At 32.6% G+C, this 106,653-nt stretch overlaps 2 protein-coding genes across 3 annotated transcripts; both read left to right on the top strand.

Annotated features, from left to right (window-relative positions):
* The first annotated feature begins 2,390 nt into the window (after positions 1-2,390).
* On the top strand, positions 2,391-47,814 carry SLCO1A2 (solute carrier organic anion transporter family member 1A2). 2 transcript variants are annotated; one of them, XM_031938426.1, is made up of 15 exons: positions 2,391-2,628; positions 3,484-3,594; positions 5,981-6,122; positions 9,159-9,291; positions 10,055-10,158; positions 13,242-13,388; positions 19,787-19,885; positions 21,920-22,129; positions 27,248-27,412; positions 30,270-30,465; positions 34,696-34,861; positions 36,196-36,368; positions 41,259-41,323; positions 44,743-44,860; positions 46,908-47,814. In XM_031938426.1, the coding sequence occupies exons 2-15, from the start codon at positions 3,535-3,537 to the stop codon at positions 47,116-47,118; spliced, it is 1,989 nt and encodes a 662-aa protein (XP_031794286.1). In that variant the 5' UTR covers positions 2,391-2,628; positions 3,484-3,534; the 3' UTR covers positions 47,119-47,814. The 2 variants fall into 2 exon arrangements, with proteins under 2 accessions (XP_031794286.1, XP_003771208.1); XM_003771160.4 differs by lacking the exon at positions 2,391-2,628 and adding an exon at positions 3,007-3,133.
* A 31,060-nt stretch (positions 47,815-78,874) lies between these two features.
* On the top strand, positions 78,875-84,662 carry IAPP (islet amyloid polypeptide). The gene is made up of 2 exons (XM_031940903.1): positions 78,875-78,954; positions 84,401-84,662. Exons 1-2 carry the CDS (start codon positions 78,875-78,877, stop codon positions 84,588-84,590), a joined length of 270 nt encoding a protein of 89 aa, XP_031796763.1. The 3' UTR covers positions 84,591-84,662.
* Positions 84,663-106,653: the final 21,991 nt, after the last annotated feature.

Genomic DNA, 106,653 nt, shown 5'->3' on the forward strand with positions numbered 1-106,653 from the left:
ACTCAAATTCATAAGAATTCAAGCCATTCTCCAATTGATAAATGGTCAAAGGATATTAACAGACAATTTTCAGATAAAGAAATTAAAACCATTTCTAGTCATATGAAAAGGTGTTTAAATCACTATAGATCAGAGAACTATAAATTAATACAACTCTGAGGTACCACTACACACCTCTCAGATTGGCTAAAATGAGAGGAAAAGATAATGACAAATGTTGGAGGAAATGTGGAAAAACTGGAACACTAATACATTGTTAGTGGAGTTGTAAATTGATCCAACCATTCTGGAGAACTATTTGGAACTATACCCAAAGGGCTATCAAATAATGTGCATACTCTCATCTAGCACTGTTTCTACGGGCTTATATCCCAAAGAGATCTTAAAGGAAGGAAAAGGACCCACATGTGCAAAAATGTTTGTGACAGCCCTTTTTGTAGTGACAAGAAACTGGAAACTGAGTGGATGCCCATCAGTTGGAAAATGGTTGAATAAGCTTTGGTATATGAATGTTATGGGTTATTATTGTTCCATAAGAAATGATCAGCAGGATGATTTCAGAGAGTCCTGGAGAGACTTAAATGAACCAATACTAAGTGAAGTGAGCAGAATCAAGATATCATTATATATGGCAACAAGAAGATTATACAATAATCAATTCTGATGGACATGGCTCTTTTCAATAATGAGATGATTCAGGCCTTTTCCAATGATCTTGTGATGAAGAGGGCCATCTACACCCAGAGAGAGGACTGTGGGAACTGAGAATGAATCAAAACATAGAATTTTCCATCTTTTTCATGTTGTTTGTTTGCATTTTATTTTCTTTCCAATTTTTTCTTTTTTGATTTGATTTTTTGCAGCAAAATAATTTATAAATATGTATGCACATATTCAATTTAACATATTTTTATCATATTTAACATATATGTGATTGCTTGCCATCTAGGAGAGAGGGTAGAAAGATGAAGGGGGGATTGAAACACAAGTTTGTGCTGTAGTTAATGTTGAAAAATTATCCAAGAAAGAAAAAGAAAGAAAGAAAGAAAGAAAGAAAGAAAGAAAGAAAGAAAGAAAGAAAGAAAGAAAGAAAGAAAGAAAGAAGGAAGAGAGGGAGGGAGGGAGGAAGGAAGGAAGGAAGGAAGGAAGGAAGGAAGGAAGGAAGGAAGGAAGGAAGGAAGGAAGGAAAGAAGGAAGGAAAGAAAGAAGAAAGAAAGAAAGAAAGAAAGAAAAAAAGAAAGAAAGAAAGAAAGAAAGAAAAGGAAAGGAAAAAGAATAGATTAAGGATAATAACTAAGACTGTAAATCTTGCTAACTGGTAGGATGGTGATATCCTCAGCATCTGATATTAAAACCTCCTATAATCTGGCTATGGCTTACCTTTTAAGTCTTTCTTTGTCCAGATATAGAATACTGCCCTAAGAAATGTTTGTATTGTAAGGACAAAAGAGAGACTTTTCAGTTAAAGAAAGGTCAAAAAACAGCGTTACTCTTGTATGCAACCTAATAAATAAATGTATATCTATCTATATGTGAGTGTGTATGTATATCTATACATACATACATACACACACCACACCACACACACACACACACACACACACACACAATATGGCACTAGGGAAAAACTACAATCAAAAATACCAAAAAGATTCTGAAGCAATTTCCTATCTTTAGCCAAAATCTGCCCAGGAAAGTAGCCAGAATTCTAAGGGCACTTGAAAAAGAGTGACAATAAGGGAGGCAGAGGACAAGAAAAACAATTACAGATATCTTGAATTTTATGGGTGCTCTTAACATGGGTGCACTGTATTTAGGACTGAGGGAAGGCAACTGAAATAAACCTGACCTCATAGGGACAAAGGCCCTATATAATAAAAGATATATATATATATATATATACATATATATAGGTTATATCTATATAACCTATATAATAAAGATTATATAATCATATAGCATATAATCATGTTAACATATAATCATCTACATGAAAACTCCCTCTTAGCTGATGGGGTCTGAACATGTTCTGGATATCTTTCATTCCTCTATGATTCTACTTTAAGTTACAATTATTGTCTGTCTTTCCAAGATTTTAAACTCTTTGCAGAAGAGGAACATGTCTTATTTATTTTTATAGCACCCCAGAACCCAAAAAATGCCTTATAAATGTTAATTGAACAGCTGAAAGAAGGAAGGAATCAGTAAGTATTTAGAAAATTAACTAACCTTCATTCATGTAAGGACCGGAATTGGGCAGTTATCAAATTCAAAGAAGGTTGATTATACTAAAGCCCTTCAGAATCACACTTTTAATAGGCTGCACTCAGTGCATTTAAATAAAATAAAACTGTGTTCTGTTGGCTACTTTGAGAGGCCCTACTCAAAGAAATATTGTCAAAGTGAAAAACATTGGCTTTGGTCCATTCCACTGCCCTAGATTCATAGGCAAAGGCGTTGAACTGAACACTGCTACAATTTTCACTGAAGTATACACAAACTTATACATATATTTTAATGAGCTGACTCTTTCAAGGCCAAGCTACTGTTCAGGATAAACAAATATAGATATAGATCCAAAAGATATCTCAGATCAAACATGATGTGGATGATATAAGTCTCTTGAAGGTAGGTATGTCCCTTTGGACTTTTTTTTTTTTCAGAAAGATCTGGTTCCTTCCCTTTTCCTTCCATGTTTCCTCTTTTTTGTTCCATTATTCTCCACCAGTATAATTTGATCTTCCCATAATCCATTTCTCCTGACTTGCAATTTGAGTTTTTTCTTGGATCTAAACATTACTTAACAGTTTTACTCAGCCTAGTCTGATTATTAACATTCCATTTGCATTGTTTCCTTGCTTCAGAAGTTTCCCAGAATTTATTTTCCCTCCTCAGATTCTAAAGAAGCCCTGGAACTCAAAAAACTTGAATTTGGATATTATCCAAATATAAATTGTTAAGGCTTACTAAGATTACTGAAAGAGCTTTCAGCAAAAACAACTAATATTTAACTTCCTAAGAACTGCATGTTAAGTTTTTGGTTGCTTGGTTGTTTTCAAATCTTTGTCCATAAAGTTCACATTCAGTTCTATTTGTTTTTGGCTGAAGATATCAAGAGCTTCCTTTAGATAAGGTTCTATAATTTTCAATTTTGGATTTGGGGTTTATTTTGGGGGTAGGAGGAGGTTTGTTGTGGGGGGGGGAATTGTTCTTTTTTTCACTATTGGGTTCTGGCAAGTTATTTAACATTCTTATTATTCATTAAAAAGTAATCAACACTGCCTTTAACTTGGCCATTTTTCAATAGAAAAGCTTATATTGATGTCTTCTCTAGCAATATCATTATCTAGAATCTCATAAACACTACTGTAAATACTTTTTGCAGTGTATTCAAATAATTTAGATCAAATAAGACAACCTCTAAGAATTCCTAGAGTAAATTATGCCTTTGAACATCACTTTATTGTTTGTTATTTTTAAAAGGTCAATGTAAAGACTGTCAAGAAATAAACATTCAGGTGTACTTGGAAGAACATGAGAGAAACTGATAAACAGATCGCAACACACCAATTAAAATGTATTTCCAAGATAAAGGTATGGAATCTATTAAATTATTATCTGAGCATATATGTAGCAATTTGAACAGTACCTTGAAATTATTTTTATTTGGTTGGTTTATCTAATAGAAATTACAAATTATATAGTCACCAGTTATTTCAAAGAAACACGACATTACTTTGTAAATTTAGGTGCCTCTGTGTGGCACTACTATTGCAAAGATTTTTATCAAAAATACTTGGAGTAGGAAACCATTCAAAAGGTATAGGGATTTTTATTTAGTTTAGAAGCAAATTTCATGGGAGAATCATTATTCTATAGAAAATATTGGATTCTATGATCTCATTTTTAAAATGTTGCACTTTAGATTATCAGGTTCACATTTTGATCCAGTGTAGGGTTTTGGTTTGTTTTTTGTTTTTTCTGTTTGTTTTGTTTTTAAAGGGCGGCAAAATGGAATAGTAGCATATTGTTCATATAATTATAATTCTCCACAATAATTTAGTACAAGTGCTTTATCCAGATTTGCCAGTATGCTAATTTTACCATCAAAATGTCTATTCTCGTTATGTTTTTGTTTCCATGGCAGCCTTCAGTATTTGACTTTGCAGACACTTTTCCTCCCATTCCTATGGGACCCAAATTAAACTGTCTTTTCTTTTTATTGGTATTATCCGGGTATTTTTCTGAATTCTTGACAGCCATTAAGTAGAAATGGTTTCTACCTAGACACTATTATCAATATGCTTTTTCTGAAATGATTGCTTACTATCATTCAGGTATAGGTAAGAAAAATCTATACATAACAAAGAGAAATGGAAAATTAAGATGAATATTTAGATAACAACTACATCAAAACTGGAGTGTTTTTCTTATCACTGTTTTGCATGTGAAGATGTATATATCTATATACCATAGACCTATGATTAGATATATAGATAACATATAGATACATATATATCAATATACTCATAAAATGTCTTTTAACACACTTTGGTTTTTGTTTTGCTAAATCTCCAGGAAAATCTATTTATTTATTGAAAGTGATCTCAAATTCAATCTTACACCATTGATTTCATGCCAAAATATCTGTTTTGGTCACTAATGCAAATAAAAGATTTTAATCTGGAGCAAAGAAGATAATTAAATCATTATCTGTTTTAAAATGTCAGGCTATTGAGAATATAAACTAATCGAGAATATAAAGAGAGATAATTGAGAATATCAGCTAATTGAGAATATAAAATCAAAATACTAAGAACAGTTTTAAAACTTAATTTGTTTCCAGGGACTTTTCATCACATAAAACATGGGAACAGTTCATATGTATATGTGTGTGTGTGTGTGTGTGTGTATATATATGTGTGTGTGTGTGTGTGTGTGTGTGTGTGTATGTATATGTATTTTTTCACTGGGCATATGTCAATAATAACATTTGGAAAAATCTGTATGAGTTGGTGGTACTGTAAGTAGTGTGCAACCAAATTTTCCAAATAATTTAGACAAGAAGAACTTTTGACACATGAACAAGAGCCACAAGTCATGGATGGGGTGTGATTTGAGTCTAGAAAGAGTACCTAAATTTTTAGTTTTACAGATTTATTTAAATGTAAATATAAACTGTGGGCCAATGTATCTAATTTGCTTGCTTGCATGATCCAAATTTCAAAAGCAATGCAGGATCATGTAATTTCTTTGGATGAATTTGCATTTGACTAGAAAATTGACATAAAGCCCCATTTAATCAACCTATGCTTTTTAAAAAATGCTACACTGATACAGAGATCAAAAAATGCTTCTGGAAGTGATTGTTAGATATGAGATAGAATTAAAGTATTGTTTATTAAATATGATCAATAGTCTATTATGGCAACTATATGAAACAATGAGTTTTCTCCTCCTTAAATAGTGGTTGTTACATGGAGAGAAAAAAGTGTAGTAGAGATGTAGCTAGATCATGTGGTGGTTGTACCTAAGGTCAGGAAAACCTGAATTCAAATCCCATGTCAGATACTTGCTAACTGGGTAACCCTATACAAGTTGCTTAAATTCTGTTTTCTTCAGTTTTCTCAGCTGTAAAATGGAGATAAATAATACCTATTGCCCAGAGTTGTTGTGAGGATCATATAAAATAATATTTGTAAATCCCTTAGTACAGTGGCTGGCACATAATAGATGTTGTACAAATGCTAATTATTGTTATTATTACTTGTAGGCAGCTGGATGGACAGTGGATAGAGTGCCAGGCCTGAAGTTAGGGAAGACTGAACTTTCTGAGTTCAAATTTGGCTTAATGAGGAAATAGTATTCATTCATTCTAAGGAAATCAACTTTATAACTAAATTATAAAAATCCAATACATTAAAAAAAACTTGTTAAATTTATAGGAAAATAATATTTATTTCCCCTTATTTTTTCCCAGGTGTTTCTATTGGCATTGATATGTGCTTATATCTCCAAAACATTGTCTGGATCTTTTCTAAATTCCATCCTTACTCAACTGGAAAGGCAATTTAATCTCTCAACAACTCTGGTTGGACTTATTAATGGAAGTTTTGAAATAGGTAATTGTTTGTGTTTACAATGTTAATTATTATTTATTTACAGTGGATATAAAATATCTTTAAATCTTTGTCATATGCCTGTCTTCAAGATCTGCTTGGGAAGGTAAGTTTAAGGTAAATGTTCTCTTTAATTATATTGGGAATTTATTTCAAAACAAAGTATTCTTAAAAGTACTGCATATGCCAGTTGATCTATCTTGGTTCTACCTTAGTCATACTGCCCCAGTAGTATCAAAATTTGCAAAAAAATAAATTGGTTAAGACTCCTACTTTCTATTCTGCTAATTTGAGAATTTTAGATTTTGAGACATATTTATCCACTTATTTTAAATCCCAAGCTTTGTTGGCATATAATTGAGTATGAAGGATAACCTTGGCAAAGTGACTAGAGAGTTGAAAACAGAGGTAAGAAAATTTTCATGCAAATATTGCATTCAGTACATATTAGCTAGTTGATCCTAGGTAAGTCACAATTACTCAATGACCAGGGAACTTTCTGAGACTATAAATTGCAATGTAAGTGCAAATAGAAGGAATGTTCTTATGGGAGGTTCCCTATCCTGGTGAAATCAGAAGTTTAGGTTCCCTTCTCCACAATATATCAACTATCTACACCGAGTAGTGTAGACTACATTTAAATGTAATAATTTCTTTTTTTAAGGGAATAGAACATTCAAATCTATGATTTTATTGGAGTAGGGAATTAACACAGAAAATTAACTAATCATTCATCAGTGTTAAAAAAAAAATTACAGAGAAGGTAAAGACTGGACTTAAAATCGGTCATGAAGAGATAATGTGTGACCTTAGAAAAGATCAATTTCAGTAGAATTTTGGAGACAGAAGTCATATTGGAAGAGCTAAAGAGAGAAAGGATAGTGAAGTAGTAGTACTGAGCATAGACAGCTTTTTTGAGAAGTTTATCAATGATGAGGATAAAGATGGGATAGTAATTGGTTAGTCTAGCACATATTGAGGAGGTTTGGGCAACTTGACTAATTAAATGTAGATGGCAAATAGTGATAAAAAAAGACATTAAAGATATATAAAAGAGTGGCATGATTACCTAGGAATTACCTTGGGTACTAAGAATTTAAGTAAATTGCCCAGGGTTCTTGCAACCAAAATGAATCGAGATAGAACTTGAACCCAAATTTTGCTGGCATTTAAGTTGCTTTTCTAGTCACCATATCATGTTGCTCCTCATCATCTGATATGGGTATCATCTTGCTGTCTTTTATAATTTGATTAGATTATAACTTTAAAAACATTAGAAAATTGTTTTTCTAATTTTCTCTAAAATCCATTTCCCTTTCTAATATGCCACACTGTCTCCCTCTCATTCTTCATGGTATAATCAGGAGTATGAAGTGGGAAAAAAAACTATATTTAGATTTAATATGAAAAAAAGAATCCCAACAATTTAACATATGTAAAAGTAGAATGGACTGCTTCAGGATGTAATAGCTTTTTATCATTTGGGGTTCTTATGCAGAGGATCAATGATCATGTATTGGGTAGATTTTTGTGTTGCTTCTTATTCAAATATAGATGAGACTGGCACTGGGATTTCAGAGATTCCTTGAAGCTCAGATTGTCTGATGCTAGATTCTTAGCAAGCCATAAGTTATTTCCACTAGAATATCTAATCTTTTGAAGAATTTTTTTTGAAGCAGCCCCATCCCACTTTGGATGCCTTTAGTTATTCATTCATATCTTTGTTCATTTATTCAATAAGTAGACATTAGTTAATGTTAGGATAAAGATCCATGCTAGGACCTGTGGAGTATACAAACATGAAAAAGTCATAGTTCCTATTCTCAATAAGCTTATCCCTATGTGCTCATGAAATTTTTAAAATTTCTTTTTCAAATTTTACTATTTCTCAGGCTGCGCTGACATCTTTCGTTGAGAGAAAGGTTAGCTTACCACTGCTTAAGTAGAGAAGAGAATATGCTTTTATTAAGTACCTATTATGTGCCAGGCACTGTGCTAAGTGCTATTCAAATGTTGCCTTATTTGATCCTCTTAAACATTGAGAGGTAGGTGATATTATTACACCCATTTTTCAATTGAGGAAACTGAGGCAGACAGAGATTAAATGATTTGCACAAGAAAACACAAACTAGTAAGTGTCTGAGGTCAGATATGTATTCATATCTTCCTAACTCCAGGCCCATGCTCTATCCACTCTGCTATCCAGCTACCCTTAACAATGAATATAATAAATATATTGTGGGGGAAGGAAGTTGTTATCAAATAAACACTACAGTCTGGAGGACCCAGAATAAAATAGTTTATGGTCTAGGAGTTCTAATGACAGAGAATTCTCTTATTACAGAGTGACTCGGTATTAAAAAATCTTTACACTTTTATTTCCTGTTTTAAAATTTGCAAAAAATTCTACAAAGTATTTAACAATCAAATTGTATTATATCCAGCCCTTACAACAATTCAATGAAGTAGTTGGGAAGGTTTTGTTTTTGTTTTTGTTTTTGCCTTTACTTTCACAAAATCCAAGAGAAAGAGAATTGCTCAGGTGAAATAAAACTATTTGTCTGATGTCATTCATTTAGTAAATTACAGAAGCTAGACTAAAAACCAGGTTCACTAATCCTATTTTCTACAGGATACATTTTCAAGTTGCCCCAGTTACTAGGGCCCTGCTATCAGATTACTTCCCATCTACTCGGTGTATTGTATCTTCTATGAACCTGGACATTTACATCAATCAATAAATAAATATATTATGCACCAGGCACTGTTCTCTGTCATCTCCACAATTCAAATTGAACTTGTTGAGCCCAGGAACTGTTTTTGACTTCCTTTTCTCAGTCCTTAGCACAGTGGCTAGCATACAGTAATAGCCTAATCAATTCTTGCTTATTGATAAATCACTATTATTTCAGAGTATTTAGACTTTCCAAAGGTATTGTTTTTCTTCAGATTCCTGCATTTTCAAAAGATATTCTCTGAGTCTCTGATTTTAAATCACACTTTGTCTTTAGAAATGGAAACACATGTTCTTTTTCCTAGGGAATCTTTTGCTGATAGTATTTGTGAGTTACTTTGGAACAAAAATGCATAGACCTATGTTGATTGCTATGGGGTGCATGACTATGGGCATCGGATGCTTTTTGCAGTCATTACCTCATTTCTTAATGGATCCGTAAGTATTTCAATATCCTGATGACTCGATATATTTTTCACCTTTAATAAATGAAGTTTGTGATTTACTTTTGCAGAAACAGTTTTTTTAATAGTAGAAAAACCACTGGAAAGAGACTTAGAAAGAATGACTTCTTTTTCACCACCTTGCAAAATGACCTTGCCCTTTCACTTCAGCTTTCATGGTTACATAATTTTCTCATTTGTAGACCAATGCTTAAACTCATTTTCTATTATGGGATTAAAAGTTTTTTTTTAATACAATGCTTTTCCAGAATTAAATGAAAATAGGTATTTCTTTTTCCAGGACCTTTAGAATATAGTGTTATGTTGTCTACATAAAGACATCATTCTTTTTTCTTTCTGGTGGATTTAACTTTCTTGTTAGCTCTACTTAAATCATTTTATTATTATTAAAATATTAGATAATAATAAGTAAAATGATATAAAAGTATACTAGATGATACCATAAAATCAGTAAGGTATTGAAAATGCACTATGGATAATACACAAAGCTGTAATCCAGAAACTTGTGTACTAAGAGTTAACTGGAAAGGGTAGATGTAAATTTACATTAAGAAAAAGGTTTCCATCAATTATACCTTATTATGATGATGATAAGCAATGTGGAAAACTTTATTTATTGTACCTTACTGGATTTGGGTAAGATCTACCAAGTATATCTAATAATGATAAAGTTAGTAATCTGGCCAATGTTCATATTTCCTTTATTAGCAACTTTAAAATATTTTCTTTTCAAATAGATATGAATATGAGACTACAGTTTCAAAGACATCTAACTCTTCAAGTAATTTCCTGTGCATAAGAAAGGAAACTCAGATTATCACACCAACAGAAGATCCCTCAGGTGGCCTATTTCTCTTATGCCCCATTTTCTGTGCCTTTGAAATTCGCTGGTACTCTGGGCCTTTTGAATGAGATAATATATCTTGAATTAAAATGTGTAGTTTGGTGAGTGAGGTGAATTTGTAGAAGAAACACAGTATAGTAGAGAGGCAGTCTGCTTTGAAGTCTCATCTCTGATACAATTATTATACAATTATATTATATAATATAATTATTATACAATTATACAAATATTATACAATTATTATACAATCTCTGATACAAAAACAACATTTAAATCAGTGCCCTCAGGCAACAGATTGCTTACAATCTAAGATTTATAATAATTGTAGAGTGGTGGCTTATATGCTTTGGTGGAAACAGTTTCTTCCTAAATAATTGCCTCTGTCAATGAAATTATGGGTTCCTGCTATAGCAAATGAAGAAAAGATCTCTTCTTAGAAAAAGAAACAATCATTAAAGATATCTTAACAGTTAACATCTTAATCATGAATGAAGAAAAGCAATTCTTGTCTAATCTCTAAACTTGTTCTAAATATGAAGATCAAGGTATGTTTAGGATAAGGAATAAAGAATTTTTAGAAGTTTAGACAAATAGTTGTGATCACTTCTGACTCAATTCAAGTTGTTATAGAGAAAGGTGAGTTATTTAAGAGACAAAGATTCAAAGATTCAAGGGAATTGAATTATATTTCTTTTCTTTTTAACAGGGGAGAATCAGGAAGTTATAGGGTAATCCTATTTCACCTTGTGACTTTTCTCCTTTTTTTTCTTCTTGCTGTTCTCTTAATAATCATTGTCTAGTTCAGTCAGTTCCTCCAGTAAACTACCAACTCCAGCTATCATGAATGCTGATCTCTGCTCCTCCATGGTGTGCTATAATGGTAAATTGTCAAAACTGAAGTAACTGAAGCCATTGTGATCCTCATTTCAAGTACTTCCAAATGGCTTCTTCACCAATGGTAGATAATACTATTAAAGGTATTAAAGGAGGCTATCCTTACCAAAGGCAACCTCATATTCCTCACTGAACTATTTCTAGGTTGGCTTTAGAAGTACAGGTAGGTGTGTGCTACAAAGATCAACAAGATTTTCTTCATTTGGTAGTGCTTCATGACACGTTTCTTTAGCCATTCCTCAGTTTTAGCAGCACTTTAAAGTGAAGGGTTTTTTACTTGTGTCCTGAACTAAATATCAATATACATACCTTAGAATAGAATACACATCTTAAAGCAGATCTGATTTCTCAAAGCAACCCTGAAACTGATTTCATTCTGCCCAGATTGATAGGATCAGGCATACATTTATTTTCTTAATTTTATTTTAATTATATATTATCTTTTCCAATTACATATAAAAATGTCTTTCAACATTTATTTTGCTAGATTTTGAGTTCCAATTTTTTTCCTCCCTCCTTTACTCTCCTACTTTTCACTCTAACAAACAATCTGATATAGGTTATACATGTACATTCATTTTTAACATATTCCTATATGGGTCATATTGAGAAAGAAAAATCAAAAGTGAAGAGAAAAACCATGAGAAAGGAAAAAATGAAAATAGTATGCTTCCATCCACATTCAGGTGCCATAATTCTCTTTCTAGATGCAGATGGCATTTTCCATCCAAAGTTTACTGGAATTGCTTTGGATCATTCTTTAAGATTATAATTTTCAAAGAGATTTCTTTTGATTTAAAAAAATAGAAAGGTTGAGGGGAATGATGAATGATGAAAATGATGAAATTTACTTTCAGATCATGTCATTGTATTATTAGTTTTACTTTATTGTATTGATTTGTTATGGAGATCTCTCAAGAAATGGATCTGACTACATTATCCCCATAATAAAATCTACTGACTATTTTTTAAATTATAATTTTCAGAGAAATTAATAATTTTCATTGGCAGAGAAAAACATTCACTGGGAACCCTCCATACTGAAAATCATAGATCTGGTTTTTAAAATATTTTTTAAATTATCCCTATAATTTTAAAATTAATTTAAAACATTACTACTGTGATTTTAATAGTCTTTCTACAAAAATGACAATTTTGTATAAATTGAAAATATGTGAATCGAGTTGTAGTTCAATTGTCCTCTATAATGCTTAAAATATCTTACATACCTAAACTAAAACTTACACAAAAGATTAAGCAATTTGGCTGGGGTCACAGAACCAAAGAGGGAGAGATAGGAAAATTAAAATCAGCTTTCTCTCCAATGGGCCATATAGCCATTGATTTAATTGTTGCAGATGTATAAATAGCATCAAGGAAGGAGACTATCTCCTTCCCCTCATTATTTCCTCACACATATACCTTGTTTCCTAAAAATGTTCAGTCATTCATGAGAATAGACCAGGACAGTTTTTTTTTCCCCTTGGCTTCCTTCTGAAGCATTTTTCTGTTTGAGCAAATATACCAGAATTAGTATTATTATGGAAAGAGTAAAAGGAATAAAAGGATCTGGGCTTGAAACCTAGCTCTTTTATTTACACTACATATACATATGTATTCACATATGTATATATTTGTGTATGTATATGTATAGCATAATGCATATAAATAAAATTTATTTTATATCATCTATCTATTAAAGATACTTTATACTATAGATACTATAAATAGATACTTATCCATTTATCTATTTGGGTCTAAGTAGAGACATCAATTTATCTGTTTAGGTCTAAATATAAACATTGACGTAGACACAGACATAGACAAAGATGTAGATAGAAATACATAGAGATAGTCATAGAGATAAAGAAAAAGAAAAAGAGATGATCTCTCTTTTCTCACTTTTAAAACAATATGATTGGATTAAATAGCCTCTAAGGTCCCTTCCATCTCTAAATCTATGATCTTATGATAAGATGATGTATAAGATTATTTTTCCCCATGTTCTAGATCCTTTTGCCTAATGACCTATTTCTTTTACTGGGATATTTATAATAGAAGTGTTATGGTCATATAGAATAAATCTTGAAATCTTTTACTTTTAAAATTTAGAAGCACTGTAATCACTTTTAAAATCAACATCAAAAATTCTATCACAGATTCTTCCTTTTCTTTTTGACTTGCAGACTGTACAAATGAAGTCAAATCATCAATGTGGCTATATGTATTAGTAGGAAATATAATACGTGGAATTGGTGAAACTCCCATCAAACCTTTGGGCATTTCCTATATAGAAGATTTTGCCCAAACTGAAAATTCTCCTTTATATATTGGTAAGTTTGAAAATTCAATTGTGTGTTGTTTCACTGAGTTAAAAAATAATTCTAATGCTGTTGTTTGGTTATTATTTATTACTTAATGTATAATTTCTCCCTCCAATCTTCCCTAAAGCTAACCAATTTCCTACTTAAAAATAGAAGACTATCCAAATTGACAAAGTCCATTCATGTCCTCAGGCATTTCTCTAAACAAATCATTTTGAAATCATGATTTGTATGTCACGCAATTAAGATTCCAGAGTTTAGAGAGCAATCCACTTAACAATTGTCTTCATCAAATCTAACAGTAATCATGACTTTCACCCTAACTCTGGAGGATCAGTTTCTTAAAACCATTTAAGCCCTTTTTGACCACTCTTTTTAAAGATACTTTTTTTTCATATGATTAAAGGTGAACTCAAACAAATACACCTTTTACTTCTGATCATTATCCTAATCTGGTGAATGTACATCAATGAAGAGTTATTTACCCTTGCCCAAATGACCAATTTAATTCATTCAGGACCCCTCCTGAGCTGATCTAGAGAGAGGGGAGCAGGACATTGTTTTAGACTTGATCAAGTTTAAGAAGATTTACAAGACTGTCCTCTCAGACAAGTCTAAAAGCTTTAGACTAGGATAATTTTAAATATGCTTTCTTAATATTTCTAAGGAGAATATGAGAATAGTATGCCTCCACACAGATGACTCTCAAATCTATATTTTCTGTTGTTTAGAATGTGCCTGTAATTGTTTACAGAACATTTATACTTACAATGCCAATTGGTAACAACTGAGTTCAAAACAATTCTTTCCTGTCTTTCCATTACTGTCAATGCGCCAGTTCATAATTACCAATTTAGCCAAAATTTTCTAGAAGTTATCTCCTATTTCTACCTGTCTTTCATTGTCCCTTCCACAACCAAAAATAAACATATGTCATAGTTCCATAGTGTCCTCCTATACCAGGTTGACTGTCTCTACTCTTGTTCAATTCTTAACACCTTCATAATTACCTCCTTTCTAGATTTCCATAATTTTTTACTTAATGGATTCTCTGCTTGTAGTTGTTTGTCCTCCACACTCTATACTATGTAAACTGCTGGGATATTTCTCAAATACCACTTTTTTATCCTTATTCCTCATTCCAATAACTTAATGTGGTTGTAGAGGTGACCTTAGGCTTTCTATTGCTATATCTGTAGCAACAAAGACCAATAAGTAGGTTGTTACAAAAATCCAGAGAAGGAATGACTTTGAAAGTTTATGAAACTTAGAGAGAAATACTATAGTAAGTGTCTGAAACATAGAAGTCAAAACTTCCAAATTAGAAGAATTATATTATAGGACAGCAGAAATTTTAGAGATCATCTAGTCCAATCTTCTTACAGATTTAAGAAAACTGAAGCTAAGAAAGACCTTATATTTTTATGGTTAAGACGAAGAGCCCACAGGTAGTTTTAATAAATTTTATTGTGACTCACAAGGAGAAGAGGAAAACAGCCATTAGAAAGAACTGTCTTGCCATATGGATTCCATGCCCATAGTGGATAGGCAGCACACAGGGAGTACCAGAAAATGGTTATCAAATGTTGCAGTTGAAGCCGTGGAGCTTCACATGACTGAAATTTATATATTCTTTGTGACAAAGGACTACTATGATACCAATGAGAGTCTGACTTATTAACTCTAGACCCAGAGAAATGAGAATATTTTCTAAATTATCTAATAAGGAAGGAAGACTGAAAAAGAAAGTAGGAATGAGGAATAGAGAAGAAGAGAATTTATCTCTAAAAGTACCAACAAGAGGCTGGAAAAGATTAATGCCTAGTCTCTGCTTTTAATTAGCCTCAGCATATTTATATGTTGGGGCAGGGTTGGGGCTATAGCAGTCAAATTGGCTTTCACTGGCTAAAAATGTAATTAAAGCAACTTTACCTAGACATATTTAAAATAAGCACTTAAACCCTGGAAAATGGGAAATGGACAAAAGACATTGACTTCTTAGAGAAGTTATTCTCTATGTAATCCTAGTCCCAAAGCTCATTGTTATTGGATTCTTCCTCTATTGATAGAGATGAATGCCCTATCCTGCGTGAGAGGTGAGTAGAATAGGAGAGAACCGAAAAGAGATTTTAGTCTGTTTAGCTTTCTTTGAGGTCCCTTGAAGCTCCAAGTAGCTTCAGATCCTATAGTTACTTCCATTGATAATATTTTTATCGTCACTCACGTTGACAATTATCAAAGATCTCAGCCTATCAGAGTTATACTTGCTTAACTATTTTCTTTTCCCTTTCTGAATTTACCTATTGAATTTCATACTCTATATTGTTGATTTCTGGGCATTTCTTGTTGTTTAGTCATATCTAACTCTTTGTACATTAGGTCTTTTTGTCCTCCAATATCTCTCAAAGTCTGTCTAACTTTAAGATCACTGTTTTCATGGCATTACCTATCTATCTCATCCTCTGATATCCCTTTTCTTTTTGCCTTCAAACTTTCCCCAAACCAGAATCTTTTTGAATGAGTTTCATCTTCTCATTATGGAGCCAAAATATTTAAACTTCAGTTTCAGTATTTGACCTTTCAATGAATAGCCTGAATTAAGTTCTGTATGTATAAACTGATTTGATCTCTTTCTTGGATATCCTTCTTGTCCAAGGAACTCAAAAATCTTCTACAGCACCACAATTCAAAAATCTTCTCCAGCACCACAGTTCAAAAGCATTAGTTTTGTGGAGCTCAGCTTCATAGTTCAATTCTCACAGCCATACACTATTATTAGAAAAAATAGTTTTGATTATAAGAACCTTTGCTGGCAAAGTTATGTCTCTGATTTTCATTCTGCTGTCCAGATTTAGCATAGTTTTCCTTACAAAGAGCAAATTTTTTTTTTTTGCCATGAAACAATCACAAAGTGCAGTGATCTTTAAGCCCCCAAAATATAAAATCTGAGACTGTTTCCATTTGTTTCTCCTTCTATTTGCCAGAAAGTGATTAGACTAATTGCTAAGATACAGTTTTTTAAGGTTAAGCTCCAAGGCAACCTTTAAACTCTCCTCTTTCACCTTCATCAAGGACATTCTTAATTCCTTTTCACTTTTTACCAACAGAATGGTATTGTGGGCATATCTGAGATTGTTGATATTTCTCCAAGCAACTTTAATTCCAGATTTTAATTCACCTAGCCTGACATTTAATATAATATACTCTGAATATAAGATAAATAAATACTGTGACAATATATAGCTTTACTCCTTTCCCAATCTTAAACCAGTTTTCCATGTTTGATTCTAACTGTTGCTTCTTGACCCACATACAATCTCCTCAGGAGACAAGTAGTATGAGCTGGCATTCCCATATCTTTGAGGACTTGCCACATTTTGTTGTCACGAACAAAGCCAAAGGCTTTCGTATACTCAATAAAACAAAAATACCTTTTTTCTGAACTTTTCTTACTTTCTCCATAATCCAGGAAACATTGGCAATTTGTTCTATAGTTAGATTGACTCTCCAAAAACCAGCCTGTTCTGCTGGTAATTTTTGTTCCATATATTGTTGAAAGCTAACTAGCAGAATCTTAAGCAAAACTTTTCTGATACTAGCACAATTGTTTGGCAATTTGAATATTCTTTAGCATTGTCTTTCTTTAAGATTGGGACATAATCTGATCTTTTCCAATCTACTGGCCTCTGTTGAGCTTCTCAAATTTGCTGACATAGCACTTTAACATCATCATCTTTTAGGATTTTAAATAGTTCAGCTAGAATTCTATCACCCCTACTAGCCTCATTGTTAATAATGCTTCCTAAAAATCCATTTGACTTCATTCTTTAGCATGTCTGGCTCTAGATCAAAAGCAAGCTTATTGTAGTTATCAGTGATGTTATGATCTTTCTTGGACAGTTCTTTTGCATATTCTTGTCACCTCTTCTTATTCTCTTCTACTTCAATTAAATTCCAATTTTTTTTTCTTTTTTTCAGGCCCATTTTTCAATGAAACATTACCTTGATATCACTAATTGTTCTGAAGTGATCACTTATCTTTCCCATTCTCTTTTTTTCTTTTCTTCTATTTCTTTGCATTTCTCAACTAAGAAAGCTTTCTTATTTCCCTTTGATATTCTCTATAATTCTGCAGTCAGATATATCTTTCTGTTTCTCATTTCATTTTCACTTTTTTCTTTCCTTAGATATGTATAAAGTCTTCTCAATCATTTTTCTTTCTTGTTCTTTTTTCTTAGAATGTGGTTTTATTTTGTTTTTTTGTGGCTGCCTCCTATACAATATTATGAACTTCTGACCATAGTTCTTCAGATAGTTATCTCTCAGATCTAATCCAATAAATCTATTCATCACCTCCACTTAATGTAAATAAGCAATGTTATTTAGGTCATATCTATATAATCTGCTGGTTTTCCCTAATTTTTTTTTCAATTTAAGTCTGCATTTGATGATAAGAAACTCATGATCTGAGCCACAGTCAACTCCAGGTATTCTTTTAATTGACTTAATAGAGTTTCCTCACCTTTGGCTGCAATGTATATAATTAATCTGTTTTCTATGTTGACCACAAGATGTTATCTATATGTAAAGCAACCTTTTGGATTGTTGAAAAGGGGTGCTTGTTATGTCCAGAGATTTGCCTACACAAAATTCTACTTGTCTCTGCCTTGCTTCATTTTGTACTTCAATGCCAAGCATACCTGTCATTCCAATTATCTTTTGATTTCTCACTTTAGCATTCCAATCCCCTATCATGAATGTGAAAATTTTTTGAGTTATTTTTAGATGTAAGTTTTCATAGAACTGATCAATTTTAGCATCAATGGTTGAAGCATAGACTTGTGTCACTGTGATATTTAAACCATTTACCTTGTATTAAAATATGTCATTCTGTCATTTTTTAGATTATATCCAAATATTGCTATTCTCACCATTTTATTAACTATAAAAGCCACACCATTTCTTCTATGGGTTTCTTGTCCACAATAATAAATGTAATGATAACCTGAATTAGTTTCATCTATTCCCATCCATTTAAAGTCACTGACACCTAATATGTCAATGCTTAATCTTTCCATCTCTTGTTGAATATATTCAGCTCACTTTAGTTCATAGATCTTACAGGTTTCTATGCAATTTTGATCTTTATAGCATTGGACTTTTCTCTCAACATCAGACACATTCATAATTGAACTTCCTTTCAGCTTTGGAACAACCACTTCATTAATACTATTAATTCCCCAATAGCATATTGGACACCTTCCTCTCAGAGGATCCATCTTTCAATATCATCTCTTTTATCATTTTATTCCATGGAATTTCTTGACAAAGATACTGAAATGGTTTGCTAGTTCCTTCTCCAGTAGATCATCTTTTGACGGAACTCTCCAACATTTCCTTCTCCAGGTCATTTTACAGCTGAAGAAATAAAGAAAACAGGGTTAATTGACTTGCCTAGCATCACACTATTAGTGTTTTTGTAAATTTATATATAATCTCTAAAAAGGGAGTGGTTGAAAATAGGATAATAAATACTAAGACGCTCTTTAATTTATCCTTCCATCCTCTTATTTCATGTAAATAAGTGTATCAAGATAATTTTTTTTTGGTTCTAAGAAATTTAATGTTGTTTTATGATTTATTACACTAATTAATTTTTTTTGTACCCAATTAATATTACTTTGGTCCTGCTTATTTTACCTTTTTTCTTTCTTATTTCAAATCCCCTTATATAATGTTAAAAGAATTAAAGGAAATAGAATAGATCTATATTTTGTTGCACTTTTCAAGGAAGTTAGTATATTGTGGGATTAGGCAGTATCTCTAGTATTTATCACACTGTATGGAACATGAATAAATAATAATTGGCTTGTTTACTTGGTTGACCCAATTAAAAGAATTTGGTTATAAGAAATAATTTGATTAATTCAACAGCTCATTCAAAACTTGGTTTCACAAACAAGTAATATACTGTAACAAAGTTTCAGTGTATAATGTATAATATAAGATCATGAGACTGGTTTTTGCGAGAATGTTGTAGAGAAAATCTCTTTCTTTTATAAGCATATATTACAGAAACAAGTTTCCTAGCTAGATAAATACTTGAAAAAATTAAATTTTAAAACATTTTTACACATCTTCTTTGTGCAGAGAACTGTGTTAGGCAATGGTGAAAGGTGAAAACTTGAACAAAAATGTTTCTAGCCTCATAGATATTACCATTTAATAGTGGGACATGTCACATACAAAGATAATATAAATAATCAATTCCAAAGAAAATTAAAAAGACATATAATTTAGTTAATTCATTTAAATCTTTGGAATATGACCTACATTTATTATAGTAGCTACATGTTTTTGAACGTGTATAAGATCACAGAAAACTCATATTTTTCTTTTGTTTTTAGGGTGCTTAGAAACAGGATCTATTATTGGTCCTTTGATTGGCTTTTTGTTAGCATCATTCTGTGTGGAAATGTATGTAGACATTGGATCTGTGAATACAGGTAATGTGTGTGTGTGTGCGTGTGTGTGTGTGTGCCTGAGTGTGTGCAGAAATACAAGATGTCCCAAAAGTCTGTATTAATTCTTACTTCCCCTTATTCTTGTAATCATGGCCCTGGAAGATATTGGGCAACTTAAAGACTTCATGATTTAAACATTTAGTTTGATTTTATCATTCAATGTGCAGCCTACTTAGGAGAAAGGATCAATACCCTTCCCGCCCCCACAACCCTTGCTTAAATCCAACTCAACTCTATATTTACTAACAAAACCTTCATATATTTACTAACAAAAACTTCATATATGGCTAGATGTCTCCCATAATACTCTTCATCCCCCATCGCCTTTCCTCTCTCTCCTTCCCTCAGATAAGTCTCAGCAAGAAGCATTTTCCTGAATGCTTCTTGGTGTCAAATTTCATTGAGAAAATTCAGCATGTTGGCTGGCCAGAGCATAATGCTTCATCATAATATACCGTAGGATTCTGTTTCCTAAGATGTTCTTCAGAAAATGCTTCCAGTAAACAGTGAAGACTATATATCAGCATATACTGATAATGCATTGTCTTCATTTATTGACTCCTATTTAAAAATCCTGAGGCCTTCATTCTATACCAGGAGAGGAATGAGATTTTCATATGGCCACATTAGCTATCTTAGGAGGTGATTATCAACAATAAATATAAAATCTAAGGACATGCATATGAAATGTTCTGAGTATGCTCAGATGTACCTTGTCTCAAAAAAAAGAGATAATTTTGCATTTGAATTCAAAATATACTTTTAATTTTAAAGTATGGATTGTTATATTATGTCTTGAATGCTGAATTAATTGTAATATTGATGTTGAAGACATCTATTGCATAACATACCCCTGACCTGCAAGCCTGCAGGAGATTCACTTGAGCCATGACTCTTAGATTGGAGTTATGGAGATTTATGGAGAATAGAAACAAAAATTATCACAAGCAAGAAAACCTGAAAGAGAAGCCTTTGGGAATGGCTGCAGAGAGGTAAACTGTAATAGGAACAGTGAGGATATTTCCAAACTAGGGGTTAATGGAATGATTGGATCAGATATATTGAATAAAATCTGTACTGATACTCAGTCTTGAGATAGGAAGGGATGAATGTGTTATGACTTATCTATTCACTTTAACACCTGCTTCTTTTTAGACACGCTCAGGAAATTTTAGTAGTTGTTCTGAATGCTCACTTTTATTTCTTAATCTATTATATGTAATTAAAACTGTAGGCCAATAAAAACCCAAACTGTCTCTCCTATTTGAATTTATACTTAAACACATAGATAAAATTGAGAGAGGGAAAGAGTTCTTAGTACCAAAATGAAAGATTTTACTATGCTGAAGCTGAATCCAGGAACTGGAGCTACATAAAGGGCAAAGCAGAGGGATAAGTGTTAGGCTTTAATAAGTCCTACAAATGTAGGAATTTTTTTTTGTTTAACTTGATGAATAAAATTAATGTCTTTTGTCATTGAATGTTTAATATATGTTGTCCTTTTAAAAAATAAATAAAATTCTCTCAGTGTTGTATATGTTTAAAACTAAGGTATTTCATACTTAAAATCTGTTTAATTCCATTCTCTATGTTCAATCAGAGGTATTTGGTCCTAATGAAACAGACTTTTTATGTAAATTAAACATATTTATTTGGACAAAAACACTTCAAAATTTTTGCTCAAATACTCTAATGGCTCTCTGATCTCCTCAATGTAGGTGTTCTCTCCAGTGATGTAGAATTCAAACTCTCTATTACTGTTCATCCTGTGTACTTCATGTCTACTCCATATTCCGAAGTGTCTTTAAATGTAGCACTTTATTAGGGATGGGAGATAAAGAAATCATCTTGTTGATAAATTTTATACCTTATATATCTAAAAATTACAAGGTAAAACTGAGTTTCATGAGTACATCCTAAAACTATCCTTTTATACTTAACTAAATCTCAAGATGTACCACGTAATATAAACCTTAGAATTCAGAGTTAATTTAAAATATATTAATTTATTTCCAGATGACCTGATCATAACTCCTTCTGATACTCGGTGGGTTGGCGCATGGTGGCTCGGTTTGTTAGTATGTGCAGGAGCAAATGTGCTTTCTGGAGTTCCATTTCTTTTCTTGCCTAAATCTCTTCCAAAGGTAGTATTAGAAACTAATAAAAATATTATAGAAGAAGAAGAGAGAAGTGAAAGCAAAACAGAAAAGAGGGACATCAGTATAGGTAAGTAAACAAAAAATAATTTAGTTGTTTAAAATTCATTTCTTACTTTACAAACATATTTTATACCTAATGCTAGGTATAAAACTAATATAATTTATTTATCAATATTATTTTGAGATGGTTAATTATGATTAATGTTGATTATTTAATTAATAATCTTTTTTTAGTGAAAAAAATTTTTAAAAGAAAAAAGATCTTTGATTTTAGTGTAGCCACAACTCCAGGGGATAAAACTTATTTTGCCAATGCAAAACAACACTTCTTCAATTTATAATATTGACTAGGGCACTGAAGCATTAAATGACTTGATCAGGGTGACAGCTACCATGTATTAGAAATAAAATTTGAACTTCAGTGTTCGTGATTTCAAGAATGGTTCTCTAATGACTATACTATGCTGCTTCTTGTATAAACCCCTAAGGTTAAATAAATTAGATTTTTTCCAAAGTTTTATTTGGATATCACCCTTGTTAATTATCATGATTGGAAAATGAAATGTGCATTTTAAAGATATATCCTGGTCAATATCCCATATACAAATTACCAATTTTCAAGGAATTATAATTCTCATCATTATTTAATCTTTATTTGGTGCCACAGGAGCAAATTAGGTTCTTACAATGTCTCAGTTCTTCACTCTACAAATATATTGAGTAATAGAGATTCCAAGTTTTATTGAATTATTATTTTTTTAACCAAATTTGTGATTTCATCATAATTACTGGTATGGAAAATCTCACCACAGATGAAGATGCCTGTAGTTTAACTTATAGCATTAAGAAAGTTGTCTAAATCATGTTAGCTGCAAGATTTGAATGAGTCTTCTTGATTTTAAGGTTGATCTTTATCTACCCTACCATGCTGCCTTTCAGACTATTGGCTAAAAATAATAAATTACATTCTAATAATAAACCAGAACATTAAGAAGAATGTTTATGGTTGGAAACAGTTATTCAGTTTTCAAAGGCACTTAACTAACTCATATTTGTTCTGTGCAAAGTACAAACAATAAAGGAAAACATTCTGATCACACAGTAGGTGCACATTAAGTATTCAAAGACTTGACTAAAGAAATCCGACCTTCGTGTTAATTATGCTAATGTCATCTACTTACAACCTTTGCTGAAGGTGCATTTTAACATCAAACAAGAATAAAGTTCTGGCATCATCCATAGTAGTTAAGAGAGAATAGAAGGGAGGGGAGGAGGGAAGAGTCACAACAGGGTATAATAGTTTTCTTGCTCTTTTCATTTTTGTTGTGTGGGGCCATTTATTCAATTAGAAAATATTGATAATAAATCTATTAAGTACCTACTGGTAAAAGGATAGTACTACAGAAACCACCTAGACCTCAGACTTGCCCTCTCATTGGTGTCTCTGAGAGTTAAAATATCCTCCATTTAAGGAAGGACATTGGCAAAATATCAATGGTACAGAATATGGTAGGGTAAGAAGTAGAGATTTTTGTTCCATGAAAACAAGCAGAAAGAACTGAAGATGATTAATATGGAGAAACAGGCCTACATTATACTTGGCTATCTTTAAATATTTGAGGGATTCTCTCATGGAAGAGGGATCATAGTTTTGTACTTAGCCCTCAAAAGAAGAATTTTGAACACTTGACAGAGATTAAAAAACTGCACATTTGTTCTTGACAAAATAAGAAAACCCTAACAATTAAAAGGAATGAGTTGCTTTGGAAGGTAGCACATTAATCCCCTATAAGCAAAGACTATGTGACCATTAATTAGAGAAAGATAAGATGATTTCTGCTCATGTCTGTGCTGGACTGAAAAGGCCTAAGAAATTCTCATGAGTTTGAGGCTATTTATGTGTGTGTCTGTGTGTGTGTGTGTGTGTGTGTGTGTGTGTGTGTGTGAAAATGAGAGAGAGAGAGAGAGAGAGAGAGAGAGAGAGAGAGAGAGAATGTGTGTTTATGACAAGCAGAGACAGAGAGACACAGACAGAGAACCTAGGCAAATTACTTAAACTCTGCCTCAATTTTCTCAACAACAAAATAATAATTACAGCACCTACTTCCACAGGATTATTGTGAAAATCAAATGAGGCAATATATGTTAAGCATTTAGTATAATGTATGACACATAATAGGCATTTAATAAATTCTTCTTACTTCCCTTCTATCCAAAGATTATCTCCAACTATTTCATAATTCCGCTTAAGCTTGCCTTATGTTAGTTGTTAACTAAGGCAATTAAATAAAATCTGATTTATTGCCCTTTGATCTATGCTGGCTTATTGGCCTGCAAAATTCTTGTTAATAGGCATGCAATAAGCCTATACCTCAAAAAAAAAAAAAAAAAAAAAAAGTTGCCCCAGAGTCAGGATATAGAGCTGGAAGGGACTTCCAACATTCATTTAACCCAATTGTCTCATTTTACAGGTGAAAATATGAGATAAAGCAGCTTAGTCATGTAGACACTTATTTTACAGATGACAAAACCAGGGTCCAGAAAGGTTCTGTGATATGTGTAAAATTACTCAATTATAGAATAGTAGAGAGTATACTCAGTAGTCAGTGTGTTCTTCTGTTTCAGTGTGTTCTAGATTGCCTTCTCCTTACAAAATTATACCATTAATACATTATGACCAAACTCACTGTAATACTATAAAGTCCTACTCTGTTATTTTAGCCAGGTGCCCAAATATAAATTAGTTTGTCTGGAACAAATTCTTTGATCCCAAAATTATGAACTTCGCTGTTCATCAATCTAATTACTGTATGTACATCAACTTTGCTCCCCTTGAATTCTTTGCTCCCAGAGTGGGAAGAGAGATAATGATTGCTGCTTCTCTAAAATAATCAACAGAGCGTGGAAGAAAAATGTCTCTAGGAAAAGAGCCACTTTCCTAAAAGGAAGGAAAAAAAGTCTGAGCTTTGAGTAACAAAAACTCAGGCAATATTGAGAGTCCATCTTGAAGTCAGGAAAATCTGGGTTCAAGTCCCTCCTTGGAAATATAATGACTGTACCCCTGGGCAAACCCCTTAACCCCTCAGTGCCCCCAGGAAACTATCTTTTATACATAACTATATTATAATATTATAACTATTTCAGAATAGATGTCATGTCACACCGATAGACTAAATTTCCTATGCCAAAGAAACTTCGGGTCTCATTTTAAAAAATCTAGTAAGTGGAGGAAAGTAAGAAACAGAATTCATAGGAATGAGATAGTAAATAGTCACAAGATGGTGATTTGTTTCCAAATAATTCCCCTGTCAAAGATAGAAGACTTTTATGCTTTTATGATTCAATTATATCAACCATACTTCAATCTCTCTAATAAATCAGAATTTCTATGAGACTGAATATTATCCCTTCTGGAGTTTGCACGTTCTATGTAGCTCCTATGTCTTCTTCAGATTCATAGCTCAATTAGTTTACCAGGTCAGGAGGTAAAATTCCTATCAAATGAGTTTAGATTTTCCTGGATTATTGCCCATATAAAAGTAAATTGGAGTGAATAAAATTTGAAGCTCACTGCAACACTGAAAAGGGTAACAATCAACAATCCATAGATGGATATCTACTTTTATTCAATCTACTTCAGGAAACTTCTATCAAGCTAAAAGTAATGGGAAAATAGCCAAGTTGATCTTTGACACAGAAAGGGTCCTAAAAGTACTGATAGCTAATCTATCATTTAAATGCTTTGACCACCTACAAGTTATAAGTTGCCCAGGAAAAAGGGCCTGATCAGGGCAGAGAACAGCGAAATTATCTCTTCCCTAGTCCTGGTTGCTTAGTAATAGCCTCCTTAAAATAGCATATATAACCTGAATTTGTCTCTGCAATTTTCACCCATTGCTTTCTCTAGAGCCTAAAAGAACTAGTTTCATTCATTTTCCACCCAGTTTCCACCCAGTTCAAATATTAAAGACAGTTTTTTCCAGGATAAACACCCACCCAGTACCTTCAATTGGCTCCTCATAAGACATTTTGAGCATAGTGTAAGACTGGAAAGAATACCAGGTGTGGAAAAGAACGTAGATTCAGTTCTTATAATGCTATTCATTTTCTACCTCTGTGACTTGGGACAAATAATTTCACCTCTCTCAATCACAGTTTCCCAAACTGCAAAATGAGAGAGTAAAATAGTATTATCTTCAAAGATCCCTTCTATCTTTCAATCTACAATCCTTAATTCAAAGCCTATCATTGTCCAGCATGCTTTTATCTGGGTAATAAGTAGCTTTATAATATCCTTCCTCAAATAGGAGTTATTTATGAGACAAGTCATGAGGAAAGAATCCTAAAGAAAAGAGTATGGTGGAAGTGACATTCTAAGATAGAAAACCAAATCTGTGTTAAGTAAAAAATTCACTAACATGTCAAAACCCAATAGACACCATGGCAAGAGTGAAATGAAGTTTGCAGCAATGGCTCTAAAGCTGAATATGTCACCATTAAATACAGCAAGATGAAAGTAATATATGGAAAAGTAATAGATGTTTCTGAAATAATTGTATTTTCCCCTTCCTGTAAACTTCCTGACCAAGATAATATTCCCTTTACATAATAATCATGCTTCTTCCTTCTTTTTTTGGTTGGGGGTGGTAGAGAAGAAGAGGGTTCAAAATTGACAGTGAATCAAACTCATTTTCATAAGAATATAAGTGATCTTTGTAATTTTGTTTTACTTAACATTATGTTAAGAACAAATTAATAGAATTAAAAGGTATGGTCAAATATCAATATTAGTGTATTAATCTCTTTTAAATTCCTCTGAGGATTTGGCTAAAACAGCAATAAAATTGTAATATTTCTAAAACACAGGAATATTTGCAATATTTTGTAATAATACTACCACTTGCAAGCCTACTGAGTTTTTGCCTTTTTACTAATACCTGACAAAATATCTGTCCCATAAATAGTAGATTTCAAGAGAGGAGGAAAGAAATATTGATCAGAATGCATGTGAATAGTCACGTACACACAGAGACACAGACATAGACATAGACACACACACACACACACACACACACACACAAATAATAGTCAGATTTAAATTTCCTTGTGCTTATATATGCTACTTAATCATACAATGAAGGAAGTAAATAGTCCACAAACTGTTGTGATTTTTTTTTCATTTCAGATTTCTTCCCACTAATGAAAAGTCTTTTTTGCAATCGAATTTATGTATTATTCTTGGTCACGAGTATATTGCAGTTCAATGCTTTTGTCATTGTGTTCTCTTTCCTGGCTAAGTATATGGAACAGCAATATGGCATATCTGTCTCAGAGGCAATCTTCCTAATGGGTATGTCAAGTTCTATCTACAATATAAGCTGATTTTTACTATAAATTATTGTGTAATATTAAAAATGTGGCCAAGGAAAGCCCCTAGATAGAAGACTCATGGGCTATTTTCATCTCTGGTACACCATATTTCACCTTCACCGGGTAAGTGAATTAGCAATTAAGAGGAATAAAAGTCTTCAAAAGCTACATCCTAGGAAACATAGGATTTCTATTTCATCTCTCCTAGGGACCTCTTTCTTAGAAAGAGTTATCAACCTATTGGGATGAAAATATATTTTATTCTTACCTTTGTAACCTAATTGACTCTTCTGAAAATGCATGACATAACTGTAGCAATGAATGTAGTAAGAACCAATCAGGACTCTAAAAAATACAGGATGTCCCAAAAGTCTTGGAGTGGTTTTAAGCTTCGACTTAAAGGAAAATTCTCTGATAGAGCTCACTGGCTTTAGCTGAAAATAATACTTAGATGTATGAGACACTTGTATTTGTGTACAAATGTACATAGATCTTCCCTCTATCCTCCTATTCATCCTCTATACTGCTTGTCTGATTTCAACAACCACAAATTTTAAAATATGTAAGAACCTTAGGGGTCATCTGGCATATCCTTTTCATTTTACAGTTGGAGATCAAAGTTCAAAGAGGTTAATTTAATTGTTCAAGGTCATACAGATAGTGCCTGAAGAGAAATTTCTCCAGGTCTAATTGTCGTTCTACTATTCCGCAGTGCCTTTTGGAATATTACTTCTTTGCCTAAACTAAAAATGAATTACTAATTTTTAAAAAGCACTTTCAAATGTTCATTCCCAAATAAAGACTCTTCAAATTGCTCAATCTTTCCTAGTTCATTTGCAGGTTCACCCTTTGTTTTGAGGTTGTAACCTTTATGTCTGAAATCATAAAAACCTCTCCTGATTTAAATTAGCCCCTCTTTACCTCATTTCTCTCTTACTGGTTCACGCTCTTCATTTGTTTACTCAGAAAAACAAATTTTAAAAATTTTAAGTGTTATTACCTACAGAGCACTTGGTGAAAAGGCTACAAAGTATAAACAAGGCTTTTTCCTTGCCTTCATGAAGTTTATGCTCTAGAAGTGGGATAAATCAAAAACTTAGCTTGTAGAAATTAATTGGTAATCACCATATTAGAAAGGTTCAAACAAAATCTTGTTAAGGATCTTGGGGGAAATATCATTACTAAATGATAAATCAAAGAAGGTTTAATGGAGAATATGGCATTTGTTTGAGCTCTAAAGTTTTAAAGGTTAGGAATTCAACAGACGAAGAGAGGGATGAAAATATCATGAATAAAAGCATATAAACAAAAAGATGGGATGCATTATTAATGAAGAAAAGTTTATTAGCTTTAATAGAACAGAATGTGCATTGAAAAGTGTATTTATTATAAAGTAAAAATGTAAGGAAATGAGGTCAGTGAATTGTGAAAAGTTTACAATTCCAAGCAAAGGAGTATGAATGTTATTTAATAATAGAAAATCTCTAGAAATTCTAAAAGCATAAGAGTCAGATATATACAAAGATTACTCAGATAAGGGACAGAGAGAGGGGGGAAAGTAAGCTTAGAGGAGGAGATCTATTATAAAGTTTTTGAAGTACCTCAAATAAGTGACAATGAGGACCTGCATTAAGATTATAGCAGTAAGAATAGAGAGAAGGGAATGGCTGATTATGAAAGATGCTGTAAAAATGGAGTTGATAGGACTTGGTAATTGGTTAAAAATGGAGAGGGAAGATGCAAAATTACAAGGTTTCAAACAATGGAGATTGAACAAATGATGACACTAAGAGACAAAAAGAGAAGTCATAAAGAAGAGCTTTAAGGGGAAAGAAAATGAGTTCAATTTTGAACTTGCTATCTTTGAGATATTTTTAAAGACATGGAAGTTTATACATCTGATATTTACCTTTAGATAGATATTTCTATAGTTCACTAGAATTACTAGACTTTTTTGTCTTTATAACATTCAATAACTTGACCCATTCCTATTTTCTCAGTCAATCTCTTCTACTCTGGCTCCGTTTGCTCCCAAATCCAGCCTTAATCCCATGATTGTCTATTTATTTCACTATTTCCTTCCTTAGAATTCCTTAGTCCCCTGAACTTTAAAGATTCCAGACCTGTTATTTATGACCAGTTCTTACACTTGTCTTACTCTTTCTACAAATTCATGATAGTTGAGACTCAAGGAATGCTCTTCTAACTTTTGCTTCCCAGAGGCAAACTTTAGTGTAACTAAGATCAGTTAGTTACCTATCTCTGAAAATTATATGCAAATCCTTCAAATCCAAATTCACCTAAGTGGGTGAAAAATAGGATGTATAATACAGTCAGTAATTTTGGACTTGTTTCAATGTTCCCTCTTCTGTTTTCCACATTGGAGTTACTTGGAATTAATGACAATACTTTAAAATTTTGAACCACTTTAAGAAAACCAATCAGGAAATATTTATTAGACACCTACTCTACTCAACATTTTCTTAGAAGCTATCAGGGGTGGGAATGAAGGAACACAAGTAATTTGTACTGGACTCCTGCTTCATAAGATTCTTATAACTTAACATTATTATATAATTCTCCCAAATTTACAAAAAAAAAAGATATTTTTAAAAATCATTTTAATTATATTTTTAAAGCCATATCTCTCTGGAATAAGTACATAAGTGATGAAATAAAAAAGATCAACTGTCCTTTATTTTGCTAACCCTAAAATATTAATTACCTGGAACAAGCAGAACAGCAATAAGTTCTGAGGTTTACTAATTACAAGGTTATAAATGTGCTTTTTTTCTGCAATACTGTTTGTAAATTTAAACATTACTTGTTTTTTATAGGCATTTACAACTTGCCTCCAGTATGCTTTGGATATTTAGCTGGTGGTTTCATTATGAAGAAATTCAAGATTAACATGAAACAAGCTGCTTATATAGCATTTGGTTTGTCTTTATTGGACTACTTTTTGAACATGTCATGTTTTTCAATAATATGTGATAATTCTCCAGTTGCTGGCCTAACTGTGTCATATGAAGGGTATGTTCACTTCAATTCGACATTTTTCTTTCTAAAATACCAATTCAGGTTTGGGACATGATTTCCTTCTATAAGTAAAAATTTTATTGGATTACTGACTTTTACCCCAGGTCTTTGTTTACCTCATTTTCAATCACTACTTCCAAACCAAACTATGGTTTGACCAATTAGGTCTGGGTGATCATCACTAAATGAAGTAGGAAAGAAGTTGGAATCCAGGACAAAGAGAAAATATATTTTCTTCTCTTTGGGTATCTGACTGCATCCCAAAATTTGGAGTAACTATGAATCAGAAAATATGGGTTTTTGGTAATAGTCCCACAACTAATTAATGGTGTAACCTAGAGCATTTCACTTCAGTAATCTGTATAAATAAAAGGGTTAAATTAAATATCAATTATTTTACAGTTCCATAATTATATAATTTCAGAATCATCATTTTTAAATCAATTATTCTTTGGCTCCTACTGTTGGTATTGGTGATTAAAAGTTTACAAGATAGGCTATAAAGAACACAAACACACACATGCAACCAGAATTCAGGACAACTTTGGCTGAACAATCAATCCTTTGCTCTATGATTTCCAAGAGAGGTATTAAACTAGATCCATATCTTCTACTGCACATCAGATATTTGTAGGCTAGAAAGACAATCCTCTTTGTGTGGGGGAGGTAAAAAATAAAAATCATATGCCCTAGTCACTATAAAAAGTAGGTAATGACTCACTCTCAGCCAGTTTATTTCTCTCCCACTAAACAATAGTCACACATTAGACAATTTCAAACACTACACAAAATGTTTATCCAAACAAAAAAGTAAATAAAAATTGAAGAAGTTTACAAATTAATGTAGATAGTGAAGATGTAGAGGTTTTCTTGGAGGCAGCCTTAGTCTCAGTTGAGCTTAATAATTATTCCAAAATCACAGCCAGCTGGTAAAAGTGCAAACGTTTATTTCTCCTTCCAAATTAGCCTGGTTAGTTGAGGCCTATCTCTCTGCCTGGCTCCAAGAGATCTTGCAGCTTTGTCCTTGGCTTCTACCTCTGCTTTCTTCAGCCTCCAGCCAGCACCAAGTTGGAAGATGCAATGAATCTCTCTTTACCTCCAGTCAGTTCTGACTCATGGCTTCTCAATCTCCAGTCTGTTCCAAGCTCCAAGAGCTCCCTCTATTTATGTGATCTACCAAAGGTTAACTCCGCCTTCTGGAGGGAGAGGGATTCTGGGTTATCTCCCAGAGTGCTCTCTGGTTCTAAAGGAGGTGTGAATTCAGATCTCATACTAGCCCTGAACTCTCCCAAAGGTGTGAACTCCATTGAATACTTAGATACTTATGAGCTCTCTAAAGGTGTGAACACAAGCATTGTTCAATCAGTTCCACTTAGTACCTAGTTCAAGTTCTGGCCCAAAATCACTCTTTCTAAGATCAAATCAACTCCAATGTCTTAACACTTTGTAAAGATTCCAACATCTCCCCTTTTCTTTTGATTTAGAACATCTCAGGAAGGGAGATGAAAATACCAAAGGAAATAGAAAATCAAATCAGATTAGGAGGTTTCTAAAGGGGCTCACTTGAAATAAGGTGTATATAAATCCATCATTATAGGCATTACACACAGTTACATAAGCACATAGTAATATAACACAGACAAGTAGTAATGTAACAAACAACATGAATTAACGTGAGAATTTACACATTTACACATTGTCCATTAGTTCATGTGCCAGGAATCCAATGATTCCTGGCTTACTTTGAGGTAAACAATTTTTCATATACAACATTATACATGTCTATAAGTCCCAAAAATAGTCCAAAAGGAACCCATTGTCCATCAATATAACACAGTCTAGTAGCAATGTAACAAATAACATGAATCAACATGAGAATTTGTACATGTCCATAAGTCCTAGCAATAGTCCCAAAGAAACCCATTGTCCATTAATGTACCAAGAATACAATAATAGATTTTAAAGTTATTTTATTGTCTCATTATCAGCCATGATCTTTCAGTATCAGATATTTCTTGAATCTTCTCCTTTGTTTTGAGATCTTTCTCTTTATCATCTGGTAATTATATTGGAGCCGTTTGCATTGAACACTGCCCTGTTTGGTAAAAAGGTCTGTATTCTCCCCAACTGTAATCCTGATTGCTTTTCTGTTGGTTGATGACATCAGAGTCCTGAATTTCTAAAGATTCTCTAGGTGTAACCTCAGCTGCTATCATGCCCCACCTGTCCTTTGATTGATACTTAGGAGCTGAGCCCTGCCTCTTACTTCTCTGGGTCAATCTACATTCAGAGGCCCAGTAAAAGCCTTGATTGCATTTTGGACATGGAGTTTTGGGTTTTCTCTCACCCTGTCTTCTCATTCTATCTCCATATCTACATTGAACTCTCAAATGTCCAACTTGTCCACACTGAAAACATCAACAAATTTCTCTAGAAGTTCCTTCCCAAGAGGGACCCTGTCTTTCCATGTTCATCATAGTTTGGGTATAATAAGCATTTGTGCCCACTGTGGCACAGTGTCTTATGATCTCCTGTGATGGGATCAAGATAAAAATCTTGGAAGGATTTCTACCAAGGAAAAAAAAAATTACTTCACTAGGGACATACAATTCAAAGATTTATCAATCACAAGTCCCATCTTCCTCCAAGTATACACAGCATGAAGTACCACAGAGCTGTCCTTCATGGAACTTCATGGAACTGTATTCCAGGGAGGAGCATATAACCACATGGATAACATCTCTAGAATATTTGATGCCAAATAATCAGAATACTATTGTTTTTACTATATGAACATGGCTTAGTCATAAACAATTGGTATCTCTTTAATTATGTTTAGTATTTCTTTAAAGAGTACTATATAATTATATCTATACAAGTATTATATGCCTTGATGGAATGACTACCAGAGAATTTATGTATTTATAGATATTCTGAGGGAAAGGGAAAATTATATAGAAAATTATATGTGAGAGGAATATTATTTAAAAAATCATCAAAAAAATGATCAAAAAAATTAAGAAAATGGATTGACAACATGATAAGATCTAGTAATAACTATAAAATTGTCTACATATTTCATTAGTATCAGCATTATATCAAGAAAATTTGAGGAAGATCCCCAGAATACTGAGTGGACTCCATGTGAATTTATTATCAGCACACTGATACTGGAGGGAACATATACATTGTTTAGATCACAGATTTCTTGATGCATCAGAATGCTTTATTATGACATGTTCATATGAATCCATTTGGGTTTACACAGATATAAATTAAATAAAATTATAATTCTATTCAGTCCCCCTACCCACAACACAACACAGTGGTGAGTGGACTCCAAATCAATGTTGATTTGAAAGAAGCAACATATTATAAATGAAAGATATTGAATTTAGCCAGACGCAGAAAAATCTGGATTCTAGTTTAAGCTCTGCCACTTATTAGCTGTATGAATAGGAAAATAAATTAATATAACCTATATCTCTGTTTTTGTTTCTCTAAAATGAGAAATTTGGGTATAAAATATAAGTAAGGTTTTTTTTTATAGCTCTGAATCCTATTATACTTTGATTCTATGATCACTAAGTTCTTTTCCAGATTAAACACTCTTGTGTTCATTGATCTGTCAATGACATAAACATATACATTAATATTTAAAGAGTCATGTAGCTTTCATATGTCCATTATATATTTTCCCAACTCTGACGTTTCCTGTGATCTCAATTCCATTTTCAAGACTATAGTACTTCCCACTTTCTGACTCTTTCATCTTATATCTGGTTCCTAACCTTGGAGTGAGTGGAAACACTGGAAATAGTCAATGGTACTTTTACTGTTAACACATTAATATTTTTTAGGTGTCACAGTATTATATAGTCAAAACAATGCCAATGAATTAGAAAACAGCTCTAAGTATTATCTTTAAATAATCTATGTTACAATGTTAGTCACTTAGCCATTTTGCATCTACATTTCTCATTTGTAAAACTAATAATAATGATATGCTTATCGGATTGTGTATATAAATACACACACACACACACACACATATATATATATGTATATACTATGAGATGCTATTATCATCTGTGTGATAGATGATCTAACATTAATACTTTCTTTGAGAATTTAAAAGGAAGGGAAAAGGAAGGGAAAGAAGTATGACATTTATTATATTTTTATAATTCTAATATACTTTGTATCATTTTTAATCATTTACAGGACACAACAGAATGAGTATATGGAAAGAAATGTACTGACTGACTGCAATATTGACTGCAATTGCCAAGATAAAATATGGGACCCTGTGTGTGGAGATAATAATTTGTCATATATGTCAGCTTGTCTTGCTGGATGTGAGACATACTTTGGAACAGGAGTGAATATGGTAATACCTAGAAATTCTTTATGGAAGTTGTGAACTTGATTTCATCTTTATAGCTGAAAACAACCTAGATATCATTTTGGTGTCACAAGTTGCAATTTCCTTAAACTTTTCCTTAAAATTTAAATAGATACTTTATATATATATTTCCAGGGGAAATAGTCAATATCGATATACATGATTTCCTTTTCTGCCTCCTAGATTTATTAGCCCAGTAACAAAACAATTCTATATCAGCTCAAACCAAACAAGTCCTAGTAAAACAAAATGTAGCATTTAGATAATTATCTAGATAACTAGCTTCCTCTCTTCCCACCAAAAATGCCACCCCTAAATAATGAAAACTTAAATATTTAAATAATTTAATAAAAGTAAGGGTATAGAAATGTAATTATACAGATAAGTTCTTTTTATCTATTCCCCTTTTGACAAATTAATTGAGACCTATTGTGAAGTCAATGTAATAATTGCTTGACTTTTTTTGTTTTCATAATCAATGTTGTGACTGTGTATTTCTAAATATAGACTCGGAATCTATGTTCAGATAAAAAAAAATTGAATCTATCCTAGTATAAGTGGTAGTCATACTGGGAAACATATTTAAAAATTAATTATACTTTCAAAATGGAAGTATATTGTATGAGGTAAAAGGAAAAAAACAACTATTTTGAGTGAAGACTTCACAAATACTTGCTTTTTCAAATACAAGTAGACAGATGTAGATATAGATATAAATTATATATGTACATATACACATATATTTATTTAAGTACTCTAAGGGAAAGAAATATGATTTTTATTAAATAATTTAATAACATTCTAAAATACTTTGTATCATTTTAAATCATTTCTGCTTCTGTTCAGGATCATATCCTGTTGTGGAATATAAATATAGATATATAATATAGGTATAGATATATATACACACTCATATATATATCATGTAATATATATGTACATACATTTTGCGTGTATATATATGTATATATATATATATATATATATATATATATATATCTCAAATTTTTATTTGAAAATAGTTGAGGCAGGAAAAGTATATTCTGAACATGTCTATAGAATGTCCTGTAAAAATAATAATTTGTTTTACTTTATTCCTAAAGCCTGAGAAAGGCAAGCCTTAGGAAAATGATCCTTTAACTATTGGAAATCAATAGCAGTCAACTTGATCTAGCAGATTTAGTGAAAAATCTCTGATTTTTTCAGTTGAAGACTATATGTTTTTTTTTTCTTGTAATGGACTAATGAGGTTTTTTCTTATATAATAAAATGTAAATAAAATACTAATTAAATTATTTCTTTGATCTTTTTTTAAACAGGGCTTCCAAAACTGCAGTTGCATCAAATCTTCAAAAAATGCTTCAGCCTTTCTTGGACTTTGCAGTAGTAGACCAGCCTGTTCTCTGATGCTTCAGTACTTTCTAATATTGTCAGCAATCAGTAGTTTCATTTATTCTTTAGCTGCAATACCTGGATACATGGTCTTTCTAAGGTATAAAGATTTTCCTCTTTAACACTGAATGAAGATTATCACTTTGGTTGGCTAGGTTCCCTATTCTTTTGTATAATTATATGAGTGTTCACTGAAGGTAAGATTCTTCTATTTCTTTTGTGTATCCTATAGTGATTAATATTCTATTGAGTTCTATTATAACCCATCTTCTAAGTATTTCTGGTTGACTTGTTGACTACAAAACTCAAAAAAAAATTCATGTGTTATTCGGTTTTAGAAATAATTTTAAGAACTATTGGTTATTTTATTTGACTCACATTTTACCATTTCTTTCCCTTGCTTTTAAGAGCAAATAAGTGAAGCATACATTTGCTCAGCAGTAATTAGTTGCATAGACTATATTTATAGATGTGCCAAAGTTTGGGAAAGTGAAAAAAATTTACAACACAAACAAAAAACAAAGCATGATGCCATTATCCAGTGATAATTAAACAAACCTGATCATATCTGCTATATAAAAAGTACCTCTTAACAGCTTTTTTATATTTTTCCCAAATTTAAGTCTTAAATAGATACTGGCTCTCCCCAGGCTTCACAGTACCAATTTCCCAGTGGCTGGATGATGATAAAGTTAATAGAAATAAACAGCTTGGAAATGTATAGTAAACCACTTAAAAGGAGACTGGGAAATCTTTCTTCTCCATGCTATTGTATTAAAGTAGGTAAGAGGGTTGAAAACTTCATTGGTTAAAAATAAAGTCAAATGACCCATCCACCTGACAACAAACCAAATCTGAGGACATCTGAGACTGAAGTAATTTGGGACTTCTGTCATCTACTGCTTGTCTGCTAAATTATATATTCTCTTCGGTCCCTGCCCCGAGGAAGTTGATGAAAGCTGTTATGGAACTAGGCCTCTGAAAAAGTGTCCAAGTTGGGCTTTGTTTGTTGGTTGGTTTATTTGTTTAAATGTCTATCTCATTTACTTGAAACTGAATTTAGTTGCAGAGGAAATTGCAACGTTGCATTTGTTTATTATGTAGTCTATAGTGGCCAAAATATGTGTTATATCTTTTCATTCAACAATGTTGGCAGAGTTTACTTTGATATTTTTCACAATAATTAATCTAGTTTTGGTTACTTAATCAAGTTTTAGGCCATGAAAGGGGAAAAGCAGTATATACCTCTGAGTCTTTGGCAGTCATGCTTGCCAGGTCTGTTTTCTGTTACTTCTTTAATTTATCATAAGGAGATTTATCAGAACAGTATATAAATGTAATTTTAAAAGTTGTATTTTATTTCTGCCTAGGATCATATATCTTAGGGTAATAGAATATGAAAGTCAAAAGGGATCTTAAAGTCCATCTACTAAAGTCCATTTCCCTCATTTTACAGTTAAGAAAACTGAGGTTGTTACAAAATGAATTGTCCAAGTTACATTGTTAATAAATAACAGAGCAAAACTTTGAACCATGATCTTCAGTATCCAAAAGTAATGCTCTTTCACCTTCAATACTGTAAACAAAGAACTAAATTCATCCTTATTCCTCTAATCTCAAGTTCCTACAACCACCCACTGTGTCCATGTAGTTCTTGCCTTTAAGAAATCAGGGCTTAAAGATAGATGAGATACAGATATATGGGCACCAAAAGTTGCATAAGGCCATGTAAGAAGACATCTGGAATCCCTTTGCAAAATGATGATATATTGGTTTAATTTCTCATTATAACAGTACTGACTGCCTTAATTAGTAATTATTTTATGAATTTCATGGCCTATTCATCTTTCTGGGACCAGCCAATTCTTTGTGAAGAGAAGAATTAATATTTGCCAAATGGATCTAAGAAAGTAAAAAAGACATTTTTGTTCATGGAGAGTCATTTTTCTTCTGGAGCTTACCCATACATAGCTAGTTGTTTAATCAAAGAGATAGATTCTTAGAGCATAATTAGTTAATTGGAGAATGTAAAGGCCTTAAATTAAGTAATGCATCAGCAAGTCATAGAGATAATTCTTGTGAAGCAGAGATTCTTCACTTTTTTGTGTCATGGACCCTTTTGGGAGTCACTAACATATATCAGTGTACTGGCTGAGGTATCTTATTAAGCCTAATACTACTAATAATAAATTAATAAATACAAAGCTGTAAAACAGACACATCTCCAATAATAATTGGCTTTTTACTTTCTTCTCATAGCCATAGTTCTAATTTCTCAATATCTGTGTTGAACTGCAGCAGGATTAGTTATAGGCAAAATTGGAATGTAATCAAAGTTAGCATTGAGTGCCTCTGGATTCTCTTTCTTTTCTCTTCCTTTGCTGTCCATTCCCATTCAGTATTTCCCTACAGTTTACACTTATCTCTCTATTTAGCCTCTATCGAAAACCATATAACTTCTCTGACTAAATTATAAGCTCCCACAGTATATTGACTATGCAACTTTCATAAAACTCAGAGATGAAAGAGCCATCTTTAAGTTTTCCAAGGTGCATCTCATCATGATGATCTGTGTATAGCAGGTATTCAATTAATTTGTAATAAACAAAAACCTGCAACAAATTTATACTTTATACATTAGTGTGAAAATAAATGCATTGTTACCTTTTCTAGGGATATCTTTGCATTTTAAGTCAACACCAATTGTGAAATGAAAGACTGTTTCCTGTTCCAAGAATTAAAGACTTCAATGAGCCTGAATTATTGAGAAAAGGATAAAGGAGAAGGTGCTGTGGAAAGATAATTGGGCTCAGAGGATTTGTAACCCTGATTCCTCTACATTCTAGCTGCATGACTCTGGATAAGTTATTTAACTTCTTCAAACCTCAGTTTGCTCATCTATAACAAAGTATGAGAGTCCTTTCCAAACATGAATCCCTGGAAGTTATTCCCAGACTCAGGTGATGCTTTGGGTCAACATTTATTCAACCTCCAATATTGTTAGAGAAATCAGTATTTCTCATTGTCGTGGTTTCTGAGAAAGTGAATTTTAATTGTTCTGTGGAAACTTAACCCTAGTTTATCTCTTACATTAGTGTAATTATATTCAATCCATGACTCTATCAAATAGCCTATGTTCTTACAGATTACCATAGTAACTTTTTATATAAACAACAACACAGAGTAGAGCTGGTTACCTTTCTTTTGTATCACTAAAGCAATATTCAAACCATTTCTCTCGTTACAATAATACAGAAAAATAGTTCTTACAATAACTCTTTCATAAGGTTGTTTCAAGGAAAGCACTTTGTCCAATGTGCTATCTAAATAAGATAAACTGCTTATTATAACCTTTTTAAATCAGAATATATTGGTTAATCCATTCAGGTAGCTTCTTGGGTATCCTTTTATTGGTCTTTCATATGTTCTTCCTTTCGTTAAGTTGAACTTTAGGAAAACTATGTTCTGTAACACTCCTAGATGTTAAGCTGCTAAAATTATGTTATTCTGAACATCCACAATTTTGATCTTTGAAACAAACCCACAGGAAACTTGGTGTTAGGTGACAAGATTAGCATCATTCTTCACTTGCCAAGTTTCAAACCATTTCAATTGAACAAACATTTTTTAATGCCTTCGGTACATAAAGCACAATATTAGACACTGGTTTAATAAAGAGATAAATGAGAGTTCATAGAGTACAGTCCTTCATAGAGTTCAGTCTAGTTAAAGAATAAGAAATTAACACAGACAATTATTACACAATAATACATGATAATTGCTTTTGAGCAGTATAAAATCAAGTGCTATGCATATAAGTACAAAAGAATTGTAAAAATCAATCAAGCATTTATTAAATATTTCTTATACATCAAAAATGATATCATCATTATAACATTTTTTCAATATATTGCTCAGTTTTAATCAATTATTTTTTTCTTCTTCCTCTTTTTATAAAAAGAAAAAATCCTTTGTCGTAAGGAATGACTCTCCAGGAGGATAGAATGAAGAGGCAAGGATATCTGGCAACATACAAATAAAAGATAATAAAATTTTAAAGGTTAAGGAAAGTCATTCAACAAGTAAAGAGGGTGTGGGAGGATGAGGAGGAAGTTAGGATGTTCCAGATCCAGAGATTAGTTTGAGGAAAGACAACGAGCTAGATAAGTGAAGGGTAGGACCCTTCCATTCCCTCTTTTGAGGATGTGACCATCAAATTCCGTGGCTGGTAATTGTTTCTGTTAAACTTTCTTTTTGATGCTGGGGAAGTTGTAAATGGTTAACTATATGGAAACAGCTGTGGTGGAAAGGGAGTGTGAAGGGAAGTTAACCAATAGAACTTTAAGTAAAAAATAAAAAGACAATACAGAACATAAAGAGTCTTGTTTGGTGGATTAAAAAATAATAGTCCCACTTGAGGGGCACAGATTATAAAGAGGAAGGTCATCTGAGAGTAGGTTGAAAAAAGAAAGGAGATCCTATATTATGGAGAAGCTTAAATGACAGAGAAGTTTTAACTTTCTTAAGGGATAATAAAAACTAAAAAATTTTTGACTGGACTAGTAGCATGACAATATCTATGCATAAGTAAGATTGTTGTGATGGTGGAACCAATCTAAGGTTAGAGGAAGAAAAGAGTCAATTCAATACAAGAAGACACATAGAGAGGTCAGTTCAATATTCCAGGAATGGTAATAGAAAACCATACTAGGATGGCAGCAGAAGGGATTGGTGAAAGAAATGTTAGGATAACAAAATGCTAATAAGTTATAAAGAATACAGAGGAGTAAATAGGAGAATGAAAGTAATAAAAATGGCAATCTAGTCTTAAACAGTATAACTACTCCCTGAATAGAGGATGGTTGATGTTAATCATCCTTTCAGGTTTCTCAAGTATATAAAGTTGTATGAATAGAGATGAATGATTTAAGTCTTTTCTATCCCTTTTTCTAATGGCAGGATGACTTTATTTATTTCTTTTTCCCCCTAGGAGCCTCAAGCCCAAAGAGAAAGCTCTTGGTGTGGGTCTACACATGTTATGTACAAGAATACTCGGTAAAAATGAGTTATCTGTCCCTTCTTCAATATAATATAAATATAAATGAAACAAAATATGGTGGTTATATAAATTGTGTAGTTTTATCAGAGTATAACTCTATTAACTACTTCCCTTTTGTATATTGATGTTATTTTATTTTTAATTGATAATTGCATTTTAACTTTTATCAACATATATACATATTCCAAAATGTATAAAAAGAGGAGAAAGGTAAAATGATCAAGGAAGACATTAAACAAAAATTCAAATAATACACTCATAGTATAAGCAAAACCAAATAAAATTTCTAACCTCTTGATTCATGTAAACAATATTTTTTGAAAATGGTTTCAAGTAAGTATATATATACATATATATGTATATATATATAAAGATTTCTGTTGTTTTTTTCTTGGATAACAGAAATTCTGTGTATTAACTTTAACAAGGTAGCATCAGCATCCTTTGTCTTTACCATGTGTTTTGTTTTTGTTTGATATCACTTCTTATATAACATTTTTTTGTTCCTCCTTTAACTTCATATTTTCATAATTTTATTTTTCTACATTGTTTCCCAAAAATTACATTCATATTGAACATTTTACTTACCCTAATTTTTGATTATATAATTTATTTCCAGGCTTCTGCTATAAAAAATGTCACTATGACTTACTTCTTCATTCTACCTCAGCAATACACAGAGACAGTCAAGTGTTCCACTTCTATGAATAAAAATTTTGAAATTCCTTTATACAACTATAACTTTCTACTTTTCTATCTCACCCTACAACATTCTCCCCCAAAACTATTCATTATAATCTAATGAAGGTGAGATAAGGTTTCAGAATTACTTTAATTTGCATTTCTCTAATCCTTTTTTTCATGTGACCATTGACATCTTAGATTTCTTCCCACACAAACTATCTCTTCATGTCTTTTGATCATTTATATATGAGTGAATGGCTTTTGTTGTCATAAATTTGAATCAGTTTTTTATCTGGGAAATATGCTACAAAGATATTTTCCTAGTTTCTTGACTCCCTTTTAACTTTATTGGTTTTATTTGTGCAAAAATATTTTAATTGTTTAAATCAACATGGACCATTTTAATTTCTCTTATGTTTTGTCATAAAAACCTTCCCCTACATGTGAATATGAAAGATATTTTCTTCCTTGCTGTTCTAATTATTTTATCATACCATCTTTTATGTCTGTAATATTCTCATTGGAATTTATTGTGGTGTATGGTGTGAAGTATGCCTAATGTATTCCAGAGTTCTCTCCATTTGTTCTAACATATTTTGTCAAATAGTGAGTCATTGTTCTAGTAGCTGGAGTCTTTGAGTTTGATGAACAGTATGTACTGTGATCATTTGTGCTTATATATTTCTCTTAAAAACAAAATTCCCTTCTCCATCCCAGTCCTTTTCTCATCTATTAAAGTTTTGAAAAGAGGAGCAAAAAAGTTCTATAAAAATATTTATAAAATTGAGCAAACACATCATAAAATAGTAAAAAGGAAAGAAGGAAACAAACATTATTTTCTATGTGCCAGACACTGTGCTAAGTGCTTTACAAATATTATTTCATTTGACCCCCACAACAATCCTGTTAGATAGATGATATTATTATCTCTATTTTATAACTGAGGAAACTGAGGTAAACAGGAGAAATGATTGGTCCATAGTCAGATAGCTAGTACTTTTCTGAAAATGAATTTAGTTCTTCCTGACTCCAGATCCGGCACGCTATCCCCTACATCCCAGCTTCTTAATCTGTGGTTTGTGACCCCATGTGGAATCTCATAACTAAATGTGGAAATCATGAAATGATGATTTATTATCAGCAAATGTTTGATTTCTATGCTTATTTTATGTATTTATATATGCAAGGTCATATCAAAATTTCCTTTGCAAAAAGGAGTGGTAAATGTTTTAGAAGTCCTGTGTCTACATCATTACTGCGTAAAAATCCTGAAAATTATGGTTCATTATGTGGATCACTCATCATCTCTGGAGTAAAATTTTCTCCTTTGAAAATAACTGTCAAGTGGTTTAGCAGGTTAAGACCTCCAAAGCAATGTGAGATTCCTTATTCTCTTGCAACAAAATATTTCCTTTAATACCATATTAACTTTACAACATAGGGGTAAGAAATACATTTGTAATTTCACTGTTATAGAGAATTCCCCATGAGGCAGCTAGGTAGTTCAGTGGTTAGAATGCTATGCCTGGAATCAGAAATATCTGAGTTCAAATTTAGTCTCAGATACTCACTAGCTGTGTGACTCTGAAAGTCATTTTACTTCTTATTTGCCTTAATCCATTGGGGAAAACACAGCAAACTACTCTAGCAATTGGCCAAAATAACCTCATATGTATCACAGTCAGACATGACTGAAAAATGACTAAATAATAGCAACAGAAGACTCCTCAGTGTGACAACTTCTTCCACCAGTTCAAGTTGGCACTATCTAGTATGCTTGAGCTGTTGTTGTTTGTCCTTCCTTCTTAAAGAGGACCATGAAGAGAGGTGATGCCATGACATGCAAGTGAATTAGATTTAAGTGAGGGAGCAAAGTCATCTGTCCCACTTTCCCCTTCTAGAGCTATCTAGGTCCAGTGGCCAGATAGAGATCAAGATGACTGGAGATGGCCCTGGATGAAATGGGAGACTTCAGTCCTTTCCAGCTTTCCAACAGGTCTCAGTTTGACTAAGGCTTCACTTATTCAATGATTAAGTCTAGATAGCAATTGAGGCAAATAATCTCCTCTTTCAACTAATCAAAAAAAAAAAACTAAATGAATGAATAAATGAATCTAGGAGGGGAAGATTTTCAGAGTTTCTGGCCTCCTTCAGATGTTCTAAAAAGTATTTTTTTCCTCTTTTGCACTTCTGAACCTTTCCAAGATATCTTGGGATTTATTGGCTAGAATTCTTTCTTAAGGACTAGGCCATAAACCAAAACCAATCTGATTCTAATTGTCTTTAGTAGCACTAAGAGGTTAAAACTAAATTTTAAATTGCCCCAAGTTACATAGCCACTATATTTCCAGAAACAAAGAAACAAACTCAAATCTTCTTGGTTCTGAACTTGAGTTTCTATCCACTCTATCAGTGGTGTCAAACTCAAAAAAAGCCACTAAATCATACATAAAAATTAATGTGAACACCCTGTTGATTTACAAAATCACAAATTATCTATATTTTATTTTATTTGTAATTTTTAAAGATATCTCACGATTGCATTTTAATCTGATTCTGCATAGTGAGGAGTGCTGTGGGAATGCATTATGGATGGCAATATGTTTGACTGCCTCCGATTGAGGATTTAATATAGTAAGGGAGGAGGGAAGAAAAAATATGGCAACCCACATGACAAGACAGAATTTGATCTTATCAATCTTTTTTTTTTTTTTTTTTTTTTTTATCTAAGCTGGAATTCCAGCTCCCATTTACTTTGGAGTTTTAATAGATTACACATGTTTGCACTGGGGAACTTTGCAGTGTGGGAAGTCAGGAGCCTGCAGGATCTATGATTCCACGAACTTCAGGTAATAATAACTGTTGTTTACTAGATCATTAAGTGAAAGGCTCTCTACTGAGATATATAATCAGTAAAGTCTTACATTAATGCCTCATTGTGTCTTGAAAGTCATTTTGTGTGTGTGTGTGTGTGTGTGTGTGTGTGTGTGTTCTAAAAACTCTTTCAGAGGAGCACAAACTGTAATAATTCTTCATAGCAGGAAAATGGCAAACTGACCACCTGAAATCTTTGGATCTTTAGAGAGGTTCAGCACAATATGATGCTGGTCATCAGCTGATGAATTATCCTGATAATGGCTCAACTATTAACTAAGAGGACACAGGATCACAAGATTATGAATTTCAGAAATTATCCAGTCCAATTTCCTCATTTTAATAGATAAGGAAATTGAGACACAGAAAGATGCAATTGCTTACTCAGAGTCATGCAGGTAGGTAAGTAGCAGAATTAGGGTTAAACACAGGTCTTCACACTCCAAATAAAACATTCATTCTACTACATAATGCTGATGTGATCTGTATTAGTGAAGTCAGTACCTAAAATAGTAATAGTATACCTTCTTGCATTATTTAAATAAAAATATAATAATACTCATAATACTCATCTTATCTAGGGTTTCCTTTAAGTAATGGTAATTTTTCCATGGCATTAGTTTTTCAATTGCTTTAAATAAATTATTTCCCATGGCTGTTTTCATAATACCACTTTCTTTCTCTGTTTTCAAAATGATAATAATAATCTGGCATTTACATAGTTCTTTAAAATTTGAAAAGAGCTTTACTTACATTATTTTGTAAAACATATAAACTCAGATCACAAATCATGACCAATGAGAATATGTAAACTATTGTATATTCATACCATTCATAGAATCATATAACTAGAGTTTAAATAACAATTAGCATTTATATAATACTTCAAGTTTTCCAAAGAAAGAAATACAGACAGATAGATAGATAGATAGGTAGAGATAAAATCTCATATGTCAGACCTCCAATAAACATTTGTTAAGTACCTATTATGTGCTAAGTGCTAGGGGATATAAATACTTAAAAAAAAATCAATTCCTGCTATTAAGGAATGTATAAGCTAATAGAGGAAGATAGAACACAAAGAAAATGTAAAAATTGTCCAAAAGCAGAATGATTAGGAGGTTGAGGGGGAAGTATCTGATACCCAGTCATAATAAAGAAGTCCCAGAATAGTGTGGTCAGGTAAGAAATAAGATTTGATCTTTACAACAACCCTGGGGTACAGGTGCTATTATTATTCCCCATTTTATAAATGAGTAAACTGAAGCTGAGAAAGGTTATGTTTCTTGTTCAATGTCACATAATTATTACATGCCCAAGACAATATGTGAACTCTGGTCTATCCACTGTGCCATCTAACAGCTTCTCAATGACCTAAAGAAGGTCATCTAGTCCAATCCACACTTGAACAATGTTCTTTTTGACAATATCCCAACAAAGAGTAGGCCAATCTTTGTGTGAAGACCAGCAATAACACATCATTTTCATAGAGTTCCAGTTGTCAATAATTATCATTGTGTGTGTATATAATATATATGCATGCATCAATACATGTCATATAAACATATCTATATATATATATATTATGTATAAAATATATTAACATATGTGTCTACATATATACACATATAATAGTTATCATATACGATTATTAGATTGTAATTTTCCTTAGGGCAGGTATCATGTCTTATTTATCTTTGTCATTCTCAGAAAGGTCGCTTATATACAAAAGAAATTAGCAGAAATATTGAAGTTAAATGGGTTAAAATCTTGGTTCTGCAGCTTACTAAAAGTGTGACTTTGGTCAGGTCATTCTACTTATCTAGACTTCAGATTCTATATTTGTAAAATGAGAGTATTGGATAAGTTGATCTCTAAGATCCCTTTCATCTCTAACTGCTATGTAACAGTGAGAAGTTAGCAAAATTGCTCATGCATAGGTAATTCGGCATTTGAAAGCAGTGAGTGTTTAGTGTATTACTTAATTATATAAGATCTAATGGGGTTTACATTTCTTCACAGAACTATGTATCTTGGATTGTCAACCATCTTAAAAGGGGTGAGCTATGTTCCAGCTTTACTCATCGTATTTATTTTGAGGAAGCACTATCAGCCATCTGAAAGCAATACTACAATGATGGAGGTGGTCGTTAAAAGGAATGAAAATGAAGACAAAGACATAAACAAGCAATTAGTATATTTGAAAGATGAAGAAATACTAACAAAATTTTAATATTTAACTAGATACTATTTCCCAGAGTAGGAGACCACAATGCACAATTTATTTACTATCAAAATTAATCATAATTTTGTTCTCATTTTGTGATAATACATAGTAATGTTTTTCTTTTCAATGTGTTTTATTTTTGCTTTTGTTTTTAAATCACAGCCCTTTATAAAAATACAACCACCTGCCCACCTAGAAGTGGAACTCTCTCCTTTATTAGCAACATACTCAAAAATTAAGCAATTATCAAATCTGACAAACATATATAACATTTTACTCTGACAGTCCCTCTCCTCTCTATTGATAGGAGGATATGATGTATTAACTGTTCTCCATGATAACTATTAATTTTTCTTTTACTCAGAACTCATCTCCTTTTCAGTATTTTTTTTTTCATTTACATTATGGTAGGCATTGTGTATAATGTTTTTTTGCTTTCACTTAATTCATTCTGCATTACTCATTACAAAATTTCATATATTTCTCTGAATTTCTCATTTCTGACTGGATAATAATTAATTTCATTCAAATAATATAATTCTTTCAACTATTTCCAAATGATGATCATCCACTTTGTTCTAGTTCTTTGCTGCCTGTTATTAAGTGCTATGAATATTTTGGCATATTTTGGAGCTTTGTTTCGATCTGACAAAAGAAAATATAAGGAACAATCCCTGATATTTTTCTTCTCCCAATCAAAAAAAAAAATGTCATTCTAATTATACCTGAAACATATTTAACATTCACATATGTAAACCCATGTTTACTTTATATTCTGTCATACCATGGACACTCTACCTTTTCCATCTTCAAAGTTAGCACTTACCAAGACCTCATCCATCACTACCAAGGCTCCAGGCATTCAGAAATGCAGCCATTAAGGATAATGGAGGTTACTGGTTGTCATATAACTGCCACTGCTCTAGAACCTACTCTTACTTCTTTAGTTATATATTTCAGAAAGTTTCAAGGGTCTGAGTTCTATACATTTTCAGGGACAGAGATTATCATCTCCTTAACTGACTGTCTTTGCCATTTATAGAGATAGATTTATTTTGCTTTCTTATGCTGCATTGCAAAATACATTTGTCATCTTTGGAATCAGCATGTAATAAAATCTCTGTTACTTCCAAGAACTGAGACATATAGAAGATGTGATACTAAGGAAAGAGAATGTCTTCCTATTACCTATATTGATACCATTAGCAGCTGTAGTGTTGGCCTCTCATTGACATAGCAATAGAGATTCAATTCATTCTACAAGCACTGATTCATTGACTATGTGGATGACATTGTATTAGGGAATAGAGATCCAAAAACAAAAATTAGTCTCTGCCCTCAAAGATCTTGCCTTCTGGAGAAAGGCAAAAATAGGGGTTAACAAGATGGCAAGTAATACAGAATTGGTAATTTTAAGCATAAATGTGAACAGGGAAAACTCCCCCATAAAGAGAAAGCAATTAGCAGAATGGATTAAAAGCCAGAATCCTACAATATGTTGTTTACAGGAAACACACCTGAAGCAGGGAGATACATGCAGAATAAATGTAAAAGGATGGAGCAAAATCTACTATGCTTCAGGTGAAGTCAAAAAAGCAGGGGTAGCCATCTTGATCTCAGATCAAGCAAAAACAAAAATTGATCTAATTAAAAGAGATAAGAAAGGGCACTATATCTTGCTAAAGGGTAGCATAAATAATGAAGCAATATCAATATTAAACATATACGCACCAAGTGGTGTAGCATCTAAATTCTTAAAAGAGAAATTAAGAGAGCTGCAAGAAGAAATAGATAGCAAAACTATAATAGTGGGAGATCTCAACCTTGCACTCTCAGAATTAGATAAATCAAATCACAAAATAAATAAGAAAGAAGTCAAAGAGGTAAATAGAATACTAGAAAAGTTAGATATGATAGACCTCTGGAGAAAACGAAATGGAGACAAAAAGGAGTACACTTTCTTTTCAGCAGTCCATGGAACCTATACAAAAATAGACCATATATTAGGACATAAAAATCTCAAACTCAAATGCAGTAAGGCAGAAATAGTAAATGCATCCTTTTCAGACCACGATGCAATAAAATTACACTCAACAAAAGCCAGGGGAAAGTAGACCAAAAAATAATTGGAAAGTAAATAATCTCATAATAAAGAATGATTGGGTGAAACAGCAAATCATAGACATAATTAATAACTTCACCCAAGAAAATAACAGTAATGAGACATCATATCAAAATGTGTGGGATGCAGCCAAAGCGGTAATAAGGGAAATTTCATATCTCTAGAGGCTTACTTGCATAAAGTAGAGAAAGAGAAGGTCAACGAATTGGGCTTGCAACTAAAAATGCTAGAAAAGGAACAAATTAAAAACCCCCAGTCAAACACTAAACTTGAAATTCTAAAAATAAAAGGAGACATCAATAAAATTGAAAGTAAAAAGCTATTGAATTAATTAATAAAACTAAGAGTTGGTTCTATGAAAAAACCAACAAAATAGACAAACCCTTAGTAAATCTGATTAAAAAAGGAAAGAGGAAAATCAAATTGTTAGTCTTAAAAATGAAAAGGGAGAACTCGCCACTAATGAAGAGGAAATTAGAGCAATAATTAGGAATTATTTTGCCCAACTTTATGGCAATAAATTCGACAACTTAAATGAAATGGAAGAATACCTTCAAAATATAGCTTCCAGATTAACAGAGGAAGAAGTAAATATCCTAAACAGTCCCATCTTAGAAAAAGAAATAGAATAAGCTATTAACCAACTCCCTAAGAAAAAATCCCAGGACCAGATGGATTTACATGTAATTCTACCAAACATTTAAAGAACAATTAACCCTCAATGCTATATAAACTATTTGAAAAATAGGACTGAAGGAGTCCTACCAAACTCCTTTTATGACACAGACATGGTACTGATACCTAAACCAGGTAGGCTGAAAACAGAGAAAGAAAATTATAGACCAATCTCTCTAATGAATATCGATGCTAAAATCTTAAATAAAATATTAGCAAAAAGATTACAGAAAATCATTCCTAGGATAATACACTATGACCAAGTAGGATTTATACCAGGAATGCAGGGCTGGTTCAATATTAGGAAAACTATTAGCATAATTGACTATACCAATAAGCAAACTAACAAAAACCATATGATCATCTCAATAGATGCAGAAAAGCATTTGATAAAATCCAACATACATTCCTAATAAAAACAATTGAGAGTATAGGAATAAATGGACTTTTTCTTAAAATAGTCAGGAGCATATATTTAAAACCATCAGTAAGCATCATATGCAACGGGGAAAAACTGGAATCTTCCCGGTAGGATCTGGAGTGAAGCAAGGTTGCCCACTGTCACCATTATTATTCAATATTGTATTAGAAACACTAGCCTCAGCAATAAGAGTCGAGAAAGAGATTGAAGGAATTAAAGTAGGCAATGAGGAAACCAAACTATCACTCTTTGCAGATGATATGATGGTATACTTAGAGAACCCTAGAGATCTACCAAAAAGCTATTAGAAATAATCCATAACTTTAGCAAAGTTGCAGGTTATAAAATAAATCCCATAAATCCTCAGCATTTTATACATCACCAACAAAATCCAACAGCAAGAGATACAAAGAGAAATTCCATTCAGAATAACTGTCGACAGCATAAAATATTTGGGAATCTATCTACCAAAGGAAAGTCAGGAATTATATGAGCTAAATTACAAAAAACTTTCAACACAAATAAAGTCAGACTTAAACAATTGGAAAAATATCAAGTGCTCCTGGATAGGTCGAGTGAATATAATAAAGATGACAATACTCCCTAAACTAATCTATTTATTTAGTGCTATACCAATCAGACTTCCAAGTAAATATTTTAATGATCTAGAAAAAATAACAACAAAATTCATATGGAATAATAAAAGGTCAAGAATCTCAAAAGAATTAATGAAAAAAAATCAAATGAAGGTGGCCTAGCTGACCTGATCTAAAACTATATTATAAAGCAGCAGTCACCAAAACCATTTGGTATTGGCTAAGAAATAGATTAGTTGATCAGTGGAACAGGTTAGGTTCACAAGACAGAATAGTCAACTAATGCAATTTAGTGTTTGACAAACCCAAAGATCCTAACTTTTGGGATAAGAATTCATTATTTGACAAAAACTGCTGGATAACTGGAAATTAGTATGGCAGAAATTAGGCATGGACCCACACTTAACACTGTATACCAAGATAAGATCAAAATGGGTCCATGATTTAGACATAAAGAACGAGATTATAAACAAATTGGAGGAACATAGGATAGTTTATCTCTCAGACTTGTGGAGGAGGAAGAAATTTGTGACTAAAGACGAACTAGAGACCATTATTGATCACAAAATAGAAAATTTTGATTACATCAAATTAAAAAGCTTCTGTACAAACAAAACTAATGCAAACAAGATTAGAAGGGAAGCAACAAACTGGGAAAACATCTTCATAGTTAAAGGTTCTGATAAAGGCCTCATTTCCAAAATATATAAAGAACTGACTCTAATTTATAAGAAACCAAGCCATTCTCCAATTGATAAATGGTCAAAGGATATGAACAGACAATTTTCAGATGATGAAATTGAAATCATTACCACTCATATGAAAGAGTGTTCCAAATCATTATTAATCAGAGAAATGCAAATTAAGACAACTCTGAGATACCACTACACACCTGTCAGATTGGCTAAGATGACAGGAAAAAATAATGATGATTGTTAGAGGGGATGTGGGAAAACTGGGACACTGATACATTGTTGGTGGAGCTATGAATGAATCCAACCATTCTGGAGAGCAATCTGGAATTATGCCCAAAAGTTATCAAACTGTGCATACCCTTTGATCCAGCAGTGTTTCTACTGGGCTTATACCCCAAGGAGATACTAAAGAAGGAAAGGGACCAGTATGTGCCAAAATGTTTGTGGCAGCCCTGTTTGTAGTGGCTAGAAGCTGGAAACTGAGTGGATGCCCATCAATTGGAGAATGGTTGGGTAAATTGTGGTATATGAATGTTATGGAATGTTATTGTTCTGTAAGAAATGACCAGCAGGATGAATACAGAGAGGCTTGGAGAGAATTACATGAACTGATGCTAAGTGAAATGAGCAGAACCAAGAGATCATTATATACGTCAACAACGATACTGTATGAAGATGTAATCTGATGGAAGTGGATTTCTTTGACAAAGAGACCTAATTCAGTTTCAATTGATCAATGATGAACAGACGCAGCTACACCCAAAGAAAAAACACTGGGAAATGAATGTAAATTGTTGCATTTTTGTTTTTCTTCCTGGGTTATTTTTACCTTCTGAATCCAATTCACCCTGTGAAACAAGAAAACTGTTTGGATCTGCACACACACATTGTATCTAGGATAAACTAGGGTATATTCAACATATATAGGACTGCTTGCCATCTAGCGGAGAGGGTGGAGGGTGGGAGGGAAAAATCGGAACAGAAATGAGTGCAAGGGATAATGTTGTAAAAAAAAAATTTACCCTGGCATGGATTCTGTGAATAAAAAGTTACTATAAAAAAAAAAAAAAGATCTTGCCTTCTATGGATTTATGCATCATGTGCATAATTAATCAATATAATATAGCATATGTTCAGGTAATACCAATAATTTCATGAGGGAGATAATGCTAAAAACTTGGAGAAGTATGAAAAAGATTTATTTTGAAGACAGCATCTAAGCTGTATTTTTATAAAAACCTAAGGATTCTATGAGACAGAGATGAAAAACACATACTTTCACATTTCAGTACAGATTAATTACCCCATAGCAGCATATGAGCAAATTGCTGCTGCTGCTATCAGAGCATGGACTTCTCTCCCCTATAAAAATGACAAGGGTTAAGCCTTCACAAAAATAACACAAGGGCCAAATGAACCCTTTGCTGATTTTGTGAGACATTTGCAGATAGCTGTCTTATGAACTAATGGTGAAAATGAAGCAACAGAAATTATGATAAGGCAACTTGCTAAAGAAAATGCTAATGAGATTTGTAGAAGAATTATACTAGGACTACACAAGAATGCTCCTTCGTTAATATGATTAGAAGGTGATCTGCCTTTGAATTTCTGTAAAATATAGGATCTGGAAGTCCACTGTGAGAGTGGACATGCAAGATATAAATCTAACCTGGATGCTTTCTCACTTGCTCCTGAAGTTCCTTAAAGAGCTGGTATAAATTAGAAGCTACAAATTTTATTTGGGCTGTGGCAATTCTTTGCACCACACTGACTGAATAGGTCAAATCAGATATTATATAAGTAAGAGCTAGCATGATTGCATATAATTCAGTCTGTTCAGTGGACTGAAAAGGAGTTCTGACTACTCTCTTTATAGTTAAGTCATGAGAGTATACAGCACAAATGTTATGTTTGGATGCATTTGTAAAAATGTTTGGTCCTTTAAGAGGAACCTTAGAAACCTTTTCTTCAAAAATCCATCGCCAATTATGTAATAGCCAGATTATCTTTAATGGAGACCCGTCTGTAAAATTTAGAGCTGTGGCCAATAAAATTTGCCACTCTGGGATGGTTTAACAGCATATATTAATTTGCACATTGGTATAAAAGGTATATATTCTCTCAATTCTTATCCCAGATAATTGTATGACTTGCTTAGTGGTTTTTAATAATATTCTAAACAAACACTGAGTGAGGAGCAAGGCTTTGTTGTGGTTGTGCTGGAAGATTCACCTACTCTATCACACTGTGTCCTTAATGAAGGACTGCTGTGGGTGCCTCTTTTGTAGCAAAAACTGATATTTCTAACACTACAGTTAAATATAAAGTTTACCTGGTAGGCATTTGGAAGCTTAAAAATTTTTTTCTTTATAAGGAATTTAGAAACATATATGTTAGTTGCATATTTGCTGTTTTAAAAAAAGGAAAGATTTAATGTCATTAAAAAGAGTTTTATATTGACTACTAAGCATTTCTTGGAAACACATTAAAACAAACATTAGACTGCTGTGCTAACAAACAAACAAAAAAAATGGCACCCGAATAGGGACAAGAAGAACCATCAGGGTTTGAAAGATTTTCATGAGTAGGATACTCCCAGAGTTCATTTGGTAACCCATGGGGAAGGAAAGGGAGAAGAAACCCAGTAGGCAGGGTAATTAAATGGGCCAATACATCAAAGAGCCAAGTCAGGAGACTGATCAGAGACTTAAATGTCTGTTCTGACTATAGTCCTCTTTTCCTTTTGAAAATTTCCCTCCATGACATTTCACAAGATTCAACACCTGCTTTAGTGCTATTTGCACTCCCTAGTAGGCAGAAACTTACTGACCATACTGTGGGGGGAAAATAATCACATTTAAAACATAAAATGGGAAATTGTTAAGGACCATGCCTAAGTGTGCTGTAAGGGGCAGATCAATTCTTCTAGAGCCTCCACAACTGTGAACATCTGAAGGAGTTGCAAAGCAGCCTTTACTGACACAAATGTTGCTTGTGGACTGGGAAAATAAATTGGAGATAAAGGGAAGAGGAGAGAGGTCAGACAATGCAATGGTCTCTCAGTGGGGAGGTCAAAGAACAGCAACTGCCTCTCAGTCTCCTTGAATCACCAATATCTGCTCACAAGACGAGAAATCACAAGAGTAGCAGATAACATATATTCATAGAAAGGAAGGAAAGAAAAAACCATTTATTAAACCCATACTATGTATCAGGCACTGTGACAAGTAATTTATACTCATTAATAACTCTTTTGATCCTTTCAACAACCCTGGAAAGTAATTGCCATTATTATCCTCATTTTTAATAGATGAGAAAATGAAGAAAAATAGAAGTTAAGTGATTTGTCCAAAGTCACACAGCTAAAAAGTATCTGAGAATGGATTTGAATTTATATCTTCCTTACTCTAGGTCCAGAATTCTATTCTCTTACATTGCTTACTACATAAATTATACAAATATGCTTAGAAAGCCACTGAGTAACCCAGTTGTTATCATAATACTAATGGCAACTCATTGAATGGGAACAAATTAACCCATAGTACCTTCTTTGTTTCTTCTGCTAATAATACTTTCTTGTGACAATCAAGGAAGTGTCAGTCTGCTCCCTTATAGCTCCACTCATCACCACTCTAACTTGTTAAACCAAAATATTCCTCCACGACTACCATTCCATTTTATGTTATATTTGCCTATTACAAGATAAATTCCTTGAAGGCAAGGGCTATGCATTTATATTTTCATCCTTGGTGGTTAACAAGATATTTTTATAAATAGTAAGCACTTATAATAATTTTTTTTTACTTATATAAAGCTTTTTTAACTTATTCATTCATAACATATTGGGGTTTCATGCAAAACACAAGTTACATGAATTCAGACACTGGCTAAATGAATAGTCACTTTGTTTTTCTTGAAGCCTCATACTCTAGTTTGAACTTTGTCTGAAAAGTCTTGGTAATGAGATCCAGCAGAGAAAGATTCTGCTGAGATTACTCCCTGAGGCAAGTAGGGAAGGGCACTGATAGGGATCTATAGTTTCACCCACTTTGGAAGGCTTAGGAAGTCACACCTTGCTTTATTTATTCAGTCAGAAATCCAAGTTATGTCAAACTCCAGAGGTTAAATTTCCCCTATAAATTTGTCCATGGCCTGTGTCATCTTTGCTGAATCTCTTTTGGATTATAGCCCACCATGATAGCATTCAGCCTTGTTGTTCTTTCTCCTCTCCCTTCCCCCATGTCTTTCCTCTCATCCCCCCACCAAGCTTCATGATGTCTTTCTCCTAATAGCTAAGTAACTTCATGTTCACCCAAATCTATTTCACATTTACCATTCCTGGTATCTACTGTATCTCTTCATTTTGTCTGTAACATCTCCTAAATAAATCTACATTTTGGCCAAGAGAATAGTCATTGTGAATTCTTCACATGATTAAACCCCAATATTTGGTGCCTGAACATCAATCTCAATATATGATGCTGAACCGCAAACACGTCACTGGCACTTCTAAGTTTATTAATGGCACTTGCTAATTCTCAAAAACCAGAGACCTTCTAAGCTTTATAGTCCAAATCTTAAAATTGGAAATTACTTAGGCTACCTATTACAATCTCCAATATTCAGAGATGCCCCTCTTTCTGAAGAAGAGGTTTCCATGGCTGTGCTTTAATCTGGAAGGGAGCTGTATCTAGCTTTAGCCCTTTCCTTCTATTTGAAAAAATATATATTTATTTAAGTGAATTCTCCAGCTCTCCAGTGGATCAACTCACAAGTTCTCCCTCAGAGTACTCCACAAATCTTCTGAACTAATATGTAGGTCTCTCTTACACTAGTGATTAGGCTCTTCCCAGAATCAGTCACTCTTTTTCTCCTAATTACTAGTGAGTATAACTAATTTTATAGTAGACAATAGAAATATTGTCTTTGTATGGCCCTGATCATTCTCTTTGAGATTATTTTGTAGACTCGAAAATTTCCCAGGTTTTGTTATAAAATGGCTTTTTTTTAATTAAAGCTTTTTGTTTTTAAAATATATGCATGGATAATATTCAACATTGTCCCCTACAAAATTTTTTGTTCCAAACTTTTTCCCTTCCTTCCCCCCATCCCTCCCGTAGATGGAAAATAATCTAATATATGTTAAACATATGCTGTTTATATATATATATATATATATATATCCACCATTCTCATGCCACACAAGAAAAATCAGATCAAAAAGGGAGAAAAAATGAGAAAGAAAACAAAATACAAGCAACCATCAACAAAAAAATTTAAAATGTTGTGATCTACACTCAGTTCCCACATTCATCTCTCTGGGTGCAGATGGCTCTCTTCATCATAAAACCATTGGAACTGGCCTGAATCATCTCATTGTTGAAGAGAACCATGTCCATCAAAATTGATCATTGTATAATCTTGCTGTTTTGCTCATTTCATTTAGTATTAGTTCATGTAAGTCTCTTCACATCTCTCTGAAATCATCCTACTGATCATTTTTTGTAGAACAATAATATTCCATAATATTCATATACCATAGCTTATTCAGCCATTCTGCAATATAGAATGACTTTCTAATGATCTAATGGCTTATGTCCTCCCTGCACATCAAGATATGTTTGTAAAATTCTAACCCTTTGGTGAAAACTATGGAAATGAATTCAAGTACTATACCATAATTTGTTCCCATAAAAGCTTTTCTGAGATAAGTCCATAGCTAAGTGATAGCTCTCTATAATTTAAATAACAAATATTTGTTGAATAAAATTGAATTGAATTAAATTGATGTTGTCTGACCAAGACAGAGTATAGCAGGTTTATGAATTTCCTAGTTCAGGAATTTAAAGTCTAAAATTGCATTAGATTTCTTAGCTACCATGTAACATCCCTGATTCCTACTGAATTTGCAATGTATAATTCGAATTTATATGGTATTTTAAGGTTTATAAACATAAGATTATTTTCAAGGCAACTCTTTGTCATGGGTAGTGGAAGAATTTTTAATTTTCATTTTACTAATGAGAAAACTGAAATTTAGAGAGGTCGAGTGATTTTTCTAGGGTCACACAGCTAATAACTGATAGAAATGAGGATTCACACCCAGATCTGTCACTTCAAATCTTATATAACATTAAGGAGAAAGGGAATTCCTGGAAATAATTCCAAGCTATTTAAGAACTATGTTTAAACCTTCTTCTATAGTTGAGGTGCTCAGCAATAACAATATAATAACAATTATAACAATAACAATTATAATAATAATGAATGACACTTGTATAGCACTTTAATATTTGCAAAACGCTTTTACAAATATTTGTTCATTTTATCCTGCTACCTATAAGAAGTAGATGTTACTATTATTCCTGTTGAGGAAATTGAGGTAGAGGTCAATTAAGTGACTTGATTAGAAACACACAGCTAGTTCAAGGCAAGATTTGTACTTAGGTTTTCCTAACTCTAGGCCCAGAACCCCATCTACTGCATCACTTAACTGCTCAAAATATACCATTGTAGCTTTTGAATTCTATTCAGTGGAAATAATAGTTAAATTGGAATGCTGAACATGGAGTCAAGGGATCCACATTCCAATATTAAGCTTTGCCACTTATACCTGTTTGATCTTGGGCAAGTCACTTAACTTTTCTCTTACTTTTTTAAACAAGGTGGTTGGACTAGATGACTTTTCAAGTCACTTTTAGCTCCTGATTTTGTTCTTCTTAGTAAATATTTCTTGAGTAATAACATAAGATTTATCAACCCATCAATAGTTAAATTTCCAGCAAGTATTCCTTAAAGTTGTTTCACTTTCAACAATTTTCTTTCAATTCAAGTTACTAAATGAATGACAGTTTCGCTATTTCTTAAAACCTTTATCTTACAAAATGATGTAGTCTTGACAGATATTCTATTAACAGTAGCATTATTCCTGCACTATGAAAAAAATAACTGAACTTCTAATCACACATGTTGCTAACAGTCTTCCACAAGAAAAAATGAAGGGAAAAAAATGACTTACCATATGTACATGAAAGTAGGTAGAAAAATGAAAATGATCCCATTTATGGCATGTTGGCACATGAATGGTGTTCTGTCAGCAGGTTTTGATGAAGTTCATAAAAAATGTGGGAGTTTTTTTGCATAACAGGAAAGACAGGAATCTGAGTAACAGAAGTAAAACATTTAGTGGTGAAGGTTATTCAGGGCTGAGGGTTAGTAAATTCTATCAACAGGACTGCTAAGTATCTAGGGATAGAGTGAATGTGTAATAGAGCTTTGCAACTATAGGATGAAGATAGGGAAAGAAGGAAATTCAGGCCAGAGAAGGGATGATAGACTGGGAAATGAAAATAGAATGAACTAAAGAACAAGATAAGAAAGATTATTAGGTTTAGATTAGAAGTGAGATAAAAGAGATATTCGAAGGTTTGAACATTATTACCACATAAGGAATTTCCAAAGTTTAGGGCCATAATGAGCAGTACTGAATTGAATCTGTATTAGATTGTGGGTGGGTAAGATGGGAATGATACTATAAATCATGAGATTGGGTAGGTTGATGAATTGAGAAGGCAGTATGCTAATAGGTACATTGACATCTATTTTGAAGTCCCCAATTAAAAAGATAGGTGTTGATGCAGAGTAAAATACTGTGAGCTAAACACTGAAAGGCAGGAAAATGTCCTGGCTAATAAATAAATAAAGTAGGCTTTTTTGTTGGTTTGTTTGTTTTGATTTGGTTTGGTTTTTTGAGCTGGACAGGGTCATATTCTTGGGAGCAACATATTACTTTGTTCCCAGCCAAATGTGAAGGGAAGAAGAAACATTGGGATAGGCGATAATAGCCAAGAAGATCTTTCCTGTTGTCTTCTAGAAGAACGAAAGCTTCTGAGACTATGAGAGGATAGAAAGAGTATGAGAGGTAGTGATCTAGAAGGGAAATTTTTAAATGATGAAACAGGGATACTTGAAATCACAATGGGAGAGGATAACAAAGAACATTAGGCATTGAGAAAGGGCAAAATTTAGTTAGAAGGAAATAATTATAGAACAAATGATGCTAAATGACCCTTAGCAGTAAAACAGGGTTCCCACTCCTGAAACATTTGCTATTTTTATTACTATTGGATACTCTTTCTTCCTTTGACTTCCATGAAACTATTCTCTCCTGTTTTTTTCCATACCTATTCTTTTTCAGGAGCGTGATTATCATTCGATTCCTATCTATTTGTGCATCTTCTAGGATCTTTCCTCTCTCTTCAGTCTTTTGCTTAGTTAGTTCTCATGGTTTCAGTTATAACCTCTATAAACTCAGATTACATGTCTCACCTATACTCCTGTCCTGCTTTGTCAAATGTCTATTTGACATGTTTCACTGGTATCCAAATTTAATGAGTCTAAACTAGAACTAATCTTTAATCTAAACCCATCTTCGCCCCCCCCCAAAAAAAAAAAACTTCCTTGTCTCTGTTGAGAATACCACTTATCTTTCCAGTCATGCAAGTTCACAAACTTGGAAACATTCTTGATTCTTTTCTCTTCCTTCCCCCATTTTTATCCAAATATTTTCCAAGTCTCATTAAGTCTACCAAATATCTCTTCAATGGTTATATACTTATCTTTTCTAAAAATATTACAAGTTTCCTAAATATGTGCCTTGTCCACTCAGCTTCTTCCATGGAGAAATAAATATAATCTTTCCCAATCATGGGTCTGTACATGGTTCACTCTGCTTCTAATTTTTTTTTTTCCAATGGTTACCTATTGCCTCTAGGATTAGGTTAAATAACAAACTTGAAATGTAAAGCTCTCAATAATCTTGCTCTCTACTCTTCCAGCCTTATTTTAACTTAATCTCTATATTCCGATCAAACTAGCCTGCTAGCTCCTTTCTGAACTATTTTTAACTATTAAGTGAAGCTAATTTATGTGAAACTCCAAAATTTAATAAGGCACACACCTAATCCAAGATTATCTTCAGTTTAAATATGTATTAAGAAAAATTGTTTGCTACAGTAGATGAGTTCATTGAGCAAGAGATTTACTTTTTTAGGGAAATGTGAACACTAATAGCAAAAATCCAACACACAAATGGCTTGTTCGGAGTTCTATAGCATAGAGAGCTGTATAACTATCTTAACAATCAGGTAATGACATTAAGAGAAAAGCACTGGATATGGAGTCAGGAGAAACCTTAGTCCAAACAAATCCTGCCTCTGATGTGAATTATATGAACATGGTCAAGTGATTCAAACTCCCTGGGCCTTGGTTTCCTCATCTGTAAAAATGGTAATAATGGTAGCTATACTACAAAATTATCACAACAATCAAATAAGATAATGTATTAAATTCTCTGTAAATTTAAAATTTACAAAGTCCTGCATATGTCAGTAATTATAAATTTATGCAAACAAAATATCTTTTAGTCCTTTGAGAGGCCAGTTGTGTGGTGATATGAGGGAACTGCATTGCCCAACATATTCTTCAAATATTCAAAGACAATCACATGAAAGAGGTGTTTAAATTTAATCTGTTTATCCTTCAAAGGCAAAGCCAGAATCAATGAGTAGAAGATATAAACAGACTTAAGCCTAAGTAATAACTTCCTACCAATTAGCATTAACAAAAATTGAAGGAAATGGGCTGCTTTGGATAGTAGTAAAAGAATCAAGAAAAGACTATTCCAATTAATGAATAATGAAGAATAAAACAAAATGACCAACAAGGATTTTACAATATAGAAGATTAATTGAAGAAAGGATTTCTATACTCTTTTACTGGGAATCTTATAACTTTAAACATGGATTGTATCCAAATTCTGGCTTATTTTTCCTCCTAATATAACACTGTCCGAGATTAAAGATCGAAGAAATAGAGCTAGAGGGTTCCACAGAAACCATTTAGTCCAAAAGCTTTATTTTTATAAAGAAAAAAATAGAGAAACAAGAAGTCCACAGTGACTTGTTCAAGGTCACATAGAATTTAAGCATTAGGAGAGGAATTTGAATGACAGCATTCTAACTTCAGAGCAAATGTTTTGTTCACTATAGTATGTATGCTGCCTCCCTGTAATGATATAAAGAAGTATGAAGATATGGGTAAGTGAAAAGAAGGAATTAAATATATACTTAAGCCTCTGCTACATATTTACAAGACAGGATAACTTAATATTTGTAAGGATAACATACTATAAATTTTTCCCAAAATAGAAAGTTATTGTTTCTTGCATATGAATATCATGAGCTATTATTTAACTACCACTCCCAACAAATTCATTTATTCTTTTTTCTTTATAAATAATCAAAATTACTAACTTGATGAGATTTATATAAGCTTATATAAATATAAGATTTATAACAGACAACCAATGTTTTAAACTACATCAGACCTTCTGAAATGTTCAAGCAATGTTTAAATAATCCTTGGAATTTAGTTATATGGAAATAAGCATCATTAAGTGATTTTGAAAAATGATCTAACAAAAAGGCCAGAAGAGATATTATTCTTTTTGTGTGCATTAACTAACTCAAACACAAAAATTTCTAGTAAACCCATACTTTGTTGCCAGAGAGTAATCTGACAGCCTAGATAGTATCAACCTACTCGATGAATCCATGACCTCATCAGTGTAGATACTCTCTTTGCTGGAATATGTTACAATCTATTCAATTTAAAGAAGTAAAGTACTCAGTTACATAGAGATTAAGTAGAACAAACAGTGATTCAAAATCAAATCTTCTCACACTAATTCTAACATTCTCTCCACCAATTTAATAAAGTAATGAAGGAATCAAGTAAAAGACTTAAGGACGGATATTTCAGATCCCTAAGAGCATCAGAAAAATATTGTGCCATTTCTTGAACTATATATGACCCACCTTTACCCTTATCTTTGGAACTGCTTCAAATAAGTTAGCAAAGAACTCTGTTATAACTATAGCATGTCTCTGGGTCAGATTTAATCTATTGTTTCCTAGACTACTCATTGATTTTGTTTCTGTCCCAGTAATCTAAAGTAAACTCCAATGACAAAATCATTTCTTCTGATTTTATTGATTTTTGTCCAAATTCTCTCCACCATTATTGTCTTCTCTAACACTTCTGGCAAAATATACATCAGCACTTTTTCAGGTTGTATTAACAATGACTCTTGACTAATGCAATAATAGACCAAACCAAATCATCTTCACTTCCTTTGGCTTAGATCTATACTTATTCTTGACAAAGAAAGCCACCACTCATTCCCAAGTTCATCACAGTAAGAGGTTTTCCATCCCTACTCCAGGACCCATATGATAACTATCATCACAGTGTCTATTAGAGCAGTTACTGAGCCAAAGAAATTTTGCAGATAGAGTGAACAATGTCCAAGGCAAATTCTCTTTTCTAGCAATCACAAGCCACAGTCTCATATAACTATGGACTAAAATTCTGCCTGAAAATTTCTGATAGAAAAGAGAAAGCTTGGCTGGAGTGGGACACCAAAAACAACTACAACTCAGAAATTAAACAAATCAACAAATAAACAAACAAAAAAAACCCAAAACCTTCTCAAGAATGAAATTCCATGTTATTGTTCTGTAAGAAATGACCAGCAGGATGAATACAGAGAGGATTAGAGAGCCTTACATGAAATGATGCTAAGTGAAATGAGCAGAACCAGGAGATCATTATATGCCTCAACAATGACACTGTATGAGGATGTATTCTGATGAAAGTGGATTTCTTCGACAAAGAGATGTAACTCAGTTTCAATTGATCAAGGATGGACAGAAGCAGCTACACCCAAAGAAAGAATACTGGGAAATGAATGGAAACTGCTTGCATTTTTGTTTTTCTTCCCAGGTTATTTATACCTTCTGAATCCAATTTTCCCCATGCAACAAGAGAACCATTCGGTTCTGCACATATATATTGTATCTAGAATATACTGTAACAAATTTAACATGCCATCTGGGGCAGGGGGTGGAGGGAGGAAGGAGAAAAATTGGAACAGAAGTGAGTGCAAGGGATAATGTTGTAAAAAAAATTACCCTGGCATGGATTCTGTCAATGAAAAGTTATTTTAAGAAAAAAGAATCTTTGAAAAAAGTGGGGAAGGCCTCATTTCCAAAATATATAGAGAATTAACTCTAATTTATAAAAAATCAAGCCATTCTCCAATTGAAAAATGGTCAAAGGATATGAACAGACAATTCTCAGATGAAGAAATTGACTATTTCTAGTCATATGAAAAGATGCTCCAAGTCATTATTAATCAGAGAAATGCAAATTAAGACAACTCTAAGATACCACCACACCTGTCAGATTGGCTAAGATGACAGGAAAAAATAATGATGATTGTTGGAGGGGATGCGGGAAAACTGGGACATTGATGCATTGTTGGTGGAGTTGTGAACGAATCCAACCATTTTGGAGAGTAGTTTGGAACTATGCTCAAAAAGTTATCAAACTGTGCATACCCTTTGATCCAGCAGTGTTACTACTGGGATTATATCCCAAAGAGATTATAAAGAAGGGAAAGGGACCTGTATGTGCACGAATGTTTGTGGCAGCCCTTTTTGTAGTGGCTAGAAACTGGAAACTGAATGGATGTCCATCAGTTGGAGAATGGCTGAATAAATTGTGGTATATGAATATTATGGAATATTACTGTTCTGTAAGAAATGACCAACAGGATGATTTCAGAAAGGCCTGGAGAGACTTACACGAACTGATGCTGAGTGAAATGAGCAGGACCAGGAGATCATTATATACTTCAACAACAATACTATATGATGACCAGTTCTGATGGACCAGGCCATCCTCAGCAACGAGATCAACCAAATCATTTCCAATGGAGCAGTAATGAACTGAACCAGCTATACCCAGAAAAAGAACTCTGGGGAGATGACTAAAAACCATTACATTGAATTCCCAATCCCTATATTTATGCACACCTGCATTTTTGATTTCCTTCACAAGCTAATTGTACAATAATTCAGAGTCTGATTCTTTTTGTACAGCAAAATAATGTTTTGGTCATGTATACTTATTATGTATCTAAGTTATATTTTAATATATTTAACATCTACTGGTCATCCTGCCATTTAGGGGAGGGGGTGGGGGGGTAAGAGGTGAAAAATTGGAACAAGAGGTTTGGCAATTGTTAATGCTGTAAAGTTACCCATGTATATATCCTGTAAATAAAAGGCTATTAAATTTAAAAAAAAAAAAAAAAGAAAGAAAAAAGTGGGGAAAAAAAAGAATGAAATTCCAAATATTCAAAGGCAAACAATTCTGGTGAGAAAATAAAAAGTTGGAGTAGTCTGAAGACTTCAGTGCTGAAGCATAGGGAACTAATAGCCAATTTGTATTTAAAATTGATATTAAAAGTTGATGGAAGCAGGAAGATGTTTAAAAGTATTAGCGTATAGAATGGTACTATAAGATTATCAGAAGGAGTTTTAAAGCTCTGAGTAAACATGCTGGCAAGGGAAGCTCAGGAAAACAAAAAGATAAGACATTTTGAAATAGCTATATTAATGAAAGACCCTCTTTAGAGTTTTCTTGGCAAAAATTCTGATTTACCATTTCCTTCTCCAGCTCACTTTACAGATGAGGAAATTGAGGCAAACAGAGTCAAGTGACTTGCCCATAGTAACAATATCTGAGGCTTGATTAGAACTCATCATGCCTTCTTGCCTCCAGGCCCAGGACTTTATTCATCGTACCACCTGAATTCGAATTCAACCTTAGAAACATACTAGCTCTATAAGCTCAGGCAAGTCACTAAAACTCTCTTTATTACAATTTCTTCATCTATAAAATGTCATTTATTATTGACAGATTGTTATGAAGATAGAATGGAATAATATTGTAAAGCTTTGTGTACTATATTAATGTCAGTTTTTAGTTAATATTATTTACAAAAGAAGAGCTATTTAATTATTATTTTGTTTTACATTTCTGTTAAGGACAACATACTGGAAAGGACTGAACAAAAACAGCTAATAGGGAATTTATATTCAAGCTATGTGCTACTGAACTTAGTAAGAGAACACCTAAATTATGCTGAATAAATTCATGTCACCTGAAGCTACATCCTTGGATCCTGAAAGAATTGGCAGCTGTAATTGCTAAGCTACTTTTAATGATATTTGAAAAAAGACAAAAATGCAACTATAGAAGATGAAATCAAGGAGAGGTAAAAGAATGAATATAAATGTATTACTAATCAATAGAAAGAATCTGAAATATGCTAAATAAAATTCTAAATGAGTTTAGGCTGACAAGGGAAGATAATGATCACAGAAATGACTTTGTTGACTTCCATGATGATGGCATAGTGTCAGAAAAATGTGCAGAATCACCCAACTTCTACAAAATTTCCAAACATTAATTATTGGGTCTGTAAATATATACTTTTTGTCGAATGGTTTTCTATCACTGGAAACAGAAGAGAAAGGAAAACTACAAAATAAGGGAAAAGTCCTAATAAAGAAATACTGTAGGGTAAATACTTCAGGATAAATCTATAGAGAATAAATCTGCTATAACTACACACACACACACAATTCACACATGCATACATGCACACGCACAAGGGAAATTAAAAGAAGTAAAGAAACCAGTGTTCAGAATATCGTATTCAGTTATAGCAATCAATATAAGCTGCTTAGCTTGAAAAGAGGTATCTGAATAATTGTGATCAAGTGCCTTGAATCATAACACATGAAGTAGGATAAAAAATTCTGTGTATTTCCAGAACACAAAATTAGGAAAATAGGTAGAAGTTAATGTTTGATAGACTTCAACTCATAGAGTCATTGAACCTTAGAGATGAAAAGTCTTATTGTTGTTGTTTGTCCTTCATTCTCAAAGAGGACCATGACATCCAAGACATGCAAATGAACTGCATTTAAGTGAGGGAGAGCTGTGCAAGGTCACCTGCCTCACTTTCTCCTCTCAAGTCACATGGATCCCATGGTAAGATGGATAACTAGAGATGGCCCTGAAAGCAGTGAGAGATGGCCTTTTTAAGCTCAGGTCTTTAACAAGTCTCAGTTTAACTGAGGAAAGGTCCACTCAGTGATTAAGGATAGGTAAGAATTGAAGCAAAGAATGGCCTCTTTTACTTAGTCAAAAAAAATCAATCTGGGAGGGAAAGATTTTTGGGTTTTAGTCAAAACAGAAATAATTGCTACTTACATTCACTCTGAGCCAATCAGGGACCAAACACTAACCAAGTGGGGATTGGCCTGGGACATATTATTAGCCAATCAATGACAGCTAGAGTGATTTCTTACCTGGGTTACATAGTTTGTGTCCTAAACATTTTGGATTTTTTGCTTGGGAATTTAAAATGTCTAACATCATTTTCTATCTTTATTCTAGTTATATATTTCTTCCCTACAGGAATTACCAGAAGTGGGTAGAGGTTTCCACATTTGTCAGATCTTAGGAAGCTCTTAATTATTTCCCAGACATCTACCCTAGAAAGATAACATAATTTTCTATTTTTCATATCAGGTGGACAAATGCCATTGTGAGAAGTCACCAGCTATCCCTGATTATTTCTCCTTTCTTCTTTTTTTGAACATTATCAGTTGAAATTTCTCCTGATAGTACCTATGGACCTATCTTATTATTCCTCAGTGCACCAAAAGTTTCCTAGAGGGTCCATCCTTATGCCATATAGAGGGGAAGAAAGACTCATTCCTATTACATAACTTCAACTTTCAGTAGTTCTGTTTCCTTTCCCTCTATCACACTCTTCCATTCTCTAGCATCCTGACACAAATCAGAAATCTCTGTCTCAAATTACTTTTATTCTTTACTTTCCCTTTGAATTGTTTTTTCTACATGTAGCTTCTGGAGAATTCCTCTCCCCATGACATCAATGACATCTATAATGAAATATAGGAAAGGAAGCAGGACAACAATTTCCTTTGTTCTGGTCATTACTCTCCTATTATTACTTTCTGACATTACTTTTCTTCAGTTATGTGTTTCTGCCTCCACTATTGGTGCAGTTAACTTTTTTGAGGCTAGTATTTTATGCTTATCCCAATTAAACTTCATTATATTAGATCTGGTCCACTATTCTAGATTTTTGAGAATATTTTAGATCATATTTCTGTCATCTATTCTGTCATATCTCCCAGTTCCATATCATCTGGAAATATGATAAGCATTATATCTACATCTTCACCAAGTTATAGTTAAAATGAAGAGAACAAAATAAATCTTTAGAACTTCCCAAAATAATTCCCTTCTTATCCTTTAATAATAGGAAGAATTTCAAATAAGTAGTGCTGTCTAAAAATGTAATGGGCTAATTTGGGGGGAATCAAATCTTCATTACTGCAAATGACCAAAGAGGTAGTAGATGGCCATCAGTCCATAATATTTCAGAGAGAAGGTTTGAATGGGTATGAGCTTTGTTCAAGTGATCTCCATGTCCTTTCAAACCTAAAACTCCATTATTGCATAAGTAATTTAATAGACTTTAAAAAAATTCCTTACTTCTAATTGTCTTAGACTTCTGTAGGAATTGCTCTTTACTTTTTTTCAACATACTTAAAATTCTAAATTGCAAAAGGTTGATATTTTTGTTTGGGACTTTCTGAAAAACCATTTAAAAATCCAAAGATGCAAACTATAAGGGACAGAATTCTCTCCCTCAAAACCATAAAAATAAAATTAAGCTGTAAGTGAGAAGGCATTGCTCACTCTCACCTAAGATTCTGTCAGGCAGGCCCTCCTCTCTTAGCGAACACCTTATTCACAAGTTTTGAATCTGGCAAAAGATATGAAAGGAGTGTTAGAAAAGATTCTTTTACTCCTGGGACTTACAAATTACTGTTCTCCATTTTTAAAGGAATGGCAGAAAAGAATGAATATTTTGACAAACCCAAAGATCCTAACTTTTGGGATAACTGGAAATTAGTATGGCAGAAATTAGGCATGGACCCACACTTAACACCATATACCAAGATAAGATCAAAATGGGTCCATGATTTAGACATAAAGAACGAGATTATAAACAAATTGGAGGAACATAGGATAGTTTATCTCTCAGACTTGTGGAGGAGGAAGAAATTTGTGACTAAAGACGAACTAGAGACCATTATTGATCACAAAATAGAAAATTTTGATTACATCAAATTAAAAAGCTTCTGTACAAACAAAACTAATGTAAACAAGATTAGAAGGGAAGCAACAAACTGGGAAAACATCTTCATAGTTAAAGGTTCTGATAAAGGCCTCATTTCCAAAATATATAAAGAACTGACTCTAATTTATAAGAAACCAAGCCATTCTCCAATTGATAAATGGTCAAAGGATATGAACAGACAATTTTCAGATGATGAAATTGAAATCATTACCACTCATATGAAAGAGTGTTCCAAATCATTATTAATCAGAGAAATGCAAATTAAGACAACTCTGAGATACCACTACACACCTGTCAAATTGGCTAAGATGACAGGAAAAATAATGATGATTGTTGAGGGATGCGGAAAACTGGGACACTGATACATTGTTGGTGGAGCTGTGAACGAATCCAACCATTCTGGAGAACAATCTGGAATTATGCCCAAAAAGTTATCAAACTGTGCATACCCTTTGATCCAGCAGTGTTTCTACTGGGCTTATACCCCAAGGAGATACTAAAGAAGGGAAAGAGATTCTGCTAAAAAGTTATTAAAAATAATCCACAACTTTAGCAAAGTTGCTGGTTATAAAATAAACCCACATAAGTCATCAGCATTCTTATATATCACTAACAAAATCCAACAGTCAGAGTTACAAAGAGAAATTCCATTTAAAGTAACTACTGATAATATAAAATATTTAGGAATCTATCTGCCAAGGGAAAATCAGAAACTTTATGAGCAAAATTACAGACCACTTTTCACACAAATTAAGTCTGATCTAACCAATTGGAAAAATATTAAATGCTCTTGGATAGGGCGAGCAAATATAATAAAGATGACAATATTACCTAAACTAATCTATTTATTTAGCGCTATACCAATCAGACTCCCAAAAACTATTTTAATGACCTAGAAAAAATAACAACAAAGTTCATATGGAAAAACAAAAGGTCAAGAATTTCAAGGGAATTAATGAAAAAAAATCAAATGATGGTGGCTTAGCTGTACCAGATCTAAAATTATATGGGAAATGAATGTAAATTGTTTGCATTTTTGTTTTTCTTCCTGGGTTATTTTTAACTTCTGAATCCAATTCTCCCTGTGCAACAAGAAAACTGTTTGGATCTGCACACATACATGGTATCTAGGATATACTAGGACATATTCAACATATATAGGACTGCTTGCCATCTAGGAGAGGGGGTGGAGGGTGGGAGGGAAAAATCAGAACAGAAGTGAGTGCAAGGGATAATGTTGTAAAAAAAAAAAAAATTACCCTGGCATGGATTCTGTCAATAAAAAGTTACTATAATAAAATAAATAAATAAATAATGAAATAAAATAAAATAAAATCTATGGAGAGCCAAGATAGTAGAGTAGTATGGAGAAGTAAAGCAAGCCCATGCTTACCTCTCAAACCTCCCTCCCACTTCCTTTAAACAGATCTAGAAAATGTATCACATTTTAATCTTGATTGGGGAATCCAATAAAAATCCCAGTTCTCTTAGCTTAGGTCAACAAAGAGAAACAAAAACAAACAAACAAACAAACAAAAAACAAACAACAAAAAAAAAGAATGAATATTTCATGTAAAAATACAAAAGATTATCATGCAATCATTTGAGAAGAAAAATACCTAGTTAAACTGTTGACCAAGAAAAAGTAGATATCTAAAGGGTCATAAAATTCTATGTATATCTATATCTTAATGGCTAGAGGAATAGGGTCAAGATTAGAATGGGATAGGAAATGGAGAAAACAGCCTTAAACATTAAGTGCAAGTATTCATCACTGCAGTCATTGTAGATTTGAAGTCATATTTTCTGACCAATTTTGTTAACATTTTCCTAAGTTACACCACCATTTTCAATAAGAAAAGGTGGTGGTATACAATTAAAAGAGCCTTAGATTTAGAGTGGAATTGGGTTCAAATTTCCAACCTTGGTATGTATTACTATGTGTCTGGTCTGATTCATGCCAGGCCCTTGTATTTTATATTTGAGATTAGAAAAAAAAAAATCAGATGTTGCTAAATTATATTCAGTAATTAACAAAAGAAGCTTTACTTAACCATAGCAAGAGAAGGATATTCCATAAGGGTATGCATGAGGGCACCTTGAAGTGATCCATCTGAACAAAGCACCATTGTCTGGTTGCCCATTGTAGTCTGGTAAGTAAGTAATATACATCAATGACCTGGCTTTGTCGGGGCAATTTTGAAGTCATGTGATGTTTGTTAGCAACTTAAACTTTTAGGTCCTTCAGCCAATCAAGTTTTGAAGATGATTTTAATATATTTTTAAGGTAAAACTAGCCTATATTGGCATGGGACAGGTGTCCCATGGGAGAGGCTATTCCTCTCACTATATCATATGACTTTTAGCAATTCATTTAACATGTCTAGATTTTCTTTCTTCACTTATAAAATGAGGCACTACATTCTATTATTCCTACAAATGGTTTGAATAATTTCTGTTTAAAGTAATAAAGATTTTATAGATATAAAAAATATTAGGTTTCTTTTGTTATTTTGAGTGAATACATTTCACTTCTCTTGTGGGCACAGAATATGATTTATCTTTGTACCTACACTTCTTCTACCTGAAAGAGGTCTGTTGTTTTGGGTTTGGGGGAAGGGGTTCATATAGTAGGAAGTTTGTGATGAAATTGAATTTTAAAAATGGTTATTGAGCTTGTATGCTCAATAAAAGGAAATATGTTGGATTAAAATGCCTTTCTTGTGCCCTAAAGGGCCTTACATTAAAGCAATAAGTTATAAATACTTCCACAAAATTCTACTCTACTATCTCATCATACCTAAACTCTCAAAGATAATACCAGGTGAGTACAAGTTCTCACAGGTTCTACTAATCTGGAAAGGCTTAGAATTCAGTGCCAGTTTCATACAGATTCTGTGTTCCATCCACAAGTCTAGCTAAGTACAGAAAGACTCATCACTAGTAGGCAGAATTCTTTGCTCATGAGAACCCATGTATAAACTGGGGTTCTAGTCTGTAACATTGGCATAAGACTTCCATGTTTGGTGGGGTGAATTCAATGTTCCATACCTGTATGAGGCATCATGGAGTTGATGAAATCTTGAGAAAAGAGAACTCCTTTTACTCCTGATTTACAGCAGAAAGGACACATAGTTCCAAAATTATTTCAGGGAAATGTCCCTCAAGTGAATGAATTTTGACTGTGGAATGAAGTAAAAAAAAAATTGTACATTGTCATACCTACTTGCCCAAATCCTTCCTTCTAGAGTTCTCTACAAGAAAATCTGGAACCCTTTTGGTCTTCTGCTGCCAAAAGGCAAAAGAAGGATCCATTCTGCTAACAAAGCTATCAATAGTCACATACAAAATGTTCTAAATAACTATTAGAACAACTCTGGGGTACCACTTCACGTCTATCAGGTTGGAGAGCATTGCAGAAAAGAAAAATGACAAATTCTGGAGGGGATATGGAAAATAGGTACATTAATGCATTGTTGGAGAAATTATGAAATGGTCCAACCATTCTGGAGAATAATTTAAAACTTTCTCCAAAAAGCTAAAAAACTATAAACCTTTTGATAAAGTAATTCTACTTACTAGATCTATATAACAAAGAGATCCAAAAAAAGAGGAGAAAGAACATATATGTACAAAATTATATAGCTGCTCTTTTTGTAGTGGTGAAGAATTGAAAGTTGAAAGAATGTGTAACAATTGATGAATGGCTGAACAAGTTGTGCTATATAATTTGGTGGAATATATGGTTTTAGAAAAACCCAAGATTTATATGAACTGATGCAAAGTGAAGGGAGCAGAACCAAGAAAACTTTGTAAACATTAATAGCAGTGGTGTAATGATAATCAACTAGAAAGACTTGGCTATTCTGAACAATAGAATTATCCAAGACAATTCCAAAGGATTCATAATAAAATGTGCTATCTACCTCCAAAGGAAAAACTGATGAACTATTTGTGCAGATTGAAACATTTTCTTTCACCTTTTTCCTCTTTTTCAATAATTAATATGAAAATACATTTTTGAATTATTTAATTGGATTTATTTAATTGGATTTATGCTTAAATCCTCCCATGAGTTTGCCATAGAAGAATCCCTTCACATATTGAGGGCATTCTTCATTTAGTTTTAAACTTGCAAGCCATCTACCCATTATCCTTGCTCTTAAAGTATAATTTGAAATTTCATCTATTTTATCATAAATTTCCCTGATAATGTCCTTTATTCTGGCTTTTCTTCAAAGTTTCTTATTTGCTATACATTGTAGCCAATCAAGTGCCACAAATCCTTCTTTTGCTTTTTATGTGATCAGTAAGTTTTTAATTCCTCAAAGATCATGTTGTTAAATGATATAAAACAGTGGTGGAATAGTGATGTTAAATAGATAGAGCTTTGTTTCTAGGAGAAGAGAAATTTCATTAAAGAATGTTGAAATTCCCCAAAGACAATGCAGCCTCTTCTCTTCCTTTTGTTTAATTCCAAGTCCAACTCATTAAACAAGATCATTTCTGTTATGCTGTTGTTCGTGAAATGTAAAATAATTTTGATGCATGCTTGGAAAATATTTTGTTGAGAATTTCTAAAGCTGCATTTTGTTCTACCAAATCAAAAGTTATGTTTAAATCTATAGCCAAGAAATGCTAAGCATAGTTTAATATTTTATCTTCTACATCCTTCAGTCAATCATATGATGAGAAAGATGCAGTCGATTTTGGAAGATTACTTATAGAAGCTTGTTTGTTCCTTACTAAGAAGGTCCTCATCAAGAAGGTTTTTAATGCATGTATAGATAATTCCCAGAAAAAAATTACATAAAATAAAAGTTAGCATGTGTAGTTAATTGGTATTCTCAAAGGTAGTTGATATTCTCTTGATTCCTTACTAACCCTTTTTTTGGTATCAATAAAGTCTTATTTTTCTCTTCATTTTTGTTGTCATCTCTTCCATATGATCAATTGTGATGCTTCAAGATCCTCACAATTGTATTCCTTATAGCATAGATCTTTTTAATGTACACTTGATATAACCTGGCTACTTGGGAGGTCTTTTGCTACTATAAATGAATTGGGCATGCAGCTAAAAAAAATAGAAAAAGAAAAGACTTAGATCCCCAATTAAACACCAAAATGTAAAAGAAAAAAAATGTATCTATTTCAAAAATTCAGAGAAAGGGATAGAACTACTTATGATGTGATTCTAAAAAACAAAATGGTATAGGGAAAGGTTAAAAAGAGCAATAAGATACAGAGGAATTAGAAGGGGGAAGAGAGCTTGTAGTTCTGAAACCCTATTTTCATTGGAAATGGGTTAAAGACAGAAAAATATACATATAGCTAGAAGAGTATAAAAGTCTTCTAAATTCAAAAAAAAAAAGAGGCTAAGGGAATAAGGAGGAGATAGAAAATAAGGAAGGGATTTTTAGAAGTAGCTGTAGGTTAAAGAGAAAACAATATACACTTAGAAGGAAATAAAAACCTAAATTTATAAAGAGAGTGAGTGAATAGGATAAAGAGGTGCAGGCATAGAAGGGTGTGTGTGTGTGTGTGTGTGCGTGTATGTGTGTGTGTCTATAAAAGTCTTAAATTCAGATAGAACAAGAGGGGCAAAGGGAAAGAATGGCAGGAGAGGATAAGAATGGTAACCTTGGAGTAGTGGTAGGTAAAGTAGTCGAAAGCCATGGAAGTGAGAAATAAAGCAGAGGAATCAGAAGGGATGGAAAATAAAAGATATACACCTAATTATAAAAAATCAGAAACAGAATTTATTAGATTAAAAAAACTGGAGTAGTAATCATGATCTCAAACAAAGTTAAAGCTTAAATAGATATAATAAGAAGAGAAAAATAGAGGAACTACACTATTGGTTGGCCATATTAATCAATATTGTTTTAGACTTTAAGATAACTAGGCAGTATAAGGATGGAATATTCCTGTGGTATAGAGGAACTGATGAGCTGGATTTAGAAAAATGTGGAAAGACTTGTACTTATGAAGGAATATATTTTCCATCTTCAGAGAAACAGAGGATAAATAAGCCTAGTCTGGTTTTCCATAGCTGCAAATGAATGTATATGTATATATATGTATGATTATAGATACCTATGTGTATATCTATGCATGTGTGTGTGTGTGTGTGTGTGTGTGTGTGTGTGTCCAGGCTTAATTGTAGCATTATGGGAGGGGAGAAGGAAGGAAGGAAAATAAAATATACAGTATATAGCAGAGAACAAAAGAAAACCTACAAGAAAGCAAAGATGGATATCTGAGAACACAACGTGTAGTACTTTTTATAGAGGCTTCTTGAAATGGAAATTTGCTGCTTTATATTTTGAATCCCCTCTTAGTTCTGCTGTGCACATAGAAATATGACAATCTTTTTTATTTTGCATATAAATTTTAAATAAATGTACATATAATTTAAATTCACAGAAATGATACTTAAAATAGCTAGGTAGGTAATAAAGAAGACTAATTCTCCTGTTTTTATCTCAGCAATGACCTAAAAAAAATAGATTAATTTCAGTAATGATGTAAAAGAATATTAAATTGAATTATAATAAAAAAGAGATAAAGAGAAATCATAAAGTTCTTTCATCTGAATAAGTATTGCACAGGTAAATACCAAAAATCCCAGGGAGTACCAGAAACCTCCAAAGAAAAAGGACCATGAAAGCTCTCATGCTCTTAGAGAAGAAAATGCCGATGTAGTCAGCACCAATAGCTGCTCTGGTATCCTAAATCTGCCTTGAGATGACAGTCACATTTTTGTTCTCTTCAGGAGTTCACCTTCCCCAGATCCCTGCCTTTGCCTGGAGTGGAAAAGAAAAACAAAACTTATTTCCCCACTATCACCTTTTATCAGAGAGAATTCATGTCTTTTTAAAAATTTTTTCTTCTACAAACTTAGAAAGAACTATACATCCTAGGAGGTTTTGTAGCCAGTCAGCACTTTGCCAGGAGTTGTTACTAAAAACAAAACAAAACAAAACAAAAAATACAATAATAAAGAAAGGGAAAGAGCAGAATGAAATTTATTATCTTCCATAAAAGCAAACAGAAGAAGATTATAAGGCATGAAGGAAATAACGGTGAAGCAGAATGCTCATGCGCTTCAATTTCATTTGAACTAGACAAAAGAGAATTGAAGACATACAACATAACATCATATACATATAGAAGTTGCTGTAGAAATTTAGGGGATCTGTGGAATTAGGGGGAAAGAAGAAGATTAAGAGGGAGGTCATATTCAAAGAGAAATTAGTCATAAGCAAAAAATTAATTTTTGGACATCAGAGCATGAAAGGAAGAGATGAAGCAAAGAACTGGAACTAAGAGAATGCTAGCTTTAGAATTATCTTCAACAGGATGCTAAGAATATTTTAATTTATGTAAGACTCTTTTCTAGTTTTTATCTCCTTTAAGAGATATTTCAGTAGGATCTGTGGATCAAAAGATATGGGTTGTCTAAACACATTCTTAAAAATATAATTCCAAATTTCTTTCTAGAATAGATGAAGTAAATCACAGCTCAACTAATGAGTATGCTGTTCTTCTCATATGTCTTTTCCTTTGTTTGGTCATTTTTCCAGTTTTCTAGATGAAAAGTGAAATCTCAATTGTTTGATTTGCATTTATTTTCTTAGTAAATTGAAGCAATGTTTCATATGACTTTTAATATTTTACAATTCTTCTTTTAACACCTGCTTATTCATATCCCTTGACTATTTATTCATTGGCGAATGACCTTTGCCCTTATAATTTGTTCATTCAGCTATTGGATATCCATTTTCATCAAAGATTCTTGGGTTGGGGGGGAAGATTATTTTTTCCACAATCACCTATATTTCTTATCCTAGCTACAGTGAAATTTTGTGAAAAAGCTTTTCCAACTTTCAGTCACAATTTCTGATTGCCTTTTTCTCTTATTTAGCTTAAAAAAAAAAACTGTCCCTTCTGTAATGGCTATGGTAATAGCTTCCTTTAAATGTTGTCTATTGGGTTCCTTCCTCTTCAGCTTTATGGAACTTTTCTTAGGAGAAAAGTTATAGGTATTTAGGAGAAAAGTTATAGGCTCTCCAAGCCTCACATTGATAAAATTCTTAACATTTAAGCAAATATTGACAAACAGAAGCCTAACAATCATAACTTTCAAAGCGAAATGGTTAAAACAACAAAATGGGGAGGGGGGATAATGAATAAGAAAGCAAATATAAATATTATAATGTATATATGTACAATAGTATGTATACAAATATATGCATATATGTATAAATACTTGGAGTTTCCACTGAGCATCCATGCCATAATTATTACACACATATATGTATAAATATATGCATATATACATTTATGTATTATGTATGAATATTATATGTATGTTTATATACATATATACACAAAATTATATGTGCATGATTAATTGTCTCAACATTTAAGTATTGCCAGAAAAACAATAGATAAGGACTGAATGAATCTTTCATTTCACTGATAAAAATAATATATATATTGGTGGTTTGGGGGAATTCAAATTAAGTTACAATCATGTAGAATTCCTACAACTGGAAGGCTGAGAGATTTTCTATATTTGCTCTATCCATTATAGGTAATGGGCTAAATGTGTAGATGTTGAGTAAAAGCTCAAAGTATTTCAGTTGACTATTCTTACTGGGTTTTTGTTTTTTTTTTATGTTAAGCATTTAGCTGTAATTATTCCTTACTTAGACTAAATTTCTTTTTTCTGAATTTTTAAAGTTACTGTAGTTTAAAGAAAGCAACCATGCTACTCTCCTAACAGTCTTGAAGACTATCAATTGCCCACATTTTAAGAAATTTTAAGCATATTTTTGAATTATTTCTAATTTTCTAACATAAAAATAATATTTCTTTAAAAATATACAAGGTACATGATAGAGCATTTACAAATTTAAGGAGAAATCTTATTCTTAGAAAAGAGATATTTAACAAAGAATTATTTCTACTGTCTACATTATGTACATATCTGAATTTAAACATGAACACTTTTTAAACATTTACCTTTCTTTTATCCATCACTGTAAACTGTTTTTGGTAAAGGTTACTATAAATGATTTTTTTTAGTCATTTTCAAAAAAAAAAAACCTTTTCTCCTTTACATTATTTGCATTTTAATAATTGTCACTTTTGTCTTAGTCTCTCCCCTAGGAGACTTGATCATTTGATTTTACTTTTATTTTCATGATTTCTCACTACTCTGTCCTGTACTCACTTCTTTCTTTAGGAAGAATATTGATAGGCACTGAGGTTGCATTTAAGTTGTATTACTATTTCCCTAATTCATCATTTCCATGCTAATGACATGAGAACTCATTAAACCTTTGAAAATTCATATAAGAAGCAGTTATTCTGCTGTTCTACCTAGACGTAAAATTATAAGTTTTGATATATACATTACTTGCACAAAACACCCTGTATCTGCTATGTTAATATTTGCTGATGTGTTAATGTAATAATGACCCATCTTCTTCTGCTCTTTATTAGGTACTTTCTATCTATAGGGATGGAAATCAATGACAGTCTCTCTGTGCTGTCTGATGTCAGAGCTGAGAAAGGTGTGAAGGGTATATAAAAGCAGTATTACTAGCTAGCAAAGGGATGGGGGGGATTACTGGATGCAAGCTTGGAATTACTTCGTGTATCTTTCTTGCCAGCAAAAAGAGAGTTTTTCTGATTTCTTCAGTCCCTTAAGCAGTAAAAGGTAAAGAATTTCTATTTCTGAGATTTAAAGTTTGTACTTATTTGGGGTAGTTGAAGAGATGGGGTGGTATTTTTTATCATTTATTCATGGAAAAGTTTAAAGGAAGATGATCCATAATTTCAAATGCTCAAAGATATTTTGGAAAAGCAAAGAAGAGAGATAAGAAAAATTTAATTTCATTTATGCAAAAAGAATATGAATTGAAGGACTATTGCAATTGGAATTGTGGTCCTCCCTAAATACAAAGTTTGATTGGATTTTTTTTTAAACCGATCTATGATTTGGGATGTCAATGGGGTCAGAGTTGCAAGGAATACTTAATTTCTTTTCTAACTCATTCTTTCCAAAAAATATAGGAAGAAGCAATGTGCAATCTAAAGCTGCCAGTTGTCCTTATTGTGCTCTCTGTTGCTTTAAGCTATCTGGAGGCTACACCTATTGATAGGTTGGTAACTTTCTAGCACTTATTTTTTAAAGCTTGAGAAATCCATTATGTAATACTGCCATTGGGTTCTGAATGATAAATCTTGCCTAAGAACAATACCAAAAGCTTTTGAATTGTGCTTCGTATTCTGTGTTCTTTAAAGATTAATGTCAGTGGCTGATGATCTCTCGGATGGAACTTCTGACAGGCAGGAATGGATATTGCCAATTCGGTCAGGAAATACACTGTTGGAAATTAGAGGGACAGTGCCTGAAAATGAAGCAGGAAACACTAAAAGGTATTCCTTTAGCTTCTCTTATGTTATTGATTCAAAAAGCAGACTTGAGATGTAGAAATTTTGAACTAGGGAGAGTTAAATATTATACATATTTTGTATCAGATCTTTTACTTGTTAAGTTCTGTTGAAGGGGTTCCAGTAATTGCCAAAATACTTAAATCTACTCCTGGGAAGTAAAACATATAGACATATCCAAGAGACAAGTTACATCTTTAAGAAGTTAAATTTGAAGAACAAATATGGAAAGCCAGATGTTGGCACTAGATGAGAATTATTGGGGGAGTATTTTATTTCTAACAAAAATTAGTCTATATTATTTCTTTTTTAAATAATAAAAATTCACATCAATATTCCTTGAAAATAAAACCTAGCTCTGTTCTAGGAATAGGAATAGGAACTGATACAAGGATTCCCCAGTGAAGAAATTCCCTCTATCAAATGCAGGCTAGCACCATCTCTCCAACTCAGAATCTTAATCTGCAAGAGCTCTATATAGTTAAAGAGTAACTTTAAATGGCACATATTATTATTCCATGACATGATACATATTTTTAAAGATGTGTTATTACTTAACCACTATTTTTAAGACTAAGCCTCAAGTTCAAATGACAACTCCTAATTTTTCTTTTTTTAAAAAAGGGATTTGTTTGAAAAATATAATCTCTATACCACAGATCCATTGTAATCAAAGTATCATAAAGTTACATTAAGAAAATTTATTTGAGTTTATATTAACTTTGCCTTTACGTGGTTCTAAAAAGGTGGACTAAACATACCTTACAAAATAGAGAACAATCAAATTTGCTTTTGCAATGAAATCAGTGATTTGAAAATATAATAGTTGCTATATAGAATTATAGAACTACATTTCCTTTTATATATATATATATATATATATAAACATTTCTAAGTCACTAATGTGCCATATCAAGCAGTAGGAACTGACATATTCATTTGTCATGCTGTAACTTACCTGGTTTACAGAGTGCTCTCAGAACTATGACTAGCTCTCAATTATGTTTTTCACAGATAAAAATAACTCTAAAACTGACATGAAGTTCTTCTTAAGCAGCAACACAATGACATAATGATGGGAAAATTAGCTGTATTACTTAGTATTTTTGTCTATATCTTGAATCATTTAGTTCATTAGACTGTAGACATTTCCTGAGCACATTTATGAAATATGACTCTACATAGCTTTGTTTGTTATTATATATCTTTCATTTGGAGATAGAATGGTTACCTAGTTCCTAAAATTCTTTGTCCTCAAATAATATGGGTACTAGTTTCAGTCTCTTGATTTTAAACTATCACCTAGTATATAAGCTTTAAAAAAAAATCTAGAATTTTGCCTTTAATTAACATAGTTGAAATCACATTTTTGTTTGTTTAAAGAACAAGGCTTTAGTCATATTAAGTTTTTTTTTAATTTGCAACAAGATATTATTTAAAGCCAAGACAATATTAATAATCAAACCCAACAGTAATTCACCAGCTTTCTTTTGAAAAATCAATCATTTTCATTTTTTATTTTTCTATTCATTAAAATTTATAATTTAGGCTATTTATATTGTAAATCTATAAGGACATGAAAATCAAATAAAATCAAAACATGTAAAAGGTAAAGATTTGCACTATGCATTTGCCTAACTATAGACTTGGATTGGAGACTACTAGATTAGAGACTTGTTTCAAGCAAGTTAATAGTATCACTTTGAATGATTTATTGAATGATTGATTTTCATAATCCTTATGTGTAAAATGTGAGTTTGGACCAGAAGGTGTCTGATATATGATTCAGTGTGGCTTTTTCCAGCTTTATTTCAATCTTCCAACAACATGCAGATAATTCAATTTAAACTTGGAGGGTGACAAAATAGCTCATAAAGTATGCAAATCTTTGTTCATCTTCTAGTTTACTGATTTCAGCATATGAAATAATATGTCTTAATTGTATTCACCCTTGGATAGGACAAATTGAATATAGAAAAAGAGTAGTACAGCAAGAAAAATGGACTGAAACTTTGAGATGGAGAAATTTTTATATTAGATGCTCACAAAAACTTCAGATTAAAATAACCAAGAGTATTTTTTCTTTCAATTCACTTACAGCTTATAACTCAATTTCATGTATCCCAAATGTAGTGTGACATAAATGGATAGCCTGGTAGATAAATTGATCTATCTGGTCTATAAATTAGGATATTAAAAAATGGTGATGAAATTAACTCTAGTAGGATATTTTTGACCATCTTTATGTCATGATAGTAAGTTATTTGTTAACCTTACTGAAATTGATAGTATATGCTCAATCGAAATAACTTCAAATACAAGACAATTCTGTGTTATCAAGAAATCATACTGTTTCTTCTTAAGGTTAATGTTACCTTTTGTTAAATATGGCTTTAATTTTTATAAGTTGAAAATTAACAACATACATCTCTTCTTCTTCAATAGAATATTAGTTCACTGGGAGCAGGAAATATTTTGTTTTTTATCTTTGTAATCATAGTGCCTAGCATTATATCTGCCAAATAGTAGGCACTTAATAAAATCTTGATAACTGATTGGTTGATTCTTAAGTTGATATTCCTAAACAAAGTTAGATATTCTTAAAATAATGCCTTTTTTATCCATTCTCCCACTTGATTAATATCTCCTAGACATTTTGCCTATAAAATTAATTCATTTTTCTCCTCTGCAAGTTTAGCTAAGGGCATATCTCCTTTTGAAATTTTCTAATAGTCATTTAATTTAAAGCTATCTCAGATGCTTTGAAAATTGCCTATTCAAAGTATTTAGAACAAATTGCTCTTACTCCCAGTCCTCAGGAAAAAATATAAGCTTGTTTCTGCTAGAAGGAAAGGTCTTAGTGGCCTCAGAATTTAAAATGATTTTCTAAGTATTCAGTCTTCAGAAACAGACTTTTAAGATTATAAACTATACCAAAATTATATCTAAATTATAAAAATGAATCAGGAAATCATATTCTTAATTTGACCACTATTGGAGAGAATTTGACCAAATTAAGTAATTTGGAGATAGAATCTAAATTATATTGATCAAGATGAATGAATGGATGAATGAATGAAAGATATAGCATTTATTAACCACTTACTATGTATTAGGCACTGTGCTAAGTACTGGAGATACAAATTCAATCAAGATTGTTCCCTACCTAAAGAAGTTTACATTCTAATGGAAAAAGACAGCATAAAAAGGAGAACAATTAAGATCCTGGGAAACTTAAATGGCAGTATGGCTTGGAAATGTCCTGAAAGTGAGCTAGAGATCTGATTCTGGCAAGATTAGATAAAAGATCATATATCAGAGCTCAGCATTACAGAGGAAAATGGAATTTCCTACTCCCTCAGAACTTTAGATTCTGTCCCTTGAAGACTGGGCTCTTTTAGGCGAACTTTGTCTTTATATTGGTCAGAACAACATTTAGACATCACTTTCTGGCCATTTCCAAAACACATCACCTGAACTTCAGCCATTATCCTCACCATAAGCCCTATCAAATTGTTTTGTCTGTGAGACAGACAGATAAAAATAGATGTAGGACAAGATACTTTATTATTAATAGTTTTATTAGTGCCTTTCATTTTTATATCATATTAATTTTTCCTTAAGACTACACTTACATTTAGCCCCAATCTCCCATTGAATGCAAAGTTATCAAAATAAGACACATTAAATAAAGACTACAGACAAAAAAACTGCATTTGTCCTTCTTAAATTGTAGTCCCTATATTTCTCCTGTGAAGAAGACATCTTTCTTTATCAGTTCCCTAGGACCAAGATGGAACATGATATTGTAGTTGAAACTTAAATCTTTAGATACCATTGAAACACTCAAGTTATCCCTACAAATGGAATGTAACTTATAGAAATAAGCAAAACAACTATGGTGCTTTCTTTGACCAATCCCACTGGTCAGTGTCAACTGGTCAAGCTACATCTATCAGTCAGTTTACCAACCATCTGTGACTAAGTAGTTCAAACTTACAAGAGTTGCCAGAGTCACAAAGAGATAAGTGATTTGCATAGGATCATATATCTAATAAATGTCTGGCCCAGTTCTTTCTGAATCCAATTCTAGCACTCCATTCAACACAAAAAAAATAAAAAATAATACACAAAAATACCACTTCTGAAGTAAAAATTGTTTACTTGATCTAAAGTTCCCTTGATGGTTCATATTCATAAACAACCATATAGTTTAACTCACCATTTTATTTCAAGGATTGGGTAGTCAAAACATTTCAACATTTGCCTTGTTAGCACCTGGTGATTGACCTACAAAATTTAAAATATGGTATTTTTGGAGGAGAAGATGATATTTTTTACCTTTGTATCTATTCCGGTATTATATTAAAAGCATGTTAGAATTTTTTTTAAAGTTGCTTTTGATAATTTTATCCATTGTAATTATTTCAGCTGTAAGTCAGAGGAAAACAAAATCTATAACAACTAGCATTGTCTGCCTAAGCTATAATATTATTTTATATCTTTTCCAGGCTACTAGAGACATTCTGCTGAATAGTAATATGACATATAAAAAGTCTTTTAGAAATAGCATTAAACCATTAAAAACATACTCTATAACTTTTTTTTCAAGAGCCATGTAGGTGGGAGGATGATAGTAATGTTCATGTTCTTATGTTAAGAGTAAAATAATTCCTACAAGTCAGAATGCCTGAACAGGTAGAAAACTGATTTTTCATAAGGTTTTACAAGAGTTAAAATATCTATATCCAATGATCTCAAATTTACAAAAGCCAAGTAATTCATTTGATTGACTTTAATTTAACATTTCATAATTATTTTATAGACTTTTTAAGCTATAAGTAAGTTTGAAATAAAAAAGTACTTGAAGAAGGTAAGTCAAAGTCGCTTTTTTAAAAAAAAGATTTTAGAATCAATTGTTAATGGACATACAGAGAAAGTGTTGGGAAATGTGATCTTGATTAGTAATGATATAAAGAATAAAATTAGCTATATTTTTTTTACAATGCCCTCACCAAAAATCTAAGTTTACAAGATGCCATAATACACAATATTTTAAAATTGAAAACAAAAATTAGTGGCTGATGTGAAAATTGAATAATAGAAGACCTGATTTCCTTATTCTAAGTTTTAACATTTTTTTGTTGTTGTTAGTCATCATCTGGAGAAAAGGAAATGTAACACGGCTACATGTGTGACACAGCGCCTGGCTGACTTTCTAGTTCGATCCAACAACAATATTGGAGCAATTTTCTCTCCTACCAATGTGGGATCCAATACATATGGCAAGAGGGATACAATTGGGAAGTTAAGCAGAGAATCTCTGAATTATCTCCAACATTAGGTTATTATATTGCTGTTGTAATTCTGATGAACTTTTCCTATTTCATGTATCATTGTTCTTAGGAATTTCATATGTCACTTTTTGTTTTCTTTTGTGTGTTTATTGATAAGGATTACTCTTTTGTGGTTTGTTTATCTATATAACCTAACACTGTTTGCATTCAATATGAAATTTCTTTGTAGAAAGAAATATATATGTATACATACATTTGTAATTGTTGGCAGTTTTTAATTAAAACATTTGAAAAAGACTTGTAAACCTTTATAGATGAAACTTAAGAACAAAGAAACATAAAGATCTTACTATGTTATGATGCTATTTCAAAAGCAGCAAATCATAAAAAGTTATGCACCTGGAAGATTTAGGCCCTGAAACAATTTTGGAAGCTGTCTCTAAATGCTCAATTATTTGAAAAGAAATAAGATGCTGATTAAAAAGAGAATGAATAAAATTATAAAGCTTCTTTTACTCATTTTAATTTTTTTAAAAATCATATCCCTATCTCAGTTAACTTTTTTAAACCAAGTTATTGCAAGTCCTTGCTTGTTCTATGTGCTTACTCAAAAATCTAAAAGCAGTATGAATACATGAGAGCTTTATTATGAATTAATATCACATTCTCATTGTTAAATGCTTATGTCATTTACTCTGTGTAATATGACTTCAGCAAACTTCTATGACTGTCACATCTTAAATTTCTGTTGTGAAATATGCCTTAGATGACCAAGTTTTCAAAATTTGTGATGGTGGTTTCTTTCTTCTTTTCTTCATGGTTGTGTAAAAGTTGTGTAGAAGGTTTACGCCTTGAATTCAAATAAATAGATTCTGCATAATTTAATAATTGTCATGTTAAATTATTGCACATGGTTTCTTTATACTTAAAAAAAACCTTGTGCTTGACTCTTCCACTCACTCAAAATACTCTCCTATATGTCTTTTTTTTCCCTTTCACAATCAAAAGTTAGGTAGTAGAGAGGTAATTTTATGAATAATTATCCATATCCTGCTCCCTGCCTGTAGATTAGCTCAACCCTCATCTTTTCTAGGTCCTTTATATTCACAAGTTTTTTTTTTTTTCTCTATAGAGGACTCTCAGATTTATATATGCAACCCTAGTCAAAAAAGATGCCAAAAACATATATTCCTAAATTCTACTAAAGTCTGAGTATATCAGTGTCCTGCTCAATAACTTTCAATGACTTCCTATTGCCTCTGACACAAAATTAAAATTCAATTTGACATTTAAAGTTCTATACAATAAGGCCATTGTCTATATTCCAGAATTATTGTATATCAAAACTCCTTCATGAACACTGTTTTAAAGACAGAAGGGCCCACTCACTGTTCTCTAAATTCAATGTTCCTTCTCCCAATTCCATGCCTTTGAACACTGTCCTCATCTTCACCTGACTCTACTAATATGTTATCTCCCATAATAAAACTTTAACTTTTCTCTTTAGATATTAGACTTTCTCTTTCCCCCCTCAAATTATTGCATATATAAGCAGGATGATATACACACAGGGTTATGAAGAGTTCTCTGATTATTTTAATGATCTTACAAGGTGGTGAACTTTTGTCTGAAACCATTAATTTTCCCCACTTTGTTCTCTTTAGAGTACTCTTCAGATGTCCATTTGATATCTTGTAAAGAAAACTGAAAACAATTCCTGCTTAACTTTTCTTAACTAAGAATGCCCTTAATATCATTTGGTTGGCTTGGACCCTTGGAAGTATTAATTATCGTGGAAGAAGCCACTATTTCCAGTAACTTATAAAATGAGACAACAGAACTTTCCACATATGATGGGGGAGCTTCTTTTCATCTTTTACCTTATCCCTCCCCTTTTTTCCCCATAGTGTAAGGTCTAGAGGGAAAAACTGAGGGAGGGGTGGGGAAAAGACTATCTTGAAGTACAAGCACATGGAAGTTGTGGATGCTTGATGACAGTTTTTTCACCAAGTCAGCTGAGAGGAGAGTTCCTGAAAAAAGTTCCTCAAACCAGATATCAGCAGCTATGGCAAGGGAAGAAACATATGTTCATGTGGCCAAAGAGAAGCATTCATAGACAATGTCCTTAGCCTCATGTCTAGACAAAGAAGAATTTTATTATTTATTAAATAGTGTGATTCCAGAATCTAGCCTTCTAGCCAGAGAAAGGATATTTCTTGAACAGCACCATTTTAGAAGCTTCCCCAAGAATAACCTTAAATTTAAAAGTTTAAGTATATTGACTTCTGGAGAGAGAAAGAAAGTTTCTAAGCAGTGTGCCTTTTAGAAAGAAAAGAGAATCACCTACATGCTTCCCCTCAGCCTGCAAGCTGATAAAACAACAAGGAACTGAAACCACGATTTAAAAAAAAAGAAAAGAAAAAAAGAAAGAAAGAAAATGTGTTCTTCCCCATTACCACTATAAACTGTTTGGAGAATGGAAGGTCATAGGAAGGAAATTCCATATCCAGAATGCTAAAACATGTTTTCACTCTTGAAAGAGTCCAAACCAAATGGTGAAGTTATAAATCTGGAAGAGACTGAAGAAGAGATTTTGTGAAAGAATAAGGGATTCACTTGAATGTCAAGTTGTTTCCCTGCTGCCACTCTAAAGCTGATTTTCCTCTTTAAGGAATTCAAATCATGGGGTGATGCTGACCCATAACAGAGAAAGAAAAATTTTGCTGATTGCATATGGGATACCATCAAGTCTAATCAACAAGCATTTATTAATAACTTGTGTGGCACTATGCTAAGCAATGGAAACATAAAGTCAAAAATAGTTCCTATCTTCAAAAAATTCATAATAAGATGGACTTGAACAAGATTTTTACAGAAGGTATGATTTTAATTGATTTTAGTTGAGATTTTAGTTGAGATTTCAATGAAGCCAATAAATTCTGTCAGAGATGGGAAAAAAGCATTTCAGGCATAGGAGACAATCAGTGAAAATGCCTGATGGTTGTGGATTGTGTGAGTCCCTTGTGGGAGAAACAGTAAAAAGACCAGTGTAATTGGGTCATAAGAATGTATGGAGAAGAATATGATATAAGAAGACTGGAAAATATAGGAAATTCTTTCATGTTTGTATAGAAATTGAATTCCTGGTCACCCACATTTGTAAAAACGTGGATATGAGTATATCTGTAGAGTTTTCAAAATAAACTCTAGGTAAGCACATACGAACCAGGATAATATGATTTTTGATGAAATTTCAAGGATCAATCCAGAGCTTGGAGAGGAGGCAGAGGATGAGAGTGGGGATGGAGAGCCAGGTCATGCTTATATGATGCATCTGCTGCACAACTATCACCATCACCACCCTAGTATAAAAAAAATTGCAAGTATTACATGCATATAGCAAGACCTGCGTTCATTTAACCTCACTAATTCTTAATAGACTTGTTTTGGCCTTGTTGTAACAATTGTTTTCAGAAATGATACTTTTTCTTGGTCAGTACCTGGAGATGCAGACCACCTCACAATTCTAGGGTGATATACTAATATATACACTACTGTATGATAATGTATGTAATCACTAATATATGATTTTCTATCTATAGAAGTAAGGCTAAGTGAATCAAATTCCTAAGTAATATTTGATCCATTTATTATTTATTTTATTCTAAAATGGCCATTTATAACCCTTTTTTGAGAAGATTACTTCCTAAGCAGAAGAAATACTTCTATTAGATAAATTGCATTATAACCCTTTCAATTTGAAAGTTTTGAATTGTTTTATTTTAAGCATGTCATCTTCTTTGCAATTATTGCAACAAATCTTACTGGGAAGACTTTCCTCTTAATCCTTTTCTATAAAGATAACTATTTCTAAAGTAACTCTCAGGATAATTACTAGAACCTGAACTGAGCAAGCCACCCACCCTAAGCTAACAGCTTCCTCTCAAAGTTACTGAATGTGACATCTGTAGGCAAATTATGAGGAACTACATAGCATAGACTTCTAACCCAGAGAACAGCTATGTGTGTCTAAGACTGTTAAAGATGTTGAAAAAAATAATTATGAATTAAAAATGCTATCCAAATAGTATATCTCAAATCTTCAAATTCAAATCATCAATGGGACTTTACTTATAACCTATGTCAAAAGTTTGTTTTTTTCCCTACATAAACAAGAGCAATCCAGTCTCAAGTCATACTCCTACCAAAAACATTTACCCAAAGACATTACTAATGAAATATATAGTCTTGGCAAAGGACACTACTGCTAAAAAGTCATTACTATTCAACTTCCACAGAGTTGATGAGAAATAGATTTATCAAAAGCCCAAAAGAATACCAGAGACAATAATGACTGAATGTCTCTCTATCATCTTAGAACTCCTCTAGCTTCATGTATACTTTGATTAGTCCTACTTAACTCCCATATTGCACTGATAGTTACCATATAAACATTCATTTAGAAAACAATCATTGCTAAAGATTCAAGATATAGCAGAAGACTGATCACCTCGCTAGCCTCTGATATAAACCCCTCAAAATCAGAAAAAAGAGGTAATGAAATTTAATATTTATCCCAGGAACTATTATCAGTAATTTAAATAAGTAACTACAGTCAGTGACTTTCTGGTTGTATCAAATTTTCCACATTTGCTGTAACTTCAATAGCTTCAAAAAACTTCATGTAGATTTCAAAGTTTCTTAATTTATAATCATGATGCAGTTTCATAACTAGAAGAGTTTAATAGAATATGCCAGAGAATATTTCCATGAACTCCAGTGTTACCATACCTTAAAAAAGAAAAGAATGTAATCTAATAATCCACTATTCACTGTTACTGATATTCTGATTTTATGCTGTGAATCAACATCAACCTAAAAGAAAATTATAAAAGGCTTCACATAGATCAGTCTTAAGTGGTTGTCTATGCACCCAATATCTTCTCAGAGTAATCCATATACTTCTTTGAAAAAATGATTTGGAGTCACAATCAGAATTTCCCAGGACCTAGCACCTTGCACTTTAAAGGACCAAAGAGGCTGGAATTTGACATTCTGAAAGACAAAGGAACTTGGATTACAGCCAAAAATCAATTACCCAGCAAAATTAAGCATTGTCTTTCAGGGGAAAAGAAGAATATTTGATGAAACAGGTGAACATCCCTTTCTGATAAAAAAAGACCAGAGCTGAACAGAAAATTTGATCTTCAAATACAGAACTCAAAAGAAGAATAAAAAAAGAAAAAAATAACTTTCTTTTAAAAGTTAAAAAGCTTACATCCCTATATGGGAAGATGATGTTGAACTCTTGAGATCTGTATCTCTGTTTTGGTGCAGGGTATAATTGATTTTATTCTGATGATATAAAAAAGAAACTAGAGGAAGACAGGGGATTCTACTGAAAGAAGAGGAAAATGAAGTTAAAATGGGATAAATTATATCTCATGGAGAGGCAAAAAAGACCTATAATCAAGGGAAAGAAGGGAGGGGGATGAGCATTGTGTTAATCTTACTGTCATTAGATTCAACTCAAAGAGAGAATATCAGACATATTTAGCTTCACAGAGAAACTTGTCCCACCCTGTAGGAAAGTAGGAGGGAAAAGGGGAAAGGAAAGGGAGAGACTAATAAAAGGGAGAACAGAAGTAGAAGAAAGTTTAAAGAAAAGGGGAAGGGCTATTTGAGGGAGGTAGTAGTCAGAAGCAAAATACTGAGGGAAAAGGAGAAAGGGAAAAAGAAAAGTATAACTTGGGGAAAACAAGATGGCAGGAAATACAGAATTAGTAATTTTAACCATTAATGTGAATGGGATGAACTCTCCCATAAAACGGAAGTGAATAGCAGACTACTGTAGTAAAAGCCAGAATTCTACAATATGTTGTTTACAAGAAACACATTTAAGGCAGAGTGATACATTCAGAGTAAAGGGGAAAAGCTGGAGCAGAATCGAATCTCCTTCAGCTAAAATTAAAAAAAAAAAAAAGCAGGAGTAATGATCCTGATCTCAGATCAAGCAAAAGCAAAAATAGATCTAACTAAAAGAGATAAGGAAGGAAACTACATTTTGCTAAAGAGTATCATAGATAATGAAGTCATATCAATACTAAACATTTATGCACCAAATAGTATAGTATCCAAATACCTACAGGATAATTCAAGGGAGATGCAAGAAAAATTAGACAGCAAAACCATATGAGTAGGGGATCTCAACCTTGCTTTCTCAGAATTAGATAAATCAAATCACAAAATAAAGAAAAAAGACATTAAGGAAGTAAATAGGATTCTAGAAAACTGAGATATGATAGATCTTTAGGAAAAAGTTGAATGAACTAAGAAAGGAATAGACTTTTTTTCTGGGCAGTACATGGGACCTATACAAAAATTGACCATGTATTAGGGCATGAAAACCTCAAAATCAAATGCAGAGAAGCAGAAATGGTAAATACATTTTTTCAGATCATGATACAATAAAAATTGCATGCAATAAAAGGCCAGAGGAAAATAGACCAAAAATTAATTGGAAACTATTTAATCTAATCCTAAAGAATGAGTGGGGGAAACAACAAATCATAGACATAATCAATAATTTCATCCAAGAAAATGACAATAATTCAACAACATACCAAAATTTTGGGGATGCAGCCAAAGCTTGTTCTCATGGGAAGCTTTATATCTCTAGATGCTTATTTGCATAAAATAGAGAAAGATAAGATCAATGAATTGGGCATGCAACTAAAACAGCTAGAAAAAGAACAAATTTAAAACTCCTAACTAAATACCAAATTTGAAATTCTGAAAATAAAAGGGAAAATTTGAAGTAATAAAATGATTTAATTAACAAACAAAAAAAATGATTTGGAATATATGTGTGTGTGTGCATATATATACATGCGTATATAAAGTTGCTACATATTGGGATATATCAATGAGTTGATAGATATGGTCAATATATATATGAAATATATGTGTGTATATATATGTATATACATATATGTAAAATTTCATTATCATTTTACATTTAAAATTTACAATGATTCAAAGGATTCTGGGAAGGTGGCAGAATAGGTCAGAAAATCCCTAGCTTTCTAGATTTCCTTCTCAAACTAAAAAAAATGTGCCTCAGAGCAAAGTAGAATTAAAAAAAAAAAAAAAGACTGGGATAGAGCTGAAATATGATGTGATTATAAAAGGTAAAAGGAACTAGAAAAAGATAAATAAAATTAGGAAAAGGTAAAGTAATTACAAATAAGGTTTGAGAGCAAGAATGGACATGGAGAAATTAGATCTTCACGATAAGAAGGATATAGCACCTTCCAAAAGCTATTTAAAAATGAGAGGGAAAGGGAATAGAATAAAGTGAATTATAGAAAGGTGTGTAAATTAATGGGATTGGGATAAAATATGTAGATTAATGGAAAAGGGATAAAGAGGGAGGGGAAAGGTGGGAGCAGAAGATCTGGGAAGTCTTCCTGAGGGAAAGAAAGATAAGTAATAGCAAGGCAAAATAGCAGGTAGAAGTAGAAGAGTTAGCAGGAATAAAAAACAAAAGATAATGTGTGTCTATGTATGTATGTATCTGTGTGAATGTCCATGTGTGTATGCATGTGTTTATATGTATGTGTGTATATATATATATATGTAATTTAGAATTTTCTTCTTTCATCTGATTCTTCAAAGAAGGTTTATTTGTTGAATATCAACATATTGTACTAGCAGTAAAAAAAAAAAAAGAAAAAGAAAAAAAAAAAGAAATAAACAAAAAAGGGAAAGTTTTCTGACCTGGAGGGTTTTATGATTAAGGGAATATTTGTATATGCTCCTATGATATTGGGGAAAGAAGAAACAGAAACATTGTTTCCCCACTACCACACAAAGCATTGAGAGAAGTCTATAAAATAGATTATTGTTCCAACTTTGGGAAGAGACAGGAGTTTTTATGCTGTCACTGAGTACCTTGTAGAATTTATTTTCTGAAAATGACTTGGCATTTACTGCAGATAACTCCAAGTAGATAATGAATGATGTAATTTTGCCATGTAATTCATCAAATTACTTGGCCACTATGGAAGTTACTAACCTATACTGGTGGAGCGCGCTCCTACATCTTTTTTTTTTTTTTCTTTTGGTCCATATCTCTTGTTTTTCAATAGAGGGAACACAAAATGTGAAAATGTTCTTGCTAATGTAGAACAATTCAGCCACAAATTATACTCAGAAAGAGCTACTTGAAGAGGTTAAGTACCCTACCCAGGATCACACAGCCAGTAAGTATAAGAGGCACAATCTAAAAACCAGCTTTTTCTGACTCCAATTCAGCCTTGTATTCATTATGTCATGCTACCTCTCTTTCACACCTTACATTGGTAAAATCACACACCCAAATCAAAAATAAATCAATTTTTGGATGACCAACACTGTAAGGAATTTAAAAGAATAAAGTTTCAAAATTATCCCAGTGCTAGCCAGATCAAAACTGACAGAATGGAATTTAATAAGAAAATATAAAGACTTGTATTTGCATTAAGAAAAGACAATGATACTCTATAAATACAAGACCAAGGAAACTTAACTTGACAACTGTCCACGTGAAAAACTCTTGGATATTTCATTTGAACACAAGTTCAAAGTGAGCCACTTATGTGATATGGCTTCTTAAAAAAAATAATTCTCTCATACTAATACCCTGAGATTTGGCAAATACTAAACACTGAACTGCATTGGTAAGAGTGACCCACTATCAAAGATAAATATCAATAACTATTTTTTACCCTTAAATTATTACTTAACTAAAAAGTATATTCCTAGTCTTTCTCCTGGCTCAAAATCATCAGCATTAGCATCATTAACAAATATTTGTTGTTAAATGTGCTAAGCACTGTGCTAAGAAAAGTAGAAACAAAGTGTCTGCCCTCAAGGAGCTTATTTTTTAAATATATTGTCTTGTGACTTGATAAGCTACATTCTACCAGATATGTTCATACTGACTAAATGCTTTCTTCTGCAAAACCAAGAGAAAGGTAAATGCTATCAATTCAAACTGAGCATTAGATACTTCTAACTATGTGACTGAGCAAGTTACTTAACCCTGTTTGCCTCTGTTTTCTTATGTGTCAGTTGAGCTGGAAAAGGAATTGGCAAACCACTCTAATTTAACCAAAAGTTATTTATTAATAATACATTACATTATATGAGCTCAAAAAATATAGTGGGACATAGGTCTATAATAGTTTCCAGAGTGGAAAGCATATGCAGGAAGCCTAGGAAGTTTGTCTGAAAACCCAAAATACATATTGATAATTAGTATAAGTATGCTAGGAGAGAAATAAAAATGCATCCTAAAGCAAAATAAGAGATAGAAATTTAGAGAATAACAACCAAAATTGTTACAAGATGACTAAGTGTATACTGGTAAAATTTTGATAGCGTTTTTATTGTAGTTTATACCCTGTAGAATGATTCAAGAGAAATCTTCCACAGAAAGTCAATAATATATTAATTATATTATGAAGTTTATTCATAGGAGGAGGTCTTGTTCTCCTTTGGTAACCTGTAAACCAGATCTTTTCTGAGTTTTTCATGCTTAACTGAGTCAATCTGAAAGGGATTCTCATGAGAATAGGTAGAAAGATGCAAAGGCGTGATGTATGAAAACACACTACAGGATCCAGTGGTCTAGAAGCACCCCAGTCCAGCTTTGAATCACTGAGTTTTTGATTTGCAAATCTCTACAAGTTATCTGTACTGTAAAAGGAAATGAAAACTAGAAGATTCTATCCTGGTATACATTGGGTAGAAAAATCACTATAATAAAATATTCTTTTTGTTGCTGGTCAAGAAATTGCTGTGTCATAATTAAGGTCTTAAGGAAAATTCCATGGTGCTTCAACAATTTTTTGTTCCTGGTCGACCTGTGGCGTGAAATACGTTGTGGTTGTATAGAGGCAGCAATGGCAGGTTCTTTAAAAACTGCATACAAAATCTTCACCTTTTTTCAGTTGTGTGGGAGGTGTCAATAACATCCCTAGTGCTTTAGAACCTGCTATTTCTCCATGATGACTGTGGAGAAATGCTTATGAGGTGAAAATAAATGAAGAAAAAAAAGAAAATATTACAGTAATGAATCACAGACCTAAAAGTTGATATATCGTTATTAAACCTGATTCCCTTCTATAGACATAACAGCACTAGAAACTTTCTTTACTAGGCAGAGTAGGAGAAAATCCTCTTTCAGCCCAAGCTTAATAAGGGAAAAGCAACATTCAACTAAGTGTTTTCTTTTACTTATTTATTTATTTTAATTTATTTTTTATTAAAGCTTTTTATTTTTCAAAACATATGCATGGATAATTCTTTGATAATAATCCTTGTAAACCATGCATTCCAACTTTGTCCCCTTTCCCTACCACCCTTCCCTAGATATCAAGTAGTCCAATATATGTTAAATATGATTTTAAAAATATGATTTTAAAAAGTCCAATATATGCATACTTATTTATATAATTATCTTAGCTGCACAAGAAAAATCAAATCAAAAAAATGAGAAAGAAAATAAAATGCAAACAAACAACAACAAAAAGAGTGAAAATGCCATGTTGTGAACTACACTCAGTTCCCACAGTCCTCTCTCTGGGTATAGATGGCTCTCTTCATCACAAGATCATTGGAACTGGTCTGAATCATCTCATTGTTGAAGAGAGCACATCCATCAGAACTGATCATCATATAATCTTGTTGCCATGTACAATGATCTCCTGATTCTGCTCATTTCACTTAGCATCAGTTTATGTAGGTCTCTCCAGATCTCTCTGAAATCATCCTGCTGATCATTTCTTACAGAACAATAATATTCCATAACATTCATATGCCATAATTTATTCAGCCATTTTCCAACTGATGGGTATCCACTCTGTTTCCAATTTCTTGCCACTACAAAAAGGGCTGCCACAAACATTTTTGTACACGTGGGTCCCATTCCCTCCTTTAAGATCTCTTTTTGGGATATAAGCCCAGTAGAAACACTGCTGGGTCAGAGGGTATATGCAGTTTGAGAACTCTTTGGGCATAGTTCCAAAATGCTCTCCAGAATGATTGAATCCATTCACAATTCCACCAACAATATATTAATGTCCCAGTTTTCCCACATCCCTTCCAACATTCATCATTATCTTTTCCTGTCATCTTCAGCTAAGTGTTTTCAATGTATGTACCAGCTTATTGTTCTAAGATAAAATTACTCTGGGAAGTATAGTCTTGCTAAGGAAGTTGTGTTGAAGAATTCTATATGCATGTATTTCTAGACAATTATCCTTCTTCATTGCCAGCCATAACCATTTTTTCATGATTGCCAACATAAGAAGGCATTTTTTTAGAGGCAGCTAAATATCAGTAATATAATGTGTAGAATGCTGGACTTGGAGTGCAAAAGAGTCAAACTTGAATGCCTCATTCCCAGAATAATAGTCTCCCTCCTCATCACCATCTCCTGGGTTCTCTGGCTTCCTTCAAGTCTCAGCTAAAATCTTACTTTCTACAATAAACTTTTCTGGATCCCTTTTAATTTTGTTCTTTGTTCTTTCAATTATTTCAAACTTATCTTGTATCTAAATCATTTATACGTATTTATTTGAATTTTATCTTTCTTAATATACTGAGAGCTCCATGAAAGCAACAGTTATCTTTTATCTTTCTTGCATCCTTAGCACGTTGCAACACATGAGACATAGTAGGTGATTAATAAATAGTTATTGATTAATGTATGATTAATTTACTAGTTGCAGGACCCTAGTCGTTTATATTCTCATGGGTAAAAAGAGGACAATGATATCATCTACCTCATAGGATTGTTATGAGTATTAAATAAGATGTATTTAAGATGCTTTGGAAACCTTAAAATATCATATAAATACTAGTTATTGTTACTAGTGACATCTTCGTTGCATATGTACTTGGACTTACAGGAAAATCCCTAATCTTTTTGCCCTAGGATATAACCACAAATGAATACCTGAGGGGAAATTAGACTCTACCCTAAACCTCAAAAGAAATGTCTATCTAAATTTAATGCAAGTTGTAAATTAGGAACCAAGAGAAATAGAACCCACAGTTTATTGAAAATCCCAAATTACTAACTTGAAAATTAAAAAAGCTTAAAATCCTTGTTTCATAGTTGAAGTTTCAACTTTTTAAATCACTAAACAAAAAAGAAAAGGAAGTAAAAAACTAAGACAAAATTTAGATGACCATTAAATCCTGTATAGTTTATCATACAGGTAACTATTTCAAAGCACTTTGATTTGGCTAAATAGAATACAATGTTCTATCTTCCATCTTAGTGACCTGGCAATTGCCCTTCCTCCTAACCTCATTTTCCAGTCCCTTGAATTGTAATCTTTCCTCACTTCTGACTCTTGGAATTCTTGAAATTTCCTCAAAGTTCAAGTTAGGAATCACCTCCTATTTGAGGTTTTCCTTATTTTTCTTCTTTAAAAAACAGCTTAAAAAAACTAAGTATGAAGAATTAAAATTTACATAGATGAACTGACTGATTTTTTTGCATGATGAATTTTTTGCTACCATTCAGAAATCTCAATTATCCATTCACAAAGACAAGTAAAAGATGTATTAGGGCATTACATTATCCCAAGTAGCCCTATACCCCATTTAGCCCAAAAGACTAGAATCTCCCAAAAACCTCAGCAGTTTCAGAAGTCACCATAAGAATCAACTTTAAAGTACAAGCATAAGTTGAATATGAAGGGATATTATTTTTTTTAATGATGAAATTAAGAAGTGATAGAGAAATATACTGGGAGAAAGGGAAAGAGAGAAGTGGAATTGTGCAAATTATCTGTCATAAAAAAAGAAGCAACAAAAAGCTTTTACAGTGGAGGGGAAGATGCAGAGAATATGGGATATGGAAAGGGGGGGAAGGTGATAAAAGAGAGGGCATATTGGATGAGGGAGTGATCAGTACCAAAACACTTTTGAGTAGGGACAGGATGAAAGGACAGACAGAATAAATGAGGGGAAATAAATAGGAAAAGTAATTGCAAAAAAATTTTCAAAATAAGTTTCTCTAATAAGGCCTTATTTCTCAAATGACCTAAATGTATAAAAAATATTCATAGCAGCTTTCTTCTCAGGGCAGGAAAAAAATGGAAATTGAGGGGAAGCCCATCAATTGGGGAATGGAGCAATAATGTTTGTAATGGAATGTTATTGTTCTATGGAAAATGATAAGCAGGGTGGGTGGGGATAAAGGGAGAGAGTCTAGAATTGAAAGTTTTAAAAACAAATGTAAATTTTTTTTTTTTGAATGTAACTGGGGAAAATACTAAATAAATAAAATTTAAAAGCGAATAAAAATAAAATGAAATATTTTTACTTTAAAAAAAAGAAATCAATTTTAAAGCTGAATTAGTTAGACCATGGCCCCCACCCTCCTAAGCCTAGATCCTATTACACAAGACAGAGTATGTGAGGCTCACCCACACACAGTTTTAATTAGAGCCTTATGCTTAAGATCTCCAACCTTATTAAGGAAATACAGTCCTAATACTACTTTATTCAAACTGAGTAGGCCTGGCTGGTTAATCATTAGAGAATACTTCTGTGCCATTCAATGCTCCTGACCCTAATAACCCAGTGACAACCACCACAGCAAGATCTGTGTCAGAAAACTATGTATAAAGCAAACCAAATGGAAAAGGTGGAGGGGAATGGTGAACATAATAAAAATAAAATATAAATATATTAATCTAACCAGATACACAACCTGTTCCAATATTTACTGTTCACTCATACACAGTGTAACTATACAATGTTTATATAGGATTACTTAAATTATATTCAAAAGATAGCAGGCAGGCCCAAAAACTACTTAATTGCCCCCCTCATATTAACCTCTTCCCTTACCTGTGGAGGCATTCTATCTGTGATTTTGAACACACAGGTGAAAGAAAATTCCACTTTTCTGTATATGTATTTTGATAAGATCCAATTAAGGGATAATGTTGACACTGTATAGGGAGTGCCTTAATTAGAACATTTGTTATTTAGTAGTTTTTAATAGTGTATGATTCTTCATGACCCCAGTAGGAGTTTTCTTGGCAAAGATGCTGGAATAATTTGTCATTTCTTTCTCCAGTTCACTTTTCAGATGAAGAACTAAGGCAAAAAAGTGATTTGCCCAACTAGAAAATGTCTTAGGCCAGATTTGAATTTAGATCTTCTTGACTACAACCAGTGCTCTATCTACTATACTACCCAGCTGCCCCAACTAGAATATAGCAGGGTAATGAGAGTTTAAAGAGATAAGAAGAAGTAGTAAATGGTCAAATTTAGTTTTTCTAGTTATCATGTTTAGCTAAACACAATAAATAGTGTGATAATTTTCTTTAATTTATATCGTCTCTAATCAAGAAAGTCAACTATATAAAGACTATAAATTCTAATTCTAAATAGCTATAATCTATTTTTATCCTTATTCAATATTTAGTGAAGTCCAGAGATGCCTCAACTTTTTTGTGTGCCAAGGACATCTTCGGCAGCATGATCAATTTATGGATTCCTTAGATTATTGTTTTTAAATGCAAAAAAAAAAATAAAATAAAATACATAATACAAAGAAAACCAATTATATTGAAATGTTATGAAAATAGTTTTGGTTTTGTTTTTTAAACAAGTTCACATATTCCAAGTTAATAACTTCTGGTATACTCTATACATTAATTTGGTGCTTCAAGTTACTGCTAAAAATCCCTCTTTCAAGAAGAGGTTTCCCCTGGTTCTAATTAATGTTAGTACCTTCCCCTGAGATTATCTCCAGTTTATCCTGTATATATTTTACTGTACATAATTGTTTGCATGTTGTATTTTCTGATAGATTATGAGTTCCTTTAGGGCAGAGATTATTTTTGCCTTTCTTTGTATCTCCAGATCTTAGCACAATGTCTAATACATAGCAGGTACCCAATAAATGTTTATTAACTTTTCTTCTTTGAATATGAGCAAGTGGTTCAGATTAACTAACAAAAAAAGTGGTATAGCCAATATGCAGAGAGTATTTGGTGTATGATACCAAATGTCATTGTAACTCAAACAAATCCAAGCAGAAATTAGTCTCTTCTTTTTCTCTGATCTTTTCTTTCTGTTCAATATCTGCCTGGATGATAAGCCATAAAATCAGGTAGAGTAAGGTAGCCACCTAGATGTAATAATTCAAAGGGTAATGGACCAAGCTTCGTTTCCAAAATAATAAGCCCCGTGAGATTCCACCATCAGAGATTCATTCCTTTATATCTCAAAGTATTTAGAGGCTTCTGCTAAAATGGAAATATTTTTGAAAAGGCAAACACCTTAAGCTGTTGCCCACAAACAAACAAAACTAATCTTAAACAATACCTTATCAAGGATTAAATAATAGTGAACAGACAGTAAAGCTGTAAACATTCACTACAATTCTAGGATAAATATTAGGTTGAAAATTATAATATTAAAGAGCACTGCCTTTTTATTACTTTAACATTTGGTTTCACTTTTGTACAAAGATTCCAAACTTTAAAATCAACTTCTCTAGTAAAGCAGGAAGAGAAGGTTTGCTAGAAAGAAAAACTGGTGAAATACAGAAACCATTGAAAGTATTGGCTTCCATTGATAAATGGTCAAAGGATATGAACAGACAATTCTCAGATGAAGAAATTGAAACTATTTCTAGCCATATGAAAATATGCTCCAAATCATTATTAATCAGAGAAATACAAATTAAGACAACTCTGAGATACCACTACACACTTCTCAGATTGGCTAGAATGACAGGGAAAGATAATGATGAATGTTGGAGAGGATGTGGGAAAACAGGGACACTGATACATTGTTGGTGGAATTGTGAACACATACAGCCATTCTGGAGAGCAATTTGTTACTATGCTCAAAAAGTTATCAAACTGTGCATACCCTTTAATCCAGCAGTGTTTCTACTAGGCTTATACCCCAAAGAGATACTAAAGAAGGGAAAGGGACCTATATGTGCCAAAATGTTTGTGGCAGCCCTGTTTATAGTGGCTAGAAGCTGGAAAATGAATGGATGCCCATCAATTGAAGAATGGTTGAGTAAATTGTGGTATATGAATGTTATGGAATATTATTGTTCTGTAAGAAATGACTAGCAGGATGAATACAGAGAGGCTTGGAGAAACTTACATAAACTGATGCTGAGTGAAATGAGCAGAACCAGATCATTATATACCTCAACAATGATACTGTATTTGATTCATTGTTGGTGGAGTTGTGAACGAATCCAACCATTTTGGAGAGTAGTTTGGAACTATGCTCAAAAAGTTATCAAACTGTGCATACCCTTTGATCCAGCAGTGTTACTACTGGATTATATCCCAAAGAGATTATAAAGAAGGGAAAGGGACCTGTATGTGCACGAATGTTTGTGGCAGCCCTTTTTGTAGTGGCTAGAAACTGGAAACTGAATGGATGTCCATCAGTTGGAGAATGGCTGAATAAATTGTGGTATATGAAAATTATGGAATATTACTGTTCTGTAAGAAATGACCAACAGGATGATTTCAGAAAGGCCTTGAGAGACTTACACGAACTGATGCTAAGTGAAATGAGCAGGACCAGGAGATCATTATATACTTCAACAACAATACTAGATGATGACTAGTCCTGATGGATCAGGCCATCCTCAGCAACAAGATCAACCAAATCATTTCTAATGGAGCAGTAATGAACTGAACTAACTATACCCAGAAAAAGAACTCTGGGAGATGACTAAAACCATTACATTGAATTCCCAGTCCCTATATTTATGCACACCTGCATCTTTGATTTCCTTCACAAGCTAATTGTACAATAATTCAGAGTCTGATTCTTTTTGTACAGCAAAATAATGTTTTGGTCATGTATACTTATTGTGTATCTAAGTTATATTTTAATATATTTAACATCTACTGGTCATCCTGCCATTTAGGGAGGGGTGGGGGTAAGAGGTGAAAAATTGGAACAAGAGGTTTGGCAATTGTTAATGCTGTAAAGTTACCCATGTATATATCCTGTAAATTAAAGGCTATTAAATAAAAAAAAAAAAAAAAAAAAAAACAGAAGTTCATTAATATTTGTCACAGAATGGATTATCAGTCAGTTCTAGAAATTATATTGTTTTACTTCTGCTGTCCTTTCAGACTCATTTACTATTATTTTGTTTGATAAGTAAAAAATTAAAAAAAAATAAACATTTCATTCTTAAAAAAAAAAAAAAAAAAAACAATGATACTGTATGAGGATGTATTCTGATGGAAGTGGATTTCTTTGACAAAGAGATGTAACTCAGTTTCAATTGATCAATGATGGACAGAAGCAGCTACACCCACAGAAAGAACATTGGGAAATGAATGTAAACTGCTTGCATTTTTGTTTTTCTTCCCAGGTTATTTCTACCTTCTGAATCCAATTCTCCCTGTGCAACAAGAGAACTGTCCGGTTCTGCACACATATATTGTATCTAGGATATACTGTAACCTATTTAACATGTATAGGACCACTTGCCATCTTCGGGAGGGGAAAATTGGAACAGAAGTGAATGGAAGGGATAATGTTGTAAAAATTTACCCTGGCATGGGTTCTGTCAATAAAAAGGTATTTTTAAAAAATTTTAAAAAGAGAAAGTATTGGCTTCCAAATTATATTTAATTATTGAAAAGATACTTTTCTTCTTTATCATTTTAAATGACACATGACTAGCAGAAGAACCTCTTCAACATAACTATTTTAAGACTTAATTCATTATAGACACTTCAGTTACATATAAATTTCACACATCTCTCGTGCATGTTGCCCTTTTATGTATCTGAGTATAGATGCTGAATTATCTAAAATGGATAATGTGGTTTAAAATGAGCTTGGTCACCGTGACCAGATATCTGAGATGAAATATTTTTCCATTTGAAATATAGAAGAAAAGGCAAAAAATTTGTTGTACCAATTTATAAATAGTTGATGCATGTAATTATCTTCATCATTATAACAACTGTATTATATAAGTATCTAGAACTTTGTCCTAAAGGAGTTCAAAGCACATAAGCAATAATTGATTATATCTTGTCAAGGTTGAAAAAAAGGATGAATTGTAATCATTCTTACTAGTTGGGTCTTCAAGAAATATGTGCTCAAATATGTTTATTAATATTAATTGTATGAAAGCATCTACAATTATGACTATCATCATCATTTAGGGATTGTATCCAACAATTTAAAAAATGTTCAACATTAGAAGAACAAGTGATCAATGTAACTGAAACACAAGAAAATTTCACATGGAATGTATACAGAATCCTAGAGGGAAAAGATTGTTTCATTTTTGTCTCTATCTTCAGTGCTCATCACAAAACCTTGTACAAAGTAAAACATTTAATAAATATTTTAGTTTAATAGTGAACAGATTCAGCTACACAAGCTAAAGTGACTATTTTCTGGAATATGAATTCTTAAACTATGTACATTAGTTGAAAATTCAGTATTTATAGTACAAATGTTAAAGCACATAAAGAAAAATCCTACAAATGATTAGTAACAAAATAGACCATCTACCAACATATAGAAAGGGTATATAAAATGAAGAAATATGTTTTGTGTATGTTATTATATCCCTTAAATTAGTGGAGCATAATAAGATCATACGCAGTTAATAACCAACCTTAAGAATGGAAATTATGATTGTCTTGGCCATAATAAAAGACTGGCAGCCTCCTGAAGGAAGGAAGATAACATGTTCATCATATCTCCCCCAGAAGAACTGGCATAAGCTTGTCATTAGAGAAATCACTGCAACTGAGGAGGGATGAGTTTCCACAAGGCTGCTTTCCTTTAGGCTTCATCACAACCCCAAGAAACTCAACTTTCCAGCAATGATATCATCAGATACTTCATCATACTGCAAGATTATATCAGTCTTATACTTAGACTTCATCAGCATCATCTGTCTTTCTCATTGGAGAGTAGAATGAAGTTCCCCTCAAAATTCTCTACTTAAGGAGGGTATCCATGTGTTTCTTTCCCATTTAACTAAACTTCTTTGAACTTGTCCATTATGGTTCAATGCCAGGTACCTTCTCCTTCATCTCTAGCCCTTTTCAGCTTCTCAGTGTATGTTGTTTTCCCCTTTCCCCCATTAGAATGTAAGCTCCTCAAGGGGAAGGATTGTCTTTTTTTTTTTTTGTATTTGCATACCCAGCTTTTAGCACAATGCCTAGAATATAATAGGTGCTTGATAAATATTGATTGATCCAAGTTAAAACTTGGGTCAGATGTTCATCCCAAATTTCTTTACAATCCTGAAATCCAAGGATCTAAACTAGCTGAGTATAGGAGTAGAGATTCAAACTGGAGAAGATAATATTAGATTAGGAAGCCATCAGAAGAAATTCCAATAGAGGATATGATGAAATCGTAGATCCAGTGAAGTATTAATGTACCCACAATTAGTAATGGTGGGTACAGATTAGAAATGTATCATTCAGGATAAAGACTAGTAAATCATAATAAAATACCAAAGGGATATGGAGTGCAGAGTGTGAAATAAATCATAGCCTATAGTTTGAATGACAAGGTGTCCTTTCTGTGAGTTTCTTAAAATGTCTGCTGGCACAGACATATGGGAGAAGGGCCAAACTTGTTCCCTTAGCCTTTTGAGCAACCCAGGATTAGAGTGGTAATCATTTTTCTATTTATATGTCACTCTAGTGACTTGCAGGCTACATCACAGGTCAACCTTGGTACTCCAATTTTCCCAAATAGTTAATAATTATAGAAACTGTAAAAAACAGTCAGTTCTGGGGAGAAAAAGATAACCATAAATAAAGGCCACAGTTAATTTACAAAAGAAATATTATAAGTATAGCAGGACCAATTTTTTTTAAGTGCAGTAAGCAAAAAGATAATTCATATAACTTCGCAATTGAATGGACAGCACCAGGGACAGTATGTCAGTAAAAAAAAAATGAATCTTTATCTAGATCATGTCCAGAAATTTGAGATAAATTAGACTTTAATCTGAGATCAGAGAACCACAGAATTTTAGAGAAGAAAGGAATCTCAGATACTGTCTAGTCCAACTGAAATCTGAAAAAAGGACCTCCTATATGATATACTTGTGTGGCACTTAAAAAGCTTGAGAAACATAATTTCTGGGCAATTTATTAATAATACCAGAATTTTAATAAAAGTATAATCATTTGGCCATCTTTCTCTTAGACTAAAGACCACCACAGCAGCTGCTCAACATTTATAAGTCCATTGAAAGAGGGATGTTCCCTAGGTTGGAGAACAACTATGATCAATCAACAATTAATGAGAGAACCAATAATACAATGAGGGGCTGTTGGAATCCTTACAAAGTATTAACTCATTAGAGTTGATAGAGACAATAATTATCTAATTTAGCATGGTTCAGTATGATTGATATGATCCTACGTGGAGATGTTATGAGCCAGAACTTGAAACAAGGTGATAACTCAAGGGAGATCTTAGAATTCTAATGTTAACTCAATGGAATTGATACAATGCTTATTGGTTCACACCTTAGAGTGAATTCTTACAAAGTGATAAGTCAGTTGCCTAATTTAGCATGGTACTTAGCTCACTAATATATTTAAGTACTCATTGGAGTTCACACTTTTGGGAGATTCACAAGTCAGTATTCAGTCTGAGATTCACAAATCAGAAACCCATAATCCCACTCTCGGCTCCCATAATCCCACTCTCGGAGGAGGAGTCAGCTTTTATACCGAGCATAAAAAGAGCTTCAGTGAGTCAGTCAGAGTCAGTTCGGAACATTGCCAGGAGTCGGAGAGGAGCACTCTGGGAGGAAGCCCACAAGCCCACTCTCAGAGGTGGAGTCAGATTCATTCCAGTTTTCACCTTGGTGCTGGCTGGAGACATTCAGAGTTGAGCTAGAGGCAAAAGACTAGCAACAAGAGCTCTCAGAACCAAGGAATGCTGAGGCCTCTAAGAAAGCTACCCGGGCCCAAGGAAGGAGAAAATAAACGTTTGGATTTTATCAGCTGGCTGTATTTGGGGTGATTATTACTTGGAACTGAAACTAAGGCTGCCTCCAGAAAACCTCCTCAAACCTGCTCCCAGAGAGAACCATTATATTTTAAAGAAGAGAATACCACAAGGGGCTACAGTTATTCAAATAAACTTTGATTATATCATTTACTTCTAAGTTACCTCCAGCCAGGGTCCATCTATTTAAAAAATTTATCCCTACCCAAACTTGATTAAAGCCAATGGTTTCATCACCTGCATAGGTCTAAACAAGATTGTTAAGAAAGTTAGTCCAATCTCATTATCTCAGTAATGTGCTTCAAGAGATTGAACTTTTCAAATCAGAACCTTAGAAAAAGTGGCAAACTCTAGACCTTCATCAAATTATTGATTATCAATAATCAATTCTCACTTGATAAGTAGACTTTTTTTAAATACCTCTGGAGAAGAGAATCTTGTCACTCCCTGAGATAGCCCATTCTACTTTGGGTTAAACCTAATTGTTAATTTTTTTTTCTTAAATCAAGCTCACATCACTTGCTATTGCAGGGGACTTGAGTTGAGATCAAAACTTAAGTATCACTGTGGTTCTAGAGAAGTTAATAAACCTCTCTGTCTACCTCCTTTTCCACAACTGTAAAATTAGGAAGATAATAGCATCTATCTAATATGATTGTTGTGAGAATAAAAGTAAAATAATATTTGTAAAAAGTATTTAGCCCCAGTACATAGAAGTTATTATATAAATATTAATTTTCTTTCTCTTCCTTTCCCCCTAAATTTTCCTCTTGGCAACTTCAATCCACTGTTCTTAGCTTTACTCTCTGGAACTGAGCAAAAAACAACAACAACAACAGCAAACAATGTTTCTTCCATGTTAAACTTTCAAGTATTTGAAGATAATCATCACTTCCCCACTCAATCCATTTTTTTGTAATGAATTCAAAGCTCTTCACCATCCTGGTATCCATCCTCAGGATGCACTCTAACCTATAAATGTCTTTCCTAAACTATGGAATCCAGAATTGTGTTCCAGATCAGGTCTGACAAAGA

The sequence above is a fragment of the Sarcophilus harrisii genome, chromosome 5, assembly GCF_902635505.1.
Source record: "Sarcophilus harrisii chromosome 5, mSarHar1.11, whole genome shotgun sequence".
Classification (NCBI taxonomy): domain Eukaryota; kingdom Metazoa; phylum Chordata; class Mammalia; order Dasyuromorphia; family Dasyuridae; genus Sarcophilus; species Sarcophilus harrisii.

Coding starts and splice junctions, on each gene's coding strand:
- SLCO1A2 (XM_031938426.1), top strand. CDS start 3,535: ATGAGAGAAACTGATAAACAGATCGCAACACACCAATTAAAATGTATT. Junction 19,886..21,919: donor CATTGGATCTGTGAATACAG/GTAATGTGTGTG, acceptor ATTTATTTCCAG/ATGACCTGATCATAACTCCT. Junction 30,466..34,695: donor CTAACTGTGTCATATGAAGG/GTATGTTCACTT, acceptor AATCATTTACAG/GACACAACAGAATGAGTATA.
- IAPP (XM_031940903.1), top strand. CDS start 78,875: ATGTGCAATCTAAAGCTGCCAGTTGTCCTTATTGTGCTCTCTGTTGCT. Junction 78,955..84,400: donor GAGGCTACACCTATTGATAG/GTTGGTAACTTT, acceptor TGTTGTTGTTAG/TCATCATCTGGAGAAAAGGA.